The sequence below is a fragment of the Tachypleus tridentatus genome, chromosome 2, assembly GCF_004210375.1.
Source record: "Tachypleus tridentatus isolate NWPU-2018 chromosome 2, ASM421037v1, whole genome shotgun sequence".
NCBI classification, from domain to species: Eukaryota; Metazoa; Arthropoda; class Merostomata; order Xiphosura; family Limulidae; genus Tachypleus; species Tachypleus tridentatus.
In genome coordinates this window covers 150532018-150661559 of record NC_134826.1, presented here as the reverse complement: position 1 = coordinate 150661559, position 129542 = coordinate 150532018, and the positions used below count along the sequence as shown (strand labels likewise).

Below are 129542 nucleotides of genomic sequence, written 5' to 3'. Positions count from 1 at the left end.
GTGATGTCTATGCTAAAGGAGTAATGGTAAAATTACCTATTAAAATAGTCGGCAGTATGCGTTGTTGTCTAATTAGTGATGTCTATGCTAAAGGAGTAATGGTAAAATTACCTATTATGTAGTCGGCAGTATGCGTTGTTGTCTAATTAGTGATGTCTATGCTAAAGGAGTAATGGTAAAATTACCGATTCAAGTAGTCGGCAGTATGCGTTGTTGTCTAATTAGTGATGTCTATGCTAAAGGAGTAATGGTAAAATTACCTATTAAAGTAGTCGGCAGTATGCGCTGTTGTCTAATTAGTGATGTCTATGCTAAAGGAGTAATGGTAAAATTACCTATTAAAGCAGTCGGCAGTATGCGTTGTTGTCTAATTAGTGATGTCTATGCTAAAGGAGTAATGGTAAAATTACCTATTAAAGTAGTCGGCAGTATGCGTTGTTGTCTAATTAGTGATGTCTATGCTAAAGGAGTAATGGTAAAATTACCGATTCAAGTAGTCGGCAGTATGCGTTGTTGTGTAATTAGTGATGTCTATGCTAAAGGAGTAATGGTAGAATTACCTATTCGATTCAAGTAGTCGGCAATATGCGCTGTTGTCTAATTAGTATGGTAAAATTACCTATTCAAGTAGTCGGCAGTATGCGTTGTTGTCTATTTAGTGATGTCTATGTTGAGATGGCTCTCGTACAGCTTTTCATGAAATCCAACAAACAGACAAATATATTAAGTTTGATCGACCATGGTGAGGATATATTTTTACTACACGGTAGTGAGCGACGTTACAGCCAACCAACCGATCATGATTCAGTGTAGTGAGATGTTTGAATATTTCAAGGGTATATGGCAATAAATTTCTTTACACAAATTTCAGGAACATTAGCCTTGAATCTAATGAGTTGTTTTATCGTTGTTAATTGTGTCCTTCTAACGCTCTAAAATAAATTAAATATATCTGTGAACATAATTTCTGGGCATACTGTATTGCACATAATATTAATATTAAGAATGTTTCGAATATCGTCTCACAATTAACAACCAATATTCACTAATTTATTATATTTTGTTAGCTTTTAATACACCAAATCGCCCTCTAAAAAGAGCAGGAACTAGGTTATGTACTATTGCTCATGGCGCTGTCAAGATTCTAAGCCTATTATTCGATAATTTATTCAGGACTCTACCAACTAGAAACTGGCCGAGGGCACAAAAATGGAGGGCTGCAGCTTTGCCTCTACGTCAGTGATGACGAGAAAACCACTTGTAGAGAAAATATATATATAAAAACGGCTTTTATACATATATTTTGCCTCTACGTGTCATTGTTTTAATGCATTTTATTTTTATTTTCGGTGTTGATTTTTTTTTTTTTTCAGATTTTATCCGACACTTCATCAGGAGTAAAATAAGAAAATCGATAATTGGTAAAATTTAAAATATATTTATTTGAATTTTAGCAGAGGTATGATGACCTCTAGTGCCAGTATTTAAATACTTCTGACGACATAAAGAGGTAACCTATACATTGTTTTTCTCTTTATAAAAGTGAGATTTTAATGTCTTGTTTATTGTTGAATAATTGAGAGACACAGTAGTTATGTAACATTTCTTCTCCTTCCAACATGTAATTATTCGTTGTTTACAAGAAAGCGTTGGCTTCTTTGGAAAGTTTTGCAACTGCTAGTGTATATTTTTATTTTTTTTTTGTACTTGGATTATGCTGTAAAGATGAGCAAGAACAAAATAACCAAATGAAAAACAAGTTACGTAACAGAAAGTGACCAAGGTCACTTCCTAATAATTCGCTCAATACGAGACTTAAGATGAAAGTAAAATATTGGAAGGTTGCCAGTTATCTCCAAGATAGAGAGGGTCTTCACAGTATGAACTTACCTTCACCTGTAAATATTTGAATATTATTATTCCTTACAAATAAATGTTGAGATAAGTATGTATAAAGAAAGGCAAAATGGAACAGTGTAAAAACTGGTTAAAGATTTCTTTCATTTAGGAATACACTTTCTCAGCCGTACAAATTGTATATGTGTGATTTTTTAAAGATATAAGAAAACAACTTTTTTTTGTTCTGTAATTTTCTTTTGTCGTGAATTTTAACGCAATACACAAGAAACATTTACGTTCATATAAAATAACCTCTTCCATCATGTTTGACTCTACTCTCTCCTGATTACTGGGTATGCGGGTTTATCAGAGCCGTGTTCTGCTTCCTTTATATTCAGGTCATTAGTGGTTCTGAAAGAAGTATCAGTGGCACTCAGAGAACAACCAACAGCAGTTACACGTGGGATTCAATTGCCATATATACGAGATATTTATATCATGGTTCGGCCTTTTACAACACCCACTGTTTTGAGAAAAGGGCATTGTACCTAAACAATGTTACACATAAGAATCCAAACTCATTAAATGTATATACACATATTAATATATATAAACATTTAAAAGCTAGATAAGTTTATCAATACCATTGATCAATTGTAGTATTTTAAACGTATTAAAATGTATCTTGTTCACTAGATTATTGCTGTCGTATTAGTTGTCGTAAAATGTTCCAAAACCAGAACAAAAATACTAAGAATTAATTATTTTAATTAATAAAAGTATTAAAATATGTACACGTTTGGTCATTTCCGAATGATAAGTTAACAATATCGCGTAGAGCGACAAACAGTATTTTTGAATAATTGTTATAAATATGGCTAGGTGGTTAGGACACTCGATTCGTAATCTCAAGGTCGCGGGTTCGAATCTCCGTCCCAATAATTAAACTCACCCTTTCAGGTCTGAGGGCATTATAATATGACTGTGCGATATAGTTTGATTCATTGCTAATACAGTATCCGAAGAGTTGGCGGTGGGTGATGGTGAATAGCTACTTTTCCTCTACCCTTTCACTGTTAACTTACGGACGGCTAGAGCGCGGATAGACCTCGCCGATATTACTCTATCAAATAGTAGCAATATGACTGAAATATTAGCTGTACCGAACATCATTCAGGTAAAATTTTCTAGAACATAATTATTGTTTAATGGATAACGGAGAAGCTGTTTTAACCTTTGTCCTCTAATGGAGTTTTTCCACACGTGTTTCTGTATTACACCTCGAGGCGATCAATTCACACAGGTACTGCAGTAACTTACACGACTGGTTTGACTTGTTTTTTTGTTGTTTTTTTACGCAAAACAAGCAATATTGCCTGTGTAAACGTGGTGTTACTTAACGCATTATTCCAGAAATGTTTACCTTCAACCAAGTTTTATTTGATGGGGTAACTTCGAGCCCACCTTGATATTACTAAGCCTACCTGGGAAATATCATCTGCAGATATATCCGAACACGTATTTATCCTCATATGAAATGCTTTACGTATAGACATAAACATATATATTTATACAGAGAGAGAGATATGTTGCACTCGTACGACAAAACTATAACTCCCGACAATTCCACGTACATATCATAACATAACCCCGAAACAATCCAAGTTATCTGAGACGCTAAACGCTGGTATCTAATGGCAGTTTTGAGGAAGAGGTTTCTTATTTGAAGTAATAGGGTACTACAAGTTAAGTATTGAATAACAAATTATCTTAAGAAAAGAAAGACAAACTTAAGTTTCTGTAAAAAATTCTAAACACTGTTCACGAAATAATAAAAAATACGTATTAAAAATAACAAATTCGCTAAATAAAAATTTAGATGTTAACTTTTGGATGGATGAAAAGGTTCAAAATAAAACCTATTAAATTCCAAACCACTTTATACGAACGTTTAATATTCTCTAACAAAATAATCAGAGTACTCAGCTATGATATTCAACTTCGATGATTATCATACCAAATATAATAATTGCTACAATTCCAGTGCCTTAAATATTTTACGATATTCGTATTTTCAAATAGGAAATAAAACATATAAATATTGTCTCTTTACGGCTTTTAAGGTGGCACTTTCCTTCGTAATAACAATTTATTTTATGTTTATAACATCACCAAATCAAATTTTTCCTTGTTTTACTCTTTTTTAAAACCATTTTTAGACAAACCACCATTATTACAGTGTATTTAACAATTTATTTGATAATAATATTAAAGAGCTGTTCACTATGCAAATATTTATAATTTATTCAGACTTTTTTCAACGTAATCAGCTTTATAGTTGTTTATTCACTACAATCCAAGGCAACAAATCTATCTTATGTCAAGAGTATGGCCATGTCTCAAAGCAATCGCTTGGAAAACAATTATTTATCATTACAAAGAAAAGTCTATAAGTTGAGTAGGCAATTATAAAAAGAAAATAGATCCAATGGTAAAATTCCTACCCAAGGTTGTATACATACATACACGCGTACGTGTATTTGTATTTTATGGCTGTTGCTACAAGAAGAAATTTATACATGCAGCTGAATGAAAGTGGTGATAAAAACACTTTCCATCGTAGCGCTCCTGAAGTCATTCCTAAAAACCACTACAGCACACCTGTGGTGTAAATTAAATACTATTTTCTGTTACATGTCTTAAATACAGGCCACAGTAATTATATATGTGAGAACACTTCCGCTTTAAATACTTCCTGAAGTTATCAAGCAATGGATGAACAGAATCAACTGGAAGACTATTAAAAAAAAGTAAAAGTTACATTGTGAATTCCGAGAGCAGTCTAATCGTACATATTTTGAAAAAAAACAAAAAACAACATGTTATGCCGGTAGTACCAATCTCCGGTGAACCTCGGTGAGTTAGAGATTAGGTTTAACTGTCTGAAACAAAAAGTAGCCTAACAAGCTTATTAGCGGCCGTTGACCTAAATTAATATTTGAGTCATTGAGATGTGAAAAATCAAACAATACAGAATTTTCTTTTATTTTTGCAGATGGAATATTTTCTAAGCACGAGAGCCGTTTATAGTGGACGTTCGCCTAGAGGGGATATAAATCTTACGGATATAAATCTAACGACGAATAAAAAAATGCCCTTATTTTAACATTTAATTTACTAGTGAAATCAAAGAAAAATGATTATACAGCTTCAATCACACTATATATCTACCGTATCAAATTGCTGACGAGGCCAATTCCCCAATATTGGGACTCTTTATGTTGTCTTTGATGTAATATAATTGTGGCTGAGGCCCTATTTATAATACGAAATGACTCGACTAGAAATGTCATGTTGTGAACTGGATTAAGTCTGTGAAATGTAATTTTTATCAGTTCTAATTAAGACATAACAACCCGTATTAGGTTAAGGATTTCTATGTTATAATGTTTAGTTATTTTAACAGCATATATTATAAATTATTATTTTATGGCAATCAACCTGGTTTATATTCAGGAGAACTGGCGATTCATCAAGTCAACCAACCTTTCTGTTCTCGGAACGAATCAAACTAACATAGAAGATTAACATTTTGGGGTGGAAGTAAATAAGGATATAGAATAAAGAAAATTGTGTAAGCTTAAGTTTATCTCCTTCACCTTTACTTAAATTCCCTCAGCCTAAGGCTACATAAAACCTGAACATAGTCCTGTTAATATAAATCTACATCGATTATAAATAAATACAGAACACGCTACCAGTGAAAGCACGAAAATTGGATGAATCGCTACCAGTTACCACGTCTGTCTGTTTGTAATTAATAACAACAAAGCTACACAATGTGCTATCTGTGCTCTGCCTACCACTGGTATTGGAATTGAATTTCTACCGTTATGAGTCCCACGTCATACCGCTGTGGTGGCTACCTAAACTCAACAATTAAAACGAACTGTACTTTATTTATTTAAAACAATACTATACGAAGAATGGTTTTATATTATACATCAAGATTGTGATCTTTAAAAATCAAATTGCTTGACATACCACATAAGTTTGTTCTGTTGTCTGTTGAAATATTATTTTAACAGGGGTGTCAGCTCTTTCGAAGTAGACAAACCAGTGTTAACGTCACTGACACTGACAGTTTCCTTTGAAAGTTTTCGGAACTATAAGTGGGACAGGGGCTGCTGTACAACTATTTTACTGAACATAAAACCCGACACTATTTGGCACAATGAAAGATAAAAGTATATTAGATGACTCAACCGATTAGTTTCGGTAACGCGGTTACCATAATTGATCATAATATAGTAACACAGTGTGCCTGAAAAGAAATTGTAGTGAATTAATATTGCCTTGATCAGGTACAAACTGTAGTTACAGCACTACAACAAATATACGAAATGAATACGATATTATTGTTGAGTTCAAAAAACTGGTTTGGTTTGAATTTCACGCAAAGCTACACGTGGGCTATCTGCGCTAGCTGTCCCTAATTTAGTAGTGTAAGACTAGAGAAAAGGCAACTAGTCATCACCATCCACCGCCAACTCTTGGACTACTCTTACCAAAGAATAGTAGAATTGACTGTCACAATATAATGTCCCCACGGCTGAAAGGGCGAGCATTTTGGTGTGACGGGGATTCGAGCCCACGATTCTCGGATAAGTTTTGGTAATAAGAAATAAAGGACGTGCTAAGTATACAGGCTTGGACGCCTTATCTTGGAAAGGTCGTTTAATTGTTGAAAAGGGCTAAGGGGTTACAAATATGAAATACTTTACAATATGAGGATAGGATAAGGTCTCTTAAACTTGTTTTATCTAAAAAAAAAATTAAGTACTTTGCTCTAGTGTTAGGCTAACAAAAACTGAAACTGTATAAAATTTTGTGTTGTCCATAGTTCGTGTTCAGCGAACATCACGATTCTGTTAACAATGTTTCATAACACACCACTAAACTCGGCATAAACTTTAACAGAGTCTGTCTCTATTGTTATATAATTTTTACATAAACTTTAACAGAGTCCGTCTCTATTGTTATATAATTTTTACATAGACTTTAACAGAGTCCGTCTCTATTGTTATATAATTTTTACATAGACTTTAACAGAAAAATTTTAGTTTACATTAGAATTAAACTGAATTTTCTTTGCGTAGAAAAAATATATAAAGTTTTAAAACACATTTATAATCTGTTAGCTACGTAATGTAGCCGAAAGTAGTGTTTATGGTTACTGTATAGAATAATCATATATATAAACCGTAAATAAACATATTTATAATGTGTTAGCTACGTAATGTAGCCGAAAGTAGTGTTTATGGTTACTGTATAGAATAACCATATATATAAACCGTAAATAAACATATTTATAATGTGTTAGCTACTTAATGTAGCCGAAATTAGTGTTTATGGTTACCATATATGTATATAAACCGTAAATAAACACATATTGTCGGTAAGTTCTAGTGCAAAATTTTAGGAATGACTTAAATTTTGTCTGATTAATAAAAACACTCTTTTGATGCTTATTTGAAATATCTACATAGTTTAAAACTATTTTCTTATTTTAGAGATCACATTTTACAAATGATAGATACTTCATCTAAAGTTATAAAAATATGTAGAAATGAAGGAACACTTTTAGTTTCTAACAAAATTGCCGACAGTTCTTAATAAATATAATATATCCTTTTTTTTTTTTGTCTTTTTCAATCTAGATGGTCTAATGTTTTGTGAATGTGGAGGACTTACTTTTACATTTCCAGTTCCTTAATTAAGGTGTCTCCATTTCTTTTGTCAAATAAACACACATAAAAGCTCTGATGACAAATTTATTGAAAACCACATCGAACAATCTGGACAAAATTAGAAATAACGTTCTGCTATAGAGTACAGCGACCGACATGACTAGAGTACAGTGACCGACATGACTAGAACTTTTGGCAATGTTTTCAAGATTAGGAGCACTTTGTTAGAATAAGGAAGCAAGTTATGTGACTCATGAGGAATACCATTGTAACTTTAAATAAACAATACAAGTTTCACTGTATCAATGATTGGTAACAGCTGGCTAACGGTAGCAAAACATAATCAAATCACTAAGTCCAAAATCATTCTCTCAAGTATAGGTTTCCAAATCTAAGCTCATCCACTTTAGCAACAATTTAGGTAATTTAAATAAAATGTTTACTGCAACTTAGCCATAAAATGTTACCCCAAGTTTAGACAGAATATATTTTGTATTTGTTTTATAAATGGGAGTAAAACAATCAAAAATAATAAACGGGTTGTTTTAAATATTTTTTATTATCAGTGCTGGAAACGTACAGTACGTTTATACGTAAAGATAACAGCTGAAGTGAGTTGATACATACCAGAAAAAATATTATTTAGTGTTTAATCATTTCCAAACCTACATAAAGTACTGGAGTAATACGGTGAAGAATTGTCCATGTTTTGTTTTCAGATGGGACCAAAGATAAGAGTTATCTGCTAATATACGAAGCAATTTCTTCATTCAAACTTTACTTTTCTGAAGATAAGTATGTTGAATATTCTACAAAATATCTGAAATAACTTTTCTAGTGTTTTATTTTACCACTGGTAAGAGTAATGTTACATTACTTGGTGGTTCAATAAGTTATTAGTCATTAATAACTTTTCTAGTGTTTTATTTTACCACTGGTAAGAGTAATGTTACATTACTTGGTGGTTCAATAAGTTATTAGTCATTAATAACTTTTCTAGTGTTTTATTTTACCACTGGTAAGAGTAATGTTACATTACTTGGTGGTTCAATAAGTTATTAGTCATTAATAACTTTTCTAGTGTTTTATTTTACCACTGGTAAGAGTAATGTTACATTACTTGGTGGTTCAATAAGTTATTAGTCATTAATAACCCCTTTTACAATATTAAAAAATGGTATTAAAGGACTTATAATTAATTTTATAAATAAATAATAAAATATTAAGTTGATAGTAAATACTATCTGTAAACAGAGCAGTTACAAAAACAACAACAACGGGACACAAGAAAATGGTTTCACAATTTAATAAAAATAATTAACTATAAAGGTCTGTGAATTAATAAATTATATGTTAAAGATTCATTATCAAACTACAGATTATCAGCTACTGAAACCTAATAATATTTCTAAGAGTAAGATATTGATATAAGAAGCAACATGTATCAATATTTACTATAAGATATTGACATACGAAGCAACATGTATCAATATTTACTATAAGATATTGACATAAGAAGCAACATGTATCAATATTTACTATAAGATATTGACATAAGAAGCAACATGTATCAATATTTACTATAAGATATTGACATAAGAAGCAACATGTATCAATATTTACTATAAGATATTGACATAAGAAGCAACATGTATCAATACTTACTACAAGATATTGACATAAGAAGCAACATGTATCAATATTTACTATAAAATATTGACATAAGAAGCAACATGTATCAATACTTACTATAAGATATTGACATAAGAAGCAGCATGTATCAATATTTACTATAAAATATTGACATAAGAAGCAACATGTATCAATATTTACTATAAGGTATTGACATAAGAAGCAACATGTATCAATATTTACTATAAAATATTGACATAAGGAGCAGCATGTATCAATATTTACTATAAGATATTGACATAAGAAGCAACATGTATCAACATTTACAATAAGATATTGACATAAGAAGCAACATGTATCAATATACACTATAAGATATTGACATAAGAAGCAACATGTATCAATATTTACTATAAGATATTGACATAAGAAGCAGCATGTATCAACATTTACAATAAGATATTGACATAAGAAGCAACATGTATCAATATTTACTATAAAATATTGACATAAGAAGCAACATGTATCAATATTTACTATAAAATATTGACATAAGAAGCAACATGTATCAATATTTACTATAAAATATTGACATAAGAAGCAACATGTATCAATATTTACTATAAGATATTGACATAAGAAGCAACATGTATCAATATTTACTATAAAATATTGACATAAGAAGCAACATGTATCAATATTTACTATAAGATATTGACATAAGAAGCAACATGTATCAATACCTACTATAAGATATTGACATAAGAAGCAACATGTATCAATACTTACTATAAGATATTGACATAAGAAGCAACATGTATCAATATTTACTATAAGATATTGACATAAGAAACAACATGTATCAATATTTACTATAAGATATTGACATAAGAAGCAACATGTATCAATATTTACTATAAGATATTGACATAAGAAGCAACATGTATCAATATTTACTATAAGATATTGACCTAAGAAGCAACATGTATCAATACTTACTATAAGATATTGGCATAAGAAGCAACATGTATCAATATTTACTATAAGATATTGACATAAGAAGCAACATGTATCAATATTTACTATAAGGTATTGACATAAGAAGCAACATGTATCAATATTTACTATAAGGTATTGACATAAGAAGCAACATGTATCAATATTTACTATAAGATATTGACATAAGAAGCAACATGTATCAATATTTACTATAAGATATTGACATAAGAAGCAACATGTATCAATATTTACTATAAGATATTGACATAAGAAGCAACATGTATCAATATTTACTATAAGATATTGACATAAGAAGCAACATGTATCAATATTTACTATAAGATATTGACATAAGAAGCAACATGTATCAATATTTACTATAAGATATTGACATAAGAAGCAACATGTATCAATATTTACTATAAGATATTGACATAAGAAGCAACATGTATCAATATTTACCATAAGATATTGACATAAGAAGCAACATGTATCAATATTTACTATAAGATATTGACATAAGAAGCAACATGTATCAATATTTACTATAAGATATTGACATAAGAAGCAACATGTATCAATATTTACTATAAGATATTGACATAAGAAGCAACATGTATCAATATTTACTATAAGATATTGACATAAGAAGCAACATGTATCAATATTTACTATAAGATATTGACATAAGAAGCAACATGTATCAATATTTACTATAAGATATTGATATAAGAAGCAACATGTATCAATATTTACTATAATATATTGACATAAGAAGCAGCATGTATCAATATTTACTATAAGATATTGACATAAGAAGCAGCATGTATCAATATTTACTATAAGATATTGACATAAGAAGCAACATGTATCAATATTTACTATAAGGTATTGACATAAGAAGCAACATGTATCAATATTTACTATAAAATATTGATATAAGAAGCAACATGTATCAATATTTACTATAAGATATTGACATAAGAAGCAGCATGTATCAATATTTACTATAAGGTATTGACATAAGAAGCAACATGTATCAATATTTACTATAAGGTATTGACATAAGAAGCAACATGTATCAATATTTACTATAAGATATTGATATAAGAAGCAACATGTATCAATATTTACTATAAGATATTGACATAAGAAGCAGCATGTATCAATTGACATAAGCAATATGTATCAATGTTCACTCTAAAGTAAGAGCTAATAGTTTTAAATGGCAAAACTATTAGTATAATTTTTTTATTAAGTCTATTTTGTTTGAAAAGACTCAGTTTGTATTATTACTAATAGTGTAATCTCTAAGTAATTTTAATTAATAGTGTAATTTCTATATGTAATTCCTAAAATGATAGTGAATGTTTGACTCTACAAGATACAACTAAAAGACACTATTTCTGGAAAAGCATGCGAGTGAATTCCATGTAATCGTAGGCTCCTGTTATGGTACGTCCACTTTTGGGTTCCACGTAGGGCTTCATGCGAGACACACAGTAGTCTGCCATCTCTACTGTGAGATTCTAAGTAATGCAAAAATAAACTGAATAAGAATGTTAAAAATATATATAAAACATAATTTGTTTAAGGTTAAATGCTGTTGACAAGTTCAGAAAAAATATCTGATGTTTGAAGTCGTTAGCTATTTTGATGAATCTACATGAGTTAATAAAGCAAATTTGAAGTTACTTAGAAACATTCTTTACCCTAAAGTACTTTAAAAATAAAAAGGTTCTATCCTTTTGATTTTCACAAAAAATACATTAAATTCCTTGTTGCTTCAAATTGTTGTTCATCCAAAAACACTTTGAGAGAAAACATCTAGATCCTGGCTCTGAAATTTAAGTTTTTTAACATTAAAAAATATCTAATTTAACTAAAATAAAAAAACAACAAGTTAATTCAACTCTCAGATCGTAAAAAACAACACATTTACTGACATTCAGAAATGATCTTCATCAAACAGAATTAAAAAACAAAGAAACCATTTATCATGTCTACTTTTGTTGCCATAATTTGGATTCTAAAAGTAACAAAAACTGGTTGTTTTAGGGAATTTACAAAAAATGACAAAAATGGTTCATTTAAAACTCATTTTGAACTGAAGAGAATATCTCTTCGTTTCACAGAAGTTTAGTGAATTTACTATTCTTAGATGAAATGGAATCAAATTCATTATCATGATATTAAATATCATAATATTTCACTTTGTCCTAATTAAGTTATGTGTACTTACTTTAAATTATCACTATTCAAAAAACATAATACTGCCCATCTTTCACCTTGCCTGGATAACAGATGTTTCAATTTTGGATGTAATGTATTGCTTTGGATGTAAGTAGTTCAGATTTTATTTTGAGATTTCAGTTATGTAAAAGTTTTACACACTACGTATACAAATAGCACTTACCGCATACAAGTCATCAGCTGTAACATATGGACGTTCACCAGATGTAATAGCTCGGAAAGCATTCTCAATATCTTCACTAGATCGTACATTCTCAGTTTCCCGTGATATCATGAAAGCCATGTACTCTTGCAAGGACACAAAACCATCTCTGTTTGGATCGACAGCATTTAGGATAGTTTCAAATTCTGGGTCAGGTTGTCCCTCATCCACCATCGGGAGGTCATAGCCTAAAGCTCGTAAACAACTCTTAAACTGGTAATGATTTAATCTTCCAATTTTTTCTCTGTCAAAGTGTCTGCAAAAAGCAACGTACACAAACCATCCCACTCAGCATTTTTAAAGTTATGAATAACATTCTTACTGATGAAAATTAAAAACGAAACAGGTGACATTTTATTGAAGTTTAAAGGAAGAGCACAAACAGCAATAATAAGTTATGTTAAATTACAACTAAAATTCTGAACACTAAACCACGTGAGTAACAAAATATGCACATCATCTGAGTTTGAAATTAACAAGTACAGCATTAACTGATAAAATCTTGACCAAAACAAACTTGATATTGAAAGTAAGATGCAGTCAAGCATTTTATTATAATGTTTGTTTGTAGTTAAGCATGCAGATACACAATCAGCTATCTATGTATCAGTTTATAACATTGTAAGTCTGTACACATGCAATTGTGCCACTGTGGAGCTAGTACATTGTAGTTTAAAAAAAAATCAAATGTTTTATTCTGAGTTGAAAATTAATTCATGTTTTTTGAGATTACGCTAATAGTAAAAACATTATCTGAACAGAAGAAAACCTATATTTATAATGAGTTACGATCTTTCTACGAACCTTTAACATCACTGTGGAAATAGTATTGTCCTTACATTCAGTCAGTTTAGAAATTTCACTTAAGTTTTGTACTTCTCTTTTACACATTTCATACAGCTTACAAGTTTCATTATTTCACTTAAGTTTTGTACTTCTCTTTTACACATTTCATACAGCTTACAAGTTTCATTATTTCACTTAAGTTTTGTACTTCTCTTTTACACATTTCATACAGCTTACAAGTTTCATTATTTCACTCAAGTTTTGTACTTCTCTTTTACACATTTCATACAGCTTACAAGTTTCATTATTTCACTTAAGTTTTGTAATTCTCTTTTACACATTTCATACAGCTTACAAGTTTCATTATTTCACTCTTTTGTAATTCTCTCTTTACATTTCATACAGCTTACAAGTTTCATTATTTCACTCTTTTGTACTTCTCTTTTACACATTTCATACAGCTTACAAGTTTCATTATTTCACTCAAGTTTTGTACTTCTCTTTTACACATTTCGTACAGCTTACAAGTTTCATTATTTCACTCAAGTTTTGTACTTCTCTTTTACACATTTCATACAGCTTACAAGTTTCATTATTTCAATTAAGTTTTGTACTTCTCTTTTACACATTTCATACAGCTTACAAGTTTCATTATTTCACTCAAGTTTTGTACTTCTCTTTTACACATTTCATACAGCTTACAAGTTTCATTATTTCAATTAAGTTTTGTACTTCTCTTTTACACATTTCATACAGCTTACAAGTTTCATTATTTCAATTAAGTTTTGTACTTCTCTTTTACACATTTCATACAGCTTACAAGTTTCATTATTTCACTTAAGTTTTGTAATTTCTCTTTTACACATTTCATACAGCTTACAAGTTTCATTATTTCACTTAAGTTTTGTACTTCTCTTTTACACATTTCATACAGCTTACAAGTTTCATTATTTCACTCAAGTTTTGTACTTCTCTTTTACACATTTCATACAGCTTACAAGTTTCATTATTTCACTCAAGTTTTGTACTTCTCTTTTACACATTTCATACAGCTTACAAGTTTCATTATTTCACTTAAGTTTTGTAATTTCTCTTTTACACATTTCATACAGCTTACAAGTTTCATTATTTCACTTTCAAGTTTTGTACTTTCTCTTTTACACATTTCATACAGCTTACAAGTTTCATTATTTCACTCAAGTTTTGTAATTTCTCTTTACACATTTCATACAGCTTACAAGTTTCATTATTTCACTCTGTTTTGTGCTTCTCTTTACACATTTCATACAGCTTACAAGTTTCATTATTTCACTCAAGTTTTGTAATTCTCTTTTACACATTTCTGTACAGCTTACAAAAGTTTCATTATTTCACCTGTTTCTTTTTACACATTTCATACAGCTTACAAGTTTCATTATTTCAATTAAGTTTTGTAATTCTCTTTTACACATTTCATACAGCTTACAAGTTTCATTATTTCACTCAAGTTTTGTAATTTCTCTTTTACACATTTCATACAGCTTACAAGTTTCATTATTTCAATTAAGTTTTGTAATTCTCTTTTACACATTTCATACAGCTTACAAGTTTCATTATTTCAATTAAGTTTTGTAATTCTCTTTTACACATTTCATACAGCTTACAAGTTTCATTATTTCACTTAAGTTTTGTAATTCTCTTTTACACATTTCATACAGCTTACAAGTTTCATTATTTCACTTAAGTTTTGTAATTCTCTTTACACATTTCATACAGCTTACAAGTTTCATTATTTCACTCAAGTTTTGTACTTTCTTTTTACACATTTCATACAGCTTACAAGTTTCATTATTTCACTCAAGTTTTGTAATTCTCTTTTACATTTCATACAGCTTACAAGTTTCATTATTTCACTTAAGTTTTGTGCTTCTCTTTTACACATTTCATACAGCTTACAAGTTTCATTATTTCACTCAAGTTTTGTAATTTCTCTTTTACACATTTCATACAGCTTACAAGTTTCATTATTTCACTCAAGTTTTGTAATTCTCTTTTTACACATTTCATTTCACAGCTTACAAGTTTCATTATTTCACTCAAGTTTTGTATTTCTCTTTTACACATTTCATACTGCTTACAAGTTTCATTATTTCATTTAAGTTTTGTAATTTCTCTTTTACACATTTCATACAGCTTACAAGTTTCATTATTTCACTCAAGTTTTGTAATTCTCTTTTACACATTTCATACAACTTACAAGTTTCATTATTTCACTCAAGTTTTGTAATTCTCTTTTACATTTCATACAGCTTACAAGTTTCATTATTTCACCTCAAGTTTTGTACTTCTCTTTTACACATTTCATACAGCTTACAAGTTTCATTATTTCACCTCAAGTTTTGTACTTCTCTTTTACACATTTCATAGCTTACAAGTTTCATTATTTCACTTAAGTTTTGTACTTCTCTTTACATGTTTCATACAGCTTACAAGTTTCATTATTTCACTCAAGTTTTGTACTTCTCTTTTACACATTTCATACAGCTTACAAGTTTCATTATTTCACTCAAGTTTTGTACTTCTCTTTTACACATTTCATACAGCTTACAAGTTTCATTATTTCACTCAAGTTTTGTACTTCTCTTTTACACATTTCATACAGCTTACAAGTTTCATTATTTCACTCAAGTTTTGTACTTCTCTTTTACACATTTCGTACAGCTTACAAGTTTCATTATTTCACTTAAGTTTTGTACTTCTCTTTTACATGTTTCATACAGCTTACAAGTTTCATTATTTCACTCAAGTTTTGTACTTCTCTTTTACACATTTCATACAGCTTACAAGTTTCATTTTTGTTTCTCTAAAGATCATTCGTTTGGTGATGTTAAAATTAATCCCAATTATGACAGTGTATTCTTAAGACTAGTTGTTGTACACAGTAAACAGAGAAATAAACTTACTTAAACATCATACTGAACTCCTTCAAAGCATCTTCTGAAACACCACTCTGGTTTCTGCAACAATCAGTAAAAACATATTTGCAATATTAGTCGAAATACTGTAATAGCAACTGTAAATCTAGGAAAATTTCATATCAGCCAAAATCCAAATTAATATGTTTACAAATGTAAATAATACAAAGTTTAATGATTATTTACTTATGTATTCAATAATAAAAAAATAATAAGACTTTTTGGAAATGTTTTTATTCAAGGAATGTCATCAACAAATTACTAGTGTTAAAGTTTATGAATCAGGATCCCAAATGAATAAATCTTTTTAAATAAACATAACGACAATATGTCAACAGTGAAGTATTCCTTGAAACACCTCACCGAGCCTGGATTTGTTGTTCCAGATTATGCTGCATTCTCATTCCTAACTGATCCAGTTGATCCCATTGTTGTGCCAGTCCAACAGTACTATGTTCAGTGTATCGGTTGTCTAGGATCAGATGTTCTTCAAGTGTTGCACCCAAATCTTCCAGTTTCTTAAGATCAGCTCTCTTTGCTCTTACTTCTAATGACTTAGTCTGTTCAAAGAACAAAATGAATTTTTTCAAAAAAAGAAATACCTTTGAAATATATAATTATTTCTAGACAACAGACATGCTAACCTAGACATTTTTTAATGTTATTTCAAATCTTGAACAAAAACGACATATAACAAAATGACAAGGATATTTTAAATTAAGGATAATATTATTATAACCATGTATGATAGTTCATAATACTGAAGTAAAAGCTAATACACCAGTTATTATTATAGCTTGACTAGTATCAAATAATATTTAATATAAATACAGAAATTTTGAGAGACTAGAACTTTAGACATTTTAGTGAAAATCATGTCTTTTATTTTGTCCTAATTCTATAAAATGATTAAAGTAAAACTTTCAAAATATACTATATAAAATTTATCTCAAAAACAATATAAAATACATTATAATACTGATAAATTATAGTGTGTGTAAACCCCATGACCACTGAGAAAGAATGAAGACACGACAGTGCATATAAACCATATGACCACAGAAAAACAGTGAATACATTATAATGCATATAAACCACATGACCACTGAGAAACAATGAAGACATTATAATGCATATAAACCACATGACCACTGAGAAACAATGAAGACATTATAGTGCATATAAACCACATGACCACTGAGAAACAAAGACATTATAGTGCATATAAACCACATGACCACAGAGAAACAAAGAAGACATTATAGTGCATATAAACCACATGACCACAGAGAAACAATGAAGACATTATAGTGCATATAAACCACATGACCACAGAGAAACAATGAAGACATTATAGTGCATATAAACCACATGACCACAGAGAAACAATGAAGACATTATAGTGCATATAAACCACATGACCACAGAGAAACAATGAAGACATTATAGTGCATATAAACCACATGACCACAGAGAAACAATGAAGACATTATAGTGCATATAAACCACATGACCACAGAGAAACAATGAAGACATTATAGTGCATATAAACCACATGACCACAGAGTAACAATGAAGACATAATGCATATAAACCACATGACCACAGAGAAACAATGAAGACATTATAGTGCATATAAACCACATGACCACAGAGAAACAATGAAGACATTATAATGCATATAAACCACATGACCACAGAGAAACAATGAAGACATTATAATGCATATAAACCACATGACCACTGAGAAACAAAGAAGACATCATAGTGCATATAAACCACATGACCACTGAGAAACAAAGAAGACATCATAGTGCATATAAACCACATGACCACAGAGAAACAATGAATACATTATAGTGCATATAAACCCACTCACCACTGTGAAAGAATGAAGACATTATAGTGTGTACAAAACACGACAAATGTGAAACCTTCGTTATAGAAGTTAAAGGTGCAAGAAAATTGATAATATAGAACAATATTAGCATATTAAATATTATACACATTACTGATTATTCAATGAGATATGAAACATAAAATAATAAAAACTAGAACATAAAGGTGTCCATGTTAATGCACTCACTTTTATAGCTTCAAGTTGAGTTTCCAAATTACCTGTAACTTCCATCATTGAAGACCTGCAGTTAAATGAATAAATGATATAATACCACTAAATCAAGGAATAATCAAAAACAGTAATTAGTTCTGTACTCTATCAAAATTAGTTACGAGTATACTATTTAACAAAAATAACACTGTGTTATCACTAATAATTTAGTAGAGAGAATGGCAACTGTATTAAAGAAACTTGCAGAAATAAGTACTGTTGACTATATAAGTGAATGTATGTGAAAACGGCTCGTTTGGGTTGAGAAAAGTTTTATGTAGGGGAGCGAACAACGTTTCGAGCTTCTTCGGTCATTGTCAGGTTTACAAAAAAGAAAGAGGTAACTGACCAATATTTGACCACATGTTTGAAGGGGGTTGTGTAATTGAGTGTAGGAATGTAGAGGGCGTGATTAGATGTTTGGCTATATTTAATAATATAGGTATAAAGGTGTTCCTTTGTATTGGTTTATTTTGGGCTTGAGTTGTTGTATAAGTAAGGCTTCTTTAATTTTGCGTTTGTTTATGTTTGTTTCTTTATTTAGTATGTGGATGTTTTCTATGGTTATGCTGTGTTTATTTGATTTGCAGTGTTCAAAAACGTGTGAAGGTGACTTTTTATGTTCTATGAATCTGGTTTTTATTTTTTTACTTGTTTCTCCAATATAAAGGAAACGTTATAATCATAATGAATACGAATGAATACATACAAAAAATGAAGAACATAAGGCAGTTATCACATTGTATTTTATAAAAAATGTTGGTGTAGTGTTTGTCAGTGTAGTTTTTACACAGTATAGACCTCAGTTTTGTGCAGTTATTGACATAAATAATGTTGGTGTAATACATAGTATAGACCTTAGTTTTGTGCCTGGTTTTTGAATAAATTTGGTATTAACTGTAATGTCATATTTTGTTACTAGTTTTTGCCAAATGTTGGTTATTTTGATGCTGATATCGAGAATATATGGTATGCAGCAGTATATAGTTTAGTGATTTTTTATGTGGGATATATTTACTTTTGTTAGTTGATTTTACTTTTTGTCTAGGTCTGTGCATATAATGTTAATTCGTTGTTAATTTTATCTGGTGAGCATAGTTTTGTGGCTGTGTTTATTTGGTTTCTTAGTATGTTGAGTTTTTGTTTTGTTTCATGTGATTAGACCCAAGGAATGTATAGTTAGTATGGGTGATTTTTCGGTGGATTTCTGTTTTGAATTGTGTGTCAGTTCTTGTAATTTTTAGGTTAAGAAATGATATTTGATTGCTGTCTTTCTGTTCACATGTGAACTTAATGTTGGGATGTATAGAGTTAATGTGATTGAAAAAATTAAGTATGTGTTCTGTAGATGTGAATCCCGCAACCGTGTCATCTAGATATCTGTACCAGTATAGTGGTGGATGTAATGCTGTGTTAATTGCTTGTGTTTCAACTTGTATCATAAAAATATTGGCTAGAAATGGCGATTCTGGGTTGTCCATGCTTAGGCCATTTATTTTTATACAGTTGTGGTTGTTGAACATGAAGTTTGTCTTCATCGTGGTGAATTCTATGAGGGTTGCTAATCGGTTACTGGGAATGTCTATTGATTCGTTAGGGCCTCGGATATAGAGTTCTAAGGCTATCTTGCAGGCTACAGCAGTTGGGACTTCTGTTAAGAGGGATATAACATCGAAACTGGCCATTAAGGCTTTATGATTAAGTTGATTAAGAATAGACTTGAAATTAAAAAAGTCTTTGATGAATGAGCTGGTTGGTGTTACATATTTGGAGAGTGCCCATGCTATGTATTTACCAAGATTGTAATTAAACGATTCATATGTGGACATTATTGGTCGTAATGGACAATCTGGTTTATGAGGTTTGGGGATGCCGCATATTTGTGGTGTGCGTGGGTCGGTTTTACGTAGGTAGGAATAAAGTGTTTGTGAAATTGTGTTGGTTTTTTTCATTTTTAGTAGTAATTTGTTTAGTTGCGTCTCGTGTGTCTTTGTTGGATTTGTGTGTATTGGTTTAAATTTGTTCGTGTCTGATAGGATGTTATTCATTTTTTGTATGTATTCATTCGTGTTCATTATGAGTATAACGTTTCCTTTATCTGCTTTTAGAATTTTTATGTTTTTGTCTTGTTTTAGGTTTTTAAAAACTCAACATACTGAGAAACCAAATAAACAAAGCCATAAAACTATGCTCACCAGATAAAATTGACAACGAATTAACATTATATGCACACACCTAGACAAAAAGTAAAATCAACTAACAAAAGTAAATATATCCCACATATTAAAAAATCACTAAACCATATACTGCTGCATACCATATACTCCCGACATCAGCATCAAAATAACCAACATTTGGCAAAAACTAGTAACAAAATATAACTTTCCAGTTAATACCAAATTTATTCAAAAAACAGGCACAAAACTGAGGTCTATACTGTGTAAAAACTACACTGACAAACACCACACCAACATTATTTATAAAATACAATGTGATAACTGCTCTTACTTCTATATTGGAGAAACAAGTAGAAAAATGGAAACCAGATTCAAAGAACACAAGAAGTTACCTTCACACGTATTCGAACACTGCAAATCAAATAAACACAACATAACCATAGAAAACACTCAAATACTAATTAAAGAAACAAACATAAACAAATGCAAAATTAAAGAAGCCTTACTTATAAAACAACTCAAGCCCAAAATAAACCAATAAAAAGGATCGCCTTTATACCTATATTAATAAATATAATCAAACATCTAAGCATGCCCTCTACATTCCTACACTCAATTACATGACCCCCTTCAAACATGTGGTCAGCTATCGGTCAGTTACTTCTTTCTTTCTTTGTGAACCTGATGATAACTGAAGAGGGTCGAAACGTTGTTCGCTCCTCTACATAAAAATTTTCTCAACCCAAACCAGCCATTTTTACATATATTTTTCTCTACAAGTGAGTTTTCTCGTCATCACTGATAAGTGGATGTACTTCTGTAGGGTCATTGAAAGTGTTCTGTATCAAGAGTGAATAAAACCAAAATTAAAAGTAACAAATATTTTTATTTTGAACCAAAACTAAAAGTAACAAATATTTTTATTTTGTGCCTTGGAAGTTCATATATCACAGTGTGTTGTAGCCTACAAAGTGCATAATTCTTCTCGTGATTCAAAGAATATGCATATTTTACTGATGTTACGAGAGTCCAAAGTACATTGTTAAGTGTCCCTTACGTGACATCTTTTTAGTGTCTATTGACTGAGTGGCAGACAACACGGTACTGCTAGTGATGTGGTTAAAATGGGCAATTACTTGAGGCAGTCTTTGGCCCCTTTTTGAAAACAATTATTGAAACTTACATACTTGTATTTTATGTTTCATCATCTTAAGTTCATAAATAACAGATGAAATTTCTAGTGATTGAGAATTATAAAATAAACAACATTAAATGTTTCTCACGAAATTCTAAACTTTAGTAATTTGAATACATTTTTTTGATAAAGAAAGACTAACTTTTAAGCTTCACATGAAGTTTGATTAATAATTTAAATGGTACTTAATGTTAATTATTTTTGAATATTAGTTCTCTATCATCAACAATGTCGTTGATTGCTTTTCTCTACCTTGTTTCAGTCAGCCAATGGTGGAAGGCATTAGCGTGTCTGGCAAATTCTCGACGTAGTTGGTCATTTTCTTCTTGGCGCTGTGCTTCTTTAGCCAGCTCTAAATCACGCTCCTGTAGGAGAAATAAAACCTTGAAATATTCTTAATTCCAGAGAACATTAATGTAACTGTGAAAGGAGAAACTGATGAAAGGTCTTTTAAAGTGAATCAAACTCAAGCTTGAAATTATGCACTTGATAGCTGTTAAAATTCAGAAATTAAATTCACACATCCTGTAATATGTATTAGATAAATAAGTTTTAAAATAAAGGTAAGATAATTTAAAATGTAACCTCAAAGAAGTTTTAAAATAAAGGTAAGATAATTTAAAATGTAACCTCAAAGAAGTATAATGTTGAAACATCTTGGCCAAACAGCTACTCTTCTGAGTATAATGATTGGATAACCAAACAGCTACTCTTCTGAGTATAATGATTGGATAACCAAACAGCTACTCTTCTGAGTATAATGATTGGATAACCAAACAGCTACTCTTCTGAGTATAATGATTGTATAATGATTGGATAACCAAACAGCTACTCTTCTGAGTATAATGATTGGATAACCAAACAGCTACTCTTCTGAGTATAATGATTGGATAACCAAACAGCTACTCTTCTGAGTATAATGATTGGATAACCAAACAGCTACTCTTCTGAGTATAATGATTGGATGGCCAAACAGCTACTCTTCTGAGTATAATGATTGGATGGCCAAACAGCTACTCTTCTGAGTATAATGATTGGAAAGTTTAAAACACAGAAATAGAATGTTAACAAAAAATGTTTTCTAACTTGGCTGCAAAAAAACAAAACAAACTAAACTGTTACTATAGTTTAAATCATTTTTATTACACAAATTTACATACTTTTGTTTCATATGCTCTAAATTTTATGTCTGTTTTCACCTTATAAATACTTGGTATGCTGACAGTTCCAGCAAATGTTTAGATTTTAAAATAATATAAATATGAAATAATAATCTTACATGTAATGTTAAGAATGGGAACTGGTAGTTTCATACAGAATCTGCTACATATATCCTGAAACAGACCCTGACTCTCTTAGCACTCTAGGTTATTTCCATTCTTATAATAATGATAGTTTTTCTTAAGACTTTTGAAAAATTGTATATTATTAATATTATATATGTAATTGATTCTTTCAATAAACAACAAAATTCTCTACAAGACCAGAATATACCACTTGTATTAAATATTCTAGTTCATGTTCCTATAATTCTCACCCTAATGATTTTCTGCAAGTTTTGCCAGGTCTCTTCAAGAGCCTCCATGGTGAACCAAGTGTAAGGATTTGAGCCAACATTAAAGCTTTTTATTTGTTGGTCTAAAGCAGCCAGAGCCTCAAAATCTGCCTGAGCTGAACTCAGAGAGGCCTGAAACTGAGAGTGAGCTTCACGCAAGGCCTGAGAGAGAAAAAAAGTATATATTAATTTTAATTTGTTTACGTTATACAAATAAAATAACAAGTTACAAAATCAGTTCTTCTAATAGTTAACTTCATTCTTCCCTTGTAGCCATACAATAACAAAAAGAATTTCAAACCAGATGAGTTTATTACAATATGCCTTGTTAAAAAAACTTCTGATAAAAAACACAAAACAACCAAGGAAAAAATATGATAGAGTATATTGTAAGAATAAGAAGAAATATCATGAATCCATTGCATGATTTCCACACACATGTATACAAAGTTAAACTGAAAAATAAAAGCTATAGTAATTGAAAAAAAATGATCCCACCTTAAACCAACACCCTGTGGTACCAAGGTTGTGTGATGTCGTACAACCTCTTTGTTCTATACAGTATATGTATCTCTGTAATCTAAGGATGACAGAATCTTGTTGCACATCTATAATAATTATCAAGTCAACCGTCTTAAAACTTTCATTTTCTTAAAAGTATGTTCCTCTTTATTGAGTTTTTAATTGAAATATGTTTGTCATCTAGGCTGTTAAATTTTATTACTGATATAAATAGCATTAAGAAGATACTATTAAATATTATAGTCATTTAATTACATAATGGGCATTTTGAAATAGAACCATGAGTTGTAATAATAAGGACCTTCCTTTAACCATTATCCTTCAGGTAATGGTGTGTATATTTTACAACATAAGTTACTGAAACAGGACACTGTTATTTTTATTGTAATAAGTAAGTCAGAAATTATTTTATCAACTAATACATATCTGAAAAGGCATTCAAAGCAAAATTATTAAAATGTTTTTCATGATATTAACATGAAGGTGTAACTCACAACAAAGTATGTACAATAATAAAAATGGTACCCTAATTTCCTCAATTGAATTACATCGAACAGGGTCAGTCAGGTCTTCCTCTGCATTTTCAAACCAACTATTGAATGCTGAGGCCTTCTTGGCAAACGTTAAGAAGAGGTCTTCAATCTATAAAATATTGAGGAAATGAGCAGAAGAAGACATGCAACATAAGGAAAATATCTACATTATGTGTCCATTTTACTTTTAGATTATTCAACTCACTGACTTCTGATTGAAGGTATAGAATAAAGAGCAGCTGTGTACAGTGTATGGCTTGTACAAATTTCATGTGTACTTAGAGCAGTTTAATATGTGACGTAATCAGATATTTCTTCTTCAACAAACTCAGAATAGAGAGCATGCTGTGTACAGTGTATGGCTTGTACAAATTTCATGTGTACTTAGAGCAGTTTAATATGTGACGTAATCAGATATTTCTTCTTCAACAAACTCAGAATAGAGAGCATGCTGTGTACAGTGTATGGCTTGTACAAATTTCATGTGTACTTAGAGCAGTTTAATATGTGACGTAATCAGATATTTCTTCTTCAACAAACTCAGAATAGAGAGCATGCTGTGTACAGTGTATGGCTTGTACAAATTTCATGTGTACTTAGAGCAGTTTAATATGTGACGTAATCAGATATTTAACTCGATCAAACTTACTTTATTCATAAATAAAGACTGAATTTAATAATTTTCACTACTCATTTTAAGAAAGAAAGAAAAAAGCAGCAGAAACCTAAATAAATTGATGTTTGTTACCATACGTGAATATCTGAGGTAAAATATATCTACCTGCTTAAACTGATCTTGTACAGTCAAGAGACGATGTTTACGAGCCTCTGATGCAGCCAGGAGGTTGTGCCACCTATATATATATATATATATACAAACTAACTATATTGATACACACCAATAAACAGAGAGTAATAACACTGAATTATACATTCTAACACTAAACTAATCTCTATAATTATATGATATGTATTTATTAGTGTTCACAACTATTCTCAATCTATCTACACCAGACAAATTGCTATTGTGACAGTTCACAAGATTTAAATTAATATCATTATTCTTACCATATTAACAAAAACCTAAATAACTTTAACATGCAACAGGCATAAAACGTATAGCAAAAGAGTAGTTAATGTATTTCACTGTTAAAAAAACACAGAATAGTGGGTACAAGAAACATGACTGATTTTAGAGTAACACTCACAAAGTTTATACAGGTTTCATGATGCTAATGTAGCAGTAATTTGATTTGTTGAACAAGTGGTTCACTAGCAAGCATTTCTGTGTTAACCCATTAGTTTTGTTGGTAGAGCAATTGTTTTAGTGTACAAAATGTCTAAGGTTCAAATTCAAGCACCAAAGAAATAAAAACTAAATAACCACAAATAAAACTGCGACCCAATGTGGGCACCAGTTTCTCTGTGGTAAACATTATTGTGTTTAATATTTTCTTGGTTCAGATAGGAACCAGATATCTCTTGTACTCCAGGCAAGAGGACTGTCAATGGTGTTAAAGGATTAACCTAATTTTAATATTAATTCCAGTAAAGCAATTTTTATAACACATCAAACAACCACATAATTTGAATAATTATAATCAATTATTGTAAAAAAAACAAGAAAACAGTAACTTAGAAAAATTTCTATTTAAGTATGTAGTTGACAGCAGTGTATAATCAAGGATCTTTCAAAATCAATCCTTGTTACTTATGTTTTATGAGTTATAAAGTAACAGTACTTGTTAGCTGATTTTTACATTAATTTCAGAAATTCTTAAGCAATAGAGTTTTGAAGCTTTGAATGAGAGGTATCATCATGGTTAGGGACTCTTCAAAAATACCAATAAATAAATTTGTTTAGAAGTTGAAAATAAGTAAGAAAATGACTAACTTTGTAAACATAAACAGGTTGTAAACTGGTGGATATTTTTATCATAGGCTGAACAATGACATTATAATTAATTTTGTATTTCAATCTATAGCAAAATGATTTCTTAAAATGCCATTACATAGTTAGTAAAAAATAAAAAAGTTTTAATACTATGAAACTCATTCCTATTGTTTTTTTTAACATGTGTGGTTATTTTATAATACCAGTGTTTATTACTATGCTGGCTTTCAAAAATGTAACATGCTTTTGATAACTGTGGTTTATAAATCTATCAGAATATGTTTTTTTGACAGAAAGTATTTTATCATCTTTACAAAATACACTATTCAGTCGAGTTTCAAGTTAAGTTTTGGTTAGCAGGCTCTTTTATTCAACAGTTTTTGAAGTTTCCTTTTTCAACTAAGGACTTAACATCAATCTTGTACCCCACCTGGTCATGACATCATCATGACGTTTCACAATGGCATTGGTCTGATCATGGCTTCCCACCAAAAGCTGTTCTTTTAGTTGTGTAATACTTTGAATTCCTTCCTGTTCAAAAGCTGCTAGTCCGGCATCGAACGTCTCCTATTTGTTTATAGGATGTATAGTACCATTACTCATTTTTTATTAGACATCAGTATTGAACATAGACCTATAAAGAACAAATACTTTAAAACTAGTTCCTTCCCCAAATTTACACTTTTAGTTCAACAGCAAATATGGAAAAATAAAAAGAATCTCTATGAAAGTAGATTAATATGATATTTATTAAATCAATTATAATATTTTGTGAGGACAATATGCCAGATATTATTTTGCAGCCATGTAAATTATACTGAATTAGTCAAAATGGCTTTAATTAACACCACAGAAATGCACAATTTTAAATACATTGTAGAAACAGTTAATAAAAAATATATAATCAGATACAGCTCATGATCGAAACTTCCATAATCACAATTATGTAATGATGTTTATAGCAAATCTAACTTGAAATATGGGACTAGATTAAGTTTTCAAAAAACAAACCTGTTTCGTAAGCAGAGTCTGAACAGAGGATAGATCTCGACCGTAATCTTCAGAACGCACGTGAACTTCCTTGTCCGCTAGTCACCAATAAACAAAATACATATATTTAGGAGAACAAAACGTATTCCACTAAACACCCAATAGGCAAAATAGAATAAAGGAAAATCCATCTTTTTGCAACAGATACAAGTTCACTCTATTTTTATACTCGTAAGATTCATTGTAATGGCTCTTAAAATATTTAAAAATCTTCAAAGTCTTTTTGTGAAAAACAGCATGAACTGTGTGTACATAATAAAGAAAATAAGTAAGAAGAAACACATTACATTGGAAAGAATAAAACCTTAATTTAAATTATATGGACTCATAATGAAAGTATACTTCACTATATCTTGTGTTAACCCTTTATTTTCCTGTTAAGTTCTGTGCAGAGCTACTTGATGGCTACTTGCAATAACTGTTCATGTAAACAATTTAAGTAACAGATTAAGGGAAATGGAACAAGTCAATGTGTGGGTAACAGTGACATTAACCCCTAACATGTAGACTACTCTTTACAAACGTCCCCTCAGCTGAAAGAATGAGCATGTTTGGATTTGATCCTGAACTGGGTTTCTTACTGACCAGGTCGTGTGAAGCTTCTGTTTTCTTTAATTGATCATACTTCATCCATGTATAGAGTTTATTATTATAAGTACATTTAATGTTCTTTGTAGGTTTAACAAAACCAAACCATTTTCATTTTTGTCAATTCTGAAACCAAGTATGATACTTGTGTTTATAGTACAACAATCATCAATTGCTTAATCCATTTAAAGTATTAAAACATAATAAATTAATTATGCTGAAAGAAACTTTTATTTATTTAATTAATACATGACTGAATCCCAAAATTAAAAAATGGACAGAAACAGTTTAATTTGCTAATTTTGAATTACATAATGTCTAAAAATAATTCTGAAAATATATATGTGGATTACATCCAAGTGAATGTTTAGCCTGAATCATAAGATATTTCAATTGACAAACAAAATTTAGGAGTTGTTTATAATAATCCAAACTGTTGGCAAGTCTTTTGAGAAAGTACATCCAAACAAAGTGGTCATATGTTGAAAGGTGCTCACCTCAAAGTAGTTAACATTAAAGAAAATTGTATTTGATACATTCATTCTGATTATTTGTAATTCACAATTAATTACAGATTTAGTAATTTAAAATAACTGTGGTAAATTTAGTATTTGCACCAAATGATAATCTTTATAATTGTAGTAATAAAATTTCATATTTGTCATAAAATTTGCTTCTCAAAGTTTAAATCTGGTAGAAAAATAGATGCAATCATGCTCATATTAGTTACATAATTTTTTTCAATATTGGTGGACATATAGATGCCACTTATTTCATCAAATATTGGTTTATACCATGATTATCTCCTACAGTGTGTTTCACAAACTTCACCTAGATGTCTCTTAATCTTCTTCATATTTATGAAAGGTCAAATTCTTTCAGTGATGTTCGTATCTGAAAACTGCATGTGGAGGACAAAGTAGTGATTATTGGGTTCAAAATGACCTATTTACAATCAAAGTCGTTTTATTTTCTTTCACACCACACTGATCACATGACTAACATTATTATCTTAAAGTACAATCTCTGGCCAATTAGTCATGTCTGATAGAATACCATAGTACATCAGATCCTGTTTGTAGTTCTCTACTGTCATTGTATGAGATGAGAATATAACCCCCCAATGCTGTATTTTGGCAGTGAATCTGCTAGTACTGATTACCATTTAACAATTAAAACTTTACTCTACTGGCAAATTACATTTGTTAAACCAATTTAATCAACTGTCTCTCTTAGCATTATCAGTTAATTGTAATTATCCACTGTAGATTTGATTCCATGCAGCTCCATGACCAATTTAGCTATATTAACCCATCTTGTTTTCCACTGTCTTCAGAGTGACTTAGACATTTGTATTTGAAGCCAAGTTATTGACTGGATTTTTCATGGAACATCTTCTATCTTCAAGAAAATACATTTTGAAGTTCTTGGGGTCACTGATAAAATGGTTTGGCTTTCTGCCTTGACTGGAATTAAATTCAATGCACATGTAACTGGTAAGGTGGTACTGAGATCTCAGATGACACAGCCAATAAACTGATATGAAATATTCTTATTTGCTGCTTGGCAACCAGTCATAGAGTATCACACAGCGAAATAGCTTTAAAGCCCTACCGTGAGGAAATGCATCATCTCTGAGGTGGCTGACATAAACTATAAGTGGTTTATATTAGTTATTGAGTGTAGTTTCCATACTTATTTCCACTTCTGTGGATCTAACCATTACATACTTTACTACTTTGCTTATTTCATGGATGTCTCCATGAAGTAGGTCCATTTAAGGCTTAACGACAGAAGAGTATGTTCCAGCACACTTGTACAAATCTTTATTCTCAAGAGAATTAACACACCTTATAAGAATAACAGCACTAAGTGTAAGAAACAGATAGATAAATTGTTTCAACTTCATAGAAAACACCATTTATTTACATAACAAACAATTATGCTGTGTCTCAACTGTTTTATTAAGCTCTACTGATACACATGTAGCCATATATTAATATTATGGTAAAAACAAAGATCTTTTTTGATCAGGTGTTCCAATCAATATATAAAAAGAGCATTAACTGAAAGTCATAAAACTTTTCTTTCTTTTGTTCTTCTCAGGATCCATGGTTAACTTCAAAATAAGTTCACTTGTTTTCATTTTTTATCCTCAGTATGTTCTAGCTATTTTAAAGTACAATACCATAAAAACTCACAGGTGGTGTCATATAATCAGCAGTAAGAAAACTTTGGGGAGAAATCCACATAAAAATATATTCCTTGATAATACAAAACAAAACAAAAAAAAAGTTGAATACGTAAGAAGATCAAATTATGGATAATATAGAGGCAATTACCATTAACAGACACACACACATTTTGTAAAGTGAAAGTTATTACTACAAGTTTTAGTAAAATTTTAAAGAAAGAAAACAAGCAGTTGGTCTGTTCCATGATAATTAATTACGGTGGTATATCACTTTACCATAATACCTAACGTACTTTTACTTTTTTAATGGTGTGTGAAGGACCACCCACCAAAACCAATACAAAGTTGGTTACAAGTGAAAATTATCACAGACTTGCTAAAATGTTTTTATGTTTTGAAGTAAATTAGATAAACTGAAGGACTCAATATCAGTTTTGAGATATTTACTACTAAATGAACATTTAAACGGCGTTACTAAAGGAACAATTGTTGATATTTTTGTCTCATGCACAATTCTAAGAAGTACTACTTTCACTACAACAGAGATGATGTTTAATTAAGTTTGGTTTGGTTCATTTGAAATTTGTACAAAGCTGCATGAGGGTTGCTTGTGCTAGTTGTCCCTAATTTAGTTGTGAAAGACTAAAGAGAGGGCAACTGGTCATTACCATCTGCCTCCAACTCATGTGCTATCTTTCCAAGGAATAGTGTGAATGACAATCACATAACACCCTCAAGGCTGAAAGGGCGAGCAAGTTCTGTGACAGGGGGATTCAAACCCATGACCCTCAGATTGCAAGTCAAGAACCCTAATCAGGTGGCTGGCCATGCTAGGTCCATGTAAATAGAAAATTAACAAGATCCAAATGAAAACATACTCACCAATCCAACTTTCAACAACATCAGCTTTCCACATAAATTGTAAGTATGCAGAATTATCCTTCAGCTTGCCTTTCCTAGTAACAGTGCCTGCCTCCAGGGCATTTAGTCGATCCTGAAGTTGCTGTAGACGCTGACGAATGTTGTTAGCATGGTGATTTCCTTCTGCAATAAGCTGTTCACCTGCTTGTGCTATGTCTCCGCAACGTTCACGGTGTACGGCAAAGTCAAATTCGAAAGCTTCATGTTTCTTCAGTAGCCCCTATAAAAGATAAAGCATGTTAATTAATAAAATATTCTTAATTGTTGGAACTGCAAGATGAACTAATTATACACTAGATGCAGTGGCACTGATATTAATATAGAAATATTCATTTTCAACCTATTTAAATGACATAAACATTATTTTTACTATATATATAATGCTATTAAACCAAAATGACAAACAAAAGCTAATTCTTTGAAACCATCATATGTGTAAATGTACACAAATATGAGTGGTGACATCACACACACAGCCAGAATTTTCCACGTGGAAATGAGACATGCAACCAAAATGTGAAAAGAGACAAGCGTAAAACTGAAAAATGTTACAGAATTAAATAGTAAAACTCTTTGGTAACAGAAATACATTGTAGCAGTAAAGGAAGAATCACAAAACTTTAAACAATTTCAGTAAGTTTAAGCTCAGAGTAAGTATTCACATCAGGTTTAATCAGTAGACTCTAACATACGATCCTATTCACCATACATCTAATCATTCTGAAAACCACAGATTAGTATGATCAGTATTACACTTTCTAGATAGATAAGCAGAGTAACACATACATACCATAATTATTTCACCATCAAAAACCTATTATATTATTTATTGTATCTAGTATTGTTTTACTATGGAAAAGTAAGAAGTAAAAAAAACACACATCTATTTAAGTATCCTATGATGCATGTTATCACTTGGAAACTTAAAAAAATACTCAGAACCTAACTGGACAATGCTCCAATTTATTGTAAAGTTATCTGCACATAAAGTGACAATGATGTAATAGTTATGGTATAATAAGTAAAATACATAACCAGAACCAAAGTAAATAAAGAAACAGGAAATGGAAAAGTAATATTTCTAATACAAAATGTTTTATCGTTTTGTTGGTTTTTTTTGACAGAAAATACAATATCTCACGTACTTGAAAGTTAATATGCAGATTCACCTGAATAATATTTAATACTTAATATATTTTAAATTTAATATATAAATACACCTGAATAATATTTCATATACTTTAAATTTAACATGTAGATTCACATGAATAATATTTTGAGTAATGCATTATTATTTTTTTGCTTGTTTCTTTGTTATTAAGCACAAAGGTACACAATGGGCTATTTGTGCTATGCCAACCATAGGTATTGAAACTCAGGTTTTGTATTGACAAGTCTACTGCTGAACCAATGAGGGTTTTTTATCCACAGAAAATTACCATTTATTCTATAAAAATATGTTCAAATTTTAAAACAAAACATACAAGTTCCACAATTTAGATTTTTATACATTTTGATAATATTACAAAAATAAGAGTGATGTTAGATTATAATTATCTTTTTGTATACATTACACGTTCACATCAGCTAAGTTTAGTTAAACTTTGCAAATTCATTCACAAAGTTAACAATTACTTTCCACATGTACAATTTTCTTAGTTTTAACATTTGATTCAATTTCTGTTTCCTTTGTACTTAATTACATGTTTTCATTACAGTTAAGTCATTATGTACTTAACTCTGTGAATGATTTTAGAATTAGAACTTATTACCTGCACAGCAGCCATGTTGTCACCATAATCTTCAACAGATAAAAGTTGCTGTTTTTCCGATATCCACGCTTCTTCTTCTTCAACTTTAGCAAGGAACTGCTGGTAGGTCAGCGATTCTTCCAGTTTATGACCTCGTTTACTGGACATCTGAAGGAAAATTATTTTATACAAAAGCAAAACAGGAAAAGAAAAAGTATAAAAATATCTTAAACCTTACAAAACATACACCTGTAGTGAACATCAAACCAAAACATGCACGTAATATCAAACCAAAACATACACGTCTGAACATCAAACCTACACGTAACATCAAACCAAAACATACACGTGTAACATCAAACCAAAACATACACGTGAAACATCAAACCAAAACATACACCTGAACATCAAACCAAAACATACACGTGAACATCAAACCAAAACATACATGCAAACCAAAACATACACCTGTAGTGAACATCAAACCAAAACATACACCTGTAGTGAACATCAAACCAAAACATACACCTGTAGTGAACATCAAACCAAAACATACACCTGTAGTGAACATCAAACCAAAACATACACCTGTAGTGAACATCAAACCAAAACATACACCTGTAGTGAACATCAAACCAAAACATACACCTGTAGTGAACACCAAACCAAAACATACACGTCGTGAACACAAACCAAAACATACACGTAACATCAAACCAAAACATACACGTCGTGAACATCAAACCAAAACATACACGTATCAAACCAAAACATACACGTCGTGAACATCAAACCAAAACATACACGTGTAGTGAACATCAAACCAAAACATACACGTGTAGTGAACATCAAACCAAAACATACACCTGTCGTGAACATCAAACCAAAACATACACGTGTAGTGAACATCAAACCAAAACATACCGTGTAGTGAAATCAAACAAAACATACACGTGTAGTGAACATCAAACCAAAACATACACGTGTAGTGAACATCAAACCAAAACATACACGTGTAGTGAACATCAAACCAAAACATACATCTGTCGTGAACATCAAACCAAAACATACACCTGTAGTGAACATCAAACCAAAACATACACCTGTAGTGAACATCAAACCAAAACATACACCTGTAGTGAACATCAAACCAAAACATACACCTGTAGTGAACATCAAACCAAAACATACACATGTCGTGAACATCAAACCAAAACATACACGTCGTGAATATCAAACCAAAACATACACGTGTCGTGAACATCAAACCAAAACATACACCTGTCGTGAACATCAAACTAAAACATACACCTGTCGTGAACATCAAACCAAAACATACACGTGTAGTGAACATCAAACCAAAACATACACGTGTAGTGAACATCAAACCAAAACATACACCTGTCGTGAACATCAAACCAAAACATACACCTGTCGTGAACATCAAACCTTAATATATATATTATCTACTACATTATACTTTAAATCTCTATAAAATATATTGAAGGATCATATAATTATATACAAGAAAAATCGTAAATGAAAGTTTACTAAATTAAGTACTTGATATTTAATTAGTTTTCAATACTCTGCCACCTTTCAGCATCTACCAACACAAATTTTAAAATTATTATTTGTAACACACGTAAACGACATCTCTGAGATAATTTTCCTCTTTCATTCTTCAGTCCAGCTGATGAATATTGGTATTGGAAAGCATACATCTAATACAACAACCATTAGCACACAAACAACACAGGTGAAATGGTGTTTATATTATTCTGTAACATCTGTAAGCATTTAAAGATATTAGCTTAAAATTGAAATATAGTAATATTCAAACCTAAATAACACACAGCAGGTCTAACGTGACAAATTTTGGGGAATTTATCTGGCCTAAGTTATCTGATTTTTTTCAGGGTCGACATAAATATAACTTTTAATAATGCTAGCAATGTTCAAGCCAGTGTAAACTGACCTCTTTGAGTTCTTGCCATGCTTGGTTCAAAGTCTTCAGCCTCTGTTCAATTTCAGGCACACCAATATTTGACACTGCCATTAGTTTCTGGCCTGCTTCTTGAACGTCTTGGATGGCTGGTTCATGGGAAGCTAACTCAGCTTCGAATCTCTTGTGTTTTTTTCGAAGATTCTGAACTCCAGTCAAGTCACGCCCATAATCATCTGAGCTAACTAATAGCTTTTTTTCCCTGTTCATTTTAACATAAACATGTTTATGCAAACCTGAACTTATTTTAACCCTCCTTACACAAACTATTTAGGTAAATATAAAAGAATATTTCAAAAATGTGGAGAAACACAAATGTTATCGTACAAGATAACCAGTAAATATCAACACAAATCTTAGGCATATAACATTACATTACTGCTGTTAAATGAGCAATTAAATACAAATTATGAACAAATGTCAAGAATGAAAAAAGAAAATTACAGTTATAATAGATTTATACATTTCTACCTAAATTTCTATGTACCATTTTGTTACATATATGACTTCATCACAACTTGTACACATTAATTATTCAGGTTAGATACTGCCTTGTGGAACAAATGCAAAAATTAAAATTTCATCCTTACTTAATCCAGGATTCTTAATCCAGGATCTTCGCTGCGATATCCCTGAAGAACTGATGGAGTGTGTAAGCCTCATCAAGTCGAGACCTACGGTATGTAGCAAGTGTTTTGACACGTTCATATCTTTCATTAATGGAAGTTCGCCTTTCTTGTATAGAAGTTGAATCAAACTGTCCTGATTCTACCAGACTGTCAGCTAGGTTGTTCATGTCCTTAATACGATCTTCGTGAGAAGTGATATCAGCTTCTACCAGCTGATGCTTCTTGATTAGATTTTGTACTGATGCCAAATCCTTGCCAGAATCTTCTGTTTCTAGCAGAGAATCAACCTAAAACAATAACAAATTATGTATAAAACAGGTGACTTCACAGTGCAAAGATACACAAAATATTATCTGTTGGTTTTTCATGGCAGGGGATCAAACACATGATTTTATTGTTGTAAGTCTGCAAATTATTGCTGACCAAAATTTGAATATTCATTCTAAAATAAATTGAGCCTGTATAAAATATCATTTTAAAGTTACCTACAACGTTGTTTTTCATATAAACAGTAACAAATACTTACAACTAAAGCTTTCCACATAAACACACTATATGCAAAGAAGGCTATAGAAAAGATTACAATTTTTCAATCTTTATAAATACTACAACCAAAACAAAAGTTATCTGATTGTAATGAGAAAGAATTTTACACAAGAATTGTAATATTGCATACTTATATACCACTAAGAGTTCCGAGAGACATCTTTACCTGAGTGTTTAGTTTAAATAAGAAAATCGCTGGCTAGCTACAAAATCCTTGAATATATAATAAAGTTCTTAAGGAAAAAAGTTTATTATCTGGCAAAAATGTATTAAATAATAATGTTGAATAAATTCATTACAAGACAACTAATTCATTACAGACAACTAATTCATTACAGACAACAAATTCATTACAAGACAACTAATTCATTACAGACAACTAATTCATTACAGACAACAAATTCATTACAAGACAACAAATTCATTACAGACAACTAATTCATTACAGACAACAAATTCATTACAAGTCAACAAATTCATTACAGACAACAAATTCATTACAGACAACAAATTCATTACAGACAACAAATTCATTACAAGACAACAAATTCATTACAAGACAACAAATTCATTACAAGACAACAAATTCATTACAGACAACTAATTCATTACAAGACAGCAAATTCATTACAGACAACAATTCATTACAGACAACTAATTCATTACAAGACAACAAATTCATTACAGATGATCCAATGTTCTTTTCATATACAGAGACTTTTATAAAATATCTGAAAAAGCAAGAAATAGTCTAATTATTTAAAAAATAAATTGTTTTCATTTATCAGCATATAAACTGAATGATATGATTAGAGGTAACAATTAATTTTTGTTCGCTGAATTAAATATAAATATTTTATGAACACTTTTACTGAAAATGAATTATAATTAGTTTGTATGTTTAATTCTGTATAATTTTAAGTTTTGTTTGAATTTTCTTATTGATAAATCGTTATAGAATGAAACATGCAAAGAAACACATTGTCAAATACATATTACTACTTAATCAACTATATGACCTTACATATTAGTAAATGTAATATTGAATTTTGGATTCTTCTCTTCTAGCTGTCTTCCTGGTTTTGACTTTATTAGGTTACTGAACTGAAAAAGCATGCTTTAATTTGGGCATTTTCAACATTGAAATATTCTGTGAATAAAACCTGTGGGTTATTATAGTGTTATATGATTGGACAGTTTGGTGATGTGGTGTTAACGTGTCTCTCCTTGGGAAATTTCAGCCAATGATTATGACTTTTGTGTTGTAGCGATCAATACCAAGCATGGGGCATGTGTATACCTGATTCAGTTTTATTACTCTACCAATATACGCTTAAATCTAATTACACATCCAGAGTAGCACATCGTCCAGTATACACACACACACACATATGGCTTGTATAATTTTAAAAAGAAAAATTTGCTTGTCAGAGCAGAAATCTCCATAGATTTGTGTAAATTATCAGTATTGTAACAACTGAGACATTGACATGACAGACAGAAGGAAACAAAAGTAATTCTTATGTCAAATTCATTCTTTTAAGTGAAATGCTCATCAGTTCAAAACAGAATTACAGTAACATTAATTTCTTATTATATATGAAAACAAAACTCTTACTACAGCTATCGTTTATACAGTTTGAAATACATACAGTACTTTACACATCCATATCTTGATGTAAGGTTTAAAAATATAATCCAGTGTTGTGAAGAGTTGAGACTGACCTCACCCAACCAGAAGTCCAGATCTTTCACTGCAGCATTGAATGTTCTTTCCTTGTTTGCTTCCTTTAGCTTCAAGCTTTTCTCTGAAGATTTCTGTGTTAGGTGTTCCCACTGGTCAGCAATGGAGACCAGTCTGGCTTTAACTGCATCCTCTGAACCAGCACACTGGTGTTTGTCAATCAAGTTTTGACCAAGACCAAGGACAGCCTGGACTCTGTCAGCATTAGCAGCAAGTTCAGCCTCAAAAGCTTGATGTTTCTGATGCTTGCTCTGTTAAACACATACATTCAATCAAGCTTTAATTAAACACATTTAATATCCACTCCAAAACCAAGGGTTACATTCACTAGTTGAATCAAAATACACGTTACATATGCAGGGAAAATAAACTGTAAAATTAACATGAACTCATCAATATTGCAAACACACTTTGAATAGACCTTTAGTTTAGGTTTACAATACTTTTCACTTAATTATTTGTTTCCATAGTAAAAGCATTATAGACCATTACTGCATTTCTGAAAGCAATACTTGTACATGTAAATGTTTTAAACTTGTTTTATTCCCACATATTATTTCATTTTCCATCCTGTGTTACAACCTAGTGTGAAACTTGTAAATTCTGGTTTGGATGTTTTAATAAAAAAAAATTATTGATATATTTATGTATCTGGTTAAATAATTTTTTTATTGTGTTCACATAGAAATGAAAATAAGAACACATCAGTTTATTAAAATAATGCTAATCCTAATAATCTCACTTAATTGTGTTCACAATGTAAATAACACAATGGTAAATTAACTACACAAAAATGTTCTCTTTATACAATGGAAGGAGTTAGTTAACACTACAATTACAGTACTGTGCAAGTGTTATAACAAGAGAATATTTTGTAATTATTTCCATTCTATGGAGATAATTCTTCCACACCATTATGGAATGTAAATTTCAACATTATCATAATGTTCCACTGATCTCTGTTGACAACTGAATGAGCCAGGGTGAGAATAGTTATTTTTTTAGGATTTCCTATACCTGTACCTTGGACATGTCATAAGAGTTCTGCTCAAATATAGGGTCATAAATAATTGTCATGCTACACAATGTAGTGTCTTAGTTATATAGAAAGAAGCTAAGATGTGGCAGTGGTATACACTAAAAAAATCAATCTAATAACACTCCACATATAAACCCCAATAAAAATATTTAACATTATATATTAACTTTCATTATAATTCCATGGTCCAAAAAAGCATGGAGAACTGTCAGTAAAGCAGAGAGTTCTCATAAAAGCATATGTAATGCTAGTTGGATCCTCCAACAAATTGCTAAAGACTTGAAATGCTTCACAAACACTGTCAAGTAAACCATTTATTGTAAGACTTGGACAGATAAATTAAAAAATATGAAAGGAAGAGGCAGAACTTCTAAATTCAATGATACTTATGTTAAGTATCTTCGTCTATGCAGCCTTCGGGACAGAAGGAAGACTGCCAATGATCGTACACGAGATAAACAACCATGTACCAAATGACAAAAAGGTGTCCAGTATCAAGAAGACTCAATCAGAATGGAATATCTGATCATGTGTAGAAACTACTTAGTTAAGAAAGAAACTGTTGGAGTTATTCAAATGATGCAATGACCTCCACCAAACCATAATGTGAAACCAAGTGGGCAGATCTGGGATTTGATAAGTCAAACACTTGACAAATCAAAAGTTACTTCCAAAGAAACTTTATGGGCATGTATTAGAGACATTTAAGTGAAATACCAGAGAACACTATGATTAAATAAGTTGAAACAATGTCTATAAGACTATCTGCAGTTATTAAAGCAAAATGGGGGACACACAAAATATTAACTGTTTGCTAAACTCAAGCATTTTCACTGAGTTTCTGTTGTACTAAATATGACTATTAATACAGTTTTGATGTTTAATTTGTGATTTACCTTCCATTGTTCTTTAAAAGTAGTCTGAAACATAATTTTTAGCTTTGTCCTAACATTTTTACATGGAACTGCACACCTTTTCCAGTTTACTCACCTGAATATTAGCAGGATCCTTGTAGGATTCGTCTTTAGCTATTTGTACCTTTTCTGCAATCCAGTTCTCTATCTCATCAGCATCTCTACTAAATTGTTGTAGAGACTGGGATTCACCAAGTTTTGACCTTTTATCAATCAGAGCTTCTTTCAGGTGGCGCCATCTAGGTGAATATGTAATTTATTAAAATATATTTTATCTTAACATGTAATCACAGTTCTCAAGCCTTAATATTGTAAGACCCCTTTTATTTTAATTTTTCCACATTCCCTAAATCTATCAATATTTTTTTGTTTTAAAGAAAGATTCTATGTAGCTGAAAAGTTGTATTCCAAAACTATGTTTTAGTTGATACACACTTAACTTTATGAAAACTATTTATACTATAAATACTTTAAAAAATATTTTCATTCAATATCAAACATGATTCTGAACTTCATGAAGCAACCTTGCAATCCCAGTTTAAGAAATGCTGTTCTAGGTCATAAACAGAGTTTCTCAAATCCTAAGCACAAGGTCACCCCATAGTACCCTAAAAAACATATCTGTTCTCCATGCACATGTTAAAAAGTGTGCTTCTTTGTACACAGTAATATTTTCAACAAAAGATTAGTACGACATTTTACTTTATAATAAATATCAAAATATCCAGTTAAATAACGTTACAAGAGATACACACACCTATCGAGCACTTGTTCCTTCTTTTCTCTAATGGTATCTGAATCGTAGTGATCACTGGCAATCAGCTGGTCAGCCATGTGTGCCAAAGTTGTTATTTTCTCCTCTTGCACATTAATAGCTTTATCAAAATCTTCATGTTTTTTTATCAAGGCCTCTACATTGTCTCCTCCCATGTCATCAGAGCTAAGGAAAGCCTCACGACTGGCCATCCAGCTCTCAGCCTGTTCGCAGTCTCTATAGAACAGCTGGAGCTCCAGGCACTGGTCTAATTTCATACGTCTTGCAATCCATGCACTGAAACATGCATAATTAGAAGAGAAGAAACACAATTCATTAATGGGTTACATTTCTTATGGTCGCTGTATGTTCCTTGATAAAAGTCACTTTTCTAACGTTCTCTTTCTGTCTTTGAAGGCGTTATTTACATAATTTGGCATTCTTGTACAAAGAAAACAGTGAATAAATCATAAGTATCTGAAAACCAGCTTTTAAAGACTTTATTATTAATAATATATAAACAAGTAAACAAAAAAAAACAAGTGCTGCATACTAAGATTCAGATGAAAGCAAAAGTCCAATAAAAAACTAGTTTAACATTTTAATTCCTACAGTTGAAAATGATATTCAATGTTTCAATTGCTACTTTCTTTCTAAATACAAGTAATATCCAAGTACTTCCATTTTATCTAGTTATAAAGAACTAAAATGAAACATATGATCAATAACAACCATTTATACAAATATTAAAAACTTCCTATAATGCAGTTTTAAGAAAAATTATTTTCTACTATTTACACCATGCTTAGCAAATTATTGATATGTGATATTTTCAAGAGATTGTTCATTGTTCATTTATTATTGTGTCATTGTTTAATATAACCAAACAGTTCATATTTTACTTATCATATCTAACTTATTGAGATGACGACGACTCATCATTGAAAATTGTAGATATTTTTTTTTAAGTGCAAGACAACTGATATAGAGAATGCTCTAGTTTTCAAAAGTAATGTGATCCATAACTTTAGAAATGTCTAAAATCATCTTATTAGCTACAAACCTTCATCTACATATCCTCTCACGATCAGGAACTATATTATTATATGATACAATTATATACTTGTATTATATTTTACTATAACTACACACGTTCATGCTTACTTCTCAAGTTCTCTACGTGCATCGTTCATTTTTTCAAGCTTTTCTTGAACTTCAACACTAGCATAGTGGCCACTCTGTAATAGCTGCTGTCCAAAACGTTCAAAGGCTTGGAAAGTTCCAGATCGAGCATCAATTTCAGTTCTGTGTTCCTGAAACCAACACTGTATTCTGTATTTTTGTAATGTAATATTTGTTGTTGATTTTTATATATATTTTAATTCCAATTGTTAAAACCAACTCCCACTTACATAGCACTTGTACATATGTCTATATAAGAAGTATACAGCAATCTTCTTCCTAAACCTCTCCAATAGCAAATGTTCCGCAACTATATACATCTTTTATAACTTCATATATAACTGAAGAATGGCCTCTTTATATAAATCATTACACGTTACTATTTTCACATAATAGCTCCTTGTGTTACAAAACATTACACATGCACGTATTTTCACTGTGTTACTAAAACATTACACATGCACGTATTTTCACTGTGTTATAAAACATTACACAAAATGTTACACCATGCACATATTTTCACTGTGTTACTAAAACATCATTACACATGCACATATTTTCACTTGTGTCTACAAAACATTTTCGCTCTATATTACTAAATCATTACACATTACACATATTTTCACTCTGTGTTACTAAAACTATTACACATGCACGTATTTTCACTGTGTTACTAAAACATTACACATGCATATATTTTCACTGTGTTACTAAAATACACATGTATATTTTTCACTGTGTTTACTAAAATATTACACATGTATATATTTTCACTTTGTATTACTAAAACGTTACACATGCATATATTTTCACACATGTATATGCTTTGTATTACTAAAACGTTACACATATATATTTTCACTATTATTATACATTCAACACCTACATATTTTCACTCTGTATTACTATTTTTATAAAAGATATTGTAATTTTTCTTATTAAAAACTAAACATTCAAGACATGGATTATTCCAGAATATCTGATCAACAAGTTCATAATTAACCATTCTAACATTAACTGAGCTGATGTCTTATCAAAGATCATACTTTTAAAGTTTGTTCCCTACATCAGCATGCAAATGAGGGTATAATAAATAGTCAATCAGTTCTTACTTTTTTTTCTAAAAACACATATCAGAGGAAACTGAGTTTTGGTATAATTTTCAAAGTTTACAAGTAGTAGGTGTGACTAGATTTTGATATAAATTTGTTGTTTCTGAAAATCTACAAGAAGTCGATTTTTTTGCTACATAGTATATATTAATGTGTCCATAAAACTTGACAATTTGGTTATACTGGTAATTTCTTTAATTAAATAAATTTCATGCGTAAAAAGAAATCAAAAAACAACTTATTTCTTAAATTATGAAAATAAACAGAAATTTCATATATTAAATTTAAATTAGACAAGCATCTGCATTCCTCCTAACATTTTAAAGAAAATAATTTTATAAATATTATGAGAAAAAAGAACTGTTAGTTAACATGACAATTAAAAGCACTGTGTTTCTTTGTGTTTAGATACACGTATGCAAGTTGTTGAAAAGTCAGTCAAACCAAAAATAATAATTCAGAAGAAAAAGGGAAGGCAGTTCTAATGATACCTGTACCAGTGATATGCCACAGAAAATATGTCTGGTAATTCTACATAAAACAGCACTCGTATCAATGGTAACATATATGATGTATTAAGACATAAAAATGGTAACATATAGGATGTATTAAGACATGAACAAAGTTTTCTCTCAATCTTTGAATAAAATGTTACAAAGCAAAATATAAATAATACAAAAATAATAAGAATGACATAAACATTTCAATAAGAATGGTACTATATCACATCCAAAGTTTATTAGTTAAGAATGTAGAACTGGTGTGAACATAAAACAATAATAAGTTGCACAATACGCTATAAAGGCTGAAATTAAGTGAAGTATGAACAAAGATAACACTGAAAATGAAGAACTTTGTTTACAGAATAGTTCTTAATCTTTCTACCTGGTGGCGCTCTAAAAGTGCCTCAGCTCCAGTGACATCGTTAGCCAACTCTTCAGAAGACACCAAACTGGTCATACTGCCGATCCATGATGTGAGGTCTCTGCATATTTGAAAACATAATTGAAACTGTTATTTAAATATGTTACTTTCATTCACATTACTACAGCTATAAATATTTTACGACACTGGCACATGCTTAATGAAAAATGTTCATGTTACAGAAATATAAGTCTAATATGTTACATGTGTATCAATTAATTAGTTAGTTATTTAATGTTATATCCTTGTATACATTATTTTTTCTCAAAATAACTAGCAATGAATTACCATTGTGAATAATTCTGAAAAGTGTAACTTAGTGTGAGTAAATTACTTTTTGTTGAATGTATGAATTTTGATTGTAAATTACAGATATTATATCTTTGGTAACCCACCATTGATTACAAAGAAAGTTTGGTTAGTCACTTCCAGAAAGTATTACTCTGGGAGCATTACTGTTGGTCTTTGATTAAATACCTAATTTTAAAGTATCAGATTTTTATTACAAAGTACCACAAGCATAACAAAAAACTTGTGCACTCACTGAACCTTTTACTTGGTAATTAATTTAGTGACCATTTTGAATTATTGTTTAATAATCTTGCCTGTAGTCAGCTGAAAAACGCTGGAGGTCATACGAGTCCAACAACTTTTCTTTGCGAGCATTAGCTTTAGCAGTCAACTGTGTCCACTCTTCGTTAATCTCTTTTTGTTTTACATAGATTGTCTCAGCTGAATCAGGATGTGTCTGCATCAATCTACTGGCAGTTTCATCGAGCTGTTTGATCTATAATGTTTTACACAGCGATTTATTTTTAGAATTAAACACATTTGCTGTAATATAAATTAATATTAATTCATCACTTACACCATCTTTAAAAAGGGGAATAGGTAGCAACTGTTTATAACACAGTAATTAACAGTATTTTGTAATTAGCAGATAAAAATCCTTAGCAAACATTAAACTGATTTACAATGGAGGCAAATGCTTAAAATATATATCTTAAACCAGAAGTATATATTTGTATAATAGTACTTTAGTCACTTGTCACATGTAAAACAGTGTTCTCAAAGAAATAACATAAAAAACAGATTTAAAATACCCTGTCTCCTAGAGCAGCTAGATCCCTTTCTAAACCTTCATGTTTTCGTTGTAAAGTCTGGACACTCTGGAGATCTTGTCCATAATCTTCACTTTCCAGTGCTTCATCTTTCTCCTGTATCCAATCCTTTGTTTCGTCTACATCTCGGTGGAATCTCTGAACTTCGTGGGCTGTACCAAGTTGGGTTGCTCTCTCAGAAGTGACATGCTGAAGGTCTTGCCACTTCTGGTTTAAGTCCTGCAGTGAACAGAGGTTATTCATGTGTTACAAAATACATAGAGACCAGAACATTTTATCGGAATATTGTTTGTTCATTCTCTCCTCTTTATAAAAGATAATTATAAATCTTTGGTATGTATTATTGTAAGCTATAAAGATAAAAAATGAGCTATCTAATTATGTTATTAAAACCAAACTTTTATTGCTATAAATTAGCAAATTTACTACTGAGTTATCAGGTGAGGACAGGGAAGGATATAAAATACTCTTAAGTGTACAGTTTTCCATTTCCTTAATTAATTCTTTTAAACCTTGAAACAGTGCATTCTTTACACAGTAGAAATAAATGTTCAGTAAAATAAGTGTGTAAGTTTCATTCAGTGCAACCCTGCACTGTGGGCTGTGCTCTATCCACTAAGGAGAATAAAACCTTGCATTTTAGTGTTGTAAGTCCATAAACGTATCACTGACAGACCAGTAAAATTAGTAAGACTCAATCTTGTAGCAGTTATTCACGAAATTCAGTAGAAAACTCTACAACATAATATGCATGTCTTACTTCAATCTGTGTTTGAATTTTTAGAGCTGCCTCTGTCTGTCCGAGGTTCATTAACTGGGTAGCAATCTCATTCATTTCAGCTAATCGAATTTCATTAGCTTTAAGATCAGACTGAAAATCATCGAACTTCTTTTGAAGCACCTCGACTTGCTCCAGATCTTCACCAACCTCCTGAATATTTGCAACTTGTTCCTGAAAAAAAAAATATATATTATCAATACTAAATCTCAGCTCTTCTATCAATTTTCCCCATACATTCAAAAAGTAATCTTTGCTGCTTAATAACAATCAGCGATTGTAACTGGATAAGAGGTGTATAGCAATTTTAAATTTATATAAGTAACTGAATCCAAAACCTCCAGCTTGTGCCAGTACTCTCAAATTATCTTATTTATGAGTAATTAACCCTATCACCATGGGCATCCTTTACTGTGCATAACACAAGGTTTTCACGACTTGCTTACTGTGCACAACACAAGGTTTTCACGACTTGCATACTGTGCACAACACAAGGTTTTCCTGACTTACATTCAAAATTTTATTCACGTATTTTCTATTTATGTTATATCAATTAGTACATAAGTTTTAAGTTATTAATTTTATAAGGCAATATTTTAAAAAATCCTGAATTCTGGTCCTCTATATTTTATTTACCACCCTTAAAAAACTATGAAATTAAACATAAATTAATCGCTAAAAATCATAATTTTTAGACAAACCATAATTTTTATAGCCTCCAATTCTGTTTGGTTACAGAGCTATCAAATAAAAGAAATATACCTTTATTTCATGTTTATTATTATAAAAGTAATTAAAATTAACCTATCTATCTAGGTTAGTTAAAGTTAGATTAGGTAAAATAAATAATAATATAATTAAAATATTTCACAAAGCACACACACAAGCAGCTACTGGATAATGGAATTTGATAGCATAACATGAGCTCCATGTTCCTTCAATATTTACAACTTATAATGGCTCAAGAGTAATTAGTCATAGTTCAGAGGGCAATAATTATGAAAGATGTATGCTGTTATGGGGTTAAGACTACTTGGAATTAGCGAATGTAGTTCCATGTTACAATATGAAGTTATTTTAGAAAAAAAAAAAGATAATTTAGATTTATATCAATTTTCTTTTGGTGGTTATAAGAGCAGTCAAATTGACCAATCTTGTACAGAGATAGGATAGAGAAAATAACAAATATAATATGAAGTTTTACTGAAAACAAATATTTAAAATGTATTTAGGAGGTTTCAAGGTTGCACAAAGGAAATTTTAAATTTTTGAGATGAAAAAAAGTATTTTTAATCTTAACACGAAAATCACTTTGCACATCAAATATCCAAAACAAATACTCAATATATTTGTGAACAAATCTTTATTTTAGTATATTAAAAAATACTTCACCAAACAAATATAAATATAATTGTTTATATGTGAAAGACTCGTAATGTTAACTGAAAGCCTGCCAAATTTTGTGAAGACATACACACTATATTGAAAGTTATAAGTGGTAAATTTAGAGAGATTTTAAACAAGTAGAAAGAAGTCATGTGGCTGGTCAATTTGACTGAGCCCCCACTGAGACGGTTAAGTTTCTGTACAAAGGAAAAAAATAAAAGAAATATTCACAAACTTTCACAAAATCAATAAAACAGTCACACACGATGAGTTCAGTTAGGCCATGGCTGAACCATGTTCCTGTTCCACGTATAGCTCTGAACCATGTTCCTGTTCCACGTATAGCTCTGAACCATGTTCCTGTTCCACGTATAGCTACTTCTTATGCATTAAAACTTGCTGCTTTTACTTCAAAACGTCATATTGTATGCATGCAGTATATGTCACGAAAACAAGATTTAATATTCTAAAATTTAAATATCAAATGTTTTCTTTGAGGACAGTCCCAGAACCATATTAAAATGACAATGGCCTGACCACTCAAAAAATTCTTCTTACAGCAATATAAGATATTTTTATCTAAAAAAACTAGAATCAATAAGAGCTACCTTGTCTTTTATCCACTGTGCAAGTTCAGCAGCTTCTCGAACTAACTGGTAGGCTTTGCAAGTTTCTTCCAGTTTCCGACAGCGCTCTCTGCCCAGAGAGAGCAAGTTTGCATACAGAGCTTCAATCTGAGCTTGTCTAGCAGAAATACTGTTGGTGTCAGCAAGGTTTTGTTGGCTTTCAGACAGACCAGCTTCAATTTTCTTTACATAAGCAGCTGGCACAAAACCCTGTCGATCGTTAACTTCCACTTTCCACCAGTCCTATACAACAGACAAAAGTAACATGGTCATTAAATAAAGGTTTAACTTCTCAACTTTAAGTCTTTTTCTACTATGGCATCAAATTATAGACCATTTTATTTGCTAGGGGAACAATACTGAGTCTGAGATAATTAAGAGGGCTACAGAAAGTTCAACAAATTACATTAATAGTTCTATAGTAATTTTTTTAAGTTATTGTTTTCCAATGTTTCAGCAAAATGTCTATCTTCATTTCTCAACTTTAAGAAAATGGATCAATTTACCAGATTCGTAAGAAGTTATGAAATTTGACAATTCAAAATGAATTCTAACACTTGGAAAAACTGGTTTAAATATACAAATAACAATAAAACAAAATAAGGATTTTACAAATGTTTTTATTAGTGAGTAAAGTACAATTTAATAGAATATATCGTAATTCTGATGTAAATGTTCCTAATATCTAAATTTTATGAATTTTTGAAAGAATTTAACAATATGTTTACTTCGGTATGAGAAATGTCACACCTTATCTACAGTGGATTACGTTTTTAAACTATTGTAACACAGTTGAAATACCTTATTGTTACTATTGAAAAATGTGTTTTTAAACTATTGTAACACAGTTGAAATACCTTATTGTTACTATTGAGTAACGTGTTTTTAAACTATTGTAACACAGTTGAAATACCTTATTGTTACTTTTGAGTAAAGTGTTTTTAAACTATTGTAACACAGTTGAAACACCTTATTGTTACTATTGAGTAACGTGTTTTTAAACTATTGTAACACAGTTGAAATACCTTATTGTTACTTTTGAGTAAAGTGTTTTTAAACTATTGTAACACAGTTGAAATACCTTATTGTTAATATTGAGTAACGTGTTTTTAAACTATTGTAACACAGTTGAAATACCTTATTGTTACTTTTGAGTAAAGTGTTTTTAAACTATTGTAACACAGTTGAAATACCTTATTGTTACTATTGAGTAACGTGTTTTTAAACTATTGTAACACAGTTGAAATACCTTATTGTTACTATTGAGTAACGTGTTTTTAAACTATTGTAACACAGTTGAAATACCTTATTGTTACTATTGAGTAACGTATTTTTAAACTATTGTAACACAGTTGAAATACCTTATTGTTACTATTGAGTAACGTGTTTTTAAACTATTGTAACACAGTTGAAATACCTTATTGTTACTATTGTAACAGTTGAAATACCTTATTGTTCACATTGAGTAACGTGTTTTTAAACTATTGTAACACAGTTGAAATACCTTATTGTTAACATTGAGTAACGTGTTTTTAAACTATTGTAACAGTTGAAATACCTTATTGTTAACATTGAGTAATGTGTTTTTAAACTATTGTAACACAGTTGAAATACCTTATTGTTACTATTGAGTAACGTGTTTTTAAACTATTGTAACACAGTTGAAATACCTTATTGTTACTATTGTAACAGTTGAAATACCTTATTGTTCACATTGAGTAACGTGTTTTTAAACTATTGTAACACAGTTGAAATACCTTATTGTTAACATTGAGTAACGTGTTTTTAAACTATTGTAACAGTTGAAATACCTTATTGTTAACATTGAGTAATGTGTTTTTAAACTATTGTAACACAGTTGAAATACCTTATTGTTACTATTGAGTAACGTGTTTTAAACTATTGTAACAGTTGAAATACCTTATTGTTACTATTGTAACAGTTGAAATACCTTATTGTTATTATTGTAACACAGTTGAAATACCTTATTGTTACTATTGTAACAGTTGAAATACCTTATTGTTACTATTGTAACAGTTGAAATACCTTATTGTTACTATTGTAACACAGTTGAAATACCTCATTGTTACTATTGTAACACAGTTGAAATACCTTATTGTTACTATTGTAACAGTTGAACTACCTTATTGTTACTATTGTAACAGTTGAACTACCTTATTGTTACTATTGTAACAGTTGAACTACCTTATTGTTACTATTGTAACATAGTTGAAATACCTTATTGTTACTATTGTAACAGTTGAACTACCTTATTGTTACTATTGTAACAGTTGAAATACCTTATTGTTACTATTGAGTAACGTCAATATATCCCCTTTCTTCATTGAAACTTCTCTCGGACTTTTTTCTGTATAGTCGTACAATGACATAACAAATTCCTTACCAGCTTGGTCTATCACAGGAGTTTCTTGTTGCTATTAAAAAGTAAAATTATATTGTACTTTACTAGAAAACAATTACACCAAGGGAGCCAAGTCTGGAATGAGTTTATTATGTTTTTTTAAATAGCATGCTTGAACTTCTTAGCAATATTTCTTAAAAGACTCTGACTTCAACATTTTATCACGTTTGTAACTAATATATATATTCAATATATGTTATGTAAAAATCCTACAATGGCAAATAATCATGTATGTGTGTTTTATGTTTTTTTTATATTTTCATCAGTTCCACTGCTAACCATAAATAAGTTTTTAATTAACTACCCTTTCAAATCAGCATTAATATCAAAGTTTCCATCACTCTGCTCTATTTACTGCAATATATTGTACTGTTTAACCAGTACTTATGGAATTGAACCTAGTAACTTACACGACAGGCCTGTGCTTGTTCTCTCAAGCCAGATATGGTGTTGCCAAAAGCCTCCAGATCTGCCATAAGTGCTTCTTGTTTCTTCAAGAGGGCCTACACATTCATTTATAAAACATATCTGTATCTATAAGGTGTAAAACTCAATAAAAGTTTCACAGAAAACAATTATATGTTTGTCGCTATATCATACTAAAGGTTACAAGAAATGTTAAAATTTACATATTTACCATGTATAAAACAATAAAATAAACGAAAACATTTTAAATTATTTGAGGAATATTCATGCAATAATTTTCTATCAAAATTAAAGTACTGCTAGTAAATGTTGTCTGTTAAAATGAATTTAATGTTGTGTCATATAAAGAAACATCTGTTCAGTTCTCTGTCTAAAGTAAATACTAATTTTGAATACATAAATTTATACTGTTAACATTACACCGAATACATAACATTCAATACCTCACCTCAGCAGAATCCTCATCCTTTCCAAAGTCTTGGTTTCCAGCAATAGGTTCTTTCTCTTTCATCCATGATTCTGCTTCATTGGCATCAGCAAAGTACTGATGGGCTTGAAGAGAGTCGTCCAAGTCTTCTTTACGTTGTCGAGCTTTGTCCTAACAGAGATAAAAAATATGTTTATGGATTCACTGTTGTGTGTATATGAAAGTTTGGTTTTTTAATTACATTGTTGCAACTTTGCTTAAAAGATACTAAGTTAACATTCTTTTGTTTGAAAGTATGTGTAATTATTTTGATTAGAGTATTATCTTTCATTTCAGGAGTGCATCTTTACTATTAATTTCAGTGCATCAATCATTTTTCAACCAATAATATTAGTTTGGGAGTGTATTATTACGACCAGTTTTTATTCTATGGTGTTGACACGATATACTGGTCATTATCTTTTCTTACAACAAAATATAGAAACTGACCTTAAGCTGCTGCCATTTGTCATTCAACTGCTCCAATCTTCTGTGAATTTCATCAGCAGCAAAATGACCTATCAGAGATAATTTATTTCTCAACACTTGAACATCTTAAATATTCATAATCTCCAACAGTATTTTAACCATAATGTTAACTTTGAATTTAAACATATCCATGACATTTAATAATAAAAACATTTTATCTGATATAAAGGGTTTATTTTCCCATAGACTATAAACTAGCTGACGCTTGGTTCATTCATAAAGTCAGTAAATGTCAGTCAGTCCAAACTCACTTATGGGTTTATTTACCTGTAGATAATATACTGATTGATGCTTGGTTTATTTATAAAGTCAGTAAACGTCAGTCTATCTAAATTCACTTAGGGGGTTATTTACCTGTAGATTATAAACTGCTATTTGATTTATATATATATATATAAATGTCAGTAAACTTTAATTTAACTATGCTAACTTACAATTAATTTAACTTATAAATGCATGGTTTATTTTCTAAGATGGAGTTATGTTTTGTAGTAACAAATTCCTTTTTTTATTTTAGATTTTGGTTTCTAGTATTTCGTGTTTTGAATCCAAACATTACTTTAAGCCACACATCAGTTAAATGAACTTGGTCTAAAATCTCAATGTTAAACTGTTAAATTTAAAGTCTATTAACTTTGTAAACTGACAACATGTGAACATATTTATCAGAACACACCAATACATTGCTTTGCTATAGTTTTTATGTATTATAATTATATATATATATAATTCAAAAAATTATATATTTGTTCTTTTGTGGGTAAATTTCACAAAAGGAACATACACCTGTTCAAATTAAAAAAAAACAACAACATACCTAATGAGTGAAAAAAAAATAATTACCTTCATTAGTCATTTCTTCTCCAACCTGGCACACAGCTCGAATTCTGTGTTCATGGTTGTTGATTTCAGCTAGTACAGCTTGGTGTTTTTTTATTAGATTCTGAACTCCAATCAAGTCTCTTCCTAGAAATAAAATAAAAGATATATATATATAAAGGGTTTCAGAGAAAATATGTTTGATTTACTTTGTAGCTATGTGAAGCTATCTCCAATTTACTGATTCTTATATACTACCATTTACATACAAAAGTAATAATTTTGGAATTAAAAAGAACAAAAAGCCACAATCTAAATGAATTAACCAATCACATTTTGTATCAATACAGATAAAACTACAGACTCAACGGTTTACTGGAAGTTAAATAATGGTTAGAAGCATCAAAACTAGTAATAACTAAGTCATCACCCCCGAAGGGAGTTAATAAGATGTTATGTCTCCTAAAAGTAAATACTTCCATTTTTAGAAAGTTATTTGTAAATGCAATAAAACTACATGACATCTGCACATATAAACAAGGTGGAAATAGAATAACTTTATGCATATGTCTTACTTAGAGAGGCAGTTGCACTTTCAAAAAGCACTCTGGAAACATTGAAATTTTGTCAAAATCCAAAAATGTTCCCAAACTCTCATTTTCTGCAAGCATGTACCTCAAATCTATCATAACGTGAGGAATTTAAATGTTTAAATAAATGCAAATAAAAATTACTGAAAACACTTCATCTTAGAATAATTTTAATACTAAAAATATTAATTTTAACCATGACAGAAGTAATTATTTGACCTCTGTTGGTAGAAGCTGCAATTGGTTCTTTTTCTCGTATCCAAGCTTCTTCATCTTCAATATCACGGAACAGTTGTTGCACATGAAGAGAATCATTTAAACGTTGGCGCCTTGCACTCATTGGCTGCTGCAGGCCATTGTAACGTTCTACCAGAGCAACTTGTTTGGATTTGATTATATCTGCATCAAAGTGATTTCTTTCAACAAACTGGTTAGCTTGGATTACGATACCATCAATGCGATCCTGGAAAAGGTAGCAAACCTAACTATAACACAATTTATATTTCTTTCAGGACAACAAGTAAACTTCTGACTTAATAGCCCAAAAATATTTTAAAAAACGTTTCACAATAAAATAAATTCTTACAACAAGTATGTTTCTATTTTTCTCATCACAAAGAGTCACTGAAATTAATAAATTTTATAAATAATTTTAAAATGTTGCACAGTGTTTATAATCTAAAGAGTATTCTTGCTAGTGCTTCCAAATATATGTTACTGTCATAATTTGTATCTGTAATATATATTACTTATATAATATAAAAAATTTGCAAATGTAGGGACATAGGAAAGCCTTTAATATGACAAAAAAATACAAGAATTAAAATATAACAAATTTTTAGTTTCCACTGAAAGGACAGAATAATACTCATTAAAACTTACAAATAAAGTTTCAAAGTTAATCTTGCAAATCATATCTAAAGTAATTTGAGCTATATGTCACATTATTAAGACAGTTTTGTGGCATCAAAGTTCAATAGAAGAGATCTGATTGTGAATTGGTAAACCTCACCTGATGAGAACTGACATCAGCTTCAAGTAGGGCATGTTTCTTCAGTAGGTTCTGGACACTAGTAAGATCCTGTTATTTTAGGAATATGGATTATAACGGGATATAAAACTGATTTCCAAAATTACATCACTAAATTAGGTACATTTATTTGTACAGGTTACTAAGAATGATCAAAAACTTAAATGTAATTCACTATTAAATGTAGTACATTTAAAAACCAAGTTTTATGTTGTATAGTAATATTACTATTACATTTATAAGTTGTGTCCACAATTTGTTTTAGAATTTAGACAAACACTTTTAAGACAAGATATTCCAGGAAATATTACCGTATGGTAGTGCTTCACAAATGTTTTGATTACTGTATGGTAGTGCTTCACAAATGTTTTGATTACCGTATGGTAGTGCTTCACAAATGTTTTGATTACCGTATGGTAGTGCTTCACAAATGTTTTGATTACCGTATGGTAGTGCTTCACAAATGTTTTGATTACCGTATGGTAGTGCTTCACAAATGTTTTGATTACCGTATGGTAGTGCTTCACAAATGTTTTGATTACCGTATGGTAGTGCTTCACAAATGTTTTGATTACCATATGGTAGTACTTCACAAATGTTTTGATTACCGTATGGTAGTGCTTCACAAATGTTTTGATTACCGTATGGTAATGCTTCACAAATGTTTTGATTACCGTATGGTAGTGCTTCACAAATGTTTTGATTACCGTATGGTAGTACTTCACAAATGTTTTGGTAATATTCTAGGAAATATTTTATTAGATTATTAGCAAATGCAATCATGTTATTACCTAATACAGTTACACAAAATTTTTAAGAATAAACTGAAATTAAAAAGTATCAAAGATATGGGGAATGGATCTATAAAACGTTGTTCCACTTAAGACTAAATAGCCATTCCTATGTAAGCCACCACAACCCCAATTTATAAATTTATGATGCTAACTGTATAAAAATATCTGAAACAACAGTCCAGACATTTGTTAAGCTTTAGTTCAGTATACAATATAATAATCAATTAGGTATGTATTACAGAAATATAATCAGAAACGTAAAGATTAACCTTTCTACAATTTTTCCCATAAATAAAAATCTCTTTTGAAAATGATAATTGTAATAAAGTTTACAAACTTTGCCATTATCTTCTGAAAGAAGCTGTCCCTCAAGTTCAGACAACCAAATTTCAATGTCTTCAATTCCACGGTTAAACTGTTGCTCAGCCGACGCTTCTTTCATTTTGGTTCCCTTTTTGGCAGTTGCTTCAGTCAAGGACTCCCACAAATCAACAATCTCACCCATTCTTTCACTGATAAGCATATTGTATAATTAATGATAAATGTGATGTGCAGCAATACGTATAACATTTTTAATTAATAAATTTTCTTAAACAAGATTTAAAAGACTTTGTGCTGTTCTGCGATATGAGTATTTACGGATTCTTTTCCCTGTAAATATGGTTTTATATATCTGACAGCTACAAATAATTGAGTATGTACTGTCTGGATCACAAGATCAATGTTCTAGCAGCTTCTAGACCTAGGAATGTAAAAAGTTGAAAAAGAACAGCATTAATCAATGAAGATTCATCGTACATATTGACTGTAAAAACATTCCTGGGGAGACTTTATTAGTTTCTTCTTGCAACAGTCTCATCATTTCACAAAAAAAAAAAACAGTGTACTGTAAATATATTCATAGCTAGTAGGAAAAGAACTAGATGTCTTTTTAAACGTCTTGTTTCTTGAGATAAATTACCCATTTGATTCATAGAAATGGAACTTCAACATGCTATAGGGTTTAACATTGAGTTATATCAGACTCAATTGTTACAACCGAATTATTTATATTTCTTTTTAAAATTTAAAAGATTTACATGAGGATCTATTTGAAAATATGATATTGAACTACTACATGTTCCAAGCTTTATAGACTGTTTATTTGATTACAACCTCCCCCCTTTATCTGTAATTAACTTCACCTCTTAAATACTATTAGAAATTTCTTTGAATTTCTATAATCTAGATGTATAAACATTTACTAAATAGTATGTAAAACATTTCACAGTATTTGTAAAATAAAATAGTTTATATTTTAATATACAGAGTGTAAACGACAATGAAATAATTTCAATAAAAAGTAAAGCATAAAAAAATGAAGTAGCTGTTGAATGAAATAGACATTAAAGACTTTAACAGAAAAACACTAAACGTACTACTACATGTAAAAGCTCACAGACAGCAATCAATATTACATAATATTCATGGACTATTGAGCTACTAACACTGTATACTCATTTGAATGTATTCAAAGATTATGGTTTTATCAGCATACATATATGTATCTAGCTGTTCTGGACTTTTCTGCATCGTGTAAACGTCTTTGTATCTAGCTGTTCTGGACTTTTCTGCATCATGAACACATCTCTTTGTATCTAGTTGCTAGAGTTATGTACGTAACATATTAATTCAATAGTTGTTTAGAGAAACTGCTAACACTAGCAACAAGTAAGTGACTTACTTTATTCTTACTGATGCGTAATGGTTACTGTCAATAAGTTCTTGTCCTGTACTTGTGATTTCATCAACCCTGCTGTTATTAGCATTCACTTCTTGTTCAAAGTTCTGATGTTGCTGAACTTTTCCATTTAGATTCACTGGGTCCTGAAAAATTCAAGTTCAGGGTAAACCTAAATTTGTCCAAAGGTTAGAGATATTACCCTTTGTTGTTATCATATAATGTACAAAAAACAGAAAATATATTTTAAATATGAAGATGTAAGGACTTACTTTTACATAAAATTTATGTAAACAGTTTTTAAGTTAAACATCTCCTTTAATGTCATCATTTTACAAAACTCTAAAAAAGTAACAGAACAACAAACACAAAAAAGTAGTTGAAAATAATTTTGTTACTATGCAAATTCTATGTACAATAAATAATTTTAATACAACTGCATGATAAGCAAGCCTAAAATCTCCAAAAATATTTTAATAATTATTCAAATTATCCTTTTCATTGTTTGTTAGTTTTTGAATTTTGCACAAAGCTACATGATGGCTATCTACACCAGCCATTCCTAATTTAGTAGTGTAAGACTAGAGAGAAGGCAGCCAGCCAGTTATCACCACCAACTGCAAACTCTTGGACTACTCTTTTAATAATGAGTAGTGGGATTGACCAATTAAATTATAATGCCTCCACAGCTGAAAGGGAAAGCATATTTGGTGTGATGGGGATTCAAACTTGTAACCTGAGGGTCAAATGCTATGGATGAGCATAAATTATCCTTTTAAAGTCTTTTAAGGCATTAATTAAAATTTATTTCTGTGAAGTTGAATTTGTAAAATTATAAAACACAAACTAATTCCTAACTTGTAATGGTGAATTAGAATTGGTTCTCTTCCATCCAGCATTCTCTCAAGGTTGATAATACTTTGTTAAAATAAATACATAAATAAACTAGGCATCACTAAGTCTTAAATTCATTAACATAAAAATTAGCAATAGACTGTTCACACTTTTTTCTCCTGGAAAACTGTCACCCATGGGGGTCAAAGCAGAGCATTTGTTTAAAGAACTACGTTGACAGAACAACACAAAACAACTGAAAAAGGTTTTACCAAGTAACTGTCATCCATGGCAGTTTTCAATTTTCACTAATCCACCCCTTTGTTTCATCACAGTCTCGTTCAAATTGCTGAAGACGATATGAATCTTCTAACATCGTACGACGATAGCTCCACTTATCCTGGAGCGCTTGCCGACCTTCTAGTAGCTGAAACGATAACAGTAAAACTAAAATTATTCAAATACAAAGATTTATCTAAGTGAAAATTGAGTTATCTAGCTTTATTATGAAATACATAAGTTACAACGATTTTTTCCAATAATACATAAAATGTTTTCTGACTTAATCACCACAGATTTACTAACATTAAATTTTTCATATAAAATAAACAACTATTAAACTACAACTATGCAATTGTCCCTTTCATTTATGGGTATTAAAAATCATGTCCCTCAAAATGATTATATTTTAGTACAATTGTAGAATGCAATGAAAAGTGTAATTTTATAAATATATTTTTTACATTAAAGTAAAATTTGAAAGTCTGGATGACATAAATACAAGTCTATAAGTTCTATTACACATACAAATATTCAACTGATCTAACTTACCACTGCTCTTCTTTGTGCTACATCATCTGACGCATAATGTTGACCTTCTATAAGTTCTATTACATATACAAATATTCAACTGATCTAACTTACCACTGCTCTTCTTTGTGCTACATCATCTGACGCATAATGTTGACCTTCTATAAGTTCTATTACATATACAAATATTCAACTGATCTAACTTACCACTGCTCTTCTTTGTGCTACATCATCTGACGCATAATGTTGACCTTCTATAAGTTCTATTACACATACAAATATTCAACTGATCTAACTTACCGCTGCTCTTCTTTTGTGCTACATCATCTGACGCATAATGTTGACCTTCTATAAGTTCTATTACATATACAAATATTCAACTGATCTAACTTACCACTGCTCTTCTTTGTGCTACATCATCTGACGCATAATGTTGACCTTCTATAAGTTCTATTACACATACAAATATTCAACTGATCTAACTTACCGCTGCTCTTCTTTGTGCTACATCATCTGACGCATAATGTTGACCTTCTATAAGTTTGGTGGCAAATTCATCAAGAGCCTGTAAAATATACATTCTTTCTATCATACACACAGAAAGTATACACAGAGTTTAACTCTTCCTACTAAACAATAGTTTCAGTTTAGCTTGAATATATATACAAAATTTTAGAAAATGAAACTTTGTTCTGACTAAACTTTTATCAGTTTGGATTCATTATGGGATAAATACTATATTTCAGGAAAATCCTAATTTTAAACAACCCAGTTCTAGTTCATAATTGTTGAACTTTCTGAAACTAGATGTTCAAAGTTAGCAAGAAATTCTAATGTGGTGACTAAGTTTGCTACCCTTGTATAGACCACGTAGTTTAAGTGTTTGTAACAGATCTTAATATCAGTATTTCTGGGGTACTTATTCTTCAAAATAAAAACATTCAGGGAATGACAAAAAGTTGAGGTTATTTAAAAAATACAGTTGTTTATGGGATGCTTTATGATTCTTGTATATTGTACTATACCATGTCATGAAATCTATAGAAAAGGAATTTACTTTAAAGGAACAAATGAGAGTTTTCTTTGAAATAACAAAAATGTCAAATATTAAAATATATCAATGCAGATATTTCATTGTATACAGCATTCAACATTTCAACTAATCATATTGCTATATACACATGTGTGGATTCTAGTGGGAGTATAGGTCATATTCTCAATTGGACAGATGTTAAAGAATGTTGGACAACATCTCATATGATCATAAAATCACACTTGTATTAATTGTAAGTTATATTACTACACGTCATATGTTAAAGAAAGCGAGGCAACATCTCATAATCACAAACTTACTTGTACTAAACATAAGTTATATTACTTCAAGTTGTATGTTAAAGAATGTGGGTCAACATCTCACATGATCAAAAACCTCACATTTGAAGTAATATAACTTACGCTGGGTACAAGACACATGTTAAAGAATGTGGGTCAACATCTCACATGATCAAAAACCTCACATTTGAAGTAATATAACTTACGCTGGGTACAAGACACATGTTAAAGAATGTGGGTCAACATCTCACATGATCAAAAACCTCACATTTGAAGTAATATAACTTATGCTGGGTACAAGACACATGTTAAAGAATGTGGGTCAACATCTCACATGATCAAAAACCTCACATTTGAAGTAATATAACTTACGCTGGGTACAAGACACATGTTAAAGAATGTGGATCAACATCTCACATGATCAAAAACCTCACATTTGAAGTAATATAACTTACGCTGGGTACAAGACACATGTTAAAGAATGTGGGTCAACATCTCACATGATCAAAAACCTCACATTTGAAGTAATATAACTTATGCTGGGTACAAGACATGTTAAAGAATGTGGGTCAACATCTCACATGATCAAAAACCTCACATTTGAAGTAATATAACTTATGCTGGGTACAAGACACATGTTAAAGAATGTGGGTCAACATCTCACATGATCAAAAACCTCACATTTGAAGTAATATAACTTACGCTGGGTACAAGACACATGTTAAAGAATGTGGGACAACGTCTTGCATGATCATGAAACTCACATTTGTACTAAACATAAGTTACAATACTTCAAATCATATGTTAAAGAATGTGAAACATCTCATATAATCATAAAAGTCACATTTGTACTAAACATAAGTTATATTATTTCAAGGCATATGTTAAAGAATGTGCAACATTATCTCATATGATCATAAAACTCACACTAAACATGAGTTATATAACTACAAGTATTATTGATCATTTTGTTACTTCTTATTCAGACTATGATCAGTACATTCTCAATCCTAAACCAATACAATCCAAGGTGACTTTATTTTCAAATGTAAGTAATTAAAAACAAAATGAAAATTCCACGCTTGTGTCTTATAACCTATATTTAATTAAACTAAATAACGTATAGTTGACATCAGCAGTTCTCAAACTGGATGGATATGGCACAGTATGTATCTTGTCAGACATAAAACAGTTTTATAAAATTAAACTAAATAACGTATAGTTGACATAAGCAGTTCTCAAACTGTGTGGATATGGCACAGTATGTATCTTGTCAGACATAAAACAGTTTTATAAAATTAAACTAAATAACGTATAGTTGACATAAGCAGTTCTCAAACTGTGTGGATATGGCACAGTATGTATCTTGTCAGACATAAAACAGTTTTATACTTCTTTACTGAAAGTTTTGTAGTTATCTCATTTAAACTTCATATTACTGTGTACTGGTGTTAATGGTACAGTGGATTTTGTTTACACGTGCACATATGTGGCATCAAGCACTTCAAGGGAACAGAGAAGCCTCTCTAAGAAGAATATCTAGAGAAACTCAAGCTGTGCATCAAAATCAAAAATGAAAACCAGTAAGAGTGGTAATTACAGTTGAGATGTCTCAAGAACAAATTTTAGAGTTATGTAATAAAACTTAACAGAGCACAAGAACATTATAGCAAACTTCAAATTAACCGCTAGAGGAGAAACCAATCATAATATCCATATATCATAAAAATAATGTCATGATCCATGAGAGCACATGACTTCCTGAAAGATAAAGGATGGATCTAAAGTTAGTTTTTTTCAGAGGGGGGTGGTTTATACAGTAGCTATAGAGGACCTAATGATCCTAAATTTGGTGCAAAGCTCCATACAACAGAATAAATGTGATTAATTGTTTTCTTTGGAAAACATAGAAACTGCAAACAAAAGGCTTGGAAGTCAGTTATTTTAAGATATTTCTACGTCTTTGAATCTCCAAAATTAACAACAAATCTATACAATAAGAAAATGTTATAAACAAACATTGAATAGCAAGCCCCATACTGATGTTTAATATCACAAAGAACTTAATTAAAAGAAAAATATTGTTATAAAACCTGTCATTTCACATACACACAGACCAGCTTTCCATGGAAAATACTGTTAAAAAACCTGTCAATTCAAACACACACACAGACCAGCTTTCCATGGAAAATACATTTAAAAAAACCTGTCAATTCACACACACACACACAGACCAGCTTTCCACAGAAATTTAAGATGAAATTATCTGAATAAGATTCATCAAAGAGTAATTTCACTAATAATGTAGTTAACCGAGGAAAATTTTCAATTTTTAAAAATATTTTAAAAACTTACTCCTGTATGAATGCAAGATTTTAACATAAACTTTATACTTTGACCAATATGTGTGATATGTATACAAATTGTGATGTTAGAGTAGTAAGTCTTAATTTTTAATTTGAATATGTGAGTATGAGAAACCAGATGTGATCAACTTCTGTAGAGACAACACGTACTTTGATCTTCTCTTCCTGGGCTGCCAATGATTTCTCAAAATCCTCATGTTTCTTGATCAAAGCTTCTACTGAATCCAAAGAATCACCCAAGTCTTCATTTTCCAAAAATGCCTAAAAGAAACAAATTGTAATAAACCATTTTATAACAACATGAAAAAATTGTAATAAACCATTTTATAACAACAATAATCCAACATTTTATCTTCTTTACATTTTACTGCATCCCATGCAACCTCGTAACTTTTGCAAAATAAAGTTACTGATATTTATAGTGAATTATACTTTATTATTTACTTTTCAAAAAGAATTATTATAATAAATAAAACATTAAATTATATACACCACTTTTATAAAACTTTTAAAGACAAAGTATGGAAATAACAGAGTTTATGGTGATGAAAACAACTTGTAATGATACCATTTAAGGCTCACTGTGAATGTTTCCGTTTGATCTGTATTAATTTCATTATTGATATATAATGCTGATTTTATCAACTATTCACAATCAATGTAATTTATAGGACTATAAATACCGATTTATAAATGAATAACTGTGCATGTATATAAACACACGAGCCATAAAGCAATTTCACTGAAGTTACCAGTAAGTTATGTATAACAGAAAAACAATAAAAATTTAAAATCTTTACACAAACATTTTGTTTGGCCATCCAAGTATCAGCCTGCTCCGTGTCACGGTAAAATAGCTGAAGATCCATACACTGCTCATACAGAATTCGACGTTCTTCCCACAAGGAAAGAAGTGACTGCTTTTCATTAGCTAATGTAAGAAGCTGGACATAAAATAACAGGAGTCAAACACTGGATTCTATACAAAATTACTTTACAAAGTCATACGTTACATTTTTTCAAAAAGTTTGCAAATGAAGGTAAAAGGAAGGTGTACATTTAACAATATATATGTATAGAAAGGACTTAATAAAAGTCTCCTACGTGCCTACTGGTTAATTCACATAAAAACTTGTCTACTTAGATCAGTGCTTGTCAAATTCACTCTGTGGCCAGTAATGTACTTTCCTATAACCTTTATTTATTTCATTGATAAAGAAAAGAGAAAGAAATCAGTTGAAGATACTGAACTATTTCAAAATATTCTAATCAAGAAAACTACAAATATTGATTTTATAACTGATAATTCAATTATCTGAATGACTGAAGAGATAGTATGATCTCTCCTTCAAAGATATATGGATGAATTTGAAATAGATAAACAAGACAAAACTAATTAATACATGTGAAATATCACATGCTGGATGATATTCTATAAGAATGTAATAGTAACCAAAAGATAAAAAATTATATACATTCATATTTGAACACCACAAATACTGGTTTTATACTGTTTCTCCCTACACATATTAATTCAAAATCAAACCCAGTACTTGACTTTACCTTTTCTTTTACTTCGTCAGATGCTGAGTGTTTCTCATTCAACAATCTCTGACCTGCTTCAGTGGAAGCATGGAAACTGTCTTCTCGGGCATCAATTTCACCCTGTCATAAAAAATTAAATATTATTTTCCATTCTTTTAAATAAAGTATATATATATATTTATTAAATAAAACCTGACAAACAATCTACAAGTTATTAATTTTGTGCACAGTAGGCCCAGGGCAAAATTATGGCCTGTGCAGAAATTGCATTCAACACCCCTGCCTCTGAAAACTTCACAAGAACCACTAATTGCAACGTCAGTTTTGGTGCCCCTTGGAGTGAGCACTTTATGTAGGGACACAAGTCACCTACTCCAGGGGTTAACCCTAATTTTGTTGTAAATTTTAAGAAGATTTTTGATCACAAATTAAAAATCATTTTTAAACTAGTAGCCTTTGTTCTAATCAAAATAAATTCAGTTTCACACTGTTTATTAAAACACTTATCATGACTGAGGCTTATTTTGCAGAAGAATTATTATAAACAGTAATATTTGAAGTTTGTTTTTTAAAGAAAAGTTTATCCCAGCATCTCATTAAATAAAAATATATTAGATAAAATGATACATAATGTTTTTTTTTCCACATACTTATTTCTAGATTGTAGAATGGAAGCAGTTTAATTCACCAATAGAGAAAAATATTAAATAAATATTATTTATTCCCACACATATAATTAATTATGAGGATTGAACCATTGTATTATATAGCAAAAATCAGGTTGATCACAGTACAGGGAAAGGAAACATTTAACACTATAAACCTTATGTTTTGTTTTTGATCTTTATTTTGAAGCACCATAAAACAAAGTCTACGTTTTACATTCATAGACTGATGAAGTTGTAATAAAAATAAACCATAAAATATTATTTTTGAGGAAAAGATTAAAAAATCGATTTATATATATGGAAAGGCTGCAATTTTGGTTTAGTAACAATAATATGAAAAAATATTTCCTTATGAAACATACTGTTATATAAAGGTAATTACATATAATTTTAAAATAGCAAATATACATATTGACGTACTGAGATGGTGCATTTATATTTACCTAGAAACTAACTTCAAAACTTTTGCTCCCTTTCAGGTAAAATATGGTTATATCATTCACATCATGCCATATATAAATTCATTATAATTAAATAAAAACCAATATATGGTTATATCATTCACATCATGCCATATATAAATTCATTATAATTAAATAAAAACCAATATATGGTTATATCATTCACATCATGCCATATACAAATTCATTATAATTAAATAAAAACCATTATATGGTTATATCATTCACATCATGCCATATAAAAATTTATTATAATTAAATAAAAAAACAATATATGGTTATATCATTCACATCATGCCATATATAAATTCATTATAATTAAATAAAAAACAATATATGGTTATATCATTCACATCATGCCATATATAAATTTATTATAATTAAATAAAAACCAATATATGGTTATATCATTCACATCATGCCATATATAAATTCATTATAATTAAATAAAAACCAATATATGGTTATATCATTCACATCATGCCATATATAAATTTATTATAATTAAATAAAAAACAATATATGGTTATATCATTCACATCATGCCATATATAAATTCATTATAATTAAAAAAAACCAATATATGGTTATATCATTCACATCATGCCATATATAAATTCATTATAATTAAATATAAAACAAGAACAAATGTTATTTCCTTTTGAACTATCATCCATGCTCTTACTTTGTGTTCTTGATGACGTTCAAGTAATGCCTCTGCCCCAGCCACATCTTTTGCTAATTCATCTGCAGAAATAATGGACTTCATATCATGAATCCATGATACTAAATCTCGAAAGTCAGCTAAGAAGTGATGCAAATTGTAGGATTCATCTAAGTGCTGACGCCGTTCTTGGGCCTGAATTATACATTGAAAACTGAGGTAATCACAATACTTTTTCTTTGTCATTATTATAAAATTAAAAGCATTAAACAAATCCAAGTAGAGGCAATAATCTCTTTTAAAGCATGACACTCTATCAGGCATCATATATCCTATCACAATGTAATAATCAATTTTTCTTTCATTAATACTTTATTATGAATATGAATATTAATATTATTATTACCATTGATTTTGACACTATGAAAGTTATTATGCAATGTTATTATAATACTGTAAAATTGTTGAGACTTATCTAAATCTTTTAACTTTCACAGCATGGACTTGGTCTAAAAGACCAACCTTGTAACCATTTTGTGCTTGTTACAGTTTATGAGCTATAATTTTTAACTAGTTAGTGTATCTTCATGAAAGTTTGCATATTATCAGTAAATATTACAAGAATTTCATATGCAAAGTATCACTTTTTTAATATTAAGTTTTAAGATTTTTTAAGTAATGTTTTTCTCATGCCTTTTGTATTTTTGAATGTTGCTTGTCCAACATGTAAAGTAATTTTGATTTTAAGATTAAAAATACTTTTATGCATCAGAAAATTTTCAAAGTTCACATATGAAATCTTTATATCCATCAGATAATTATTAAACATTTAAAAACATTATCTGTTAATTTCAATATCATATCTTTGCACAGGTTCGTTCAAATTGCTTCCCAGCGACACAGAGACAGAGGTATATCTGCAGACTTACAATGCTAGAATCCAAGTTTTGATAACTGTGATGGGCAAAGCACAAATAGCCAATTGTGTAGCTTTGTGCTTGACTGGAAGCAACAAGAACAAAAACAAAACAAGTTATTCTTTGACAGATTGTTTAGGCAGAGTATTTATGATGAAACTTTCATCAGCAAACCAGGTTATTTGATTTGACTGACCTCGTAACAACCATACAAAATTACAAAATAACTATAAATTATGATTTTTTTGTACTAGAATGACTACAGATTGGAACATTGAAAGGTAAAAGCTTAGAATAAATGGCTTAAATCTCATAACACACACACACACATATATACACACATTATTTTTAGTATATTGTCCTTTCAGCCATGCTTGGCTGCTTAGCTAATATTACAGAAGTTGCATTTATGTTACATTTCCACAAATACAAGATGCGCATTCACAAAGTGGCCCAGCTTAGCTGTAATTTAGTGGACAAGTATTTTGTAAAATACAGTCATATTTCAGTTAAAATACATTATTCATATATGTTATTACTATTTATAAATACGCTTTTAAACTTATTTGTCTTAAAAGATAGAACAGTAAATAAAGAAGTATAGCAAATAATTATCACTTCTAATTATGAACTTTGTACTTGTTTGCCACTTATAATTTGTTAAGCCTTCTCATGGAGGATGTGAAACAAAATAGTATTTTCGTTTTTTTTATATACACTTGAAATAACCAAAAATCATAAATTACTATATCAACACCACAGAATTCCCCTGTAATTTATTAAGCTAAGTAATCAAGTTGTATCTGGGTCTAAACAAATATGAAATTTTGATCTCACCAATGTCTTACCTTACTGACTGGAATACTTCAAAAAGACAGAAAACAACTAAGGGGACATTCTGAGCTTCTGATTGGTTATACATACACAAGTGGGTGAAGTGGGTGTATCCTAGCAAGTATTTTCAAAAATTGAAGAGTTAACTGGGGCCACCTTGGTTGATTCAATAAATATCTCAGAAAATAAAAAAGATAAGATGTTCTTACCTTAGATTCTCACTTGTTGTTATTAATTACTTAAAAATCTAATTTGTTAGAAACTACAGACTTTGCATTTGGACAATACAATTAAATGTGTAATTTGAACCAAAGCTGAATTCAACACCTCATATGACACACAAATATTGATATACAAGATGTTTTCTAATGATTACTTTTAAATTAAGAAATATATGTATAATACTAAAACTCAAATTATAATTTACAATTTGATGCCAAACTTAATGACATACATTCATAAAATAGTAATTCAACAATAATTTTGAATGCAAGTTAACAAATGCAGTGACATGGCCTTAGAAAAATGATCTGTGTCAGTAGTTAAGGTGGCTGAAGAGTGGGATATGTCATTAGATTTACTGCTAAAATTACTGTTAATAGTGAGTTTTAAACTAATGATTCTCAACACATTATGATCATTAGAGGGTTTTAGCATGGCCAAGTGGTTAGGGTGCTCAACTCTCAAACTGTATGTTCAAATTCCCATCTCACCAAACATACTCACCCTTTTAGCCATGAGGGTGTTATAAAGTGATGGTTAATCCCACTAACAGTTGGTAAAAGAGTAGTCCAAGAGTTAACAATGGGTGGTAATGACTAGCTGCCTTCTCTCTAGGTTTTTACTATTAAACTAGGGCCTGCTGGTACAAATAGTCCTCTTGTAGTTGGTGCAAACTTCCAAACAAACTAAACCAGTTTTTTTAGCTCTGTTGTTTAATGATTGTGTTTCTGCTGAATTTATTATATAGAATTAACTTTATTAACTTAAGTTTGTTTCTGTTCTGACCTATAGAGTCTATAGAGGTAGCTCACAGAAAAACTTATACAGGTTTAGAGTGATTAAAATTGTTAATAGATAAACAACCCTAATAATGACTCTGTTCAAGTTATAGAGTCTATAGAAACAGCTCACAGAAAAACACACTTATACAGGTTTAGTGTAAATAAAATTGTTCATAGATAAACAACCCTAATAATGACCCTGTTCTAAGTTATAGAGTCTATAGAAACAGCTCACAGAAAAACACACTTATACAGGTTTAGTGTGAATAAAATTGTTCATAGATAAACAACCCTAATAATGACTCTGTTCTAAGTTATAGAGTCTATAGAAACAGCTCACAGAAAAACACACTTATACAGGTTTAGTGTGAATAAAATTGTTCACAGGCAAACAACCCTAATAATGACTCTGTTCTAAGTTATAGAGTCTATATAAACAGCTCACAGAAAAACACACTTATACAGGTTTAGTGTGAATAAAATTGTTAATAGATAAACAACCCTAATAATGACTCTGTTCTAAGTTATAGAGTCTATAGAAACAGTTCACAGAAAAACACACTTATACAGGTTTAGTGTGAATAAAATTGTTCATAGACAAACAACCCTAATAATGACTCTGTTCTAAGTTATAGAGTCTATATAAACAGCTCACAGAAAAACACACTTATACAGGTTTAGTGTGAATAAAATTGTTAATAGATAAACAACCCTAATAATGACTCTGTTCTAAGTTATAGAGTCTATAGAAACAGCTCACAGAAAACACACTTATACAGGTTTAGTGTGAATAAAATTGTTCATAGACAAACAACCCTAATAATGACTCTGTTCTAAGTTATAGAGTCTATATAAACAGCTCACAGAAAAACACACTTATACAGGTTTAGTGTGAATAAAATTGTTAATAGATAAACAACCCTAATAATGACTCTGTTCTAAGTTATAGAGTCTATAGAAACAGCTCACAGAAAAACACACTTATACAGGTTTAGTGTGAATAAAATTGTTCATAGACAAACAACCCTAATAATGACTCTGTTCTAAGTTATAGAGTCTATATAAACAGCTCACAGAAAAACACACTTATACAGGTTTAGTGTGAATAAAATTGTTCATAGACAAACAACCCTAATAATGACTCTGTTCTAAGTTATAGAGTCTATATAAACAGCTCACAGAAAAACACACTTATACAGGTTTAGTGTGAATAAAATTGTTAATAGATAAACAACCCTAATAATGACTCTGTTCTAAGTTATAGAGTCTATATAAACAGCTCACAGAAAAACACACTTATACAGGTTTAGTGTGAATAAAATTGTTAATAGATAAACAACCCTAATAATGACTCTGTTCTAAGTTATAGAGTCTATAGAAACAGCTCACAGAAAAACACTTATACAGGTTTAGTGTGAATAAAGTTGTTCATAGACAAACAACTAAGGAAGATGTTTAATACAAATATTTCAATCACATCAACACTTTGAACTTTGACCTTTCACCAGCAATTGAGATTTGTTAAATTTACTTGAACATATAAGGTTTGAATACCAACAGTGAAACAGGATAATTTAAGTACAGGATCCATCAAACTGTAAATATGTTTGAAACACTTGCTATGTCACATTGTTGCTCTCCTAGTTTGTATTTTCAGGTACTTACATTTAACAATATCTATACATTCCATAATAATTATGAACAGTTTCTAGAAGTAACAACAAAAAATTTAATCAACTTGTAAAGACATTCATACTGGTTAAAGAATATAACAGAGAAGATCAGAAAATAACGATAAAAAATTAAAGAAAAATTGAGAGATAGACAGAAGATTATAAAACATTGACTTCACAGACTATTATTATTATTCAATATAACATTTGGAATTCTGTCAAAACTACGTTATTAGGCTTAAAGCTGTTCATTAATAATACAGTTTACAAGCTGGTCAGGTAGTTAAGGTACAGAAAACGTTCTAAAGAACTCATTCCCACAAGATTTAGAGATGAAGATAGAGACAATAAAATACTGACAGATAATGCAGACTGGTTACATTATCAGCTTATGTGTTTCAAAGGAAGACAACTCAGGTCTCTGTCAACATTATCAGCTTATGTGTTTCAAAGGAAGACAACTCAGGTCTCTGTCAATTAGTTTGTAGGAATTTAACCCAAGAATGATTTCCAATACCACAAATACACTACCTGCAGTACTGGCTACTCCAACTTCAACAGTCATGCTTCATATATCATGCAATACCTTACAAATATTGAATAATTCAAGGTGTTAAGTTTAGGCCAAACCTATATATAGCCCTCAGACTTTACAGTTACAATTTTGAGGGATTTTTCTATTAAGTGCTGAAAAACATAAATTCTCAGTAACATATTTCTGTGAACAATAAACTTAGTGTAATGATACTTTTGATTAGTTAGGTTAAGGCAAATAAAATAATAACTATTTCAACAGATAAACAACACCTTGTTTCTGATATTATATAGCAGTGAAATCTACTGTTGTTTACCGCTGTTTGCCAGTTGTTTAGAAGACATTTTAATTTAGATCTGAACAATATTATGAAAACTGATCCTTGTAACTTTTAACCACAATTTTTAATTTCAAGTGACAAAAATAACGGACACATTTCCCACAAGAGAATTAATTAATTTTTTGTAGACTTTCCTTTCTCTAAATCTAAGTCTGATTGAGAGATACAATAATAAAGTTTGTTTAACCCTATCGACACAGGTCACAAATCAAAGGCCATGTCATGACATTTGTTGACTCAGATTCAAAATTTTATTCAACTACTATTTTATGAACCTATGTCAAAGAGTTTGGTATAAAATTGAGGAATATAATTCAAATTTTAGTATTATACCTGTTAAGTTTTAATTTAAAATTAAATGTTAAAAACACACCTAAATATCAAATTTTGTGAGCTAAGTGGTGTGTTAAAGGAGCATTGGTTCTAATTAAATGTTTGTGATGTCCAAATACAAAGTCTATAATTTCTTAAGAATTAGGAACTCAAAGTACCTATACTGATAAGCTAGGTATATAAAATAAGAATCTCCAACTTTTTCTATTTGCTGAGATATCGCTATGTTTAATTACTCAAACACAGAGGTCATGTCTACCTCATTCCATTTTAGGAAAAACTTGCTCACATACACCTACTTGTGTAAGAAACAAGTTCAGAGGTCATAACTGGAAGAGATAATTGTTTGCTTTACTTGTTTATTTACTGTTCTATATTTTAATAAAAATAAGTCTAAAAACTTGTTTGTAAACATAAATAATCTGTATACATATATCATGTATTATAACTGAAATGTGACTGTTTTGTGAAACACTTATCCATTAGAACACAGCCAAGACATGTCACTTGATAAAATCACTGAATAAGGTAACATGAGTGTGCATGCACCACATCATTGTAACTTCTGTATTGTTGGCGAGACACTATTGAAAAATCAGTATAATAAAAATAATAAGCATACATATATGTATAACATTACGAGATTTCAGCTATTTAAACTAAACATTTGTGTATTTGTGTTATAAATTGTAGTCGTTCTAGAACACAAAAGAACAACATTTATTTCCTACCATTTCATGGTGGGTACAAAGTCAGCAACTTGACAGATTCTGTATAAAGTTAGGGTTGGGTTTTACTGAAAACAAACATTTGAAATGTATTTAGGATGTTACAGAGATTACTTGAACGCTATATGAATTTTTTTTTTTTGAAAAATAATAGTTTTCTAATCATAACATGAAAGTTGCTTTGCACTCAGACTAACAAGACAAAACTAGATATTTTCATAAACAAAACTGGTTTTCTGTGTACAAAAGACTTGTAATGTTTAATAAAGGTCTACCAAAGTTTGTGAAAATACATATACATTAAAATTTACAGTATAAACACTAAGTGTATGCAAATGTGTATACAAACACATGTATTTTATACCAAATCTGTCACAAAACGGTTTGTTGTTTTGAATTTTGGATAAAGCTACTCAAAGGATATCTGTATTAGATGTCCCTAATTTAGCAGTGTATGACTATAGGGATGGCAGCTAGTCATCACCACCCACTGCCAACATTTGGACTACTCTTTTACCAATGAATAATTGGACTGACTGTTACATTATAATGCTCCCATGGCTGAAATTTCAAATATGTTTGGTGTGATGTGGATTTGATCCTGAAAACCTCAGATTGAAAGTTAAGCACCTGGTCATGCCAGGCCTATTATAAACGTTCATTTCTGAAAGGAATGTTCTGATTTAACCTTCTACAGATATCTTACCTTTGCTTTCAGTTCTTCCCAGTTTGAGACAATTTCAGCATGTTTGGACTGAATTTCATCAGCATGATCTTCATGGTTAGTACATAGTCTATCAGCTTCTTGTCCCAAAGTTAAAACCTGCAGAGTGGGGATGAATGTATGGAAAATCAAACTAGATTTATAATAATGCACTTTAAACTCCAACAAGCAAATTAAAGTGTTAATCAAAAGAAATTCTAATCATTAACTGTATCATGATCACTAGACTGTACAGTTTTCAGAACAACACACTGGAAACTTCCAAAAGTATTTTAATATGGGATTTACACTTATTATTTTGGAACATCTACAAAGATTACGAACAGCATTGAAAAGTTCTCTTGAAAGTTTCTTCAAATTTATTACACTAACACAAAACATGTTTAATAATAACAGAAGATATGAACATTAAGTTAATTCAATTCACAATGCTTGAGATATACATTACTACCACATACGTTTATCAGCAATTTAACTAATGACTAACTAAACAGACACAGTCTCATCTTGATTTACAAGTCAACCTTGAGTAGTTAAACAATTTTTAATATTATAACCATACAAAAGTTTTGTTTTGTGAACTAAAGTTATACACAATTCATGTAAATATGAAGTAATGGCCTACAAGAGTACACGAGTACTTTTGTATCAAAGTTACATTATCATATCTGACCTTGTCTTCCAGAGCAGCCAAATCTCTCTCCATTCCCTCATGTTTCCTCTGAAGAGCCTGAATGCTAACAAGGTCCTTTCCATAATCATCCGAGGAAAGGATCAGATCTTTTTCAGTAATCCACGCAATTGTTTCATCAGCATCTCTAGGAAAGTAAAGAACAAAATAATGAGCAATTATCAAAAGAATGTATCTAGTGAATATTATCCCTATTATGCAAATTGTCCAGAAAAATTAGAACATATTTTAGATATTCAGTGTACAAATACCACATTAACAACTTGAAAAATAAGTGAACAGGATTAAAAGTCTAAATGGCATTACTTGATATAACATTTCACTGGCCTTTAAAATAACCATAGTTTATCAAGTTTGAATTTATTTTCCTTTCATAAAATACAGCCAGACTGCAAAATTATTATTGAGATGAACCACACATGAACAGTAAATAAAATAGAGAAACAGCATGTGATAAGCTTATAATATTTCATGTATATTAAAAAGCTTTATTAAAAAATATAAATAATTATAATAAATAAGATAAAAATATGTCAAAAATTTTTGTGTGTCTGACATTTCTGTTAAAAATGTTTTGAGGGTGTATGTCTGAGATTTCTGTTAAAAAGCCTCATTTGATGTTATTGTAATCTTAACGATTTCTCTTAAAATTTTATTTATACAGTACCTGTTGAAACGTTGGATTTCATGAGCTCCAAAAAGTTTTTCTTGTCTTAATAAAGTCAGTGCTTTAAGTCTTTCCCATGTTTCATTCAGTTCCTTGAATACATATGGAATAGAAACAAGTACATAGTCATAAATATAAAAGAGGGACAGTTTAATTACACATACACAAAGACACATACTTCATAATTGTCATGAAACAGTGTGCTATCCTTGAAAACACAACATCTCTCCACATTAAAAAAAACATTAAATGAATTCATACCTTCAGAAGTCGAGAATAGATCAATAATTCCATCTTTAGCAATAAATGAATAAATAAATTAATACATATGGCTCTTGAAATGTTCAGTTGTTCGTCAGAACTTTTCCTTTGTAAGAAAAATACGGATTAAAATTTTGCTCGATCTTGGTTTGTGTACAACCCTTGAAATTGTATTCCAAGGGGCTGATTAATTAACTTAAGTGGAAAACAACTAATCAATGTTAATCCCTCCAAATAGATGATCATAGTGAATAATGTATTATTTATTTCAGAATGAACAGAAGATGATAACAAGTAAAATTAATGTAATTTACAGATAAAGTCCTGGACACTGGACTAGGTTCTGCAGCTTCCCTTCCAACATACAAATACAAAAAAGAGAGATCTGTGGGGTTTTGAGTCCTATTCACATTACTATATGGTAATCTAAATTAATTTAGATAAACAAATATTGTTATGTAATTTTGTAGAATTGATTATTTAATATTATATAGCAGAGTAACTGTTTAATTACTGTGTATGTATATTAAAAATTCATTTTGTGTTCACCAGAGGTCTATTGTATTTTTTTGATTGACTGCACTTAAATATGTGATCAAAAGTAATGTATGAATCATTTCATAAATGTATTTATTGTCCCACTTTATTCTTATGTACTGTAAATAATAACTCATATTTACTCTGTCACACAAGCACTCACTTCTTATGTACTGTAAATAATAACCCATATTTACTCTGTCACACAAGCACTCACTTCTTATGTACTGTAAATAATAACCCATATTTACTCTGTCACACAAGCACTCACTTCTTATGTACTGTAAATAATAACCCATATTTACTCTGTCACACAAGCACTCACTTCTTATGTACTGTAAATAATAACCCATATTTACTCTGTCACACAAGCACTCACTTCTTATGTACTGTAAATAATAACTCATATTTACTCTGTCACACAAGCACTCACTTCTTATGTGCTGTAAATAATAACCCATATTTACTCTGTCACACAAGCACTCACTTCTTATGTTGCTGTGAATAATAACTCATATTTACTCTGTCACACAAGCACTCACTTCTTATGTACTGTAAATAATAACCCATATTTACTCTGTCGCACAAGCACTCACTTCTTATGTGCTGTAAATAATAACTCATATTTACTCTGTCACACAAGCACTCACTTCTTATGTGCTGTAAATAATAACCCACGTTTACTCTGTCACACAAGCTCACTTCTTATGTACTGTAAATAATAACCATGTTTACTCTGTCACACAAGCACTCACTTCTTATGTACTGGTAAATAATAACCCACATTTACTCTGTCACACAAGCACTCACTTCTTATGTACTGTAAATAATAACCCATATTTACTCTGTCACACAAGCACTCACTTCTTATGTACTGGTAAATAATAACCCACATTTACTCTGTCACACAAGCACTCACTTCTTATGTACTGGTAAATAATAACCCATATTTACTCTGTCACACAAGCACTCTCTTCTTATGTACTGTAAATAATAACCCATATTTACTCTGTCACACAAGCACTCTCTTCTTATGTACTGTAAATAATAACCCATATTTACTCTGTCACACAAGCACTCACTTCTTATGTACTGGTAAATAATAACCCATATTTACTCTGTCACACAAGCACTCTCTTCTTATGTGCTGTAATAATAACCCATATTTACTCTGTCACACAGCACTCACTTCTTTTGTACTGGTAAATAATAACCCATATTTACTCTGTCACACAAGCTCACTTCTTATGTACTGTAATAATAACCCATATTTACTCTGTCACACAAGCTCTCTTCTTATGTACTGTAAATAATAACCCATATTTACTCTGTCACACAAGCACTCACTTCTTATGTACTGGTAAATAATAACCCATATTTACTCTGTCACACAAGCACTCTCTTCTTATGTACTGTAAATAATAACCCATATTTACTCTGTCACACAAGCACTCACTTCTTATGTACTGGTAAATAATAACCCATATTTACTCTGTCACACAAGCGCTCACTTCTTATGTACTGTAAATAATAACCCATATTTACTCTGTCACACAAGCGCTCACTTCCAATAAAGAAGTTAGCTGATAATAAAAACAGTTTAAATAATAACCCATATTTACTCTGTCACACAAGCGCTCACTTCCAATAAAGAAGTTAGCTGATAAGAAAAACAGTTTAAATAATAACCCATATTTACTCTGTCACACAAGTGCTCACTTCCAATAAAGAAGTTAGCTGATAAGAAAAACAGTTTAAATAATAACCCATATTTACTCTGTCACACAAGAGCTCTCTTCCAATAAAGAAGTTAGCTGATAAGAAAAACAGTATTTTTGGTACGATATTACTGACACTTTATATTTAATAAATAGTTTCTTTATTTACAATAAAGTATTACAATAGGTTATCCATATGAAATCCACTGGGCTGATTTTATAGGATGAATCTTATTGTAACAGTCTGTTGGGACTACAGTAATACATAAGTTCGTCAGCTGGATTTCATGGTTTTCACTAAACTTACCACTTTCTTCTTATGAATTAATTCTTCTTCTGGATGTCCTTCAACAATCAGCTTACTACCAAGTTCATTAACCTCAGTCACTCTAAACTCTTCATTGGCCATGTCCTAAAGAGATCAAATATTCTTAGCCCCAACAAATAAGTAGTTACACACAAAGTGTTTTTTGTGGTATTTCTTCTTTAAATGAATAATAAAACCCAAGTAAACTACATCCACATAACAACAGGTAAGTATACATAATGAAGTAAAATGCACAAAAGAAGACACGAAGAAGTTTGATAGACAAAAATAAGTGAAAGCTTTATGAAAACACAGAGAACAGTGTGTTTCTCAAATATTTCATTTATTACATATTATATCAGATGTTTGTGAAACATAAAACTGTCTTTTATTTCGTCAACTTCGAAATTATCAAGTTTCACTAAGTATCAATAGTTATGAATAAAAATTATGGATGATAAATGTGTATTTTATGTTCTATAATTACATTTTTGGGTTGGAAAAATGAAATTAAGGTAAAGTAAAACAAAACAACTAAAATTAAGGCACCGTAATGCACAGTTAATGCTGATTTTGTGCCTTTTTCTGTCAGATAAATTATTTAAAAAATACTTGTTGGATTTCTGAACCCATAATATGTACTAAATGAGGTTTTGAGTTTATGATAAAGACCATTAATAATGTTAACAAAGCAGCTATATTTTTAACAGATATCATAAAGTTAAAAATCCATACAACATAATCTGCAGAAACTGGAACCGTGTGCAAAAATCAAGATTTACACACAAAGGGATGTCTACATGTAAATAATCCAAGTGCTAGAAACAGTATAAATACAGACATGGTTCAAGTGCTAGAAATAGTATAAATACAGACAGGGTTCAAGTGTTAGAAACAGTATAAATATAGACAGGGTTCAAGTGCTATAAACAGTATAAATATAGACAGGGTTCAAGTGCTAGAAACAGTACAAATACAGACAGGGTTCAAGTGCTAGAAACAGTACAAATACAGACAGGGTTCAAGTGCTAGAAACAGTATAAATATAGACAGGGTTCAAGTGCTAGAAACAGTATAAATATAGACAGGGTTCAAGTGCTAGAAACAGTATAAATACAGACAGGGTTCAAGTGCTAGAAACAGTACAAATACAGACAGGGTCCAAGTGCTAGAAACAGTATAAATACAGACAGGGTTCAAGTGTTAGAAATAGTACAAATACAGACAGGGTTCAAGTGCTAGAAACAGTACAAATACAGACAGGGTTCAAGTGCTAGAAACAGTACAAATACAGACAGGGTTCAAGTGCTAGAAACAGTACAAATACAGAGAGGGTTCAAGTGCTAGAAACAGTATAAATATAGACAGGGTTCAAGTGCTAGAAACAGTACAAATACAGACAGGGTTCAAGTGCTAGAAACAGTATAAGTATAGACAGGGTTCAAGTGCTAGAAACAGTACAAATACAGACAAGGTTCAAGTGCTAGAAACAGTATAAATACAGACAGGGTTCAAGTGTTAGAAATAGTACAAATACAGACAGGGTTCAAGTGCTAGAAACAGTACAAATACAGACAGGGTTCAAGTGCTAGAAACAGTACAAATACAAACAGGGTTCAAGTGCTAGAAACAGTATAAATATAGACAGGGTTCAAGTGCTAGAAACAGTATAAATATAGACAGGGTTCAAGTGCTAGAAACAGTATAAATACAGACAGGGTTCAAGTGCTAGAAACAGTACAAATACAGACAGGGTCCAAGTGCTAGAAACAGTATAAATACAGACAGGGTTCAAGTGTTAGAAATAGTACAAATACAGACAGGGTTCAAGTGCTAGAAACAGTACAAATACAGACAGGGTTCAAGTGCTAGAAACAGTACAAATACAGACAGGGTTCAAGTGCTAGAAACAGTACAAATACAGAGAGGGTTCAAGTGCTAGAAACAGTATAAATATAGACAGGGTTCAAGTGTTAGAAATAGTACAAATACAGACAGGGTTCAAGTGTTAAAAACAGTACAAATACAGACAGGGGTCAATGCTAGAAACAGTATAAATATAGACAGGGTTCAAGTGCTAGAAACAGTACAAATACAGACAGGGTTCAAGTGCTAGAAACAGTATAAGTATAGACAGGGTTCAAGTGCTAGAAACAGTACAAATACAGACAAGGTTCAAGTGCTAGAAACAGTATAAATACAGACAGGGTTCAAGTGTTAGAAATAGTACAAATACAGACAGGGTTCAAATGCTAGAAACAGTACAAATACAGACAGGGTTCAATGCTAGAAACAGTATAAATACAGACAGGGTTCAACTGCTAGAAACAGTATAAATACAGACAGGGTTCAAGTGTTAGAAACAGTATAAATATAGACAGGGTTCAAGTGCTAGAAACAGTACAAATACAGACAGAATTCAAGTGCTAGAAACAGTACAAATACAGACAGGGTTCAAGTGCTAGAAACAGAACAAATACAGACAGGGTTCAACTGCTAGAAACAGTATAAATATAGACAGGGTTCAAGTGCTAGAAACAGTACAAATACAGACAGAATTCAAGTGCTAGAAACAGTACAAATACAGACAGGGTTCAAGTGCTAGAAACAGAACAAATACAGACAGGGTTCAAGTGCTAGAAACAGAACAAATACAGAGAGGGTTCAAGTGTTAGAAACAGTACAAATACAGACAGGGTTCAATGCTAGAAACAGTATAAATATAGACAGGGTTCAAGTGCTAGAAACAGTACAAATACAGACAGGGTTCAAGTGCTAGAAACAGTACAAATACAGACAGGGTTCAAGTGCTAGAAACAGTATAAATACAGACAGGGTTCAAGTGTTAGAAACAGTACAAATACAGACAGGGTTCAATGTTAGAAACAGTATAAATATAGACAGGGTTCAAGTGCTAGAAACAGTACAAATACAGACAGGGTTCAAGTGCTAGAAACAGTATAAATACAGACAGGGTTCAAGTGTTAGAAAGTGTTAAAAAGAGGAGGAAGGAGAGCTTCAGTATTTACATTTACAAGGTTCTCAAGCAGGTCCATCCCGATACTGGAATCTCCAGCAAAGCTATGTCTATCATGAATAGCTTCGTGAACGACATTTTCGAGAGAATTGCTGCCGAAGCTTCTCGTCTGGCTCACTACAACAAGCGATCAACTATCACGAGCCGGGAGATCCAAACTGCAGTGCGTCTGCTTTTACCTGGAGAATTGGCCAAACACATCCCACACACTTCATGAAGATAGTGACAACATCGAAGTACAGTGCCGACTGTATTTTACGAGATGGCTGCTATTATCATATATTTCATTTTAGAGCCGAACGCCCACATCGACGACCACTCAAGAATGGTTCAAACCAAGCACCCAGATATCGCAAACAACCAACGGAAATCTTCCAACAGGAAAATACCAAAATACCGCCGATTCCAGACCGTATTAGAAGAAACACGAAGACGGATTCAGACAACCCGACTCAGAAGAAGACAACACCCATTGTTAGCAACACGCCAAGTTGCAGTAGTTCAAGAAAGAAAAAGGACAGTTCCTGCCAGACTTCAATCCCAGTTCCACAGAACTCAACAACCAGCCAGACTCAAACCATTACGAAGATAACCATCGACGCGACAGCACAAACTGAAAAACAATCTACCTCCACGCAGAAAACTCAAACCAAAATCTCGAGAAGAAACAAAGCATCACAGACCAGCGAAGAACAACTCACCGAAGAACAGCCAGTAGTTCCACCACCAAGACCACGTTTCTCAGTTGCACCAATGGGCTTCAAGTGTGGGAACAAGTTCATGATGAAGTTGCCACCCGATCTACAAGACTGCAGCTAACAGTTTCCACGTACACCATCAACGTAGTTCATCAGTTTTCTTTTTTTTTTTTTTTAATTTTGTGTTGTTTTTTTCCCCAGCTACTTCCGGGCACGGTCTGGGTAGACTATTCGGCGCCCAGGCCGTGAAAGTGGGTTTTCTCGGGGTACTCCCGTTTCCCCCCACAGCAAAATCTCTGGCATCGGACCTGTAGGTCCCAGCCTCATTCTGAAAAGGGCCGTTTACCCAGTCAAGGGTATCTAATCAATTACAGTATATTTTAAAAACCAATTCGCCAGTCGCCAGGTTTCGCCATCCTCGAGCCAAGGTCTGGCTCACTTCACTTTCGCTGCTTTCGTCCAGTTCTCCCGTCCTTCCTCTCACTCACAAATATTTTTGAAATGTTAAAAATAAAGTAAAAATTCCATGGATATTTTAAAACATTTCTCACGTAAGGGGACGAAGAGGAACTACAAAGTTCCTGAACACCCCAGTTGGAGAGAGAACTCTTCTGATTTCTCTCTCTCTAAACTGAACCCCTGCCACGTTAGTTTAGTTTAGTTTAGTGTTAGAAACAGTATAAATACAGACAGGGTTCAAGTGTTAGAAACAATATAAATATAGACAGGGTTCAAGTGCTAGAAACAGTATAAATACAGACAGGGTTCAAGTGCTAGAAACAGTACAAATATAGACAGGGTTCAAGTGTTAGAAATAGTACAAATACAGACAGGGTTCAAGTGTTAGAAACAGTATAAATACAGACAGGGTTCAAATGTTAGAAACAATATAAATATAGACAGGGTTCAAGTGCTAGAAACAGTACAAATACAGACAGGGTTCAAGTGCTAGAAACAGGATAAATATAGACAGGGTTCAAGTGCTAGAAACAGCATAAATATAGACAGGGTTCAAGTGCTAGAAACAGTACAAATATAGACAGGGTTCAAGTGCTAGAAACAGGATAAATATAGACAGGGTTCAAGTGCTAGAAACAGTACAAATATAGACAGGGTTCAAGTGCTAGAAACAGGATAAATATAGACAGGGTTCAAGTGCTAGAAACAGCATAAATATAGACAGGGTTCAAGTGCTAGAAACAGTACAAATATAGACAGGGTTCAAGTGCTAGAAACAGTATAAATACAGACAGGGTTCAAGTGCTAGAAACAGTACAAATATAGACAGGGTTCAAGTGTTAGAAATAGTACAAATACAGACAGGGTTCAAGTGTTAGAAACAGTATAAATACAGACAGGGTTCAAATGTTAGAAACAATATAAATATAGACAGGGTTCAAGTGCTAGAAACAGTACAAATACAGACAGGGTTCAAGTGCTAGAAACAGGATAAATATAGACAGGGTTCAAGTGCTAGAAACAGCATAAATATAGACAGGGTTCAAGTGCTAGAAACAGTACAAATATAGACAGGGTTCAAGTGCTAGAAACAGTATAAATACAGACAGGGTTCAAGTGCTAGAAACAGTATAAATACAGACAGGGTTCAAGTGCTAGAAACAGTATAAATACAGACAGGGTTCAAGTGCTAGAAACAGTATAAATACAGACAGGGTTCAAGTGCTAGAAACAGTACAAATACAGACAGGGTTCAAGTGCTAGAAACAGTATAAATACAGACAGGGTTCAAGTGCTAGAAACAGTATAAATACAGACAGGGTTCAAGTGCTAGAAACAGTACAAATACAGACAGGGTTCAAGTGCTAGAAACAGTACAAATACAGACAGGGTTCAAGTGCTAGAAACAGTACAAATACAGACAGGGTTCAAGTGCTAGAAACAGAACAAATACAGACAGGGTTCAAGTGTTAGAAACAGTACAAATACAGACAGGGTTCAATGCTAGAAACAGTATAAATATAGACAGGGTTCAAGTGCTAGAAACAGTACAAATACAGACAGGGTTCAAGTGCTAGAAACAGTACAAATACAGACAGGGTTCAAGTGCTAGAAACAGTATAAATACAGACAGGGTTCAAGTGCTAGAAACAGTACAAATACAGACAGGGTTCAAGTGCTAGAAACAGTATAAATACAGACAGGGTTCAAATGCTAGAAACAGTACAAATACAGACAGGGTTCAAGTGCTAGAAACAGTACAAATACAGACAGGGTTCAAGTGCTAGAAACAGTATAAATACAGACAGGGTTCAAGTGCTAGAAACAGTACAAATATAGACAGGGTTTTGTCATCTAGCAAACAGCTTTTTACATGGTAGAATAAAGCCTTTTGAAAAATCTCACTGAGATTTATTTTTGTTATCCAAATTACGTATAACATTTTGTAAAAGGTAAACCAAATGATGAGAATTACTGTAGTTATCACTCAGTGATCATTTTAACACTTCAGTGTGATGAGGTTGTTCATGAAAGAGAAATTTGATAAGTTTGTGGTTAAAGAAGTTTATTTTGTAAACAGAGTTAAAGTAAAAAATAAAAATAATATGACTCCAATTAATGTATCAAAATATATAGTCTATATATACAAAAAACATCTCTTTTGTATTTATGTTCATTTTGTGTCCACTTTAGTAATTAGTTTAATAAACGAAAAATATAAAATATTAAATATAAAAACAAGTATGCAAAATAAATTAAGGGTAAAGTAAAAAGTTTTAAAATATTCTATTAATCCTTCTGATGCAGGTCACAGGTCAAAGGTCATATCATTATGTTTGTTCACTTGCATTCACCTTCTACAAACATCAACACTACGTTACTTAACTCACCTTCTACAAACATCAACACTACGTTACTTAACTCACCTTCTACAAACATCAACACTACGTTACTTAACTCACTTTCTACAAACATCAACACTATGTAACTTAACTCACTTCCTACAAACATCAACACCACGTTACTTAACTCACTTCCTACAAACATCAACACTATGTTACTTAACTCACTTCCTACAAACATCAACACTATGTTACTTAACTCACTTTCTACAAACATCAACACTACGTTACTTAACTCACTTTCTACAAACATCAACACTACGTTACTTAACTCACTTCCTACAAACATCAACACTATGTCACTTAACTCACCTTCTACAAATATCATCACTCGTTAGCCAAACTCACTTTATACAAACATCAACACTACGTTGCTTAACTCACTTTTACAAACATCAACACTACGCGTTGTTAACTCGCACCTTCTACAAATATCAACACTATTGTTATTTAACTCTCAACTTTCTACGGACATCAACGCTATGTTGTTTAACTCACTTTCTACAAACATCAACACTATGTTATTTAACCCACATTTCTATAAACTTCAACACTATGTTATTTAACCGCACCTTTGGGCAAACATCAACACTACGTTATTTAACTCACTTCCTACAAACATCAACACCGCGTTACTTTAACTCACTTCCTGGGCACATCAACACCACGTTATTTAACTCACTTCCTACAAACATCAACACTATGTTTGCTTAACTCACTTCCTACAAACATCAACACTATGTTATTTAACTCACTTTCTGCAAACATCAACACTACGTTATTTAACTCACTTTCTACAAACATCAACACTGCGTTATTAACTCACTTCCTACAAACATCAACACTGTGTCACTTAACTCACATTTCTGCAAATATCGTACGCTACGTTAACTCACTTTATACAAACATCAACACTACGTTACTTAACTCACTTTTTACAAACATCAACACTACGTTACTTAACTCACCTTCTACAAATATCAACACTACGTTACTTAACTCACTTTCTACGAACATCAACACTATGTTTGCTTAACTCACCTTCTGCAAACATCAACACTACGTTACTTTACTCACCTTCTGCGGACATCAACACTACGTTGCTTTTAACTCACCTTTCTACGGAACATCAACACTACGTTATTTAACTCACCTTTCTACGAACATCAACACTACGTTTACTTTAACTCACCTTCTACGGACATCAACACTCGTTATTTTAACTCACCTTCTACGAACATCAACACTATGTTACTTAACTCACCTTCTACAAACATCAACACTATGTTACTTAACTCACCTTCTACAAACATCAACACTATGTAACTTAACTCACTTTCTACAAACATCAACACTATGTTACTTAACTCACTTTCTACAAACATCAACACTATGTTACTTAACTCACTTTCTACAAACATCAACACTATGTTACTTAACTCACTTTCTACAAACATCAACACTATGTTACTTAACTCACCTTTTACAAACATCAACTCTACGTTACTTAACTCACCTTCTGAAATTCATCAAACTTTCTTTGCAAAACTTCTACGTGCTCTAAATCTTGTCCAAATTCTTCTGAAGTAACAAAAGCTTCCTAAAACGATATGGTTACAATACTATAAAATACAAAATGTGTATTTATAATGTAATTTTATTTTAATATTATACCAAAACCATAATCAATTACAAATATTTTGACTGCAGAAACTGTGTAATAGGTGAAAATTACAAAAGCAATCTAAAAATATAGTTAAAACCTGATATTGTTTTAACATATTAAATTGTCATAGTCAGGTCAAACAGTTAAACAACTAAAACAAAAGGTATTTATAAACAAATATGTTAAAAGCACAAGAGTCTCTATTTAATTTTACATTTCAGAATTAATTATTTATTTCTACTGAGACTAATTATGAGAGATCTATTATCTAAGTTTTAATCAAGTTTACTGGTCACTTAATTATTGATAGAACAAGCTAGTCATACTATAAACTGAGTATAGATTTTATTTTGAAGCACAATATAATGTTTCTATTATGTGATTCACATGTTTTAAAATATAAATTAAAGACTAGCCTTACAGAAGTGACCATTAACATAAAACAATATCTGAACTCTAACAACATGGGATAGATGTTGAACAGAATCAATATAACTTATTGATATTAGAAGTAGATGGGGTTAGGGGTGGATTTATATCAGATGATGTCTGGGGCAGTAGAATACAAGTACATACAAATTTCAAAACTTCTTATTGTTGGGGGTTCTCTCAAGTGGTTGGGAACCTGGTGTAACTGCTTCTGCCCACCCTTAATACTGCCTTCTTGATATGATTATAACAGACACATGGAAAGATGACAGTTTTAAGCATGACTTCCCACATAATCGTCTTTTCTTAATTAATGTAAGGAAAACAATAAACAAAAACATTTTCCTTGCTATTTTTGAAAAATTCTGGATTTTCTTTTCATACAAAAGAAAGTTTTGACCTTTAATTTCACACCAGTTCTGATATCTAAGTCATAAAAAAGAAGATTTAATGGAAAAATATACAAGTAACTAAAGTAATATAATTCATACATGAAATGTCAACTCATAACACACAGCAGTGACTATCTAGTTAAAGTTTTGACATAAAATTCTAATCTGGCAGTAAACCCACTTTTCGTGTTCTTAAAAGAATGAAATTTCAAATATCTTGTGCTGCCATTAATCTATAAAACAAACCTTTATCACTCACTTTATCATTTATCCAGAACATGACCTCTTCACACTGTCGAAGAAACTGGACAAGCTTCAAAGCCTGCTGCAGTTTTAATCCCTTTTCAGCCAGACGAGCCAAAAGGAGTTCCCACAATCGATGCAATTCTTCCAAGCGCATCTGATACATAATTGATTATTTTCACTTTTTCAAAAATATAGTAAACAATTTATTAAAATATTTTTTCACAACTTTTTATAGAACATTCAGAATTGGATATAAAAATGAATTATAAATTGTTATTAACAGCAAAATCTCACTTTTACATAAGTCTTCTGTTCAATAATTATTAATAAAATTATTACTCTCTACACAGTTACCTTTTGATCTAATTAATTGTGTTATGTATATAGATTAGCAATCAAACATTGTTATTACATTGCGAGATTAGTTCATTTTATAAAGAATGCATAATTAAATAGCAATATGCTTATTAAAATAAATACAATTTATAAGCTCCAGGTGAGTAAAACTTAAAATGTACCTCAAAATCTTATTTTACCTTTATCAAGGATTAGATGTCCACTGTAAACACCTAATCCTTGATAAGGGCACAAGTTAAAACTTAGGTATCTTTGAAAATTGTATTTAACTGGAATATGTAGTCATATCTATTCTAATAACAATTTATTGTCTCTTGTAAGCACTTACATATCTGAATATAAGTAACAGAAATATGCTTATTTAATACTTAAAATACAGAGACTCAGTGATACCAGAATTTTCTATGATAAAATCTTATTATAATGGAGCTTGTGATGCATATGTGAAAAACTCAGATCTTTGAAACTAACACACCAATCATAAGTGGGTAATATTTTTATAAATATGCAGTATTTTGATATCTCAACAATAAATAAAAATTGAAATTTACACAAAAGTGACATCTTTCAGACATATCCAATAAAAAGGAGTAAGTTTTAAACAAAAAACACTCAAAAACAAACTTTAAAAAACGTAGTACAAATAATGAGTGTTGGAACAGAAGAGCAAGGCACTTTCATTGATAACTGTGTCTAGAATAAAATCTATTAGTAAAGACCTCACGAGTGTTGGAACAGAAGAGCAAGGCACTTTCATTGATAATTGTGTCTAGAATAAAATCTATTAGTAAAGACCTCATGAGTGTTGGAACAGAAGAGCAAGGCACTTTCATTGATAACTGTGTCTAGAATAAAATCTATTAGTAAAGACCTCACGAGTGTTGGAACAGAAGAGCAAGACACTTTCATTGATAACTGTGTCTAGAATAAAATCTAATAGTAAAGACCTCACGAGTGTTGGAACAGAAGAGCAAGACACTTTCATTGATAACTGTGTCTAGAATAAAATCTATTAGTAAAGACCTCACGAGTGTTGGAACAGAAGAGCAAGGCACTTTCATTGATAACTGTGTCTAGAATGAAATCTATTAGTAAAGACCTCACAAGTGTTGGAACAGAAGAGCAAGGCACTTTCATTGATAACTGTGTCTAGAATAAAATCTAATAGTAAAGACCTCACTAGTGTTGGAACAGAAGAGCAAGGCACTTTCATTGATAACTGTGTCTAGAATAAAATCTATTAGTAAAGACCTCACGAGTGTTGGAACAGAAGAGCAAGGCACTTTCGTTGATAACTGTGTCTAGAATAAAATCTATTAGTAAAGACCTCACGAGTGTTGGAACAGAAGAGCAAGGCACTTTCGTTGATAAATGTGTCTAGAATGAAATCTATTAGTAAAGACCTCACGAGTGTTGGAACAGAAGAGCAAGGCACTTTCATTGATAACTGTGTCTAGAATAAAATCTAATAGTAAAGACCTCACGAGTGTTGGAACAGAAGAGCAAGGCACTTTCATTGATAACTGTGTCTAGAATAAAATCTAATAGTAAAGACCTCACGAGTGTTGGAACAGAAGAGCAAGGCACTTTCATTGATAACTGTGTCTAGAATAAAATCTAATAGTAAAGACCTCACGAGTGTTGGAACAGAAGAGCAAGGCACTTCGTTGATAAATGTGTCTAGAATGAAATCTATTAGTAAAGACCTCACGAGTGTTGGAACAGAAGAGCAAGGCACTTTCATTGATAACTGTGTCTAGAATAAAATCTAATAGTAAAGACCTCACGAGTGTTGGAACAGAAGAGCAAGGCACTTTCATTGATAACTGTGTCTAGAATAAAATCTAATAGTAAAGACCTCACGAGTGTTGGAACAGAAGAGCAAGGCACTTTCGTTGATAAATGTGTCTAGAATGAAATCTATTAGTAAAGACCTCATGAGTGTTGGAACAGAAGAGCAAGGCACTTTCATTGATAACTGTGTCTAGAATAAAATCTATTAGTAAAGACCTCACGAGTGTTGGAACAGAAGAGCAAGGCACTTTCATTGATAACTGTGTCTAGAATAAAATCTATTAGTAAAGACCTCACGAGTGTTGGAACAGAAGAGCAAGGCACTTTCATTGATAACTGTGTCTAGAATCAAATCTATTAGTAAAGACCTCACGAGTGTTGGAACAGAAGAGCAAGGCACTTTCGTTGATAACTGTGTCTAGAATGAAATCTATTAGTAAAGACCTCACAAGAGTGTTGGAACAGAAGAGCAAGGCACTTTCATTGATAACTGTGTCTAGAATAAAATCTAATAGTAAAGACCTCACTAGTGTTGGAACAGAAGAGCAAGGCACTTTCATTGATAACTGTGTCTAGAATAAAATCTATTAGTAAAGACCTCACGAGTGTTGGAACAGAAGAGCAAGGCACTTTGATTGATAACTGTGTCTAGAATAAAATCTATTAGTAAAGACCTCATGAGTGTTGGAACAGAAGAGCAAGGCACTTTCGTTGATAAATGTGTCTACAATGAAATCTATTAGTAAAGACCTCACGAGTGTTGGAACAGAAGAGCAAGGCACTTTCATTGATAACTGTGTCTAGAATGAAATCTATTAGTAAAGACCTCATGAGTGTTGGAACAGAAGAGCAAGGCACTTTCATTGATAACTGTGTCTAGAATAAAATCTATTAGTAAAGACCTCACGAGTGTTGGAACAGAAGAGCAAGGCACTTTCATTGATAACTGTGTCTAGAATAAAATCTATTAGTAAAGACCCCATGAGTGTTGGAACAGAAGAGCAAGGCACTTTCATTGATAACTGTGTCTACAATCAAATCTACTCTGTGATGAAAGCTCATTTTTAAACCAAAATTTCAGTATAGTCCTTTTTCTCATGGATGGTGAACATTCATACAATTCCAGAAAAGTCACAGGTTCAATAGCCTTCTACAGAAATTAGCAGTTATACCTGCTGAAATGGTAGGTGTTTCTGCTAATAAAGTTAATGATTGATTACCAAATGAACAATAATTATTTATAATTGACCTCTCCAATTATAGAATTTTTTAAATTAACAAATACAAGTTCAATAAATATTTTTATGATGGTTTAAAGCAACATTTACAAATGACATAGCAAAATGTATTCTATAATTGAACATTCTAATGATACATGAAAAATGTCACAGCTCATGTTCCAGTTAAAACACTTGAGAGATTAAAAGCCTAGTGCTTGGTAATTAAGACATCTTCAAATAACCTTAAAAATAGGAGTGCATGTTTAATAAAGTGAGTGAACAACTTAATAACAATCTATGTTTATCATTTTTTGGCACTCATTAGCTACTTAAATGCCAGTGAACCCACACAAATAGATGAAAAGATAGCATCTCATGATATTTTCTTCATGACTCGTTTTCTTTTAGCAAAATCTCTTAATATCACCGTTGTATAATTTTCCAAAGTTAGGCTGTATTTAAAACTAAAACAAACTGAAAGTTTCAAAACTGGGAATGATGAGTAGAAGGAAAAGTTTCAAAACTCTTGAAACACAGGTGGGACTTCACTAGCACATAATGACTTCTGTGGACTTCCAGAAAAAGGAGATAATTATTTAAAACCTGGATGCATCCATGGTAACTAACTGTTATAGTGGTAATTTTAAAGTGAGTATCACAGCCTGTTTTAATAACAGATACAACTGTGATAACCAACAGATTAATGAATGTTTTTGTACATATATTTGACTTATTTTAAATATATTAATGTATTATTTGTTTTTGTAATTTATCACAAAAATGTATAATAAAAGGCAAAAATAAATTATGGTAAGGTAGAAATCATCTTCAGCTAAATCAGTGTTCTCTTTAGATTTTATAATGGGTTACATTCAGATATGGTAGAAGCATTATATTTAAGGGAATTTAAAGAAATGCTTCATAAACCTTTCAACTTATTATAAGGACTGATATTTGTTAATAGTAGCTATTTTAGTGGATGTGATGGCCTGGGTGAACTAATAGGTCTGCTGTCCTTAAATGTTGTTTATTTCCAATTGATATTGGTTATTTTTTGAAGATTAGTTTATAAAGGTTTGTGAAACATTAATATGTACAATAATTAACAGTAATTTTTATAATATAAAAATATTCCATTTATATGTAATATAATACATATCAAAATATGTTTTCAACCTTGATAACATCAGAAGCAAAGTGATTTTTATTGATCATGTCCATTCCAGTGTTGTCAAGGGCAACAATAGCATTTCCATGTGCTGCAACTTCTGCTTCAAATGCTTGATGCTTTTGAATTTTAGCCTGAAATAAACAGAAACAATTATTAGGAAGTGAAGTTTATATTGCTGACCAGTTAAAATTTACTTTATAAAATCTTCAACATTGAGGTTTTTACATATTTACCAATGCCTAACAATGTGGATTATTGAGAAAGTGCATTTATATAAATTAAGTTGTGTCAGAACCTGCAATTCATCATTAACTTTAACAAAAATGTTATTTTAACCACAATTCTAACTCAATAACCAGGCTGTTGAAATTCTTCAAACATAGAGATTAATGTGATTTTGTTCAAAGAATAATAAAGGTATAATGCAACTAAATATCTATTCATCAATATATATAAACCTGAAGATTTGTTGGGTCTTTGTAGCTTTCATCTGAGGCTGCTTGAAGTTTTTCATTAATCCAAGATTCCAGCTCATCGGCATCACGTTTGAAATACTGGAAGCGTCGAGAATCCTCAAGTTTCTCTCTTTTAACCCTAGCTTCAGATTTGAATTCACTATACAATCCCAAAACCTGATCTCTTCTTTCTTTAATATCTTCAACTGTTTCTAGAATTTTCACATCTCTCGGCTGGGGATCCATGATAGCTGAGAAATGTTGAGAAATTTAAACTTTAGATGTAAGACACTTCTTTCTTCCTCACAGTTTTCAAATTTTACAGATTATTAAATTAAGATTCCTACAACTTTAATATAACTTAATCAATTCAATGACACTATGAAAACTCATAACAGTAATTGTACAGTAGATTAAATGTTTAATGATAAATATTACCAAATCAGGGGTATTTTTGACAGCTTAAAATAGTAATAATTTAGTTGATAATGTAATCAAATTTCAGGATGCCACTGTCAACTTTTAAAGAAATTAAATGTCATTAAGGAGAATAAATATTAGAAAGAGAATGTCTAATTTTTTACATCTCTAAGCATTTGTTTTACATAACTTGCGATAAAGTTATGCCTGTAAAATTCAAAATGTTATTAAGGCAAATTTATTACCACTGTGATAATTTAAGATAACTTCATACGTGAATTAAATCAAAAAGGAAATCTTGATGCATAAACATAGTAAAATATCATGTAAAAGGAATAAAATGATATGTTTATAAAACTTAAAAACAACAGTACTTATAACTGCTATTTTAAAATTATTATTACATCACCAAGAGTAACAAACTATTTTTCTCACAACTCTATTCAGGATCTATTTCCTTTGAAAGCAGTTCAACAAAACATGTGAAATCAAATTAATAATAGCTTCACTAAACACATTACAGTGCTCAGTTCTTAATTTTACACATGACACCTAACTGTAAGGTAGTGAAACCAGTAAAGCATTCACAGACATCTATTATTTGAATCTGTACTCTGGTAAGATCACATCTGGATAGGAAGTATTTGCATTAATACACTTTCACTGTGACAAAATCAAAGTTAGTTTGCAAGCTAAATAAATAATACTGACTTGCCTTGCACAAGGCCTAGTGTCTTAGCATGTTTCACTGCAAAGTTTGTCAGCTATGTAATAAAGATATTTCACTGGCATTGGCAAATGGTAACAAGTTTTAATTTCTTTATTCATAGTATGCTACAACAGTTTATTTTGAACCAAATATTTATACCAGTAAGGTGAATGCCGTACTGTAATGACCTTGTGCTAACTACCACTTTCAATAATACACACGTATAAAATGTTATTCAACCAGTACCTACTCTACACGGAAAAAATACTCATTTATTAAATTGGATTTGTTGCTGAAGGTTACTTATCCATTTAGTCGTACGTTATTTTTGAAATAATATAAACTTTTTAAAACCATATTAGGATTAAAATTTAAAATGTAACGTTTAAAATACATTTAGTATACATATCCATAACAGTACAACTTATGAATTATAATTTAACTTAGTGTTACAGAATTTTTAATGTTGACTAAGCGATGCCATATTTTCCAAATAACTTATAAGAGATGGCATATGAATATAAACTTAAATTATGGTATACGTACTTTAATAAGCAACATTTATACCTTCTAATTTACAAAATTACTCCGATGACTAGTTAATTTCCTCAAATCAATAACTTGTTTCCAGTTCTGTGATTGTTTAAGGTTTTACATACTATTTAAGAGCATAATTGTAGGTATAGTAATTTCACACGGATATCAGTTAACTTTAACTTAGGCTACAACTCTAGAACATATAATTTAAAATACGATTGAAACATAATTCACGAACAGAATGGGACTGTTTGAGGTTTTCAAAAATTAAAAGCTACCTCTTACACATTCATTCTTTGAAAAATTAAGAAAATTGAACCTAGTATAGACTCTAAATCTTTAAAATCCAATTGTCCTACAGTTTAAGTTAACGTTGAAATAACGGAAAAAGTGAAATCATAATTTTATATTTAATTGAAAAGAATACCATGTTCATTCACAGCATTTCTAAAGTAAAACAAAGTCTTACTATGCTACTCAGCGACGTTTCTTATCAAAATGACTGGATGTCGCATCGGGGATTTTTCCTACACGCCCTAGCACTATTACTTTTGCAGTTTTGGTTGCCAAGGTATTATTAGCACACCGCAATGCACTAAGCAGGTGATATCATCCTGACAATTCCGCTATGGAGACCCTCTAACGGCAGGAATGTAGTATACAAGACAAAAGAGCGCGTGCTCCACCCAACTGCAATGTTCCTGCACTTCGATCAATAAAATCCGGGTGACCTTTTGTTGTAGAAATCTTATGAAACATGTTTATACTTCACCTTATACATCAGTTTGTCGTACTGAAATGATAATCTAATATAATATGATGTTTTATATTTGAATGTGACAATAAAATTTCGTATTAGCTGTGTCTCTGAACGTCAACACCACAATGCAGTCCTTATCGCTGTAACTTTGTGGAAACAGATTTGAAAGCTTTCATTGATCAGCTAGAACAATATAAATATTTTCTTTCCGTTCTCTGAGCGACAGATAAAAAAACAGTGTGTCATGCTGTATTGTTGAAGAGAAAAATTCAAACATATTTTCTGTCTTTCACCTCTTTTTATTTTTCAAAACTTTCTTTTGTTTGTTTTGAAATTTCGCACAAAGCTACTCGAGGGCTATCTGTGCTAGCCGTTCCTAATTTAGCAGTGTAAGACTAGAGGGAAGGCAGCTAGTCATCACCACCTACCGCCAACTCTTGGGCTACTCTTTTACCAACAAAAAGTGGGATTGACCGTCACATTATAACGTTTCCACGGCTGAAAGGGCGAGCATGTTTAGCGCGACGCGGGCGCGAACCCGCGACCCTCGGATTAGGAGTCGCACGCCTTACGTGCTAGGCCATGCCAGGCCTTAAAACTGTCAAATTTTGTCACTGAAAATTTAATAGAGGAATTTCAAACGGACGTAGAGTCAAGTAAAAAAGATATTTTTAAACTAACACCTTATAAATGTAATTAGGTTTATTTAAACCTACGAGCTTTCAAGTGGCACTTGTAAGTTTAAAATTGTTACATGCAAAATATAAAAAGGTGAATATTTTTTTTTACTTCTTGCAGTGTGTTGTAAAACTAAAATTTAGCAATTTGGTTTACTTGTTTCTTCGATCTATGAAATAATTTACCAAAATATATTTAAATATGTCATATATATAAATATTATTTTTCATTATTTTGCACAAATATATATATATATATTTACAGAGGAAAGGGAAAATTTACCAGAACATGACAGTTTGTAATATAATTTAAGTAATGTTACCTCTTAACAAGACTACGTGAACTGTCTTGTAACGTTAGCATTTAGGGAGCCAGCCGTGCCGTATCTGAAGTAACGTCATAGTTTTACGAAGATTACATCAGGGTGGGTTGATATCACAGTTCGATATCAGAGGGCCTGCTATCATAGGTGGATGTTGTCACGAAGGTTCCATAGGCGGGCTGTGTTACCAAGGTTTTATAGGCAGACGATGTTACTGAAGTTTTATAGATTGAAGGGCTTAAAAATATAGTGTTTTATAAGCAGAAAGTCTTACTAGGCCTACTGTATGTGTTTTATACAGACGAATACTTTCTACAAGCAGATAATGTTATTGTACTTCTGTATTATTACAAATTTCAACTTGTCTCAACTTATATTTACGGTATTCATTTCTGTATTTAACTATATTACACGCATTTTACAAAGGGAATGGTGTCATTACGTGTATTTCATTACTAAGGTTTTTCTATACGTAGGTGATAATACTTGGTAAATTGTGTTACTAGGGTTAACGCTGCTAAGGAGGATGACATTACTGCGAATGAATAGTTGAATAGGACAGACAGTGATCTAATCAAAAGGTTTCTCCACATGTGATGATGTTATCCACATTTAGTATAGATTTAATTATATGTCCTAACGATTTACAACAAATTATTTATTTCAATGAGACAACTGTTGTAATAAAATGTATTATATTTGTGATTTCAGTTTCGGTTTAGAGATTTAATACAGTTAATGTATTATATGATACTATACTCTTTGCTTTATATTTAATTCTCATAACATAATTTTTACAATTATTGTCCTGAAAATAATGGATTATTCATAATAACGTAATTATTTTATTGTCTGAAAAATATACAAACTTACTGTTCAACTTGAGAAATATATATGCATAAATATAATGTTTGTTTCTCTAGCTATAATGTTTGTCTTACAACATATCCTTATATTGAACCTCTTTGTATGTATCTCTTTCTTCATTTCACAGAGTGACAGGGATTCGAACCCGTGACTCTTAAATTGGGTGTCGAGTACCTTAACCATGGGGTCATGCCAGGCCAAAACACTTTCTACCGAGACTTCAGGATATACTAATACGTTATTTACGGAAACATCTTAGTTTATAAAATACTCATCTACAGCCAATTGTAATAATACCTGCAGCATATATTTATTCTAGCATCCTATTAGTCTAATAGAATAAATGGCCATAAACTAAACGTGAGGAACATTCCCAGGATGATTCGAGCTAATAATTTATTAACCATTTGCTAGAATTATAGATGCAGATGAAAAGAAAGCTACATGTATAGAAGGTTAACATAAATATATGTTTTAAGCCAAATATTACAGCTGGAGAAATAAGCATTGTTTATATGCTTATAAAATGGAACAGTAATTTTTTTTGTTGTTTTTGTTTTTCACATTTAAGTAATTATGGTATCATGCAAAATACGTCATTTTTCAGGATATTAATTGAAAAGGGTATGATTTGGAAATTAAATATAGACATGAAAACTATAATACAGTACGTTAAATGTGCACTAAATAAAAACTTAAATTATAAAAAAACACAATTGTCTGCAGAATAATAATGTAACTGTTTCGTTCAATATTTATAAAAACGAAATATTAGATAAAATAAAATAATTTCAGGACAGATAACTTAAAAACAAAATATGTGAATTAAATTAATGGTTGTGCTATAATATTTGTCTCATTCAAATGATAAATAAATTAAAATTGTACTTTTCTTTGTTTTATTGAAATTCAGGACAAAACTACAGAGTGGGCTATCTGTGCTCTGCCCACTACACGTATCGAAACCCAGTTTCTAGGATTGGAAGTCTGAAGGAATATTGCCGTATCACTAAGAGCACTAAGAAAGTATGTGTGATCAAAACTAACATTTGTTATACAGTATGTTATAATAGTTGTCTAAATTAAATAATGGTTTAACTTGTAACGTTTTAGGATATATAATTAAATTCAACCTACTATGTTGATGATTTAATAAGATGTTGAGACACCTTACGTTGAAATCATCACCCATTGAATTATCCATTTATAAAAACACCATCAACGTTAGAGTTACTAACTTTAATATCACAGTTTACTAAGTAATATCATCTGCCTATAGAATATTAATAGCAAAATCCACCTACTAACACCACCCCCTTTGTACAACACGTAATATAGTTAGCTATAGAAATGAAAACTGTAAAGATAAGTTGAAACAAGTGGATATTTCTATGTAAATAGTAGTCACCTTTATAAAACGTACGCAATACGCTTAGTAAGACCCTTCATCTATATGAACAGTACGCTTAGTAACAGTATCTGCATATTGAACTTTCGTTACAGTAATCGCTGATATTAACAGTATCTGGTACCGAACGATGGTGTCACCCGTCTCCTGAGAAAGCAGTGATCTCTAGTGCCAATTTGTGAAACTACAGCGTCAATTCCCGACATCACAAGGCCATGCTTATTAATGACGTCACTAAAGTCTTTAGGTTGACTAATATGACACATTGCCAGGATAGTGATTTTAACAACATAGTTTTAATTTTTTTGATGTCGTGTTTTGCTTTTTATCTCAAAGCTTTCAGTTTGTTTAGTTGAGAATTTATTTTATGTCAAAATGTTTCGAAACCGATTTATTTATTTTATTGTGTTGGTTTAGTTCTAGTTTTGGTAATAAAAGAAATGAAGAACCTGGTAATACATTTTTAGTTCACAAAAATTAGCATTTCAATAACACGTGAGCAATGTCTTTTGTCCTTTAGATGCCTTACCTAATGTCTTTTGTCCTTTAGATGCCTTACCTAATGTCTTTTGTCTTTTAGATGCCTTACCTAATGTCTTTCGTCCTTTAGATGCCTTACCTATTTTTCTAATCAACATCTGTATTATCGAAACCCCAGAAATGTTTCTAAGGAGGTGTAATCACACTATAGAAACGATGCGCTTATGTTAACGTAGCGACAAGATGTCCCAGCCGCTAGTTTTCATACCTAAAACACTATCCTAAGCACCTATATGTGTTAATTTGTCTAGTTCCCTATCTGCTCGACGTTGTCAAGATAGGCTTAAGACTGAACAGAGAGATATAAAACAATATTCGTTAAGGTTGTTGTAGTAAGCAAAGACAAAGGTTATGACATTTTGAAGAAAGGAGCTTTCTTTCAGTGGTCTTTACGAGACACAAAATAACTAACACAGTAGAGTTTTTATATACGGGACGGGCTTAGAAACTACATTTTTGTTAGTCCTGGAGCAACAGTGAAACTATATCTGTGTAAGTCTTTCTGGAGTAACCATGAAACTACATCTGTATAAGTCATTCTGGAGAAACTGTGAAACTACATCTATGTAAGCTCTTCTGGAGTAACCATGAAACTACATCTGTATAAGTCATTTTGGAGAAACTGTGAAACTACATCTATGTAAGCTCTTCTGGAGTAACCATGAAACTACATCTGTATAAGTCATTCTGGAGAAACTGTGAAACTACATCTATGTAAGCTCTTCTGGAGTAACCATGAAACTACATCTGTATAAGTCATTCTGGAGAAACTGTGAAACTACATCTATGTAAGCTCTTCTGGAGTAACTATGAAACTACATCTGTATGATTCTATCGTTTAAATTTGTGATAAACTATTGCTTATAAAAATACCTAAATCAAACACTCGTTGCATACTTAAACCATCAATATCATTCACATTAATTTAAACAGTCATGTATATCTGTCAGAAGTAAACCTCCTGACAAAAAGTGTTTCAATTGCAACTTAAAAGAACATGTTTCCAAGACAGAAACCTTCAGGAAATAAAAAACATCTAAAGGACAACAAGAAAAGGGAACTTCATAAACATAGAAAATATATTTATGACATTCGAGGCTGTGATTACTGATAATAAACTTAGGAGATGATACCTTGAAGTTGAGAACACTTCAACTGAAATCATTATTTAAATAAACTGGTCATTGAGTCAACGAGTTAATTCATGGGAAGTCTTGCAAGGTGTTGATTGACATTTGTTCTACAGTTACCAGTTTTGAACAAATGAAAAGAAAAACTGCCCATAGAGATGTATCAAGAAAACTGGTTATTGAACAACAAACTGACATAAAGTTGAAAGTTCCAGAAAGTGCAACACAACATGATGAACGATAATGAATATAGAAGAAGACTGCATGTCAACAGTTTTCATGTTTAAAGATAAAAGTCAGTCTATCTTTGGAAACACGAGCAGAAAACCGTATTGTGTTTTTGAACACAAACGAAAAATGATGCAGACTGTTCGAGAGCATGAAAAGTTAAATCATTTATGAGTTTGTATAATATTCCATATCGTTATTTTTTCTATGAAGAAAACACAATTTTTCTATTTTTTATCTGAGTACATAAGTTTGATTTTTATGTTTCACTAATAATACTTTTTGTACGGGTTGACGCTGCTGCCTAAAACACATCTTTACATATGTACTTTCAGTAATTGTATGCGAGCTGCCTATACCTTCATACAACGGTCGAGTTTTAGACGGAGAACACTACCTAGAGGGAGATACGGTAACTTACACTTGCCATATGTAACGACAAAGCAAAGTTGTCATACACAATACGAAAGTGTAAGACACTTGATTCATTAACTTGTATTCAACGTAAAATAAAACTAACACTTTATTATGATATATCATTAAATCAGGCATAATTGGTTATATTTCTATTGTATATTAATATAGCTTAAAACGTATTAATTTGTTTGTTTCTTTTTTGCATTTCGCGCAAAGCTACTCGAGGGCTATTTGCGCTAGCCGTCACTAATTTAGCAGTGTAAGACAGCTAGTCATTGCCACCCACCGCCAACTCTTGGGCTACTCTTTTACCAACGAATAGTGGGATTTACCGTACATTATAACGCCCCACGGCTGAAAAGGCGAGCATGTTTGGTGCAACCGGGATGCGAATTCGCGACCCTCAGATTACGAGTCGCACGCCTTAACTCACCTGGCCATGTCAGGCCACGACGTATTAGTACGCCCAATCAACAAAACTTAGTATGTAATTTAATCGTTAAATACGTCACATTATGTTTTACATTAATACCGTGATGGGAAACACTATGGTTAGTGGATAGCACAATTGTGGCCAGCTTGAGTTTAGGAATAAACTTTTCTATCATTTATTTTTTATCGCAAATTTGGAGATAAATTTTGCCTCACGTCATCGCTCATGTCGCGCGCTTCATCACTGCCACAGGCTCCGCCCATTTTGTAATCAGACTGGTTTAAATGTTTGTTATTGAGTGTGCGTTGTTTTGCATGTGCTTGCAAACATAATTTTATTGTGCAACATTCAAGTGTTTAAATATATTTTGTTTTTAAACCATAATATGGATAAGTGGATAATTGAAAAATGAAAGAATCCAGATGATGGTGAACACTTAGAAAATAAAGACAATTTAGTTGATTCTGTCATTACTGCTAAAAAGAGAATGACGTGTGACTAGAAAAACATAAAACGAGAATTTAATGAAAGTTGAGAGTTGAAATTTGCAGTGATTGAAGCAAATAATAAACCAGTGTGTCTTTTGTGTAATAACGTTCGTAGGAACAATAATGTATACAACCTTAAGCAACACTTTAAAAATTTTCACAACGAATTTGATGTGAAATTTCCAGTTGATAGCAAAAATCGTAGAAATGAGATTAGCTGTCTGAAAGCACAACTTTATGAACAAAAGGGAGGCCTAAAAAGATTTTTTATCATCGATAGAATTAGTCACGTTAGCTATCTATAAAGTAGCTTGGATTCTATCTGAAAAGAGAAATCATTTTATGATACTGAACTAGTACAAGAAATATTGATTGTGGTTATTGAAACTCTGTTAGAGAATTATGATTCAAAAATAAAAGATGATATTCTTTAAAAAGTAAATAATTTGCAGTTAAGTTGAACAACTGTCCGCCGAACTCAAGAGTTAGTGAAAGACATAGAAAATCAGTTGTTTGAACAACTGAAAGACTGTTTATATTTTACTTTAGAACTAGATGAGTCAACAGTCGTTAGCGACACTACACAGTTGATATTTTGGGTTCGATATGTAACTTCAGATCTTCAAGTGCAGGAGAAAATGCTTGGCCTTTGTGGATTATGAGATCGAACATGTGGGAAAAAAAGTTTGAAAAATTACTTGAAATGTCCAAAAATTTAATCTGGATTTTAAAAATTGGCGTCTGTCACAACAGATGGCGCTCCTGCCATGACTGGAACGAAATTAAGATTTGTTTCTCTTTTGAAGCAGCATTTAATTGAAAATAATGTGAAGTCCACGCTGCCATCTTTCTATTGTATTTTGCATCAGGAAAATTTATGTGCTCAGATGTCTGAAAGTGATGAACTGAAATATTTGATGGACATTGTTGTAAAAATTGTGAATTATATTAGAAGTGGAAGCTCTCTCATCCATCGACAGTTTGTTGAGTCTTTGAAGAAAAGCAGTGATTGTACTTTTGATGATCTTACTGATTTTGTAAATGTAAGATGGTTAAGTAGAGGAAAAGTCTTGGAACGATTTACTTCATTATTTCCTCAAATAAAAGGGTATCGTGTTGAAAAAGGTAAGATTGAAAATTTCCCTGAAAGTGAAACTTTGTCATGGCAGTGTGATTTGTACTTTCTGTGGGACATGATGGCTCACTTGAATAATTTGAATACGAAGCTTCAGGGAAGAGGTAAAATAATAAGTGAGCAATCACAGTCTATTCATGAATTTCAATTAAAGCTAAACCTCCTTGCGGAATAATTACAAAAAAAATATTTGTCACATTTTGCAAAGTTGAATAGTTTTCTGGAAAATAATAAGGACTATGATTTCTCTGATTCTAAAGATCATTTCTGTGTAAACTGGATCAAAAATCTATCTCAAAAACTTGAATCACGTTTCTCCGAATGTAAAAAATTGAAATTGATGTTTGAATTTTTGCATGATCCATTTCAATTTGACTTAGGAAATTTCAGTAAGGAATTACATTTTTTTTTGTCTTTGGATAAGTGTGGATTTGAAGACGAGATGCGTACCCTGCAAAGTGTAAAACATATAAAAGGTACACAAAACGTACTATCAGAGAGATGTGGCTCACTATTCTCATAAATGAGAGTCTTCCAAATTTATGATAGGAATTTCAACATTATTTTCCATGTTTGGATTCACATGGGTGTGTGAGTCAACATTTTCTACGCTAGATTTTCTCAAGTCTAGATACAGATCATGGCTAACTGACATAAATTTAGAAGTAGAGCTAAGATGCTCATTGAGCATAGATATTAAACCAAATTTCACGAAACTTATTGGTAAAAACTCCCATCAATTTTCACGTTGAAGATTAGTTGAAATGCAATTATTTTGATTAAACTAACATCTTTCAATGTTTTTAATAGTGTGGCCAACGTTGTTTTCATTAGCCACAGTTGTGGCCACTATGAAAAATAAGTTGCCTACCCTTGCTCTAATAAATAGTTGATCTAACTTTAAATGTATATAAAAGTATTTGTCTTTAGAATTTCATTTCTTTCTGTTTAACAAATGAACAAAACACTTGTTGTCTATGAACTTAATAGCAGTATTAAATAGTTATAGATTCTTTTTAATAAAGATTCTTAACGGCATATTCTTTCGAAACTATAAAACTTTGTAAACCTCATCCAGTGAAAATTTTCTTTATTTCAGAATATCTGTAATTAACACTGACCGAATCCTTCTTAAGTTATTGTTTAAGCGCAGTGTCTTCACGTGTCAATACACTATGTCACAAGTAAAACTGCAACTAGAGTATTTTAAAGAACGTTCTTAAACCAGTTTCGAACACGTTTCATATGAATTATAACCCTACACCACACATCTTTAAATGTGTTATTTTTTAAAATTAAGTCGACGTGTTTGTGAATTAGTTGGTCAGCCACCTGATGGTTATGTTGTACCTATCACACTGGTGATTTTAATATTGTGAGACGTAATAGGGGTTTTCGTTGTGATTGATCAGGACTGTGGTTTACTTATCTTCCCCGTTGCAGACCCTACGACGTAATTGGCAGGTGACTGACGTAACTTCCGTATCGCAACTGACGCCATCTTGTAAGAATGTATTAGGTTGAGGATTAATTCGTGAGCGTTTTTAAATAGTTTCATTCAAGCATTACATGCAAGACTATACAATACTTCAATGCATGAACACATTACACCCAAAACATTTATTATGATACTTTATTTCATGTAATACCTAGGTATATAGTATGCATTGTTTTAAACGAAATTGCAAGAAATTAAATGCGAAAAGCAGATGGTGTCGAAAATGCTCGATTTTGTCCACTTGACATTCCATTTAATGAGCTGAAAATGAAAGCAAAAATTAAAGACATATGAAAATCAAACACACCATCTATTAGAGCAAAAAATTATCTACCAAATGACATGAAATATTTTGCGAAAGCGTTTCATTTATGAATATATTTTGCTAACTTGAAAAAACGCTCACGAATTATTCCTCAACCCAATATAAACATATGAAACGAGATAATATATATGGAGTACACAGGGTTCAGTATTATAAAAATTCCTAAGGACAAGGTTAGAGAAAGACTAAAATTCGTAAAAACAGAAACGTCCGTCCAAGATTTGTGTATGTTTTTCTTTTAATTCGTACTTTTAGTTAAAAATTATATTCTGTGTCTTATTTTTCGTTTGGGAAAGACCTTTATGAAATATATCTTTTGTTTCCTATTGTCATTTCAAGCAACCTTTACAACTTATAACGACAAAGTACTTTTCAAGCACATTTACAGACATAAACCCAAGCTTAGAATAAAGTTTCAAACTCCAACAAGCCGTGGTCAACTGAGTTTGATTTTAAGAAATCAGGTCGTTCTTAAGGACCAATAAAAAAATAATATACCGGTATATGTAACTACAACAAACCATTGTGTAACGGACGTATGTGTGGTTTTAATTAAATTACTTGTAAAATAAAATTACTTGTAGTAATTGATCATACTTAAGAGTAAATACTTTCAGTTAAAGATAAAAACAACACGCGCTCACTTTAATTATATGTTATTTCCATCCTCCTTACCTTTTGATGTAATAAATTTATTAACACTAAACCTTCAAGTTTTTCTTCTTCTTGTACATTTCTGGTGTATAAATTTAACATTCAAGTGAATCACTGGTGGTTGAAAGAGTCAAGATTAACAATCTGGTATCTTGCGAACAATAAAGTGATTCATTCACTGGTTTTCCTTTCAAATCAGCGTTACTGCATAAAACTAAAAGTTTGTTTTTAATATCAAGGTATTCTCCGTAATTTTCTTACAATGATTTTAATGATAACTCAAAATATCTGAGATTTGATGAAAGTGTTTGAATAGAGGTAAAAATTTCAGTATCCCAGTTGCCAAAATTATCAACAATATTTTGAAATAACTCAATGAGTTATTCCTTGTATTCCAAGATAGTTTCAACAAGACAGTAATTATAGTTCCAACGAGTCGGGGTCACTTTGGAATCTTTTCTTTAGTTCAGTATCTAAAAGATACACGCGCTTTGTTGATTTCACAAAAGAAAGAGAATGGTTTAAGTTTTGTAAAGAATCTGTCACATTTCTTGATCTTCGTCACAGATTGTGACAACACTAAATGTAATCTATATGGCATACAATGAATGAAAAGAGTTTTTGAATATTTATCTTTAACTTTCTTTTGAAGTCCATTCACCTCATTGGACATCACGTTTGTCCCATCATAAGTTTGCCCAACAAACTTTGACCAAATATTTAATTAATCGACTAAACTAAACACTATCTTGGATAAACCTTCGATCCGCACTAACATTTCTAAACCCCAGAAATCTATCACAAATTTTACCATGTTTGGTCACATATCACACAACACTACAAAGCTGAGAAATTGTTTTTGCATCAGTAGTTTCATCTAAGTCAAGAGCCACAAACTGAGAATAACTTATTTCACTTTTAATTTTGTTCAACAACACTTTCCCTACACAATTAATGAGATCATTCTGAATTCTATTTGACAGGCCAGAAGATTTGTTTTTTGTTTTTTTTGGAATTTCGCACAAAGCTGCTCGAGGGCTATCTGTGCTAGCCGTCCCTAATTTAGCAGTGTAAGACGAGAGGGAAGGCAACTAGTCATCACCACCCACCGCCAACTCTTGGGCTACTCTTTTACCAATGAATAATGGGATTGACCGTCACATTATAACGCCCCCACGGCTAAAAGGGCGAGCATGTTTGGCGCGATTGGGATGCGAACCCGCGACCCTCGGAATACGAGTCGCACGCCTTAACACGCTTGGCCATGCCGGGCCAGGCCAAAAGAATCACTCGATTTCTCTAAATGGGATTTCAATACTGGATCATATTTCATGCACAAATTTATCAATTCCACATAACTGCCTCAGTTAGCAGACTAATGATTTATCATGACCTCTAATACTAATTGTTGTTCACCCAAGTATCATACTATATTGATTAATACTTTTAACATGTCTCTATTTCTCCTCACCTTTTCGTTGTGTATTTGCACTTTTATTTTATGTTAACTATTAAGTTAGAATTCAATCTGTAATCTTCCAAATCTAACTAGGCCTAGAGTTGAACATATGACTGGAGGAATTTTCATATCTTTTAATTGCCTTATGCATATTACATAATTCATCATATTCACTTGAGTTCCATGTCCCAAATTCACTGTTAAATAATAAACACAACCAGCAGTAAAGCTGGTTAAAACCAGTTAAGTATTATGGTTAATTGTTGGTGTTTGTTTGTCATTGTTTAGGTTTACTTGATCCAGTTAAGTATTATGGTTAATTACTGGTTTTTGCTAGTCATTATTTAGATTTACTTGATCCAGTTAAGTATTATGGTTAATTGTTGGTGATTATTAGTCATTGTTTAGGTTTACTTGATCCAGTTAAGTATTATGGTTAATTGTTGGTGTTTGTTAGTCATTGTTTAGGTTTACTTGATCCAGTTAAGTATTATGGTTAATTGTTGGTGTTTGTTAGTCATTGTTTAGGTTTACTTGATCCAGTTAAGTATTATGGTTAATTACTGGTTTTTGCTAGTCATTATTTAGATTTACTTGATCCAGTTAAGTATTATGGTTAATTGTTGGTGATTATTAGTCATTGTTTAGGTTTACTTGATCCAGTTAAGTATTATGGTTAATTGTTGGTGATTGTTAGTCATTGTTTAGGTTTACTTGATCCAGTTAAGTATTATGGTTAATTGTTGGTGATTGTTAGTCATTGTTTAGGTTTACTTGATCCAGTTAAGTATTATGGTTAATTGTTGGTGACTGTTAGTCATTGTTAAGGTTTACTTGATCCAGTTAAGTATTATGGTTAATTGTTGGTGATTGTTAGTCATTGTTTAGGTTTACATGATTCAGTTAAGTATTATGGTTAATTGTTAGTCATTGTTAAGGTTTACTTGATCCAGTTAAGTATTATGGTTAATTGTTAGTCATTGTTAAGGTTTACTTGATCCAGTTAAGTATTATGGTTAATTGTTGGTGATTGTTAGTCATTGTTTAGGTTTACTTGATCCAGTTAAGTATTATGGTTAATTGTTGGTGTTTGTTAGTCATTGTTTAGGTTTACTTGATCCAGTAAAGTGTTATGGTTAATTACTGGTGTTTGCTAGTCATTATTTAGATTTACCTGATCCAGTTAAGTGTTATGGTTAATTGTTGGTGATTGTTAGTCATTGTTTAGGTTTCCCTGATCCTGTTAGGTATTCTGGTATCTTTGTAAAATATTGAAGTCACTGGACAATCTGAAAGATATACTACGTTCTGTGGCAATTATATAGCAGATAATCAAATACTTTGGTTTAATTCATCTATTAATAGTCATCTCTACATATCCAGAAACATGTATCCAATGTATGTATCATTGCAGGCACATTGGTGTTTGTTAGTCATTGTTTAGGCTTCCCTGATACAGTTTAGTATTATGGTTAATCATCTTAAATTGTATACTCACCATTTTTTGACTACTTCTCCCACATCATCTTTGGTGCATGTGGATGGTAATCAGACACCAAATACATAGTTGAAGTGGTAGAAGAAGTGAGCTGACCGACTGAGTTCCTTGAATATCTTGAAGATGGACAAGGAATGAGTTTTATCAACAACCACCAGACTCACAAAATAACAAAATTACACGATATTCAAGTAATTATTGCCTTGTTATTTAATATTCCGATGCACAAGCCAGATACTTTGGGACTTAAATGTAACATGATAATATCATATGTACATATGTTGATGAAATTATATACCTCACAACTTCCAAGACCCTGAAGAAGTCATCTCTGAAGATAACACCCACCGTTAATTCTTTGTCTCCTCTTTCGTGTTTGAATAACGAATAATTGGATTCAACTACCAGATTTACAATATGGATTACGGGAAGGGGACGCGAATAACGAATAATAGGATTCAACTACCAGATTTACAATATGGATTACAGGAAGGGGACGCGAATTTTAATTTTTCAAATTTACAGTCCGGGCAGGTTAATCCTGTTAGCTTGCTGGCTCTTCTTATTCAGCCCGATATAAGACACATTAACCTAATCGATACTTCATCGATACTTCATCAGGAAATAGAAACACGATTTAATTTATATCAAAAACAATTACAAAATATCCATCTTCTTCAGTTCTACATATTTTGTTACTTACACTCGAATCGAACATGGAGCTGTTGATAACGGAAGTCTTAGCTGTAACTATCTTGGTCTTCTCTGGAAGTGAAATTTTTCCCTTGATCAGACAGTATTTCCCTCGAAACTCCTCGTTGTCTTCATCCCTGTTTAATACTTTTATGTTTAAACATTCGTCATAAGCTCCTAAAGTCATGATGGTCCCTTCTAAGAATCCGCTTGGCATTTTCGCCGTAGCGTCGATCACTAGAAAAGAAACAAACCAAAACAAGAAGGATTCACGAAGTTCCATTGATATAAGAATGTAATAAGATTTGTTCGTATCGTTCCTTTTTTAGGCCTCGTAACACCATAAATGAAACTTAGTTATAATTGTTTTAGTGAATATTTTATCGTCTGAAAAGATATCTTTAATATAACATTTCTTGATTTTCTTAAACGACTTTTGTTTCCAATGATGTAAAACAAAGAACATTTTAAACTTATGGTCAGCACGACATTTAGTATTTATTATAAAGTACTAAGTTTTGACTATAATACATAGGGAATCCCAGTTGAGGTGAAGCATTAGGAGCGGTACTGAGACAATGGTGTGCCCTGATAAATGTGTATCTAATACTATGACAAATAAGATAATACATGTGTGCTGCAATACGATAATAGATGTGTGCTCTAATGGAATAATAAATGTGTAATATAATCGATCACACATAATAATTATTAGTTGTGGAGGCGTTATATTATGACGCCAAATTCCACTATTTGTTGGTAAAATAATATCCCAAAAGTTAGTGGCGGGTGCTGTTGACTAGTTGTCTTCTCCCTAGCCTATCACTGCAAAATTAGGTTCCACTCGTGCAGATAGCCTTCGTGTAACTTTGCGCGAAATACTAAACAAACCAAAACCCAATGCGCTATCTTCAGTAGTGTAAACCACATGGACATTACATCTGTACCTTATATATGACTCTATAAAAGTTATGAATAAACAGTCAAAAGCCTTGAATATATAAAAGGGATCATATAAGAAACCACAGCACGTGCACAACAATTTGTATGAAAAAATCATCAAAGGTTCAGGTGTTTACTAAACTCAGTGTTAGAACTAGGATTTGAATCATATTTGAACAGTTTTTGTTGTTGTTTTTTTAATTTCGCGCAAAGCTACTCGAGGGCTATCTGCGCTAGCCGTCTCTAATTTAGCAGTGTAAGACTAGAGGGAAGGCAGATAGTCATCACCGCCCATCGCCAACTCTTGGGCTACTCTTTTACCAAAGAATAGTGAGATTGAGCGTCACATTATAACGCCCCCACGGCTGAAAGGGCGAGCATGTTTGGTGCGACCGGGACTCGAATCCGCGACCCTCGGATTACGAGTCGAGCGCAATGACACGCTTGGCCATGCCGGGCCTAATATTTGAACAGATGTCGTCAAGCGATTTCTAAAAACTTGTAATTTTATATATGTTTCTAATAACAAATATTGCAAATTAAGAACATTTTCAAGGGGGAGCCACTTGTTGTGTTTGTAATGTGGTCTTCAAAGTTATTGCCAATTACATGAAATAAAAAGCATACAGTATTAAGTATTAGAATTTTTATATATATTCATGTTTATTATTTATCTATTAGCTCTATGTAAATTTATAATAGTAACCAACTCCCACAAACCTGCACTTTGTAAAGGCATTTGTTGGTACAAGTAATCGTTATGTAATTTCTGTAATGCATGTTAGTGTATAGAAGACATTAATACTAGAAATAAACAACCTTATAGCACCAAAGTGTTGTTTTTATTTAATTAAACACCTAACGTTTCGCTTTACAGTTTCTTCAAGAGCGTTCACTAAACACAAACCAACATTAACAGTACAAAGCTTCAAATAATTTAAAATAATTCGTTATATTCGAGTCTATTACGTGCATGAGTAAAGTGTATTTTTATCATTTTAAGTAGCAAAGTTTACTGTTGAAATAAATCCATTGTTGAATTGATTAAGTTTTACCTATAGTAAATAAGTTCTATCATGGTTACGGTGTGCAATAATATAGGATAAATAAATAAAACAATTGAAATTATAAACGCCATCTTTTGTCCCTATTCATCTGTGGTCGTGATTATTTGATGAGAAGGGATGCTTTGAATTTTCTGTCTGTGTACTTTGTGAGGATTTCTACAATAGTGATTTCATGTTAGATGCCACTTGTTCATAATGGCCTACAAGAACGCTTCTTTAACGTTCTTCTAAATAAAAGTCTTGAATAGGTTCTTCTATACTTGTGTATAGAGTTCTTCCGGTTTATCCGATGTACGTATGATGACAGATGATATGTTTAAGCTGGTAAACAACATACGAGACAACACATTCATCCTTAGATTGTTAACATGTTTTTCTAAGACAGTATATTGAGACCTGGAAAGTTGACCTTTTAGGGTTAAACTAGCCATTCTGTATCTTTAATCGGGCACGCTGCTGGTATATCGGTAAGTCTACGGACTTACAACACAAAAACCATGGTCTCGATTCTCCTTGGTGGACTCGGCAGATATCTGATGTGGTTTTGCTATAAGGAAAATACACACACTTTAATCAGTAGTTCAGAGTTTTGTACTATCATCCACTAAAGGTCTTATAAAAGTAAACTTTTTTTTTATTTCTGGAAAATCTTTTTTTTTTCTTTTTCGCTTATCTGTGTCTCCTCATATTGGAAGTGTGATGGTGGGTTTCATCCGCCATTCTTCGATTTAAAAAGATTGGTATCTGTTGTTCACAAGAAGTGATTTTAGTTCGCAACGTGTACTTGTATTCCCTGCCGTTGCTATATATTCTCTTTAATTCTCCAATAATTGCGTCTTTTCTGTAAAGATGACGGAAGAGAGGTTCTCTGACAACATGCAGCATGACCATGGCCTTCAGAAGCAGTTGAGGGCTTGTATCACCATAATATCTACAGAAACAGATTCACGTAAAGAAGTAAAGGAGTCTGAAACACCAATGAAGACACAGACAATGCTTAAACACAGAGATTCTTCTGAACTGGCATCTTATGCCAAGTGGAGGACGGAAAAGTTTCAAAAAGAATGCTAAAACCAGACAAGTAAAGTTACTCTGCTGTTGTTTAATATCTAAAGAAATTGCTCAAAGAAGGTTTAGCTTTCTCTGTTTATATAACTGAAGTTATTTCTATGCTCTGAGTTTCGCGCAAAGCTAAACGAGGGTTATGATGCCACCTCTCTTCTGAAACAGCAGTGCTCTCTAGAGCCACTTTGTGAAACTATAACGTCAATTCCCGACATTGCAAGACCACACTTATTAGTAGTTTGGTTTGTTCTAAATTTCGCGCAAAGCTACACGAGGGCTATCTGCGCTAGCCGTCCCTAATTTAACAGTGTAAGACTTGAGGAAAGGCAGTTAGTCATCACCACCCACCGCCACCTCTTGAGCTACTCTTTTATCAACGAATAGAGGGATTGATCGACACTCATAACGTCCGAAAGACTGAAAGTGCAAGCATATTTGTTGGCATGGGGGGGTTCGAACCCACTACCCTCAGATGTTAGGAGCCAACTTCGTTTCTTTGAAATATAATACTGTCTAAAACTAACAGAAAAATAAAATTCAAATTTTTGAACTTGTAAAAGATCTAAAACAACACGCTGAAAAAAACCTAAAATAAATACGAGAGCTTACACTACGTAAACATATCTCCTAAAGATAACTCGAAACCGAACAAAAATATAACAAAACTGTAAACAGATACAAAGTGATAATATAAATACAACAATAAAACTGTAAATAGTTACAGAGTGATAGTCTAAATACAACAATAAAACTGTAGGCAGTTACAGAGTGATAATCTAAATACAACAATAAAACTGTAGGCAGTTACAAAGTGATAATCTAAATACAACAATAAAACTGTAAATAGTTACAAAGTGATAATCTAAGTACAACAATAAAATTGTAGACAGTTACAGAGTGATAATCTAAATACAACAATAAAACTCTAAATAGTTACAGAGTGATAATCTAGTCACAACAATAAAATTATAAACAAAACATTATGTAGCCACATAACTGATAACACACTCTGTCAACTTAACATTGAATGAAAAAAATTGTGCATCCATGTAAATGATGACCGTCTGGTACAGATTATTTTTGTATTTGAAAAACAAGTTTGAATTATATTCACGTCTGGTACAAATTGTTTTTGTATTTGAAAAACAAGTTTGAATTATATTCACGTCTGGTACAAATTGTTTTTGTATTTGAAAAACAAGTTTGAATTATATTCACGTCTGGTACAAATTGTTTTTGTATTTGAAAACAAGTTTGAATTATATTCACGTCTGGTACAAATTGTTTTTGTATTTGAAAAACAAGTTTGAATTATATTCACGTCTGGTACAAATTGTTTTTGTATTTGAAAAACAAGTTTGAATTATATTCACGTCTGGTACAAATTGTTTTTGTATTTGAAAAACAAGTTTGAATTATATTCACGTCTGGTACAAATTGTTTTTGTATTTGAAAACAAGTTTGAATTATATTCACGTCTGGTACAAATTGTTTTTGTATTTGAAAAACAAGTTTGAATTATATTCACGTCTGGTACAAATTGTTTTTGTATTTGAAAAACAAGTTTGAATTATATTCACGTCTGGTACAGATTGTTTTTGTATTTGAAAAACAAGTTTGAATTATATTCACGTCTGGTACAAATTGTTTTTTGTATTTGAAAACAAGTTTGAATTATATTCACGTCTGGTACAAATTGTTTTGTATTTGAAAACAAGTTTGAATTATATTCACGTCTGGTACAAATTGTTTTTGTATTTGTAAAACAAGTTTGAATTATATTCACGTCTGGTACAAATTGTTTTTGTATTTGAAAAACAAGTTTGAATTATATTCACGTCTGGTACAAATTGTTTTTGTATTTGAAAACAAGTTTGAATTATATTCACGTCTGGTACAGATTGTTTTTGTATTTGAAAAACAAATATCTTTTCACACTTTCAATAGGAGGTATTTATTATTACAAAATCTTTAACCAACGGTCATTGGTTCTCATGCAATTTGGCGTATAAATAGTTTCCTAAACTTTATTCAAGTAGAATCTATATTTTATCTGTAATTCGAGTATCAAACTTTGAGTGATATAACTTGTGTTATTTAATAAAATATAATTTTCAGTGTTTCTTGATATAAACTTACAATAATTAAAACATGGTACATTCCCTTACAAATAATGTACAATAATTAAAACATGGTACATTCCCTCACAAATAATGTACAATAATTAAAACATGGTACATCCCCTTACAAATAATGTACAATAATTAAAACATGGTACATCCCCTTACAAATAATGTACAATAATTAAAACATGGTACATCCCCTTACAAATAATGTACAATAATTAAAACATGGTACATCCCCTTACAAATAATGTACAATAATTAAAACATGGTACATCCCCTTACAAATAATGTAGGTATCTATAAACACTTACTTTTTATGGACCAACTTTTCAGTCTCATAATTCCAAATATCAACTTTAACAGACTGGACATGCACTGGTCAGTTATCTTCATTTCTTCACTTTTGCGTATAAAATATGGAATAATATTGCGATACAGTGAGGTTATTAACGCCTTGCTGTTTCTTTCTGCTTGCAACCACAATTCAGGGATGGATTTTGTTGGCATGATATTTGTTGTGTTTACAGAGGTCACCGAATTTTGGACAAAACTGACTGTTTCTGTGGGTCTCTGTACTGTTGACTCAGTAGATACAATTTCAGTCGAATGTATTGACGATTCTGGCATGAGAGTCTGCGATATGTCTGGAGTTTCAAGCGTAGAGTTAATTTCAAAAAATTGTTCTGTATGAGTACCTATCTTAACTGTATTCACAAAATATCCCCATTTGTTTACATAATAAAAGAAGAAACAGAAGAAAGTATGTTTATAGCTAACTACAATCATTTTTACAACCAGAAATATGGAAATTATTACTGAAATGACATGAAAACTTTACAGTAAAACGTAAGAACTTAAGAGTTACCAATCAACTCAGTAACTGATTAGTTTCGTGTAAAGTTTGACAATGGACATTTGAAACGAGGAAAATCTGTGTCAGTAAATCTTATATTTCTCCTCGATCTAATTATGCCAACGTTTTTTAGAATATAGGTTTCTTATTGGGTAGAAGATAACATGGATATGTTTTAACCGCTCTCCTAACTTGACTTCAAGAAATTAAGAAAGTAACAAAATTCTGAACTGTAGAAGTTTTAAAAGTTTTTTACCATTTCGAGACCAGAAAATGAATTCAGATATTTATATATATCTCTAAGTTTAACCGGAACATTGTATGAATATAGCTACAACAATCATCACAGGACTGTTTGACAATATTAACTAGAAACACAGTATGAACACGACTACAACAGGACTGTTTGACAATATTAACTAGAAACACTGTATAAACATGGCTACAATGGTCACCACAGGACTGTTTGACAATCTTAACTAGAAACATTGTATAAACATGATTAGAACGTCATCTTCATTTCTTTCAATAGACAGTTTCAGTTAAAGTTGTTGAACCTAAAGTATCACTAACCAGCAAGAGACAGTCACCATCTTTGAGAACTAATTCCTCACACTCGGAACCTTATGGGTCTCAGAAATTCTCTGGTTTTTCTGTTGTGTTCAGGCTTTTCTTGCTACTAAACTCAACTTTTTAGTTATTCGTTTTCCAATCTTGGTAAGTTATGTTAGATCAACATAACAAATCACGAACTGTTAGATCAACATAACAAATCACGAACTGTTAGATCAACATAACAAATTAAGAACTATTAGATAAACATAACAAATCACGAACTGTTAGATCAACATAACAAATCACGAACTGTTAGATCATTAATATATATTTTACTTATATTTTTCAAATCTAATCACCTGATAAACTATGAAAGATGTGAAAATATTAAGAAAGATATTCCTTAACGTATGCTGTGTTCCATTATTAAACACCTGCTCTGCCTGATAAACTATGAAAGATGGGACAATATTAAGAAAGATATTCCTTAACGTATGCTGTGTTCCATTATTAAACACCTGCTCTGCCTGATAAACTATGAAAGATGGGACAATATTAAGAAAGATATCCCTTAACGTATGCTGTGTTCCATTATTAAACACCTGCTCTGCCTGATAAACTATGAAAGATGGGACAATATTAAGAAAGATATTCCTTAACGTATGCTGTGTTCCATTATTAAACACCTGCTCTGCCTGATAAACTATGAAAGATGGGACAATATTAAGAAAGATATTCCTTAACGTATGCTGTGTTCCATTATTAAACACCTGCTCTGCCTGATAAACTATGAAAGATGGGACAATATTAAGAAAGATATCCCTTAACGTATGCTGTGTTCCATTATTAAACACCTGCTCTGCCTGATAAACTATGAAAGATGGGACAATATTAAGAAAGATATTCCTTAACGTATGCTGTGTTCCATTATTAAACACCTGCTCTGCCTGATAAACTATGAAAGATGGGACAATATTAAGAAAGATATTCCTTAACGTATGCTGTGTTCCATTATTAAACACCTGCTCTGATTATTTCTGAGCTACTCGAAGGCTATTTGTCATAACCTTCCTTGACCTTTAAGTGACAGACCAAAGCAAAGACGACTAGTTATCACCACCCACTACGAATTCTGGAGCTAATGTTTACCGAAGAACAGCAGGATTTACCGTCACATCATAATATCCCCTGGGCTAAAAGAGTTAAGAATATTTTGTGACAGGAATTAAACCCGCAACCTACAGATTGTTTGAACGGTGTTCCAGGCGTCATCTGAGAGAGGAAAAATGTAAAACGCTTCTTCCTGTCCATAGCAACACTAAATTTCCTATCTGTAGTAACAGTAAACTTCCCATCTGTAGTAGCAGTAAACGTCCTCTTTGTTGTAATAGTAAATATCCTATCTACAGTAACAGTAACCTTTCTATTTACACTAACAGTAATCTTCCTATCTACAGTAACAGTAACCTTTCTTCTCTAAAGCAACAGAGAATTTCCTATGTATAGTGAAAGTAAACTACCTAACACTTGTAACAGTAAACTTTCTATGTATAGTAACTATAAACTTCCTAACGTTTCTAACAGTAAACTTTCCATCTATAGTAACAGTAAACCTCCTAACTTTTGTAACAGTATACTTCCTGCATATAGTAACAGTAATCTTCATATCTCTTTTAACAGTAAACTTCCTAACTTAAAGAAACAGCGAATTTTCTATCTAGAATAACAGTAAACCTCATAACTTTTGTAACAGTAAACTTCCTATGTATAGTAACAGTAAACTTCCAAACTACAGTAACATTAAATTTACTAACTATAGCAACAGTAAACTACCTAACTTCAGGAACAGAAAATTTCCTATCTATAGTAACAGTAAACCTCCTAACTTTTGTAACAGTAAACCTCCTATCTTTTGTAACAGTAAACCCTCTAACTTTTGTAACAGTAAACCTCCTATCTTTTGTAACAGTAAACCCTCTAACTTTTGTAACAGTAAACTTCCTATGTATAGTAACAGTAAACTTCCAAACTACAGTAACATTAAATTTACTAACTATAGTAATAGTAAACTACCTAACATCAGGAACAGAAAATTTCCTATCTATAGTAACAGTAAACCTCCTAACTTTTCTAACAGTAAACTTCGTAGCTTTAGTAACTGCAAACTTCCTAAGTTGCAACCACTAGACCCAGTATTCCAGTTTCATGTTATAACCATTTCTCTAACACTCAATACTCGAAGTAAAGTGACAGTTTGATGAATGACACAATACTACTTTCTGTGAAGGCTGAAATGGAACCAAACAAAAGGTGACGTCGCTACGGTCGCCTTGTGAGGTCGAATTCTAAATATATGTTTAGAGAAAAACAGTACTAAAATTGTCAAAGTGTACTTACTCACAACAAAGGAATGACGTTCAGGGTACTACGTAACAGCGTTCTTTGAACAGTAAAAAATCCAACTTGAATTTATACCATAACAATTTCACATCCAGTCTACGTCCTATATATATAAAAATTGTAATCCAAAACTAACTTTATCTGATTGGTAGCGAATTTCAATATAAGTTAATACCACCACGTAAAGACAGAATATATATATATCTCAAATTCGCTTTTAGTTTGTAACATTACTAACAGTATTCACACGTAGAATAAGTTTAGTGTATCCTAAACTGTAGTCAACGTTACCCCTAATTAAAGTGTAAATAGCCTCCATGTAAGGAGAGATAAATAGATGGTTTTATATTTGTCTTCTAACCAGGACGTGCTCGCCTATCAACTCTAGAAGCGTATAGACAAGCTATGAACACAAGTTCATTGTACAACAATGTATGTCGAAGTTAAATGAAAGTAATAAACCAAAACCAACTAAAAAACTTGCTGTGAGATAAAAAATAACCTAGTGGCATTGGTATTCGATTATGAAACAAAGGCACAATCAAATTTAACCCAACTAGCAGCGATTTAACCATTTGGTTTATATTATCTTAAACTGTAAACTACAACATGAAATTCTTAAAACATTAACACCAATTTATAACGTTTCACATAACACCAACACATTTACCCTTTCAATGTGAAACATTAACAGCAGTTTAAAATGTTTCATGTATTACCAACAGATGTCAACACATTTACCCTTTCAATGTGAAACGTTAACAGCAGTTTAAAATGTTTCATGTATTACCAACAAATATCAACACATTTACCCTTTCAATGTGAAACATTAACAGCAGTTTAAAATGTTTCATGTATTACCAACAAATATCAACACATTTACCCTTTCAATGTGAAACATTAACAGCAGTTTAAAATGTTTCATGTATTACCAACAAATGTCAACACATTTACCCTTTCAATGTGAAACATTAACAGCAGTTTAAAATGTTTCATGTATTACCAACAAATGTCAACACATTTACCCTTTCAATGTGAAACATTAACAGCAGTTTAAAATGTTTCATGTATTACCAACAGATGTCAACACATTTACCCTTTCAATGTGAAACGTTAACAGCAGTTTAAAATGTTTCATGTATTACCAACAAATATCAACACATTTACCCTTTCAATGTGAAACATTAACAGCAGTTTAAAATGTTTCATGTATTACCAACAAATATCAACACATTTACCCTTTCAATGTGAAACATTAACAGCAGTTTAAAATGTTTCATGTATTACCAACAAATGTCAACACATTTACCCTTTCAATGTGAAACATTAACAGCAGTTTAAAATGTTTCATGTATTACCAACAAATGTCAACACATTTACCCTTTCAATGTGAAACATTAACAGCAGTTTAAAATGTTTCATGTGTTACCAACAAATGTCAACACATTTACCCTTTCAATGTGAAACACTAACAGCAGTTTAAAATGTTTCATGTATTACCAACAAATGTCAACACATTTACCCTTTCAATGTGAAACATTAACAGCAGTTTAAAATGTTTCATGTATTACCAACAAATATCAACACATTTACCCTTTTAATGTGAAACATTAACAGCAGTTTAAAATGTTTCATGTATTACCAACAAATGTCAACACATTTACCCTTTCAATGTGAAACATTAACAGCAGTTTAAAATGTTTCATGTATTACCAACAAATGTCAACACATTTACCCTTTCAATGTGAAACATTAACAGCAGTTTAAAATGTTTCATGTGTTACCAACAAATGTCAACACATTTACCCTTTCAATGTGAAACATTAACAGCAGTTTAAAATGTTTCATGTGTTACCAACAAATGTCAACACATTTACCCTTTCAATGTGAAACACTAACAGCAGTTTAAAATGTTTCATGTGTTTCATTACCAACAAATGTTTACACATTCATATTTTTCAATGTAAAGACTTAATATATTAGCGCAAAGTTACAAGTGGACTATTTACGATCTGTCCACGGCGAGGAATCGAAACCTAAATTCTTAGTGCTATGAGTCCATAATTGCACCGTTGAACCTCCGATGAACTGATGTAAAGAGGAGTTTTACCTCTTACAGTGTACCTCTGTCCTTGTACAAAGGCCCTCTATAAATGGCTCAGCGGCAAGTTTTACAACGTTACAAATCAAATTTCAACACACGTGGTAGATGGATAGAGCACTAATGATCCACTACATCGCTTTACGTTTAACAACAACCAGAGAAACGGTGTTCTAAATTTTCTGGTTTAGAACGAACCTACAATAACGTCAGGTGATTTCAGTAGTAAGGTGGTGTCATACCTGTTAACATTCCATATTTTCATCTTATCATTCAACAGGATTACTTGAATTCAACTTGAAAAACATATCAGTAACTTTAATTTTTGGTGGCTTCCTCTGGTGATTATCAGAACATTTTTAAATTACCTAAACAGCAAAGCAACTTTGATAGATTGTTTGGTCATATTATTCATGACGATTATTCATTAGTGGGGAAAACTATTAAAAAAAAACAGTACTTACAGCGTTATGTTACAATTTTAGTCAGTTTCGGTATCATGTGAAGTAATTCTAACATACAACGTTAAAATCATGTACACAAATAAATATTCATGTGAAGTAATTCTAACACACAACGTTAAAATCATGTACACAAATAAATATTCATGTGAAGTAATTCTAACACACAACGTTAAAATCATGTACACAAATAAATATTCATATGAAGTAATTCTAATATACAACGTTAAAATCATGTACACAAATAAATATTCACATGAAGTAATTCTAACATACAACGTTAAAATCATGTACACAAATAAATATTCATGTGAAGTAATTCTAACACACAACGTTAAAATCATGTACACAAATAAATATTCATATGAAGTAATTCTAATATACAACGTTAAAATCATGTACACAAATAAATATTCACATGAAGTAATTCTAACATACAACGTTAAAATCATGTACACAAATAAATATTCATGTGAAGTAATTCTAACATACAACGTTAAAATCATGTACACAAATAAATATTTGACTTCTCAGTTTATCCAATATCTGGTAAAATTATACGTGTAGTTTTGCGAGAGTTAAACTGAATCTAAGAAAATATAACATAGTTTTTATCCAACTAACATTCGTCTGTACTAGTATTTATGACAAAAACATTTTTCATGAAATGTTATTGTTGTGTATGTGGAAATGAACACTGAGTCTTTGATAATTATAGTGTTTTAGGATAATTAAAACTGAATATTTATTCAGTAATTTGTTCGTAAGACTTAGCAATGTGTTTACACGAAATAATTTTAAGTCTATAATAATTAGCATTGCGTCTGTAATAGATAACACTCCGTTGACAGCAGATTAGATTGTGTCTTTCTGACACGTTGACAATAATGGTCACTTTGTGAACTCAACGTTTCAGTTTGTTTTTCTTTCTTGTACTGTTTGTTCTCTACTGAATGTTATGTTACCGAATGACATATGAAGCGCATTATTCAAGTTTTATTAGTGTTCCAGTGGGTTGGTAGCGATTATGATGAACCACTCGTTTTAAAGTAGGTAGATTATGAATTATTTTTAGTGAAAGTAACGAAAACATATGTAATAAGTTTTAACCACTTTATTCCTACTGTAATAAGTGGCCTTCGTAATACCAGGCCAGCTGGATACGACAGAAAATATAATTTTATACTGAAAAGTTTTCATTCATTGAACAAGTTGAATATGTAATGTTGTTATTTATGTAATACGTACTCGTGTAAGACATTTTAATTGCACATTTAATGAAGAATTAGACCGTAACACCAGTTTTATCATATCCTTGTGTAGTATTATGAAAAACATAATTAATCTAATTAATGTTTGTTGCTAGTTTTAAGTACAGTATTTTAATGGGATATATCTGGATAGGTTAAAGTAAATTCTGCGTGTAACTCTAGGTATTACTTATGATTTTAATGTGCTGTTAGCTTTTTAGGGTGAGACATTAAAATTGTTTTATTTCTGACCATTATACTGTAAATAAACGTGTAAATGATATTTGTACATCTAAATTAAAATCTTTATCATAACTTTCGTTACTTATATCAATGGGGTGGAGGTTATATAAATACAGTGGAGCTTATATCGATGGGATGGAGCTTATGTAAATAGAGTGGAGCTTGAATAGATGGAATGGAGCATATATAAATGGAGTGGAGCTTATATTGATGGGATGGATCTTATATAAATGGCGTTTGAGCTATAATTCACGAAGGATCACTGGACCTTCCAAAGTGTCCATCGTGAAGTTTGGATATACCACTCCATTGAAAGCCTTTCAAGGATGGTGTAGTTACTGAGCATGTATTATAGGATCGTACCTAGGATTACAAGGTAGAGGGACAGCTACTGCGATCTGTTGAGAAATAAAGTTTTACCAGTATATATTCAGAGTACAGGTAGTATAGCGTAACAAAAATTAAGGGTATTTTATAGTAAATTGTGAGTGTTTGTGCTGAGACATTACTGAAAATAAAATTACAATAGATACTTTCCATAGAATGACAATAGATACTTTCCACGGAATGACAATAGATACTTTCAATGGAATGACAATATATACTTTCCATGGAATGACAATAGATACTTTCCGTAGAATGACAATAGATACTTTCCATGGAATGACAATAGATACTTTCCATGGAATGATAATAAATACTTTCCATGGAATGACTACTTTCTTTCATTTTATATTGGGAAACTGATTTCGACGAGACTTCCATTTTGACCAGTTGTATAAATAAATCAGTGAATTGTTTTCGTTAGATTGAGATAATGAAGAAAGTAAACCAAATAACTTAGTATTAATGAATTGTTCACCTAATTTTTTTGAACATTTTGGGCTTAGGGTCCACATTCTGTTTATAGAATATTTCGAAATGGTTTGGTGTTCATAATGTTATCTGTGTTTATTGAATCTATCGAGATAGCTTGGAAATCGCTCCCCGCTAGTACAGCGGTAAGTCTATGGATTTACAAAGCTAAAATCAAGGGGTTCGATTCCATTCGGTGGGCTGAGCAGATAGCCCGATGAGGCTTTCCTATAATAAAAGCACACAGCTTAGGAATCGTATTGTTATTTGTTGTTATCCAATTTTTGGGCTGTGGTGGAGTGCACATGCCTATCTAGGTTTATAGAACCTTATCGCTTACCGTGTGTTTGACTGGTACACAATTTGTTTAGAAATGTGAAGGTTTGGAGAATATAAAAACACTATCATCTGTTGCTTCTATCCATATTGCTATTAGTTCTATCCATACTGCTGTTTGTTCTATCCATACTGCTATTTGTTCTATCCATACTGCTATTAGTTCTATCCATACTGCTATTAGTTCTATCCATACTGCTGTTTGTTCTATCCATACTGTTGTTAGTTCTATCCATACTGCTATTAGTTCTATCCATACTGCTGTTTGTTCTGTCCATACCGCTGTTTGTTCTATCCATATTGCTGTTAGTTCTATCCAAGCTGCTGTTTGTTCTATCCATACTGTTGTTAGTTCTATCCATACTGCTGTTTGCTCTACCCATACTGCTGTTAGTTCTATCCATAATGCTGTTTGTTCTATCCATACTGTTGTTAGTTCTATCCATACTGCTATTAGTTCTATCCATACTGCTGTTTGATCTGTCCATACCGCTGTTTTTCTATCCATATTGCTGTTAGTTCTATCCATGCTGCTGTTTGTTCTATCCATACTGTTGTTAGTTCTATCCATACTTCTGTTAGTTCTATCCATACTGCTGTTTGCTCTACCCATACTGCTGTTTGTTCTATCCATACTGCTATTAGTTCTATCCATATTGCTATTAGTTCTATCCATATTGCTGTTAGTTCTATCCATACTGCTGTTTGTTCTATCCATACTTCTGTTTGTTCTATCCATACTGCTGTTAGTTCTATCCATACTGCTGTTAGTTCTATCCATACTGCTGTTTGTTCTGTCCATACTGTTGTTAGTTCTATCCATACTGCTATTAGTTCTATCCATACTTCTGTTTGTTCTATCCATACTGCTGTTAGTTCTATCCATACTGCTGTTTGTTCTGTCCATACTGTTGTTAGTTCTATCCATACTGCTATTAGTTCTATCCATACTGCTGTTTGTTCTATCCATATTGCTGTTTGTTCTATCCATACCGCTGTTTGTTCTATCCATATTGCTGTTAGTTCTATCCATACTGTTGTTAGTTCTATCCATACTGCTATTAGTTCTATCCATAATGCTGTTTGTTCTGTCCATACTGCTGTTTGTTCTGTCCATAGCGCTGTTTGTTCTATCCATACCGCTGTTTGTTCTATCCATATTGCTGTTAGTTTTATCCATACTGCTGTTTGTTCTATCCATACTCCTGTTTGTTTTATCCATACTGCTGTTTGTTTTATCCATACTGCTGTTAGTTCTATCCATACTGCTGTTAGTTTTATCCATACTGCTGTTTGTTTTATCCATGCTGGTGTTAGTTCTATCCATAATGCTGTTAGTTCTATCCATATTGCTGTTAGTTCTATCCATAATGCTGTTTGTTCTATCCATACTGCTGTTTGTTCTATCCATACTGCTGTTAGTTTTATCCATACTGCTGTTTGTTTTATCCATGCTGGTGTTAGTTCTATCCATAATGCTGTTAGTTCTATCCATGCTGCTGTTTGTTCTATCCATATTGCTGTTAGTTCTATCCATAATGCTGTTTGTTCTATCCATACTGCTGTTTGTTCTATCCATACTGCTGTTAGTTTTATCCATACTGCTGTTTGTTCTATCCATGCTGCTGTCAATTCTATCCATGCTGCTGTCAGTTCTATCCATACTGCTGTTAGTTCTATCCATACTGCTGTTTGTTCTGTCCATACTGTTGTTAGTTCTATCCATACTGCTATTAGTTCTATCCATACTTCTGTTTGTTCTATCCATACTGCTGTTTGTTTTATCCATACTGCTGTTAGTTCTATCCATACTGCTGTTAGTTTTATCCATACTGCTGTTTGTTTTATCCATGCTGGTGTTAGTTCTATCCATAATGCTGTTAGTTCTATCCATATTGCTGTTAGTTCTATCCATAATGCTGTTTGTTCTATCCATACTGCTGTTTGTTCTATCCATACTGCTGTTAGTTTTATCCATACTGCTGTTTGTTTTATCCATGCTGGTGTTAGTTCTATCCATAATGCTGTTAGTTCTATCCATGCTGCTGTTTGTTCTATCCATATTGCTGTTAGTTCTATCCATAATGCTGTTTGTTCTATCCATACTGCTGTTTGTTCTATCCATACTGCTGTTAGTTTTATCCATACTGCTGTTTGTTCTATCCATACTGCTGTTAGTTCTATCCATAATGCTGTTTGTTCTATCCATACTTATGTTAATTTTATCCATACTTCTGTTAGTTCTATCCATACTGCTGTTTGCTCTACCCATACTGCTGTTTGTTCTATCCATGCTGCTGTCAATTCTATCCATGCTGCTGTCAGTTCTATCCATACTGCTGTTAGTTCTATCCATACTGCTGTTTGTTCTATCCATAATGCTGTTAGTTCTATCCATACTGCTGTTTGTTCTATCCATACTGCTGTTAGTTCTATCCATAATGCTGTTTGTTCTATCCATACTTATGTTAGTTTTATCCATACTTCTGTTAGTTCTATCCATACTGCTGTTTGCTCTACCCATACTGCTGTTTGTTCTATCCATGCTGCTGTCAATTCTATCCATACTGCTGTTTGTTGTATCCATACTGCTGTTAGTTCTATCCATACTGCTGTTTGTTCTATCCATACTGCTGTTTGTTCTATCCATACTGCTGTTAGTTCTATTCATGCTGCTGTTTGTTCTATCCATACTGCTGTTAGTTCTATCCATACTGCTGTTAGTTCTATCCATACTGCTGTTTGTTCTATCCATACTGCTGTTAGTTTTATCCATACTGCTGTTTGTTTTATCCATGCTGGTGTTAGTTCTTTCCATAATGCTGTTTGTTCTATCCATACTGCTGTTAGTTCTATCCATACTGCTGTTTGTTCTATCCATACTGCTGTTAGTTCTATCCATAATGCTGTTTGTTCTATCCATACTGCTGTTAGTTCTATCCGTGCTGCTGTTACTCGAGGTAATTACAAGACGTTATTAACCTGATGAAGTTTATTTCGAAAGTGATAATTCATTAGGACTAATTATATTCATTTCTAATTCGTGATATTTACAGAAGGTTTACCATCAGGTTCTTGCTCTGAAACCTGAATTGGGTGGATTCAATTTGGTTACTGAAACTGTAAATCTTAATTAATTTATCTGATATAATCTATATTAGAATACACCTTGATAGTGGTTTCTGAAATAAGAGATTTAGAAATATTTCATTTACTAGTGTTTTGAAAATATGAGACCAATCAAGTTAGCCAGGTTTTATTTGGAATTTTCTTAGTAGTTTGGTCAGTTTACTTCAACATACCTGCTTCACGAATCTAATCCATACTATTTTGCATTTCTTCTCATGAGCTTTGAAGGTTTGGGTTTCATTCCTCAACATGTACAAAAGGTGAATGTTTTTCATTGTGAGCGTGTTTCTTACCGTTTCTAAAGTCTTTACTGTGCAAGATTTTTGTTTTTCAACACTGATAACACCTGGAGGACACATACCAAACAAAGAACAATAATCTTTACTCTCTTATGATACCTGCCACGACTTAACAGTTAGGTTGGTTTCACGTTCACGTACTTAAATCAGGGTTTCTATAAAATAAAATAAGGACATTCTTAAACTTCCGAAAGATGCGTGAAATTGTTAAGAGAGTAAGTACTGAAAATTATTATTGAATTAATATTTTCAAAACAAGACTCAAAACTCGAGCTTTCAAATAGTAGACTATTCTTCTTCAGTGAACTATTCGAAAGCGCTTGAGGTTTGGGTCTCGTTTTGAAAATATTACAACTTTTGTAGATTATCCTATGTGCTAACTAATTAACCTGAATTAATTAATTAAGATATTTTTGACTGAACATAATAACATGCGCAATAAGATATCAATAATATGGTGCTTATTTTGGTAGAAGTAACGGCGTTTTGGCGCTTAGCGGTTTTAAAAACAACAACAACAACAACAACATGTTAAAATGTATCGTTGAATTTCGTCGTTGCCTCATTAAGAATATTTCCGGATATTGTTTGTTTGTTTGAAATTAAGGTCAAAGCTACACAACGGGCTATCTGTGATCTGTGCGCCACAAGTATCAAAAACCGATTTTAGCAACGTTGTAATCCACAGACACACCATGGTGCCACTGGGAGCTCTGGATATTTATACACTGGAAAGATGTAAATGAAGGTAAAGGGCTAAAACCAACAGAACCATCAGCTGACCAGTGTGTGCGTCACATGGTCTAATCAGGAATTATATCGATCATTAGCGATTTTTATTTCTACTGTTTCCGTTCTTTAACTAAGAATTCTTCGCAACAATAAATTAATTTCTATAAACTGACGGATACAAGTGTTGCCAAAAGAATTAATATAAACTTGAGATTTTGCTGATAAGTGGAATAGCAGGAGCTCCACTTTGTTACATCCCTGTCGACTGAACCATTGAATTTTATATTGTGTTACTTTATGGTCGGTTAATGTAGGAAGACAAACTAAAATGTTTAAAATAGTTCATTATAAAAACGTAACTTATAACTGGTGCATTTTACTCAGCACGTCTTATTGACCATTCAAAAACAAATTTAAAATTTAACATGTTCCGAATAAGTTCGTACAAACACAGATATTTACAAACAGTGTTGATCTATTTGATGTTTTTTGTTAAGCGCAAACCTATCCAAAGGTTTATTTGTGATCCATCAACTGCAAGTATCGAGCCTCTAATTTTTATTGTTATTGGTCCATTGGAGGACTAATAAATAGGATAATTGTGAGAAATACGATATTAACAGTTTTGTATAATAACGTAAACATATCAAATGTGAAGATAGGTAGTCGCTTAGAAGAAAAGAAAATGAAATAACGTGGATTTCTTAACCACCCAGCATAGACTAGTGGTCTGATTTCTTAACCACCCAGCATAGACTGGTGGTCTGATGTCTTAACCACCCAGCATAGACTGGTGGTCTGATGTCTTAACCACCCAGCATAGTCTGGTGGTCTGATTTCTTAACCACCCAGCATAGACTGGTGGTCTGATGTCTTAACCACCCAGCATAGACTGGTGGTCTGATGTCTTAACCACCCAGCATAGACTGGTGGTCTGATTTCTTAACCACCCAGCATAGACTGGTGGTCTGATGTCTTAACCACCCAGCATAGACTGGTGGTCTGATGTCTTAACCACCCAGCATAGACTGGTGGTCTGATGTCTTAACCACCCGGCATAGTCTGGTGGTCTGATTTCTTAACCACCCAGCATAGACTGGTGGTCTGATGTCTTAACCACCCAGCATAGACTGGTGGTCTGATGTCTTAACCACCCAGCATAGACTGGTGGTCTGATTTCTTAACCACCCAGCATAGACTGGTGGTCTGATGTCTTAACCACCCAGCATAGACTGGTGGTCTGATGTCTTAACCACCCAGCATAGACTGGTGGTCTGATTTCTTAACCACCCAGCATAGACTGGTGGTCTGGTTTCTTAACCACCCAGCATAGACTGGTGGTCTGATGTCTTAACCACCCAGCATAGACTGGTGGTCTGGTTTCTTAACCACCCAGCATAGACTGGTGGTCTGATGTCTTAACCACCCAGCATAGACTGGTGGTCTGGTTTCTTAACCACCCAGTATAGACTGGTTGTCTGCTAGCACGGAATATGTTCGCCCTTTTAGCCAAGAGAGTGCTTGGTCAGTATTACTTTTTTTTTCCTAGAAAATATGTTATGAGTTGGCGGATAGTGTATGGTGTTCACTAGTTGCCTTCTCTATAGAGTTAAAAATTGATAGCAAGGGGACTTGCGCAGATAAATCATGATTACTTGTGCACGAAACGTATTTCTTAACATATTTTTTATTATAGAGTTTAGTTTGCTTTTCCTGTAGCACGTGCACTAGATAGTCATATAATGTAATAACAAGACTTTCCTCGAGATAAAGGAAATCACACGGTTATTCAAACTAGGTGTGCGCAAAAGACGAAAGATTATTTCTCGATTAGACAGAGATTGTCGTCGAATATGGAAATAGCAACGGAAACAAATATATATCAGAAGTGACGTACAACTTACATATCTCAAAGTTTTTACTTATTAATATTAAATTAACTATTCCTGTAATTTACAGTATACTTTTATCAATGTATTGTTATCACTGTATTGTTTCTGTATTGTACAGTTCACTTTTATCAATACAAGTGTTCCTGTAATTTTCAGTTTATTTTATCAGTGTATTGTTAACACTGTGTTGTGCCTGTAATTTCAGTTTACTTTATCAGTGTATTGTTAACACTGTGTTGTGCCTGTAATTTACAGTTTGCTTTTATCAGTGTATTGTTAACACTGTGTTGTGCCTGTAATATACAGTTTGCTTTTATCAATGTATTGTTATCGCTGTATTCTTCCTGTATTGTACAGTTTACTTTTATCAATGTAATTGTTCATGCAATTTACAATTTACTTTTATCAATTTATTTTTATTACTCTATTGTTCCAGTAATTTTCAATTTACTTTTATCAATGTATTGTTAAGTTCACTTTTATGAAAGAGTTCATCTGAAGATGACCTAAGAAGGTCGAGATGTTGTGGATTTCTGGTCATCATGAATTACTTTTAGAACCATTGTCACAGGATATCTTCCTATCCACAAATATTAAGTTCCAGGTTCCAAGTCATTAAAATGGTAATAGTGATAAAGAATATAGGTTCTAAACGACTCCACAGCCACAATATATAGAATCGTATCATATATATCCAAACACTTTACCACGCTTATAAAAAAAAGTCACTTCTCCGACCAAATCCAGATAGGCAACATCATAAAGAGAGATAAGACTATAGCTCATGTACTACACAACTGAGCCCATGTGGCCAGTGTCACAATTGCCCAAGGTTTGAACACTCGAGATCTATCTTTTTAGCCCCCCATCTCCGTGTTTAATGTCTGGATAATTGCCCTGTAACTCTATATCCTCATTCGAAAAACGACACAATATTTAAATTACGTTCATGGGACACAAGGCAGAATCTGATTACGTTATCAGTACATCCTCATCCATATAACTATGTAAATCTGTGATACCCATTCACAATGACCATTACAAACAAGAATTTCTCTCTCTCCCCACTACCCGTAAAGCTACCATAACCCAAAATCAACATTTCACATTAGCCAATAAACGAAAAACTCAAACAAAACCACCATCAACTTTGCCAACAAACTTTCAACACAAACCTACTTAACTAGAAACAAACACAAGTCTCGTTCAAACACACACCCAAACCTACTTAACCAGAAACAAACACAAGTCTCGTTCACACACACACACCCAAACCTACTTAACTAGAAACAAACACAAGTCTCGTTCACACACACACACTCAAACCTACCTAACTAGAAACAAACACAAGTCTCGTTCACACACACACCCAAACCTACTTAACTATAAACAAACACAAGTCTCGTTCACACACACACACTCAAACCTACTTAACTAGAAACAAGCACAAGTCTCGTTCACACACACACACTCAAACCTACCTAACTAGAAACAAACACAAGTCTCGTTCACACACACCCAAACCTACTTAACTAGAAACAAACACAAGTCTCGTTCACACACACACACTCAAACCTACTTAACTAGAAACAAACACAGGTCTCGTTCACACACACACTCAAACCTACTTAACTAGAAACAAACACAAGTCTCGTTCACACACACACCCAAACCTACCTAACTAGAAACAAACACAAGTCTCGTTCACACACACACACTCAAACCTACTGAACTAGAAACAAACACAAGTCTCGTTCACACACACGCACCCAAACCTACTTAACTAGAAACAAACACAAGTCTCGTTCACACACACACACCCAAACCTACTTAACTAGAAACAAACACAAGTCTCGTTCACACACACACACTCAAACCTACTTAACTAGAAACAAACACAAGTCTCGTTCACACACACACACTCAAACCTACTGAACTAGAAACAAACCCAAGTCTCGTTCACACACACACCCAAACCTACTTAACTAGAAACAAACACAAGTCTCGTTCACACACACACCCAAACCTACCTAACTAGAAACAAACACAAGTCTCGTTCACACACACACACTCAAACCTACTGAACTAGAAACAAACCCAAGTCTCGTTCACACACACACCCAAACCTACTTAACTAGAAACAAACACAAGTCTCGTTCACACACACACCCAAACCTACCTAACTAGAAACAAACACAAGTCTCGTTCACACACACACACCCAAACCTACTTAACTAGAAACAAACACAAGTCTAGTTCACACACACACACCCAAACCTACTTAACTAGAAACAAACACAAGTCTCGTTCACACACACTCAAACCTACTTAACTAGAAACA

General features: G+C 31.6%; 1 pseudogene across 1 annotated transcript; it reads right to left on the bottom strand.

Moving 5' to 3' along the window:
* Positions 1-11419: 11419 nt before the first annotated feature.
* LOC143245359 (spectrin alpha chain-like) lies at positions 11420-92971 on the bottom strand (annotated as a pseudogene). The gene is made up of 48 exons (XR_013025598.1): positions 92832-92971; positions 90700-90947; positions 90247-90372; positions 85713-85853; positions 84483-84566; positions 76371-76475; positions 73548-73639; positions 72863-73007; positions 72172-72288; positions 65123-65296; positions 63327-63428; positions 62570-62707; positions 61914-62024; positions 58553-58630; positions 57528-57682; positions 56425-56567; positions 55039-55213; positions 53890-53958; positions 53097-53340; positions 52312-52434; positions 51430-51497; positions 50962-51111; positions 50498-50590; positions 49966-50100; positions 47648-47908; positions 45636-45827; positions 44858-45094; positions 44360-44541; positions 43716-43815; positions 41701-41849; positions 40540-40833; positions 39859-40021; positions 37811-38080; positions 35501-35826; positions 34884-35112; positions 32927-33073; positions 31116-31374; positions 27413-27489; positions 26832-26968; positions 25289-25361; positions 24500-24616; positions 23435-23614; positions 22150-22262; positions 18502-18556; positions 16779-16975; positions 16404-16457; positions 12637-12931; positions 11420-11749 (listed from the first exon to the last, which is right to left on the bottom strand). The product of XR_013025598.1 is annotated as a spectrin alpha chain-like (transcript).
* Between the last annotated feature and the right edge of the window lie 36571 nt (positions 92972-129542).